Raw genomic sequence first — 139182 nt, forward strand, 5'->3', positions numbered from 1 at the left:
ATTTTCCTGCTGAGCCCTGAGCTGCATAGGTTGTACACTTAGCATTTTCACAGCTTCTCTAAGTTCTCATCAGGAAGTGGAGAAAATTCAAGATTAAATTGATAGTTAAATTCCTCACTCCATGCTTCTGGGCCATTTTCAGGCAACAGGTGATATGTATTTGAAGGAGGTTCCAGTCAGGCAGCTGAGGGAGTCATCACTGACATAGTTATTGGTGGAGCTGTTTTTAATTTCGATTTTTTTTTTCCTGAATGGGGAAAAACTCTTTTTTTAAAGAAAAACCTCTTTTATAAGGTTTTAAATTTGACCATCCAGCTTATATTCATTCAAGGAATTGGCCATCTCTTTCTCATGATTAATAATATCCTTCTTACCTTTCTTAAGCATTTTGATAACAGTCCAAATTAATGCCCAAGCGATCCAGATTTGGGTGGGAATCTCCCCCCTTGTTTATTTTGTGCCTTTTCAGTATTTTTTCAGACTCCATCCCATACTTTATCTAAAGTTTCTTCTTCTGGGAACCAGCAATTATAATCATAATCTGCAAGCAATCTACCAGTTGTGGTTTTAATGCTGGCACTCCATCTTTCTTTAAAAAAATGATACCCAAGCTTGACTTCCCTGGCTTCGGTGGCCACTGCTCTCACTTACCCGCTGTGTGGGATGCTCCCATTCTTACCTTGTCGCCAACTTCAAGTTTGTTTACTGCTGTAGAGGTGGGCGGACCTGGGAGAATGGAGCCCATCAAGACTCACGCAGGAGCCAGGTTTATTCAGAGCACCAGACAGTTCACACTCTGAGGGTTAAAAAAGAGTCATGTGAGCAGAGCAAGCTTCACGTGGCAAAAACATTTTTCCTATAGAGGCAAAAAACAAGTAACAGTAGCCAACTGTACAAATAATCTGAAATAAACCGCTCCGTCTGCTACACCTGGGAGGGGCGTGGGAGCACAATCCAAGAACAATTCCTTTTTAAAAAAAAAAAAAAAAAAAGAAAGAAACTGAGGGGCTGGAGAGTTGGCTCAGAGGTTAAGGGCACTGACTGCTCCTCTGGAGGTCCTCAGTTCAATTCCCAGCAACCACATGGTGGCTCACAACCATCTGTAATGTGATCTGATGCCCTCTTCTGGCCTGCAGAGCACTGTATACATAATAATAAACAAATCTTTAAAAAAGGAAAAAAGAAAAGAAAAGAAACTGAGGTCATAGGACTTTTTTGGTTTCAGAGTTTTTCTCAGAAGCACTCAGAAATCTCACACAACTCCTTTCTTGGACCCTGCTTTAACAGTGCAGGAGTGCTTATCCCAGAAAATTTTCCACAACAGTGTCTTTGCTGTGAAATGTGATAAGGAGTACTACTTTGTAAAAAAATCCATTCACTTTCTTTTTATTAGCCTATATTTACTATTCAAACAACAGAGTTCATATTCTCTCTCTCCTCTCTCTCTCTCTTTCCCAACCCTGTGTGTGTGTGTGTGTGTGTGTGTGTAGCATGTTGTGTGGGGATTGTAGGGTATAGATGAACCCATACATAGTATATATATGGAAGTTAAAAGACAACTTCTGTTTTGGTCCTTGGATGCCCTCCACTTTGTTTTTTGACACAGGGCCACTCATTGGCCTGAAGTGTTACCAAGTGGGTTAGGCTAACTGACCTGTGAGCTTCCAGGGATCTACCTAGCTGTCTCTACTTCCCAACTCCACCACTGATGTACAGGAGCATCTACCCACCTGTCTCTACCTCCCATCTCCACCACAGATGTGATTTACAGGAACATCTACCTACCTGTCTCTACCTCCCATCTCCACCACTGATGTGATTTACAGGAACATCTACCTACCTGTCTCTACTTCCCAACTCCACCACTGATGTGATTTATAGGAATTTGCCACCGCATCTGACTTCTATGGGTATTCAGGAGCTCTATAGTGTTGGAGCATCATCTTCAGCCTTCTATATAATAAAAGATCTTCTGGAGGAATCTCCATCCTTGATCTCAAGCTGCACTATAGAGCAACAGTAATGAAAACAGCATGGTACTGGCATAGAAATAGCTTGGTTGATCAACGGAATCAAAATAAACCCATATACCTATGGACACTTGATTTTTGACAAAGAAGCCAAATTCATACAATGGAAAAAAGATAGCATCTTCAAAAAATGGTACTGGTATAACTGGATTTCTACATTAGAAAAATGCAAATAAACCCATATTTATCACCCTGCACAAAACTAAAGTCCAAGTGGATTAAAGATCTCAACATAAAACCAGACACACTAAATCTGTTAGAAGAAAAAGTGGGGAAGAACCTTGAAGTCATTGGCACAGGAGACAACTTCCTGAACAGAACACCAACAGCTCAGGCTCTAAGACTAACAATTAATAAGTGGGGCCTTATGAGGCTGAGAAGCTTCTGTAAGGCAAAGGACACTGCCAACAGAACAAAACGACAGCCTACAGGCTCAGAAAAGGTTTTCAGCAACCTTACATCCGACAAAGGGCTAATATTCAAAATATATAAAGAACTCATGAAATTAAACACCACCAAACCAAATAACCCAATGAAAAAATGAGTACAGAGCTAGAGAATTCTCAACAGAGGAATATTGAATGGCTGAGAAACACCTAAAGAAATGTTCCCTAGGCTGGAGAGATGGCTCAGAGGTTAAAAGCACTGACTGCGCTTCCGGAGGTTCTGAGTTCAATTCCCAGCAACCACATAGTGGCTCACAACCACCTACAATGTGATCTGATGCCCCCTTGTAGCCTGCAGATGTATACACAGGAAGAACACCATATAATAACAATAAACCAATAAATCTTAAAAAAAAAATGTTCCCTAGTCATCAGGGAAATGCAAATCAAAATGAGTCTGAGATTCCATCTTGCACTTATCAGAATGGCTAAGATCAAAAAACTCAAGTGACAGCACATGCTGGTGAGGATGTGGAGAAAGGGGAACACTCCTCTATTTCTGGTGGGAGTGCAAACTTGTTCCACCACTTTGAAAATCCATCTGGTGCTTTCTCAGAAATTTGGGAACAGTGCTACCTAAAGACCCTGCTGGTCCACTCCTGAGCATATACCTGGAAGATGCTCCACCATACAACAAGGGCATTTGCTCAACTACGTTCATAGCAGCTTTATTCTTAATAGCCAGAATCTGGAAACCGCCTGGATGCCCCTCAGCCAAAGAATGTATCAGTTAATTGAAGACAGGAGTGCCTTCAGTCCTGTTGGTCTCAGGGTTCAGGTGCTAGCCAGGACCTGACACACAGCAGTGAAGGGTGGGAGTTTATTTATCCTTCAAGGAACAGAACTAGGAACTATATAGCCTTGGCTAGCCTGGAACTTGATGTGTAAACCAGGCTGTTCTTGAATTTACAGAGATCCTCCTGCCTTTGCTTCCAGAATACTGGGATTTAAGTGCATATGCCACCACACCCAGCACAAGACAGTCTTTTAGGAATGAACTGAGCCTGGAAAAAGAAGCGCTACCATTTGCAGGCACATCCCTAGAAACAAGACACAGAGCATGCAGAGGCTCCATCCCTACTCTGCTCTCACAGGGTGCCCAATCTGGATTCAGGAGGAGCAGCTTCTCCACACATACATACCATAGGTCCTAAGATTTCAAGCCTGACCCACCAGCAGAGCCAGTCGGGCAATCTTATGTGATTGGCTAGTGTCACATGACCAAGTAGGTCACACAGATCAGGACTTACTGTTGAAACCCCAGTATGGGGATAAGGGAGAGTTGTTGAGACAGTTGATGGGCACCTTTCTAAAGCCACTTTGGATTGAGTCTTACGCAGTTGTTCATTGGCTCTACAGCCTGGCTCCATGGAGTATCATAGGACAGTGAAAATCTGGATCTTGAACCACCTGCCGCCTCAGCGAGGCTCCCTGTGGATAATTTGTGTGGCTCAGACACTCTGGCTCCTGACTTTCAGGTTTGTGTTCCCACCCCACCCAGGTGCTTGCTCCTCGGGGTGTATCAGTGCTCCGACTTGCTGCATGTGAGAAGAGGAGCAGTAATTCATAGGACCATGAAGCCAGCGCAGTCACCAGCTGCCTACCTGTATATTCCTATATATATATTCCACTTGAGGTGACAGGGTAGCCACTAACGATGTTTCTGAACCTTTATTTAGCATATCCCATAGATGCCTACCTCACAGCAGAGGAAAATGAGTCTTCAGTTAGCTGAATCGCTTACTCTTGGAGCCAGGGCGAATTTGGTTAGGGCAGCCTATAAATTCCGAGCCAAGTCTTTTGGTTCCAGCCGCAGTGCCTGTAGTGACAACAAGCTGAGTTCCTTAGAGTTCAGAGGTCAACTACAGAGCTCGAGGCAGCCATCTTTTCTATTCTTGGCTCTGTAAGTTCTTTTGGACTACATGTTCTGCATGAAAGCTTTTTTTTTTTTTTTAAATATATTTACCCTATGTCGGCATAAGTGAGGTGGGATGTGTGAAGGCAGGGTGCACGTGTCCAAGAATCGTTAGTGAAGGACTGCTTCTGGCCATCTTCTCTCAGGAACATCTTCCAGGATGGCAGCAGGACCAGCCAGGACCAGCATGCCCTGCAGATAGAAGCCTATACGTGTGATGCCTTCTGTCTATAGCTACACTGTAGTTTATAACATAATGGAATGGAATGCTGAAGCCTTTCATCTATAAGGAGAAGGGCCCAAATAAATACACATGAGACTTAAAGGAGTAAAGAAATATTTATCATCTGAAACACGTAAGAAGTGCATGGGTGTTATCTCTAAAGCAATGCTATCCTAAAAAAAAAAAAAGAAAGAAATGGGAACTTTATCTTGGGAGCCTGTGCATATTCACACAGGTTTGGATTCATTCCTGAATATGCTTAATAAGGGAGTACACTATAGCCCTGAGCGTGCGCGGTGGAGGAGTACACTCTAGCCCTGAGCGTGCGCGGTGGAGGAGTACACTCTAGCCCTGAGCGTGCGCGGTGGAGGAGTACACTCTAGCCCTGAGCGTGCCCGGTGGAGGAGTACACTCTAGCCCTGAGCGTGCCCGGTGGAGGAGTACACTCTAGCCCTGAGCGTGCCCGGTGGAGGAGTACACTCTAGCCCTGAGCGTGCCCGGTGGAGGAGTACACTCTAGCCCTGAGCGTGCCCGGTGGAGGAGTACACTCTAGCCCTGAGCGTGCCCGGTGGAGGAGTACACTCTAGCCCTGAGCGTGCCCGGTGGAGGAGTACACTCTAGCCCTGAGCGTGCCCGGTGGAGGAGTACACTCTAGCCCTGAGCGTGCCCGGTGGAGGAGTACACTCTAGCCCTGAGCGTGCCCGGTGGAGGAGTACACTCTAGCCCTGAGCGTGCCCGGTGGAGGACTACACTCTAGCCCTGAGCGTGCCCGGTGGAGGACTACACTCTAGCCCTGAGCGTGCCCGGTGGAGGACTACACTCTAGCCCTGAGCGTGCCCGGTGGAGGAGTACACTCTAGCCCTGAGCGTGCCCGGTGGAGGAGTACACTCTAGCCTTGAGCATGCTCGGTGGAGGAGTACATTAGTGTGAACCAACACGGTGTCTTGGCTGCTCTAGTGACTGTAGTGATCTGGAAAGGGCAGCATGGCCAACCTTTATATGAAGCAGGCCAGATTACAAACGAAGCCCACTAACCCATCAAAACTCTGAATAGAAATGTCTCCCAGGCATCTCTTTGTAGGAGAAGACAGCATGGACCCACAGTCTACAGCCTCAGACAGACCCTGGGAGCCAGTCTGAAGGGCTCACTGCTCACACACCGAGGGAGCAGGCACAGCGGTACTCATGCCCAGGTTTAAGTGTGGAAAGCCCTTTCCTGGTCCATCGCTGATTACATCACTAGAAAGGTGATTCCGCTCCTACAAGTCCTGCCTAACCATTTAGGAATCAAGGAAATATTTATTTTTCCCTGAGTTGATTCCTACTGCAAGAATAGGGTCTGAGAAGTCCAGATGAGTCTCGAGACTTGTGCTTCCTTGTTTTCTTAGATGATATATATTTTATTAATTCTTTGGTAATTTTATGCAACATGTTTTGACATGCTTACTACATAACCCACTTTAAAAAATTATTTTATTAATTTATTCTTATTACATCTCAATGGTTATCCCATCCCTTGTATCCTGCCATTCCTCCCTCCCTCCCCTTTTCCCCTTACTCCCCTCCCCTATGACTGTGACTGAGGGGGACCTCCTCCCCCTGTATATGCTCATAGAGTATCAAGTCTCTTCTTGGTAGCCTGCTATCCTTCCTCTGAGTGCCACCAGGCCTCCCCATAACCCACTTTAAAAAAAAGTACTTAGTTATTCACTTTACATCCCTCCCCTCCCTTCTCCCACCCTCCCTCGCTCTTCCCCTTATGCCCCCCTCCCCTACCACTCAGAAAAGAGGAACCCCCACCACCAACCCAGCTCTGCACCTCAAGTCGCATCAGGCCTCAGCACATCCTCTTCCCCTGTGGCCGGGCAAGAAAGTCCCTCCGGGGGAAGTGATTAAAAAGCAAGCAACAGAGTTCTTGTCAGAGACAGCCCCTGCTCCCCTTACTAGGGGACCCACATGAAGACTGAGCTGTCCACTGGGTACATCTGTGTAGGGGGCCTAGGTCCATTCCATGCATGGTCATACTGTCACACATGCTCTCAGGGGAGCCACTGGAAGTAGAGAAACATAGATCTTTTACTTACAAAGTGAAAATTGCTTTTCCGATTACAAAGATACTCAGTGCTGCACCTTGAGAGGATATAGAATGTCCTTCTCCACCCACGCTTGCACGCCCACCCACGGCTTGCATTCCCACCCATGCTTGCATGCCCATCCATGGCTTGCATGCCCACCCATGGCTTGCATGCCCACCCATGCTTGCATGCCCGCCAATGGCTTGCATGCCCACCCATGCTTGCATGCCCACCCATGGCTTGCATGCCCACCCATGCTTGCATGCCCACCCATGCTTGCATGCCCACCCATGCTTGCATGCCCACCCATGGCTTGCATGCCCACCCATGGCTTGCATGCCCACTATGTTCTCCCTTAGCATTCCACTGGTTCTATAGCACCTTATTTAACACATGGAGCTCTAAGCCAGTCTGCTTTTAGCAACTCAAGAGCATTAGTGGAAGTGATTGCCACCAGTCTCTCTCATTTCTTTGACCAGAGTTGTGGTAACTCCCAGCCATAAGATTATTTCGTTTCTACTTCATAAATGTAATTTTGCTACTGTTATGAATCATAACATAAATATATGACATACAGAATAGTTGATATGTGATCCCTATGAAAGGTCATTTAATGCCCAAGGGGGTCATGACCCACAGGTTGAGAACCACTGTATTCGAGGGAGTACAATTGCGTTTCTGAAACGAACAATCTGGCCCAAAGCAAAACTTCCTGGCATCATGTCAGACTTTTCAGCCAGGCAAACATGTCAGAACTGGTTGAGTCCAATTCAAGTATTAGGATGCTTAGTCACCAGGGGGTGGAACTCTTTGAAAGGATTAGGAGATGTGGCCTTGTTAGAGGGAGTGTGTCACTGGGGGTTGGCTTTGAGGTTTTAAAAGTCCAAGCCAGGCTAGTCTAAGGAGTTGTCATGGTAACTGTGGGGCCAGTGAAAGAACTCATATGTTGAGCCCCTTGACCAAACACGTATGGACCGCACCAGGCTAGCAGCCCCTCCCCAGACCTCAGGAGGCCTCAGTAAAGAGGACAACTTGACAGCTGGCAAGTCAGACTCCTGGTGAACTTTGCTGAAAGACCCCATAACCAGGCCTGTTCTTAATTCCATAGATACTTGAGCAGCAAAGTCCAGTGCTATACAGATGTACAGGCTGCTGTAGAAGTGGAGCTGTGGCCAGATGCAAGGTCTCAAGAGAGTCTCTTGTAAGAATGGACTAAGAAGACACTTTCTTGTGTGTGTGTTTGGGGGGGTGGGTGGTAAAGGCAGGGGAGTCATTCTTTTATGTATCCCAGGCTCACCTGGAACTTACTGTGTAGCTGGGAATGGTCTTGAATTTCTGACCCTACTGACTAACTTCAAAGCCCTGGAACTACAGGTGTTGTTCATCACCATGCCGTGTTTACACAGTACTGGAGGTCAAACCTGGCTTTTCATGCTGGACATGCACTTTACAGACCACCTCCTAGGACTGAGGCTGTCCACAAGACCCTTTTGTGATGGAAGTCCTGTTGCATGAGCAGCAAGTGAACACAAGTTCGTCTGTACTAGCAGTGAGAGTCCAGGACGTTTAGACACCATCAGGATTAGAAAGAATCTGTACTAAATCTCATGAGCGCTGTCTGGTTCTTGTGGACCTGAGGTCAGTGGGAGCTCTCCTCCTTATTGAGGGCTCTGGAGGCTGGCGTAGGCAGCATTGTGAGGCTTCTTCATTCCTGCTGGCTACACAGTCTGTGCCTGGTACAGCTGCAGAAAGAATTGGCTCAGAACCCCGCCACCCCTCCCCCCTTTAAAAAAAATTTAAATCTTCCTCAATTACTAAATCCAACTAAACAAACAAGGTTACATTAAGTTGGGACCACTAAAGTGTAGGCAGACAGGTGTAGTCTGGGCTTCAGACATGAGGGACCAGGTTCATCGGGAGAGTGGAGCCTCTGGGCGTAGATGAGGTAATGTTGGGTATTACCTCAGGGTAGAGATCTGAGCAGTAGGCTTAATGCTTAGTTTTCTTCCAGGCACTAGAGCCACTTCTGTCTGCTTTTCACCAATGATCTAGCCCTGCACATCCATGAGGCAATTAGTCACAGGGCACATGTCTATCCCTTTGGCCTGACCCTGAGCATCCCAACCCCACAAAATCACTTAACACAGTCCACCAGGTTCCCTGCGCATTGGCTCTTCCCTAAATTTCTCGAAATACTGCTGGCTCTAACTCCAGGAAGAGGTCCTTGCTCTCTTGTACTTGAAGGCCAGTATAAAGTTCTACTTTCCACGAAGGACTTGGCATTCTCCAAGGCAGGGACAGTCTGCAAGGCCAGATAAGCTTCCCTCTTTTCCCAGGGTGCATCCTGACTCCTCAGCATCCCTGCGGTGCATGCCCCCATTTCCATGCCTTTTTCTCAAGAAGAGTTCCTTGAGCACTTCATCTTCTCCCTTTTGAGCTCTGGTGGCTGACTGAGGGTAAGTCTGGTCCCTGGGGGATAAGGCTACAAAGGCAGTGGACTCAGAGCTGAAGGAGTCTAAGGTTTTATTGTAAGGCTTTTCTAGGCTTGTTCGGGTAGTGGCAGTGAATGACCAGAGATGCTGAGGAAAAGGGGGAAGATGGTAAACTAAAGAGTGGAGGCTGTAGCTCGAAGAAGCCTAGGCAAAGAATGCCTAACGACCCGGTGCTCACCCTGGGGCCTACTGTGGGGATCTGGGGACAAATAACAGCAGGAACCAGATTTGTGCAGCTGTGAGGATGCTGAAGGGCTTTGGGGAGCCAGCAGCCCTCAGAGGCCTGGGCTGAGGTTCTGTGTGAGGAGGTACAGATACAGGTTCTGGAAGTGGAGTGAGTCTCTTAACTTGGCTGATCCAGTCAGTGAAGTAGGTGACCCTGGTGAAGACGCTGGGGTAAATGGGATGCCGGCAGTCCAGGCCCCAGCTGGCCAGTCCTACCAGGACCCATGCACTGATGTGGTAGCAGATGAGGGGGCCCCCAGAATCACCCTGAGGAGAGACAGTGGTTAGTGTGAGATCTGCTTAGGGCTAAAAATACCAATTGCATGTCAGAACTGTACATAGCCCCATTAGGCAAAATCTAGGGGAGAGACACTGGCATTGAACAGCAAGAAGTTTCCATGTTAGCTTACCAGGTGGGTGAGGGCAGAGATCAGGCTATAAACATATGGGCCTCCCCTTTGCTTGCCATACCTGATGTCTAGAAGGGAATGTTTAGGAACTTGTAAGCAAGCTGGTTCTGCTAAGCGCTACGTGTAGATCCTGGCTCTGTAAACCTTGAGCTGTCACATATGTCCAGTCAACTCCTCTGCTTTTGGTCACCTTGGCCTGGAATATTTTCTCAACCTATGCACTGGGACTCTTGAAAAACTGTCCATTGCCTGGCTGGGTGAAGACAGCACATATCACCAGGCAATAGGAAGGGGTCTCCCGAACACTGCCAAGAGCTACTGGAGTTGTGAAATGCCTCTAGTAAAACCCCTCGGGGAAACCAGGCTATACGATGACTGCATCAGCTCAGGAGGCCGAAGCCTGTAGAGATGGGAGTGACATTAAAGTCCAAACATCTGGGCCCGGTTGTAACACTCCAGACTAGCCATTCTGCCTCTCTGGATCCATTTCCCCCAGAGAATCCATTATGTCCAAAAGTGAACTTACGTCTATACCAAATAAAGAGCCCTTGTAAGAAACTGATGACCCAACAAAAAAATGAGAAACTTAAACAAAACCTCACAGAAGAGAGCATTTGACAGTGAACATGCGAAACATTAGAGGCAAGAAGGGAAGATGAATGCCAGGAACATGCTGAGCCAGCACTGCCAACTGCCACTTACTTAGACATTACATTTTTGTATACATGTTATGCCTCAATACAAAATACAAAACATGAAACAAAAATTGTGTTTATAAGTGTGTGTGTCCATGTGAGAGCATGTGTTGTGTTTGTGTGTGTGAGTGAGTACGCATGTGAGCATCAAAACCAAACAAAAAATGATGTTAGGATTTGCTAAAGGAAGAACTACCCTCAAGGAGACTATTGAGGAGAAACCCAATAAAACAAGTAGAGGTAATGAAACAGGAAGTGTGGGGTCTCCACAGGGACTACCCGGCAATACAGCCACCTCTGGGGCGGCGGGGGGGGGGGGGCAGGGGGGTATAGTATAGAACAGGCTCCGGGAAAACACATGACTGCCTTACTCACATGACAGATGGACTTTCCAGTAGAGAGGCCCCCCGCACACAACATTTCCTCATGCACATAGTTCCTGCTTTGGCCTGGTCTTTGCCCATACAGGGCGTTACAGAACTCATTCTCAATGATGCCCACCTCACCCTCCTGGAGTGAGAATGGTGGTAACAGTTTTGCTGTGAAAATAAGGAGGAGGTCAGTGATGGACACTGTGGCTTAGCTGGCAAAGTCCAGGCTACTCTGACTGATGCTCACCACAGGACAGCTGAGCATTAGGTGTTGATTCCATCTTCTATCTAGTTCTCATGAACTTCTCTCCTTTTTCTCAGACACTCTCCTCATCTTCACCTCTCTCATAGCAACACATCACATACTGGCTGTATAAAGAGGCAAATCCACTAACACAACGTGCCCAGTGCTGTTCAGCAACCATCCACTGACACTTTCACCTTTATGAACAGTCCTGTCCATTCTCTGTGATCCATCGCTAACCTTTAGTCTATGTCTTCATCCACCCATTCGCCCACAAACCCACTCACTTTTCATTCCCCTCATCAGTCTATCCATTTACCGCACCCATCCTTCCATCCATCCATCTTTCATTCCCCTTCCTAACCCTGACATTTCTATACACAGCACCCATGCAGCCATCTTTCTTCCTTTCTCCCGCTCACTTGGCTCCACCTCACTCACCCACGCACTGACCGGATCACAGTCTATTAATCATTTAGCTCTACGCTAGGTAAAATGACACAAGAAACATTTTTAGTTGGGAAGGTCAGATAAAATAATCACTCATTGGTATCAGAGAAATACCGGGAGAGGTGACAGTACAGATTGTCTAGCTCATGAAATTAAGTAAAATTCAGATGGGAGACTGTGAAAAAGAAAGAGAGTATGCCAAGACTTGGGGGCGGGGAGCAAATTATATAGAAAAAAGGAAAGCAAGTGTCCTGTATGGAAATGATCTCAACATATTCAAGGAGTAGTAAGGAAGCTGGGGTTGGACAGATGAAGGGAGCAATGATGGAGGAAACAGATGGATTGGGATGCTATTAACACATAAATCCTTAGACCATGACAGGGATTTTTTTAAAAATTTGATTTAAAGCACAAGTGAGAAGGTGAGGGATGGCTTGAAAAGGGAAAGGACACAACTGTGTTTTCAGGTAATGCACATGCAGAAGCACACAAGAATAGAAGTAGGGGACCATTTTGGAGACCACAGTCAAGAAATGAGAGTTAACTATGCCAGGGTAGATACACAGTACAATCAGATACTAGATTGGTCAAATAAAATGTGGGCTCTACTTTCAAGGACATGGTGGGGGATTGAGGGTGGGAAGGGAGGGGGAGAGGGAGGGAGAGAGAGGGAGAGGGAGGAGGGAGGGAGGGGGAAAGAGAGAGAGAGGGAGAGAGAGAGAGAAAGAGCGCACACATTTAGTGGACAAGAACAAAGATGCTAAGCAAAGCTCCTCAGGAGACATGTTCTTCCCCAAACATCCAAAGTATGTCTTTTGAGAAGAAATGTGCCAAATTATGATCCTATAAACAATTATAAATCTACATTCCTTTTTCATTGACATTATTCCATAAGCATATCACTGAAGTCATAATCCTTCAATAAATACTTCTTGGTATGACTGCATACATTTCTCCACTTTCAATATAAAACAATAAAAACATGTGGTTCTTAGTGACTCACTGATAGAGCCTTTTCAAGTGTGTGGGACACTGGGACCAATCCCAGTATCAGAAGCAAACAAAGCCAAAAACGAGTTCTCCATCATAGACTTCCGCTGGCCAGGCTGTGAAACAGGACATGAACTAGCTGAGAGTAAACACTCTGGAACTGCACTAGTTCTCATTTGATCATGCATTCTCAGTGGTCAAAAGCCATATGTGACTTTCTTTCCAAGATATTTGGCAATGGCATGTCCGGCACTTTAGAGAGTGTTCAGGCCAAAGTGTTCGAGGCTCTGTTCTCAGCCTGTGACACTACTGGTAATAGACTATCCTGTTGGTAAGAGACAGATCCTAGTAGAAGGAAGTTAGGTCATTGGGCATGTGTGTCTTCCTCTTCCCTTGCTTCCTGACCACCATAACGTATGCATCATCGTCCTAGCACACATTTCCTCAGCACACTGCGCTGCATCACTTGTCCAAACCAACAGGGCCAAGTGACCAATGACTGGAAGCTCTGACGATGAGCTAAAATAAACCTTTTCTTGTAAAAGTTACTACCTCTGACGCTTTGTTAGTGCTGGAAACCTGATTAGCATGGAATGGGCTGACCACTGCATATGGCCTTTGAGCTTAATCAAGGCCCCTCAGACCCATGACTGATTAAAATCTTAGAATAAAAAGATCGTTAATAATCAAAGAACCCAGATTCTTGAAGGCGAATGTCAACAGATCCCCACCTTCAGAACCTGAGCTTTGGAGGGGTTTGCAGCTATGGAGGTGAGGTATAGAGGACAAGAGCCTTCAGGAACAAGCCTGGGTCTCCTGTCAGCTGAGCCAACTCTTTCCTTCTTCCTCATACACCTCTTGTTTCCCTCCTCTCCCTGCCCTCGCTCCCTCTCCAACTTCTCTTTCCCTTACTGTCTTCAGAAAGCATTCCCCAACCAGTTATCCAACAGGACGTGTGGTTGGGGAGCTGTGTGTCTTTGGATGGGAGGCAGGCAGGTACAACGTAAGATGTGAAGTTTACGGGCAGACGCAGCTGCAGCATTGCAATGTCACTCCCAAAGGAATGAAATTTCTCAAAGTCTGGGTGATTGATGATATGGCTCACAGACATCTTCTGGGTGTGCTTTGTCTTCTGGTACAGCTGAGCATTCCCCAACAGGACCTGATAGTCCTCTGGGGCCTGGGATTTGCTGAAAGATAAAGAAGTCCATCATCACTGTGGTGGTTTGAGCAGGTTTGGGCCCCACAGGATCGTGTGTTTGAATGCTTGGCCCATGGGGAGTGGCACTATCAGGAGGTGTGGTCTTGTTGGAGGAAGTGCGTCACTGTGGAGGCGGGCTTTGGAGTCTCAGATATAAGCTCAAGCTATGCCCAGCGTGGAATTCCAGTCTCCTGCGGGCTGCCTTCAGAAGTAGATCATGGTACCATGTCTGCCTGCACACTGTCATGGTTCCTGTGATGATAATGGACTAACCTCTGAACTGCAAGCCAGCCTCAATTAAATGTTAGCCTGGTTATGGTGTCTCTTCACAGCAATAAAGCCCAAAGACAACCACCATTATCACTGGCCACTCTGCCTTGATTCCATTCAGCTTGGTCTTTCCCTCTTTTGACAGTCAGAAGCTGTGGTGGGATGAATGAGACCGGCCCCCATAGGCTCTTCTGGTCCCTCATTGGTGGAACTGTTTGGAAAGGACACGATCTTGCCTTGTTGGAGGAGGTGTGTCACTAAGGGTGGGCTCTGAGGTCTTAAGAGCTCAAGCAGTTCTCAGTTACGGTTACACTCCCCCCTCCTCCCCGCCTTGGGCCTGAATATCCAACGTAAGCCCTCAGCTACCGCTCTGGTGCCATGCCTGTCTGCCATGCTTTCTACCATGATGATCATATACTCTACCCCGTGTCAGATCATGGACTGGAACCCTGAGCTGATTGAATATAGTATGTCATCATGACAGCAGACATGTAACTAAGACAGAAGCTGATTCCAGGGAGTGAGCTATTGCTGTCACAGGCTTGATCCAGGGTCTACCACATCCTGTTTCCTAAAGGGTCTCAGGTGAATCAACATAGAATAGGTGCCGACACATTAAGCTGGAGTTTCAAAACCAGTGAGCAAAGCTTCAGTCCCCTGACCTGGACTGTCACAGTAAAGTGTATCAGTTTGGCCTAAGAAGCCAATAGCCGACACAGGGAGACTAACTCGTACTTTAAAGCTGCAAGCACTACCCTGGGCAGAATCTAAACTGATTCCAATCTGCTCATAAACTAACATAAACTACTCTAAACCTCATAACATACATCTATCCCAAGCACTCGCCACTATGATCCTAGGATGCTTCTTTCTCCTTCCTCATCAACTGTCAAAATTTCTCCCTCTTTCTGTCTACTGTCGATCTTGGCTCCTCTCCAGGAAGTACCGCCTTCCACCGCCTGTCCTTCTGCCCAGGTGATTGGCTAAACAGTGCTTTATTGACAGTTGTTACATCCACTCAAGACATTCCTCTACTGGACTGTAGAGCATCCATTCCTTCTAGGTTCCTCCATGTCTGATCAGTAGCTAGACCCTCAGATTCCAGAAGAATTAAGACTCTTTGACTATCCATGTCACTTGTTCAGGTCACTTCCCATCCATACAGGCTTATATGGCATAAGCATTACCATGGTTTTTTCCTCAAGACTCTGTTTTATAAACTGGCTGCTGGTCCTATGTGCTCTTTGCTTAGAATCTGGCTCACTGGAGAGTAAGGGACAATGAAATATGCTGAGGTCTGCAGGTAGACAATGAAGCATGGCCAATCCTTTTGGGAAATATCTGTGTTAGTTGGCAGACACAGAGAGGGAGTAGAGAGATCCCTACAGGGGCTGAGAATGAAAGATAATAGGACCTGGCGGATGAAGGAAGTTCTGACAGCACACGGGGACAAGCCAGGTAGAGAGCATTGTGCTCAAGGAGGGAGTAATGTGTCTTTGGTAGAAGTGAACTGCTCTATAAAAAAGCTCAGGGGAGAAAACTATGTTGCCTCCTTTCTCCTCTGATGCCACATTTTCTCACCACCCAACCTCTCTCTGGGGGCTCCAGATAAAGTAAACTCACTTCCGAAAGCAGTGGGCTGTGGAAAGCAGCCAGTGGGAGTCGATGAGGACAGCTCCACAGAGATGCAAGCCCCGGTACAGCAGACTGGCCTGCCATGGCCACTGGCCAGCCAATGTGTCCTGGCCACCAAACACCTTCCCAACCATCTTTGGCTTCCCACAAACTGTGGAGACACCCCACGTAAAATGTTAGAGACACGGTCGGGGGTTGGGGGTGGGGTGGACACAATAACACCCAAAGGAAGCTCCTCTTCCACTTCACAGATTGGAAGACCATGACAAAAGGCAGTGATCTGTGCAATTGACTTTGGGCCACCCTGGTCTCTGCTTTCACTGGCCACCACCTTGGACATGAAAAGTTCAGCTGACAGTTTTTGGAAACAAGAGCCCAGGGGTCTGGGAAGATGGAATGTGGTAAGTAAAAGAGTAGCCACAGCAGCCCATCCTTAAGTGGGCCTGTCAAGGGCAGGTGGACAGAAAAGAAGCCCTGTTGACTTCGTGCCCTCAACTAACAGCTCTGTGCTTACTTCTCAGATCAAAGAAGTCTCACAGGACCTGATGTTAGTTGCTCAAGGCCATGGCTTCTCCACTGTCTGTCCCAACTTGAGTCAGTCCAGTATCCCAAGGAGAGAGACTTACTGGCAGGGCTCTATGGTGCTGATTGGGTGGCCTAGCAAAGTAGCTTTACATTTCTAAAAGGACACTGGGTGGGGCCAACAGTGACAACTTTGTTTCTAAGATTCACCTGGAAGGGCTTTACTGGGCCCAGATCTTGGCAGGTTGTACTTACTTCCTCCCAAGAATGGACACCCCAAGCCTTGGAGAGCTTTGTCCCTACCCCCCAGTAATCCCACGCTCTCTACTACCACCACTGGGTCAGCCCTGGACACCTTTTTGGTCCCACAGCACTGCACCAGGCTCTAGGATGTAAAGGGTCAGTTCGCCAGGGGGAGCCTAACCCCCCTTTGGCTGGTATTTTCTTTGGGACCACCTGAGAGGAAGGCAAAAGGAGAACCACTTCCAGTGCCTTACCTGGCCTTTCTGGCCTCCACCCATCACCCGCTCACTACCTTTCAAACGGACCTTCTCTGCTCACAGAATCCTGGTGCCTGCTGGCCAACGGTTCCCAGCCTCGCTGTGGCCCTGGTCTCCCTGGTGCTACTTCTGGAACCTCTGAGGTACTGGGGACACCAAGCTTTGGGACAGGGCCGGCTTTAGGGCTCCGGGGCAGCAGTAACAGTAGAGGCCAGAGAAGAAGGCCGGGCCCACAGGGGATCCTCACTGCCATAGTGCCCATCCCAGATGCCAGGACCTGTGGCCCTGACCTCTCCCTGACCCGGGCCTGACCCCAGCTGGGTCAGTTATTGAGACAGCCCCTCCCCCTCCCCCAAGCCCTTCCTACCCACTCACACCCAATGTGGGATCCTCCAAGACCACGGTGACTCTGGCTCTAATTTCTGACATTTTCCGCCTCTAACTCACATTTAGTGTAGCCAGGAAGAATGCAATGGAAAATTCCTGAACATCAATGAGTAAGAGGCAGGGAGTCCAAGCATGGAAGATAGGAAATAATACGAAAAGGCAGTTTAGGGTAGGGATGGGGGGGAAGCAGGTCACCAGGGCTTCCCTTGCACCGACACAGAGAAAGTTAATTCAAGGAAGAAGGGAAATGAAAAGACTCTCACATTAGAAAAATGTAATTAGCTATCAGGAAAATAAGGTTATGAAAAGGATAATTTCTAGCCGTCAAACTGTAGGAGTGAGATGAGACTTATAGTTTCCCAGGCAATTCCTCTACATTCTATCCCCTTCCCCCAAGGCCATGGCAAATAGCAGGTCCTATAGTCTGAAGTTTATGCCTGAGTGACGAAGACTGACGTGAATGTGAGATCTGAGGTTCTCAAATAAATTTAGATTACGTGTGGGAAAAAGAATGGAGTATGTCTTTGACAGTCAGATGCTTGCCTCCACTGTGAAGAAAAATTACTGAGTAATGAAGGGCAGGTGTGTCCCAGCATAGCTTGAGTCCTAACATTGTATGTGGGCCAGCCATTTGAGTGGCTTTTAAAGCAAGGACCAAACAATACTAGTAGTATATTTTGGTGGTGTGAAGGGTAGGTATCCCTAAGCTTAAGTTTGGTAGTAGGTATCCAAGGTCTGGACCCAAACAGTGCTTTTGGTATGCTGACTGGGGTGTCCAGGAGGCCCTGAGCCCTGGTAGTGTGTGTGAAGCCTCTCCCACATGTCATCCTGAATACACTGCTCAGTATCACTCCTGCTTAGCTCCCCTTGGCCCTCTACTACACACTGACAGGAGTTAGGCCAACAACACTGGGCTGCCCTGAATGCCCCACACACCTTGTTAGGTACTGATTTGTGATACAGTTTCGGTTGTTATTTGGCCACACCCAGAACCAAGTAAAACCCAAGCTGCTAGACACTCCTGTGAGGGCTTTCCTTTGGGGTTTTTTGTTTTTGTGGGTTTTCTTTCTTATTTTGTATTTTCTTATTTTATTTTTTAAGACAAGGTTTCTCTGTGTAGCCCTGGCCATACTGAACCTTGCTCTGCAAACCAGGATGGCCTTGAACTCAGAGACCTGTTTGCCTCTGCCTCCTGAGTGATGGGATTAAAGGCTTGCACCACCACCATCACCCAGCAAGGAATGGCTCTCCTTAATGAGAGTATTTGAATCAGGAAAGGACACCCTGAATGTTGGCCTCACCTTCTGGTGGCAGCCCATATAAAAGGACAAGAAGGAGTCTTTGCTTCTTGCCCATTTAGTCTCACTCATGCTGGCAAGTTCATCTATCCTGTTACTGTGGTCAGTAGGATTCCAACGTACACCGAAGACCAGCAGCTCTCCAAGAATACTCGGGGACTACAGCACCATATTTGTTCTGCTGAGACATCCAGACTCAAAGACTGAACAACCACCCGCTTTTCAGCCCTCCACTGCAAGATAGCCATTATTGGAACATTCAGACCACACCCTGAAGCCAGTTTAATAAATCCCCTCCTCAGTATGAACACACACTCAATAATAAACTCCAGCCAGGGAATATCAGTGCTCTGCTCAGCCATCATCAGAGAAGCTTCCTCCTGCAGCAGATGGGGACAGATACAGAGACCCACAGCAGACAGTGCTCACAGAGTTAAAAAAGACCTTGGAGCACTCAGCCTTAAGAGGAGATTACCATCAAATCTTTCTCCTCAGGGCTCAGGGAAGAAACACCAAGAACACTAAGCCAACAAGATCAATACACATATAAACTGCAGAGACTGAGGGTGCATGCCCAGGGCCTGAATGGGCTGACCCCTACTTAACCCAGGGATCTAAGTCTTAAACTTACTGTCCTTTCTGCTTTTAGAGAAATAACTTTATTTGGGCCTATTTGGAAGTCTTCCTTTTGCTCTAGAGATTGTGATAAGTGCAGATAAGCACAAAGCTAGGAATTTCTGAATGAGGGCGTGACTCCAGGAATCTTCTTGGGGTCTCCACCCCTAAGCAAACTGAAATAGAATAACCGGAAGAGGCAGAACTTAGAAATACTTGACAGACTCCGCCTGGCCAGGAGAACTGCTAACAGACTCAAAGCCTCTTTCTACAGTATACTTAGAGCTCTCTAAAAATGTAGTTTAAAGGTAGGGGAGAGTATGGATACACCCCTGGAGGACTAAAACTGAGTAAGTAAGATAGATTGACTAAAATAACCTTTTCCTACTTAACAGTGTAGACGATGAAACGGTATAAAAGGATTTGCAGCAGAAGACCCCATTATTTTGGAGGCACTGGTCCTGTTCGGCCCAGATCTCAGGGTCCCCAAAGACCACACTCAGGAGCCACTTCCGATGCAAGTGCACAAGGGCTGTTTATTGAAGTCCAGGCAGGGACTCCCTCCCTCACCAGTGCAGCGGACTGTGACAGGAGCCCTGAGCTCAGAAAGTGTGTGGCTTTTATAGGTTTTAGACAAATGGGTTTTATAGTGTATGATTGGATGACACTTGTGGAGGAATATTGCCCATTAAACTGATTGGTACTAGTCTGGTACGAGTCCGGTACCAAACCACAGACAATTAACTTCTAAGGAATAACTTTCTGGGAGATCTGGGGGAACATCCGGACTTTTAGTACTTTCCTGTTTTCCAGCTGATTGGTTACTCTATTATCTCTGTGCCAAGCGTATCTTCTATGGGTTTTTCCTGATCCAGAGTTCTGGAGTAGGTCACTCAGATACAGAAATGCAAGTTTTAAGCAAAATGGAGTTACTTTGGTCTGTCAGTCCAATGGGATGACCATCAAGAACAGCAGCAGCAGAATGGAGCTTAGAGGAGACGCTGTGTGTGCCGCAGAGGGTGCAGCCCCTTAGCGGAGCCCAAAGATCCTGAGTGAGCCCTAGATACTGGGCATTGAGTTATTTACACTTTTGGAGTTTGGTTTTTATTTGGTTGTGATTGTGCCCTCGTTTTTCCCTCAAGAAAGTATTTAGTTGTGATTTTATAGGAGTCCACAGTTGAAAGACTGAATTTTTAAATGACTGGACTTTAAGAGATTGCCCATTTTAGAGACTGAACTTTTAATGTGTTTGAATTTATAAAGACTGTGGGATTTTTATTTATATTTTTAATGTGAGATCTTGGGAGTGAGTGAGAAAAGAAAAGTGGTTAAACAGTAACAGTGATGTGTTTGTGTGTCGTGATATCAAGGAGTCAATTATGCTGGGTAGTTCTCTGTCAACCTGACACAAGCTGAAGTCATCTGAGAGGAGGGAACCTCAACTGAGAAAACACCTCCATAAGACTGGGCTATAGGCAAGCCTGTAGTGTATTTCCTTAATTAGTGGTTGATGGGGAGGCTAAGCCCATTGTAAGTGGTGCCCTCCTTTGGCTGGTGATCCTAGGTTCTGTAAGAAAGCAAGCTGAGCAAGTCATGAGAAGCAAACCAGTAAGCAGCACCCCTCCATGGCCTCTGCATCACTTTCTTCTGTTTGAACTCCTGTCCTGACTTCCTTCAGTGATGAACAGTGGTGGGAAACTGTAAGCCAAATAAACCTTTTCCTCCCCAGCTTGTTTTTTGGTCATGGTTTTCCACTGCAGCAATAGATACTCTGAGTAAGACAGGTGTTATCCAGCAGGGTCTGACACCAGCAGTACATCTGACATAGTGGCCTTGGGTGGAAGTCTCCAGAAGCCCCTAATGTCTACAGGATATTTCTAGCAGAACATAGTAAGTGTATATTGGGCAACCGTAGGAATGTCTGAAGGTGTCAGATCTCCCGGGTTGCAGTGCCCGAGCCTCCCAGTGTGAGCACTGGTCACTGGGCATTGAGCTCCTTCCTTAGCAAGAGCAGCAAGCATTCCTTCCAGCCCTGGTTTTGTTGTTTTATTTGTTTATTTTTGTACCTGTAAGCTATTAGGAACAGGAAGAGGTATTTCTATACCCATGGCAGCACTGTTCGTGTTTTTATAAATATGATATGCTTGATGGGAGATTTTTAAGAAACTGTTAAAACCATTTTTAAACCCATTTTTAAGTTAGCTGAAGGATTAAAAAAAAAAAGAGTAATAAAAGAATTTGTTTTTAAGACATAGGTATCCATTGAAAATTTATTATGCATTAGGAAGCTTAACCTAAAAACCAACAGCATAGTAAAAAGATATGTTATATCTGTTCATGGCAGAACAGGCTTCAAAATATAGTTTCCTTTAAATGTATTCAGTCAGTACATGATCCTTTATAAAAGTTGTATATATTTTTTCTGTCAATACCTTCATTATCTATAAATACAAGATTTACACAGCACCCCCTTCAAAAAAAATTAAAATCCTTACAAATATCTACATGTTTTCATACCTATAAAACATTCAAAGGAGTGCTTTGTTAAAGAGAGACCCAAGTTAACGGTCCATTTACTATGCAGCAAAATATAAAATCTGTAGTTTTCTTTGTCCATAAAACATCTCAAAAATTAGCAAGACACTTATCATGAAACAGAGCTTCACTAACCCTCATATTTTAGAAAGGAATTTGATGTGGGCATTCCTATAAGATTCTAAAGTCAGAAAAACAGACCGAGACAGATTAGTCAAGAATAAACACATTCTACATTAACAGTTAAGGCAGGAGCATGGTAAGGAAAACAGAAGGAGGACATAAGATACAGGAAGAAGCACATAATGAACACGAACTCAGAAATAAAGTCCACTGCTATCTGTTACTCTCACCCGCTTTTAGGGATGTTCACATTTTAAAACAACACGAAACACTTCTCCTGAAGTGCACTCCCAATTCCTTGTTGCCACTAGGATGCTTCAGGGTTGGTTGTTTTGCTTTGAGACAGGATCTTAGAATGTTGCTAAGGCTAGCCTCAATCAGGACACAAAGTCCAAGAATCTGAGCTGCTTGTTCAACATAATTTACACTTTATAAAAAAGATTTCCTTTATCTGATAAGGTGATCATTAAGAAGTAGAGAAAATAAAGGGAAAGCAACACTAGGTTTCCATGCGACCTTTGGACAAAGTCAGCAGATCCCTGATACCAAGTGACTCTTAAGAACGGCCACTTATCAACATTTGCAAACTCAGAGGGAATAATCCACAGAAAGAGAATGACGAGGCAGGTAACCCTAACCCTAACCTTCTAACAAAAAGGACATAGTTACTGAAGGAAAGACCGCCTTTCCTACCACAGACAGAATTTTTTTCTATTGAAGTTTTATAGTCTAGATTCTAGATACCCTTGAAAGTTTCATATTATTTTCAGCAAAGCATTTTCAATCTTTCCTAGAATAAAAAAAATGGGAAGTGTATGGGAGTAAAAGAACAGAAAGAGGCAGAAGAGTGAAGGGCAGAGGCATGAGAAAAGTCACTCATTAAACTTGGCCCAAAGGATGCTGCTAGCATCGCCCCTCCAGCACCATGAAGTTTCCACGTGGTGCAGCTCCTTCCACGGCTCTCAGAGACTGCGTGGTGTCCGAAGAACCTTCCTTACTGCTCGGTTACAGCTCAGTGCTCTGGTTTCCAGGTTCCTCAAAGGAGAGGTCCCAGATGCTGCTGTCCCGCAGTAACGGCTCGATGTCCTCATCACTGCCCCGTTCAGGCGGTGTGCTCAGGCTGCCACTGATGCTGTTGTGTTTTTGAACTCCACTTGTTTTACGGTATTCGGGGATGAACAAGGCAACAAAAAAAGACATAAGAACTATACATGCTCCAAATAAAAATGGTGGGCCTGGAATGAAAGCTCCCTGATGGATAAAAAAAAAGAAAAAGAAAAACAGCAAGAACAAATGAAGACAGAAGTTTGGTTAAGAAGCTTTCTTTTCTTTTCTTTTTAAGACAGAGTCTTGTGCTATTTAGTCCAGAGTGGCCTTGGCATCACAACCCTTCTGCTATATCTTCCACATGCCAGGATTATAGGCAGGCATTGCCTACCACACCCAGCACAGTTAGGCTCTTTTTTAAACTCCAAGCTACTTTTGAATAAAACCCCTATATAGTTAATTGCTTGCTAATAGAATTTAGTATCTAGAAAATAACACAGGGCAACTAATTACCACTTTTATACCATTTCTAATTAATCGAACCTAACCCATAAACTTACAAAGGCAACAATCTTCTTCCTGTAACCTCATCTTGTAACTTCAGATCATGCATTTCCACACATGAACATAATAATTTTAGGTTTGTATAAACTCTATATGAAATGTTTCTCTCTTTAAAAGTGAAAGCACATTAGCTCAATTTTTAACAAGTTCTGTTGTTGTTGTTTTGAAGACACAGGGTCTCTCATACTTATGTGGCCAGGGATCACCCTGACCTTAAGGCATTCCGCCTTTATCTTCCAAACGCTACAATTACAAGTACGCACCATTCCATTGGTGAGTTTTGTACATTTCAGACAAGCATCTACCAACTGAGCTACATCCCAAGTCTCTTTAGTTAGATTTTTATGTAACTTCACATCTTATTTAAATTGAACTTAGCCAGATAATAACATTCCAGTCTAGTGACTATATAGGAAAAAGAGAGAATATAAATAAAGTACAGATATTTTCTTTTCATATGGACATTAAATCTCCATTGTGAGCCCTTTCTGATCACAAGGAACGACCACAGAATTTGCTGTTGTCAAATACAATAATAAACAAATAGGAATTTAAAGCCACAAGATTATGCTATGCTCAAACACAACCAGTATTATAACACAGATCAGCAAATTACCTGTAGGGCATCATCAGAATTCAATTTCGGGCCCATCTCGCTCAGTTCAACATGAAACATGTAGAATATAAAGCCGTACAGTGCTGGGCCCAGGCCATTGCACAGCCCCCGTATTCCAGTTACAATCCCCTGGGCCACACCTAAAGCACAACAACAGAGAGGAGTCAGGCCTCTAGAAAAGCACCTCACACGTGGAGTTCACCTAGTGCTCTCCCCCACAGCACGACACACAGATGGGGCTGGACCGAGCCATCCTCTTCTAGGCTAGTTATCTTACACCATTTATAACATTCACTAGGTTTCATCAGGGTGTCCCAGTCATTATACACACGTTTTCCTCGTTGTACTGTCTACTGAATGGTTAGTGCTCGCTGTACTAAGGTCTACAAGGAAGAAAAAAGCAAATTGTTTCCGAAATCCTTTTGGACTTGATCACACATTTAATAGAAAATAAATACAAAATTATTATTTTATCAGGTAATTTCAATTTTTCTATGGATTAAGACTTCCTTGCTTGTCCCATTTAATTGTTCATACACAAAAGAAGTATGTCTTCCTCTCAGATGATGTTGGCTACATGTGACTACAAAGAGGGCCTTGCCCTTGGGTTGTCATCTGCCACCTTCCATCTCATGCAGACCGCCACTCAAAAATTCTGAAAGCACCAATGTCAAGACATCTCCATTTTCTAATATGGTACACAGAGCATGTGTCTGAATATGAGCATGGATGTATGCGAAATGGGCATTTTTGTAGCCAAAGACAGGCAAGTTAACAGTAGTCATCCCAGCTGAGTCGCTGCATTTAATAGTGACACCCAAAAGGTACCACTTAAAAGCCCATAAATCTAAGAATGGATACATATAATAGAAAATTCACTATGCGGGATAACAGGTGTAATGATAATGGATAAACTATCTTTTAAATTTTAAATTTTGTTGAAAAATTTACAAGTCCTCTTAAGAATTAAAAAAAAAAAATCCCTTTAGGGATAGAGGTATACCTTATATATTCTAGGCACTGGGTTTGATATTGGCATGAAACCAAACCAAGCCACCATGCACATGTGTTGTTTTATTACATACATACACACACACACACACACACACACACACACACACACACACACCATTTGATATAACCTCTAAAATTCTCCATTTTCCTGTAACACAAATGAATATTACAATCAATACTTACAATGAAATAAAAAACATTAAATGAAATAAAAATCCACTTCCTGTCTATAGTAAGGTGTGCCATTAGAAGATGGAGAAAAAGGCGTTAACTCTGACATCAGAACTGGCTGAGAAGGAAACAGGCAGAGGAAGGAGGAATAAAGTCTGTTTTCTACACAGCATTTCTAACTTATTTCACCACTCTCTATATGCAAATATTGACAACCAAAGAAAATTTTCTTCATCCTTTCAAAGATCCATTTCTTAAATTATGCTAAAACTCTGAATTATTTCAGCTTAACTTTAGTGACTAAGTAGATATTCCATTGCTAATTTGCTACTATTACTTAATAGAAATCTGCTGAAATAAGATTATAAACTGATTAATCCTGATGGAATATATACTCAGAACTGAGACTGGAAATGGATCTTTGCTATTTCTAGCTCTGACCTGAGTGGCTGCGTCTGCATCGCTAGAGTGTGAGTAACAGCAGGGAAGAGCGCCTACACTGACAACACGAGCAGGCGTGCTTCTGTGCAGGGCCTGCTGCTGCCAGCTGCGGTGGAGAATGTCGATTTCACACTTCAGGGCAGAGGCTCCAGCTAAAGACACAAAGTGCAAGGAGCACAAGCCTCACCTTGCTGGTCTGACTCTGCATTCCGAGAAATGAGGGCGCTGACTGCTGGGAACGTAATACTGGACATGGCGGCCACGGTCCCTGCTGCCCACATCATCCTGCAACGAAAGGGAGGCGCAGTCAGGGAAATTTTGGTCAATATGGTCAGTGGTCATGGCACAAATGCTTTGTGTTTCCTTGTTTCAATTTTACTTATTTACTGGGCAAGCCATGGCTTTCTCAATAATCCCAGTAAGCTCAGCATCCAAAATGCTCAGGAAGCAGCAGCATGAGTTCAAGGTCAGTCTGGGCTACAACGTCTGTGTGTGAAAGAACTCATGCTATGAAAACTGATCACAGGTTCTCCCATCGCCATCTTCAAGTGCAGGCTCAATGAAGTTCTTAAAAGGATATCTGTGGGTTTTGTTTTGTTTTAAATAAACACCGCACTCTATCTGCCCCCCACCTCTCCATTGAGTTTCTATATTCCCTGAAAATTCATCTTTTACAACTGCCCTTGGGCTGTCAGCCTTGATAGCACTGTCTGCTTCAGACCTTTGTCCTTTTCTCAGTGAAGAAGAACATTATGTCACAACAATGTCTGAGAATAGGTAGGTCCAAAGGCTCTTTTTTTTAAAAAAAATTTTATTTATTTATTACTATGCATACAGTGCTGTCTGCACGTGCCCCTGCAGGCCAGAAGCATCAGATCACATTACAGATGGTTGTGAGCCACCATGTGGTTGCTGGGAATTGAACTCATGACCTCTGAAAGAGCAGTCAGTGCTCTTAACCGATGAGCCATCTCTCCAGCCCGGTCCACAGGCTCTTGTGCCCCACTGAGCTATACTTCCTTGGGGATGGTCTTGACTGAAAATGAAAAATCTCATAAAGCCTTTTTAACACTTAAAAGTGTTTTGACTAGCTAGAAAACTGAAACAGAATTCACAGGACCAAAAGAAGAGGAGGAGGAGAAGAAAAGGAGGAGGAGGAGGAGGCGGCTCATCACATCTCTTAATTGTGTTTGTTTGTTTTGATAATGTGAATTAGGGGAGGCTTACCAGGCCTGAGATCCAAAACCATACCAGGCAAGCTGGAGTATCTGGAAACCCAAGCCAAGGAGGACAGTGTTCTTGTTCCCCAGCGACCTCATCAGCCTGCTAAGGAAGACAGTCTGCAAAGGAAGGAAGACACTTCTGATAAGTCCCATGTGCACAAACTCAAATTCAGAGCGCAGGGTCTTTTAGTGAAGTCCACTCTCTGATGGCCAAGGACCTTTAAGGGCACACTGTCCGTCTATGACCCCCAAGGGCAGACAGTGGTAATAACTCTTCAGGGATAGGGTTTTCAGGGGCTCCCGTGCTGGGCTGGGGTCTGGAGCCTTTGCCCTCCTGCCTGAGAGGTCTGTCAGGCTCAGGGTTAGGGTCAGGGTTAGGGCTCTGCTCGTACCTCCCAAAAGGCTAACACAGCTACACCCTAGTCATGTGGCTAAAAGGACTACATCTTAATCTTCTGGAAGGAAAGTCAACAAGCACTTAATATTCAGCAGAATCTTACACATGTAAATGTTCAGCAAGGGTTAATATTGATTCACGACTAACGCTTTCACAAAATCAAGATGATATGAGCTTTGCTTTAATAAATATAGGGACAATATGAAAAGGAAGATAAAGACAACTCAGGGCAAACAGCTCAGGTTAATGTAAAAAATAAATGAAAATCATAATCAGCTTAGAAGTTTAACATAATTTGCATTTCTAATACGGCCAAAACAAAGCCAGCAAGGAACAGCCTTTACTTGCATGCACTGCCAGGAGCCTTGCTACTCTCTCATTTGGTAGGACCAGCTAGTTTCCTCAACTTCTCATTTCCTCTATAGAGTTGATCACAGAAGAACACGTAGCTTGGCCTAGGAACAGACCTCAGCAATGCACGGAGGCTTCAGGGAATGCCCCTGAAGGAGAGCAGGACACACATCCGTGCCTTTCTGGACTGACAAGTTAATAGGCTGTAAAGTGGTTGCTGCTATTCACTCACTGTGTACATCCTAACGTGCTGACTTATTTGTTTAGTCCCGGAGACAGCAGCATCTAGAAGAAATTTATTTCTACCTAATTTTCACCATGAAGGAAACACTAAAAGGCATTCCTCTGGTTAATTTTGCAGTATCTAGTTGCTTTATTTCACCCTTAAAACAGTCTTTATACCTATCTGCTGCATGTGTACACATGTCCCCGCAAGCAGCTTGTAAGAATCAGTTTTCTCCTCTACCATGCAGGTTCAGGGGACACCTGGGTCACTGCTTGATGACAAGCGTCTTTTACGGAGTCATCTTGCCACCCCTTTCATCTAGTTTTGGAAGTAAGGGAAAAGATTTGATCCAGCACAAATTACAAATAATACTTTAATAAAATCTGTATGAATTTCTACTGAGTCCCAAGGACCCGAATGTTCTATGAGTGACAGTTCTGAGTTGTGTCCCTTTCGGCTTCCTGAATTTGGTGCATTTCTCTATATGAGCAAGATGTATAACCCTGAGGCAACAGTTTGGAGGAACTCTAAAACCTGTATCCTTGGCTTCCTATAGGTGTGAGGTTATCAGGATTGAGGTGGGGCGTGGGGGTGAGGGGAGCTTTGCCATTTTAATCCACATGTTATAAACAATACTCACCTGAGCTACAATGGACAGAATTCCTACCATAGCTATGAATGCTACAATTTTCACAGATCCAAAACCTATGACCTGCAGAAATGAAAAAAACAAAACCACTTTTGTAATAGAGGTATTAGAGATATAATTAATAAGAAATGATTTTTTTCCTATTAAGATAGAAAAAATAGCTGAGAAAAGTTGATAACAGCAGTAGAAATTAGGACAGTGACAGAAGCTGAAAAAAATTAAGCTGTAATTTATATTTAAATTTGACATAAAATAGTTGCAAGTTGTAAATTTTCTGAAAATTGTACTATGCCTATTGTTTATTATTTCCTCTCTTAACTGGTCTGTCTCGGTTTGAAGACAATGAAGGCAGTAAAGAGAGTATAAAAGAAAGCAACTGGACTTTTAATGTTGCCAACCCTAACCCTGAGTTTTGCTGCATTTTAAAATTATGTGGGCAACAGAGAAAAGGAAGAAGAGGAGACACGGGAGGGGAACAATAGGATGTCAGAGCCTGGCCCTGAGGTGAGCGAGCTCTAAAGAGCTACACACACACCTACCAAGTAAGCAGCCAACCTGACCACAGCTGACCGCTAAGCCTCCAACTGTAACACTATGAAATGACTAATAATTTTTAAAAAGGATACATTACTTTGAACTCCACTTAAATTCTATACAAGAAAATGCATTAAAAATAACTTTAGTCTTCTTACTTCATAAATAAGTGCCTTCCTCCCAATCACAGTTAGACAATAACGTACCAGGGCTAGAACCTCTGGTGTTTCTATTGCTACCTAATCATATTCAATTATAAAATCTGGAACTGGTAGGGGAATTCATGCCTATAACTGCAGCACTTAGGGAGGTATAGGCAACCTGTTATTAGCTTTATTCACTACAACATGGAAGCAATACCAAGAGTGACTTATGAGAAATTATAGATTGAATGGTGCTAATATATAAAAGTATTTAGGCTCATAAACTGTACCAAATGAGCCACTTTGGGACTAGTTGTGTATCTGTGGGGAAGAAATATGACAGCTCTGTATCTTCTCTTAATTTGGTTCAGCTTAAATCCGATTTTAGAAAAAAGAGTCTCAGAGCCAAACTTGGTGGTGGATGACTTTGTCCCAGCACTTGAGAGGCAAAGGTAGGTAAGTTTTCTGTGAGTTTGAGGTGAGCCTGGTCTACACAGTGAATTCTATGCCAACTAAGTATTTTCTCTCTCTCTCTCAAAAGCTCCAGAATTTTGTTTCTGATAATTCTCTTTATTAAAGGAAATCTTCTACACTAGATGTCTTACTATGTTGCTCACACTGTTCTTAAATCCTGATAGAGCAACAACCTCAGCCAGAAGCGAGGCCTGGTTACACACAGCTGCAACCCCAGCTTCCTATCACTGAATTACAGGCGCTTTATGAAGTCTCTAGAAACAAACTCAGGGTTCCCTTTTACAATGGCTTCCCCAACTTACCTTAGACAAATGTCAATCTTTGATAGTCTACATGTTAAAAGGCTACTAGGGACCTACTACTCACCTGCCTGAGATAGAGAAAGAAGCTGGAGTACTGGCCAGCCTCAGGGAGGTACGAGAGGAACACTGTGATGCAGATGAGTAGCACAGTGGAGTCTTTTCCAACTTTCCTTAACGACTGGGAATAAGCAGAAACATGCAGTCAGTGCTCTTGTGACCCTGACTTCACTATTGTATCTTCTTCAAGAGACCCTGAAAAACTATTTCTACACGGCTCTCTAAGAAAAACGGATTCTTTCTCTGGATTTGTAAAATAACTTCTTTTTTAGGTGATTTTAATTACAAAGCTTTCTTCCTTTTTCTGACCTAAGGTTTCATATTAGCCAAGGCTAGCCTCAAACTTGCCATGCAGCTGCGGCTAACCTGGACCCTCTCGTCTCCCATTCTGCTTCCTCCACAGCTTTCATTACACACAAACTCACTGTATCCCTCACACTGCTGATATTCAGGCAGCCTGAAACCAAGAAGGCAGTTAGTATGTTCTAACCCTGCCATTTAACCCTGATGCTGAATGACAACCATCACAGAGCTCAGGGCACCATCTACAGCCTTTCTAGAACATACCCCACACAGCCAGTGACTACTGAACCTTGCTACACAAGACATTAGACTAGTTAACTTACACGTGTTAACTGGAGTCCTTACAGCTGCCCTGAAAAATAAGCCACAGTAATTCCATTTCACAGAGAAGTTTCTACATGTAACTTGATCACTACAAGGCAAAAAAATTTCAACGTGTGGGTTTTCCCATTCCTGCATCCTTCCCAAAACACCTCTCTCATCAATGTGACAACCTAACACACAAGAGGAACAGACAAGCTCTCCAGGAAGTAATCTGCATGATCATTTTAGAAAACAATTTCAAGGTATAGAGATGTTTGCTAAAATGGCTGCTGTACAATCATAAGGAGCCAAGTTTGATTTACAGTACTCTCATAAAAAGCTAGGCATTATGGTGTGTGTCTATAACCCTAGCACTGGGAAGGCAGGGACAGGAGGAGCCTTGGAGCTTGCTGGCCAGGTAGTCTTGCCAGACTGATGAGCTCCAGGCTCAGTGGAAACCCTGACTCAAAAAATAAGAAGACATGAGACATCCTCCTCTGGACTACACAAGCTAACACTATCTGCTCTACAATTGTTCTATAAAATTAGGTGGGGGGCGGGTGGCAGGTGAGATGGCTCACAGGTTAAGAGAACTGGTTGCCCTTCCAGAGGTCCTCAGTTCAATTCCCAGCAACCACACGGTGGCTCACACCACCACAATGAGATCTGGTGCCCTCTTTTGGCATGCAGGCATAGATGCAGGCAGAACACTATATACATAATAAATAAATATATCTTTGAAAAACAAAAAAAGTAGGTGTGGCAGGAAGAGAGAGAAGTAAAGATACTTTTCTCAGTACTATTTCATATTAGTGAGATATGCCCCCTAATACCACCCTCTCCAACCATGTTCATTTATTTTATTAAATGAAAACAACAACAACAACAAAAAAAAACCAAAAAACAAAACCAACAACAACACTACATCCTTGAGTGTAACCCGGATATTTATTTTTGTCTCTTATTATTTATACAGCTTAATTACTAAGTTTATGTATGTCTAAGTCTCTCAGTCCTTACTTATAATTAAAGTTTTCTATTTTTACTGTAAAGGAAATGAATCAACAGCTACTGGGAACCCATGAGGCTGTATATGTCGTCTTATATTCTCAGACAAAAGAGATATATGGAAGTAAATATTTTCATGTCTTAACTTACCGCAAAAGGGTCCGCTTGTTTCCAAGAAATCTGAGCTCCCCAGGAAGCAGGTCTAATTTTCTCAGGCAGCGATTCTGGAACTGCCAACAAAATGAAGCAGATGTCTAGGACAGCCACCACTGTGGCTACCAGCACAACAAGGCTGTCTCCATAATTTGTAGAGAGGTATGTTCCAATGGCTGGACTGGTAACCAGACTAGCTGCAAAGGTGGCTGAGACCTATGGGAAAAAGCACATCATTTAGGACCTTGACTCAGTGGAGCGAGCATGCTCTCCCCTAGAGTCCCGCAGGGTGCAGGCACACAGCTGCAGCTATCCTCTCCTGTGTTTTTAAAGATTTACTTTATGAGTGAATGTCTAAACACTATGTGCATCACTGGTACCCACAGAGGTCAGAATGGGAACTGAAGTTATGGATGGTTATGAGCTGCCGCTGGGGTGCTGGGAATCAAATCTCATTCCTCTACAAGAACAACTGCTCTTAATTGCTAAACCATCTCTCCAGTACCCTTTCCTGGTTTCAGCAAGACAAATGTATGCATACAAATTTTAAGAGTAAAAGAGATGGAAAGCCATTTTTCTTAAAAATGTATTCACACACTGTTAACTAAGTGGAGATATACTGGGGAGCTATATTTAAAATATGAGGCCGGGCATGGTGGCGTATGCCTTTAATCCCAGCACTCGGGAGGCAGAGGCAGGTGGATCTCTGTGAAAGCAAGGCCAGCCTGGTCTACAAAGTGAGTCTGGGACAGCCAGGGCTATACAGAGAAACCTTGTCTTTAAAAAAAAAAAAAGGCTGGAGAGATGGCTCAGAGGTTAAGAGCACTGTCTGCTCTTCCAGAGGTCCTGAGTTCAATTCCCAGCAACCACATGGTGGCTCACTGCCATCTATAATGAGATCTAGTGCCCCCTCTGGCCTGCAGGTGTACATGCAGGCAGAGCACTGTGTACTTTAATAATAAATAAATATTTAAAGAAAGAAAGAAAGAAGTTAATATTGTAGGAACTTTCCTCATAAAGCATTCACTGTTTCTGGTTTAACTGGAAAACAGAGATGTGCAAAGAAGGGTTTGAAAACAAATCCTGCAGAGCCAGGGTTATAGCTCAGTGGCATGGCACTTGCCTAGCATGTGGCACGGTAGCTCATGGCTGTGATCACAATACTTAGGAGGCTGATGTGGGACTGATGAGTTCGAGGGCAGTTCTAGGCTGGAGGATAAGACTGTTTCGAAAAACAAACTCTCTGAAGAGCTGATGATGAACTCTACAAAGTTCTCAGGTACTGTACCTGATTCATCTGAAAACACTCACTTTTCCACACACCCATTTCTTTCTATATGACCATTTCATTAACACAGTGGTGGTAAAAGTAGTTGGTATTTTAAGAGAAAAAGGTGTAACCAAAATGAACAAATAAACAAAAATAAAAGAATGAAGGCTGGGGATGTATAGCTGGACCGTTTGATGTACTCAGGGTGTAATCCTTAGCACCACTCACACCAACACCCATACCAAAGAAAACAAAGAAGGTTTGTGGGGAAGCTGAAGCCTGGTTAGAGGGCAAGACTGGTGAGCCATATTACATTGCATTCCTATGTTCTCGATTTAGAAATATAATAAATATTCACTCTCTAAATTATAAGCAGATTAGAGTATCAAAAGCATACTGGTAAGTTATTAAAACTAGAAGATTCTATCAGAAACAAAAGAAGTCACATAAGGACTGAGTGAGTTAAGAAAATAAAAAATATAATAAAGAGAACGTGAAACTGAAGATATAATATGGGATTTGGGGTGAGTGTGGGCTGGATACGATCAAGATACATTATATACATGTATGAAATTTTAAAATAAGTAAAAGTGTTATTTAAAAAGAAACAAGTGGATCCCTGTGAGTTCGAGGCCAGCCTGGTGTACAAAGTGAGTTCAGGACAGCCAGGGATACACACAGAGAAACCCTGCCTAGGAAAAAAAGAAAGATAGATAGAAAGAAAGGAAACAACAGAAATCATTTTATCTGACTATGATTCCTAATAAGCCAATGACATTCCTACAACTGAATATAAAAATAAATATATATAAAGTGCATGCAACATCGAAAAGTTTTTTTTAAAAAAAGATTTATTTATTTATTTATTTTGAATACACTGTTCTGCCTACACACCAGTAGAGGGGCACCAGGTCTCATTATAGATGGCTGTGAGCCACCATGTGGCTGCTGAGAATCGAACTCAGGACCTTTGGAAGAGCAGGCAGTGCTCTTAACCTCTGAGCCATCTCTCCAGCCGAAAAGTTTTAAAAGCTAAAAATGATAGAAAAAGATTTTTAGGCTGGGGAATAAAGATGTGAGAATTTTAGTTGGGAAACAAAAATTCTTGAAATTCAGTATTTATCAAGTACCTCATGATGACAGAGATCCTACCAGTTATATTTTTTAAACATTTAGGCAGTTGCGACCTGAGCCCTGGGGAAGTGCCTCAAGTGTTACAGGAACAATGTTACTTAGGTTTTTATGAAGCCACAGATCTCACAGCATCTCACGGTACTGCCAAGTAGGCTACTTCATGTGTTAAGAAGGACAACACTTTTGCAGTTATTGTTTTGTTTTGTTTAAAATTATCTAACCCTACATTTAGCAACGTTCATTCATCAGGACTCTGTTGTGGTAAAGGCTAAAGAGACTCACTCACTAGATGCAGTGAGGATTAACTTATCAGTAGTAGTATTCATTGCTACAGCCCTTAAACAAAGTCTTTCTTGGTTTCCTCAAGTTGCAGAAAGGAAAGCATATTTTAATATAAACTGGATAGATATAAAAAATGCCCTTTAGAATTTAATTAACGTACCCTGGCAATAACTGGCAGCACATTTTCTGCAAGGCAGGCTGTGAGGGAGTTACAGGCAAAGGCCTGAGCCTGAGGCAAACCCAGTGGCTCACAGCTGAGCTGCAGGAGCTGAGGGGATCGCACTTTAGAATGGCACTGTGTCAGCTGGGATGGTCACTTGCTGGCTCCTTGCCAGGACCCATGAGCAAGCACTAACCCTAAGTGCCATTTTACAAGGAAGAACTGAGCTAGAGATTAGGTGACTAATCAGATTAAGTGACAGTCACTTCTGGTGACTATCAAACCCTTTCCATAACTAACACAGAACCACTGTAAATTATTTTTCCACTGAAAGTAAAAAATAAATAGCTACTAAAAATTCCACCATGAGGAAGATGGCTCAGCAGCTAAGGTTGCTTACTGCACAGGCCTGGTAACCTGAGTTTGATTCCCAGAGCGTGATAGAAGAATAGTGACTTCTGAAAATTGTTCTCTGACTCCACATGCACGCTATGGCACTTACACACACACACACACACACACACACACACACACACACAGAGAGAGAGGGGGGGGGAAGAGGAGGGAGAAGGAATAAACTAAATGTTAAAAAAGAAAGAAAAATATTTTACCTTTTAAGGAAAAAAAATGTCTAACCAATCAGACATTATATAATGTATATGTATCTAATCTTATGAGCTATCTTCTATTAATATTAATATGTACAACTTTTATATCTTTATGTCTCCATTAACATTTTATAGACTAATCACACTGCAGGGAATTAGTATGTCCTTAGGCATCCCCACGACAGAGAGGGTGGAGAAGAAAGCTACACTTTTATGAGGTTCAGAATCTCGATGCTCTTCACAGGCCTGGTGGCTAACACAGCCCACCTTCAATATTTTGCCTTCTTTGAAGCCTTTCTCGTCACTTTCTTTTCTAATCTGCACTTCACTGCACAGGTGCCTTCAACTTAAGATGAAGCGTGAACGACATTCACAGGAGGAGGAAGGGAAGGGAAGGGCAGACAGCAGTCAGAGGGGAAGGAGAAGCTTTCTAACCAGGAGAATCACAAGTCCACAAACAGTGGTAACTTGTATGTTGAAAACTCATCAGTGAGAATACTCATTTAATCAGTCAACATGAATAAACAATTAACTCTGTTCTAAGAAGCATTATTTAAAGAAAAGGGTACAAGAAGGAAAGTAATTCTCTGGGTTTCTGGCATTTACCCTTCTTTAATCTACTCTCCACTGTCTCCCAGATCCCTTTCCTGATCATGCACACAAACGCCCTGATGCTGAGCATGTGCTACGGCTGCTCATCAATCGCATCCCTAAACCGTTTGAAAGTAACTTGTAGAAGGGGAAGCTCTGACGCTGAGAGCAAGATCTACACAGCGAGATCCAGGTCAGACTGGGCTACTGCTGCCATTTTCTAATAGTCCTTTCTTCTCTTACATATAATATCATTACCCTGCCTGAGAAAACGGGACTGTCTAATGTCACATGACCAAAACTGGCTCCTGTCACTGTGACATTTATTCAACAACTATCGAGGCTGTTCTTTCTCCTACAGGGCGATGTCTCAAATGAGTGCCCGAGACACATTGTTGAGAGTCTCACATGTCTCAAATTTACTTCTGGTGTTATTCTGAACCTCAATTTCTGGTCCACTTTTAATAAAAGGCAAATTATTACTTTATTTTTAGAAAGTCTACAAGCCTGTAAACCTAGCACTCTCCCAGTGGGAGGAAGGATCTGAAGTTGTTTGAACCCAGCCTATCCTAAGACCCTACCACAAAATAACAGAAAGTCCTACACACCCATAATAGAGCCCTCAAGAGACGGTGAAAAGGAGATTCTAAGTTTGAAGTCAACATGGCCTACGTAAGCCTTTGTTTCAAGACAAACAAAGAGCCTGCCTTCTTACCCATCCATAAGCAGTGCTTCTCTCGTGCTCCTGAGTGAAGTCAGCTACATAGGCAAATATTACAGAGAAAGTGACGGAGAAGACTCCAGATACAGAAATCATGCCAAAATACCACCTACAAAAAGATTGTTTTTAAAAGAATATGATTAAAACATCATCTTCTACCATCTAAAATATTATTTTAATTACTCAAGAGTTTAAAATCAAAGTTAAAGATACATGACTATTATGCACTCATGAAGATAAACTCAGGTGTCTGTATATATACTTAAAGACAAATAAAAATTAACTGCAATTTTGGCAATACTGAAAGGAATACATGTAGCCCCCTCCAAAAAAAGGCAGAAGAAAAAAAGAATAAAGGGACTAAATAAAATTATAGTTTTAGGTATAGCTATAGTTTTAAATGTTATCAATACAATGATGTTTCAAATTTCCTTTTTTAAAAATACATACAAAAACAGAGTGTAAGAAAAAAAATTCAACCCCAAAACGTCTATAAAATGCATAAATACACTGAAAAAACAAGTACTTAAAACAGCAAAAGCTAGAATCTTACAGAACACAAAATGGAGTTTATTCTACAACACAAAATATATTTTAATATTAAAACATTTACTAAGTAATTACTTTAATAGTCAGTAATATAATTAGTCATATTCATAATTCTTTAAAAGTTTTCTTTGTTATCACCGTTATTGCAATATGTATGCATGCATGCATGCATGTACGTATGTATGTATGCATGTATGTATACACACACACACACACACACACACGATATGTGAACAGGTACAGGCATGCACGTGGCATCACGTCCTGTACAAGTCAGACAGCAGTTGGCTCTCTTCTTCCCTGTGGGGTCTAGGGATGGAACTCAGGCCCCCAGGGTTACACGTCAAGTGTTCTTACCAGTGAACCATCTCATGGGCACTGCAACAGTTCTTAAGGGTCCAAACACAACAACAGCAACAACCACAACAAGCTCCCTAAGACAAAACTACTAAAATCTAGCTAACTCTTGATATAAATTCTCATATCTAATTAATAAATATTTTAAAAGAGAAAACCCTTAAATAAAAAATAAAGGACTGAACAAATGGCTCAATTCCCAGCACTAATATGGCAGCTCACAAATGTCTCTAAATCCAATCTCAGGGGCTCCAACACTCTCCTCTGGCCTCTGCAAGCACCAAGTGTACACATGGTGCACAGACACACATAAAGGCAAAACACTCATATGCTTTAAGTTTAAAGAAAGAAGGAAGGAAAGAAAGAAAGAAAGGGGGCTGGAGATAATGGCTCTGGTTAAGAGCACTGCCTGCTCTTCCAAAGGACCTGGGTTCAATTCCCAGCACCCACGTTGCAGCTCACAACTGTCTGTAACTCCAAGATCTGACACACTCACACCAATGTACATAAATTAAATAAAAGAAATTTAAAAAAAAAAGAAAGAAAGAAGGAAGGAAGGAAAGAAAAGAAGAAAAGAAAAAGCTAGCTTGAGGCCTAATGAAAAATTACAACAGTCTTTAAAAAATAGAAAAAGGGCCTATAATCACCACTTTAGTTAAACATTATTCACTAAGAAAAATTTAAAAAGCAGTGAATAGCATAAAACTAGAAGGAATGAGGTAAAATTATTTTCAGATGACATTAATAAACCTAGACAAAAGACAATTAGGGCCGGAGAGGTTGCTCTTCAGAGGACCTGTGTTCAATTCCCAGCATCCACATGGCAGCTCACAACTTTATGTAACTCACCCAGACATGCAGGCAAGACACCAATGCCCATGAAATAAAAATAAAACATTTTAAAAAGTTTTTTAAAAGACTAGCAATTAGGATAAAATACTATTTTGTACTACAACATGAACAGAATATACAAGGGTAAAACCAACAAATGTTCAGGATTTAAATAAATTTTAAACTAGCAAAGTATTTTTAAAACCTCTAACTCACTAGAAAGGCATGACACACTAGTATTCTACAAAATTTAACTATGTGGTAGAAGATAGAATTGCTATGGTAGCCAACAAATTTACAAATATTAACAAGAATTCCTGGCAATCATATGAAAGTATTATCACATAGAAAGAGTATCTCAGCACCAGCAATATTGGCTTAGATACTATCCCATGATCTACAAAATTAAATTAAAAAAAGAAAACAACAACATCAAAAAGCTTGAGCAAATCCTAACCCTCTATGATAATTAAATTACCTAGATTCACCATACTGAAGGGGAAAATTAAGTCAAATTCCTATCATGACTTAGACTAAGCTTAGGGTGTTTGTGGAGTGTACAAAGAGTGACTCCTGCCTATTCTTACATAAGCAACGCTCATTCAGTGCTACAGTGCAATGAGCTGACAAAGACAGTAGTACACTCACAAGTCAGCGACTGACAGCAGCCAGGGCACTGACAGCACCAACGGCTGCTCTGAAGGAGAGATTAAAGAGCGCTCTGCAGATCAAAGTAAAGGTTGAGTTCATAAATGATTGGAATTGAATGATTTTGAATTCTTTTTTCCTTTTGGAAATATATATATATTTATGATGAGATCTTAAGCATAGGACCCAAGTGTAAAATGAAAATCATCCATATTCTATACACACCTTAAACACATAGTCAAAAAGTCATTTTATACAATATTTGAGATACTTTTTATTTATTGAACAAGTTAAATAAAGTGATGTAAAGTTTGTACACATTTGAACCAATCAGATTAGGTCATTTCATATAGTGGGTATTTGGATTAGGACCCAGAGCACATGCGCACACTAGTGAAGAGTTCAGCAGCTCACCATGGGCTGATCCTCATCAGTGGGATGGGGAAGCAGGTAAAGAAGACTGTGCCCAGGAGGAAGGGCTTCCGGCCCCACACGTCAGAGAGAGCTCCGATGAGCGGAGCGCTCAGGAAGGACAGCAGGCCCTAGAGAACAGACAGGGGCGGAGTTTAGATTTAAAGTGTGACCCTCTGTTACTTATAATTCCTCCTTTCTACATCCATCCTGCTTCAACTCCTCTTATTTCTCACCGAGTTAGGAAGAAGAAAAATCGTCCAGCTTTGACAAAAGAGCTGAGATTAAGGAGAAGCAGAACAAAGAAACATCTATTACTTGGCCATAATTTGTAGTCACTACTAGCTATTTTTAAATCATTCTCACCAATAAGAAGTAGGTGGACAGTGGGCAGATGAGACAGGGTATGAACTGGGTAATGAGTACATGAGTAGTCATCATATTATTTCTGTATTTAATTTTTATAACTTATTTTTAAGTTCTCTACATATCATACAATTAAGATTTCCCCAAATCCGGCCCTTACACACATCCTACGCCATCACTACATGCAACACTTGCAGTTTTCTGAACATACACGTTCTTCTGTGTCAACAGGCTTATCCATAAGCACCTCTCATGTCCTTCCCATACCTAAAGCCAGTATATTGCTAGGCTGTTTGTTTGTTTGTTTTTTATTTTGAATCAGGAGCAAATAGCATTTCTTCTCCTATCTAGTCTCTTAGATACTGGAGCAGAGCTCTTTACAACATGAAGAGGAAGGGCATAGCTTCTCCCACCTGGCATCTATTTCTTTCACTGTAATTTCAATATTCTACCACAAATTCTTGTTACTTTGTCTATCTTCTCTGCTGGATTAAAAGCAGATTAATGTCACAGAGTGCAGTTCCTTTTCAACTCTGTACTCTTGATACCTGTAACATCTTATAAATAGCAGCTTTCAAAAATTAGAGGCAAATTAGAATTTTAATAGGAAGTCAACTCAACAGAAGTTTCTAAAATCACCTAACTGAGAAGAAAAGAGGAACAGGTTCCAGCATTCCACAGACAACATTTGAAGGCCCAAGACAGCAGATCCAGGTAAACTGAGGCAAGAGAAGGGACTCAGCGGAAGAAAGAAAAGATGAATACTTTGGAGCTCTTATCAGATTAAAAGAAAAAAACCATTCATAGTCAAGCAATCAAATTCTAAGATTCCTGCACCACAGTATATTTCAAGAGAATTTAATATATTAAGAAAATTAATCAATTTTCCTTCTGTTACTGTCATATGAACAGCTACAAGACTGCAAAGATTACAGAAGAGGACCTTAGATTAGCACCAATCAGCTTCATGCATTTTAGAAAAATCTGTGGGGGTTTTTCAATTTATTTTTATTTATGTATATGTGTATGATTCTGTGAGGTTTTGTTCACCACATGTGTGCAAGTATCTACAGAAGGCGGGGCATCAGATCTTTTGGGCTGGAGGTACAGGCAGTTGTGAGTCACCTGATATGAGAGCTGAGAACTGAACCTGGTCCTCTGCAAGAGCAGAATATACATTTAACCAACTGCTAAACCATCTCTCCAGCCTCTTATAAAATATCCTATGCTGTTTAAAATTAAATAGCAAGACCTAAATATCTAGGCAGCTAATAAAACTGATAAAGAAAATAATATGAAAAATGTAAAATGAAAATAAACTACCAGGTGGGAGGCAGAGGAAGGTGGATCTCTGTGGGTTCAAAGCCAGCCTGGTCTACAAAGTGGATCCAGGACAGCGAAGGTACTTGTTACACAGAGAAACCCTGTCTGGAGTTCCTGAGTCTAATTCTTAGCAGCCACATGGTGGCTCACAGCCATCTATAATGTGGTCTGATGTCATCTTCTGGCCTGTATACATAATAAATAATAACAAACAAACAAACTATATACATAAAGTAAAAATAATCTCAAAAAAGAAAAGAAAAACAAAAACAAAAAAAATCCCAAAAACCCATACAGAAATATTGTAAAAATATGCTTTGTTTTAATCCCAGGTGTGGGGATGGAGGACTGCTTCAGAGTGTCCACAGCAGCTGGTCATGATTTGTTCCATGCTCTAGCAGAAGAATGGTTTTGCCAGCTGCAGATAATTTCTTGCAATTCTGCGAATTTTCCAGCGGGCATATAAATGCTAAAGCTAAACTGTGGTTGGTGGTCACTCAGGGGCTGGGGGATGGTTATGGTTTGTTAGTAGTCATGCACAAGGCAGAAACAAGAAGAAAGAAATTAGATTCAAGGGTCCCAAAACACCACCACCCTGCCTGGCCCATTCCTTGCTTCTCTCCTATTTAATGTTAGAGGGGAAACTAGGGAGATAAAGGGTGGGAAAAAGAAGAACCCACAAAGTAGCAAAGACCAGTTACAACAACTCTTTGCAAATACTAAGAAAATTTAAGAGTTATGTTTTACTGCAGAGTTCTAATTTTATTATCTCTACCCCTAAACCAAAACAAACCACTCAGTTACTGAAGTGGATAGGTATAAATCACTCTCTACAGTTCAATATTAGAGTATAGCAGTTACTGAAATTCGGTTTTTATTCATGCCATCGAATACAGAATCCTTAAATTGTCTTAAAAAAAAAAAAGACTATTAGTTATAATTAATGTCAAATTACTAACGTGCAACTTTAGTTTGAATAATGCTGCTTAACACAGGACAATGCACAGACAAGTACTGTGTAAGCTTGAAGGGCTAGACAGAACTGTCACATACTTTAAGGTGAAACTGTAATATACAGTATTTTAATCTTATTCATAAATTTCTGATAGTAACACTGAAATTTCAGGTTAATTAAATCAAGTCAAGGAGAGCTCACCAAGCAGTACCCTGGCCAAAAGACTAAAATCTCAAACTGAAATGTTTCCTTCTTCCTTAGTCTCAATGCCCAAGAAGACAGCAGCAGGTACCGTTTTTTATATAGTAAGTAAACTCTTGCAGACTGTTGTGTATATATAGATAAAAAGTATCTAAGGCTTTCAGCGTATTCACTGAGTTTTTTAACGTTAAATTTCTATGTCTTACACGTATTTGTGTTGTGTTTTACTCTGACTTCCTAGAGACCCTGGTTTTGGGTCGTTCTGAGTTGTTCTTACCTTTACACCTTGAATGAGGCCATTCATGAGGAATGTGTGCTGAGGGAATGTTTCATGTAAAACCTACAAGAGCAACAAACAACAAGATACATTCAAATACAAATTAAAGATAAAGATTTCTTTCTTTATTACTGGAAGGCTAAACAAATAAGATCAACTGTAAAAAAATTATAAATTGCTAATGAAATCTGAAAAAACAAAACAAAACAAAGAAACAAAAAACACTTCAGCCAGGGCTACAGAGTGAAACTTTGTCTCAAAAACAAAATAAACACCTTGAAGCCATGAGAAGGCAGTAACACAATAAAATACTTTTCAAGACCCAGACAAGGCAAGTCCCAGCACTCACAGGTGCTTTTGTCATAAACTGCAGTGAAGGGAGTAGCCAACAAAGAATACAAACTCGGGAGTGAACTCATGTTCATCCCTTAGGGCAGTCCTCCAGAAAATCATCACGCCTTAAACGTGCACTGTAGCAATTCTAGTCTAGCTAGTAACAAACTCAAAACAGCTTTTACAGAAACATTTCCCCGCATATAATAATCAGCACCTGATCAAAGATAACCATATATACAAAAAATAAAAGACACTATCAGTAATAAACACCAAAAAACCCAATTTAAGGAGAGAAGAAAAAAAAAAAAAAGATGAGCTGGCTCAGCAGTTAAAGCGTATCTGATGCTCTTTCAGAAGATGCACAGTTAGTTCCCAGTACCAATATAGGATAATGTACAACTGACTGTAACTCCGCTTCAGTGGATCCCTTCTCTGGCTTCTGTGGGTACCTGCACTCACATGCACATACCATACTGACATGTACAATTTTTAAAATCTCTTTAAATGTGACCCAAATATCAAAGAAAGGTACATAGCCCTCGTCAAAGTTGACAGTGAACTACACATATGAAAAAGTACAGTATGTCACTTAAAAATGTATACAAAACAAGGTACCTAAACAGTTATCAGACCTATAAGACAAGCCATTAGATTTATTAGCCAAGAGAGACACAAGCCACAGAGGCTCTCATTCACTAGTAAGAATACAAAATAATGCAGTTACTTTGGTAGTTTATTATAAAGCTAAACATACATTTATCATATGATCCACCTATCACGCTCCTTGGCATTTGCACAAAGGACTTAAAACTGTATCTACACAAAAACCTTTCCACAGATGTTTACAGCAGCTTTGATAATTTCCCTAACTAGCGAGGAGTCAAGACATCCTTCATTAGGTGAACAGATGGGTACACTCTAGTAAACAACTACTGATGAAAGAAAATGAATTATTAGGCTATTATAAGACAAAAAGGAACTATAAATGCATACTCCCCAGTAGAGGAGACTAATCTAAAAAGGCTATCTTCTCTAACACAACATTCTGAAAAAGAAAGACCGCAGAGATAGTAAAAAGGTGACTCCCGGTGTCATATGGACTGCCACTGTGGTAACTGATTTGATAAACAGTTCCATCTGTTTCCCTGCAAATTTCAAGATTTCCTTGTTTTTGATAGCTGAATAGTATTCCATTGCATAAATGCACCAGTTTCTTTATCCATTCTTCAGTTGAGGGACATGTTTCCAGAGTCTGGTTATTATGAATAGAGCTGCTATGAACACAGTTGAGCAAATGCCCTTGTTGTATGGTGGAGCATCCTTAGGGTATAGGCCCAGGAGTGGTATAGCTGGGTCTTGAGGTAACACTATTCCCAATTTTCTGAGAAAGCTCCAGATGGATTTCTAAAGTGATTGTACAAGTTTGCACTCCCACTAGCAACGAAGGAGTATTCCCCTTTCTACACATCCTCACCAGCATGTGTTATCGCTTGAGTTTTTTATTTTAGCCATTAGGATGGGTGTAAGATGGAATCTCAGAGTCTTTTTTACTTGCATTTCCCTGATGACTAGGGATTTTGAGCATTTCTTTAAGTGTTTCTCTGCCATTTGATATTCCTCTGTTGAGAATTCTCTGTTTAATTTGGTACTCCATTTTTTAATTGGATTATTTAGTTTGGTGGTATTTAATTCCTTGGGTTCTTTATATATTTTGGATATTAGCCCTTTGTCAGATGTAGGGTTGGTGAAAACCTTTTCCCAGCCTGTAGGGTGTTGTTTTGTTCTGTTGACAGTGTCCTTTGCCTTACAGAAGCTTCTCAGCCTCATGAGGTCCCATTTATTTATTGCTGGTCTTAGAGCCTGAGCTGTTGGTGTTCTGTTCAGGAAGTTGTCTCCTGTGCCAATGAGCTATGGCTCTTCCCCACTTTTTCTTCTAACAGATTTAGTGTGTCTGGTTTTATGTTGAGGTCTTTAATCTACTTGGACTTTAGTTTTGTGCAGGGTGATAAATGAGGGTCTATTTGCATTTTTTTTTTTTGACATGTAGACATCCAGTTAGACCAGCACCATTTGTTGAAGATGCTATCTTTTTTCTGTTGTATAGTTTTGGGTTTTTTGTGAAAAATCAAGTGTCCATTGGTGTGTGAGTTTATTTCTGAGTCTTTAATGCAATTCGACTGATCCACTTCTATGCCAGCACCATTCCGTTTTTACTATTGTTACTCTATAGTACAGCTTGAGATCAAGGATGTAGATTCCTCCAGAAGATCTTTGCTTGTATAGGATTGTCTTAACTATTCAGGGTTTTTTGTTTTTTCATATGAAATTGAGAAAGACACGCATGGTATATACTCAGTTATAAGCAGATATTAGCTACATAATACAGGAGAACCACACCACAGTACACAGACCCAAAACAGCTAAACAAGGAGGACCCTAAGGACAATGCTTAACTCTCACTCAGAAAGGCAAACAGAACAGACACCGGAAGCAGCTGAATAGTAGGAACAGGACAGCAGTGTACCACAGAGGCCCTCTGAAAGACTCCACCCCACAGAGGATGGAAGCAGATGCTGACACTCACAGACAACCTTGGGATAAGGCACAGGGAGTCCTGTAGAAGAGCTGGGGGATAGAAGGACCTGGAAAGGGCAGGAGCCCCACAAGGAGACCAATGGAGCCAACAAATCCAGGTGGTGGAGGAGGAGGATGCAGAGACTGATACACCAACCAAGGACCATGCATGGAGAAGACCTAGACCCTCTGCCCAGATGTAGTCGATAGGAAGGACAGTCTCCTTGTGGGTCCCATAATATGGGGAGTGGAGACTTCCCCCTGGCGGGGCGGTCTTGCCACACCACAGAGAAGAGGACACAGGCAGTACAGATGAGACTTGATAGGCTGAGGTCAGGTGTTAGGGGAGGAGGGCTCACTCTTTCTAAGGACTAGGGGGGGGGGGGACGACAGAGGAAGGTAGCATGGGACCGGGAGATGAGGGTGCAGGCTACCATCAGGATGGAAAGTGAACATATTATTAATAAAATAAGAAAAAAATTTTTCATATTGTATCTCCAGTCTTGATATTTAAAGATCTACTTTTTTCTATTGAAGAAAATGATGGAGAATCGACGTTATTAGAAAATTCTTTTAATAGCAAATTTCATCATTTAGAAGGATGTAGAACTTTTTAAAGAAAAAAGGAATACCAATCAAGATCAGAACCATCTAACAACTTAGTTTGTCACATGAATCACAAAAGTGACAAAACCACCACAGTCTTTAAAAAGTGCTGTCTGATCTCTAGTGTGCCACTTGTTAGTCTACCCTCTTGTCGCTGAATCCCCACTCCCCACTCTCCCTTTTATATTACATCAGACCCTCCTGGCTCCCTCTTAGCTTGTCAGTAGGAAGCAGAAGGTGACAAACACTGTGGTAACTGCAGGATCGGCCTCAGCTGTCGAAGTGACAGTGAGTAACTATATCCTATCCCACCCACGTCCTTAAACGTCCAACCTTAGATCTCTACTGAAACAATTCTATGATGACAGCTGAATAGGTATTCTCTTTACACAGATAAAGCAAATTAGACTAAGAAACTATCACTGATCAAATCATAAGCATGCATTAACAGCATGTATTTACTGAGCTGCACAGTATACCTACTGTATTTTTGTTAGTATATACTGATTCTGGGCAATCAAGCCACCATGCAGGCTCCAAAATTTTTCAATCTGAATTTTAAAAACTTTTTTGTTCTAGACATGGTAGTGCACACCTTTAATCCTAGTAGCACTTGGGGGGCTAACATAGGATTCAGAGTTTAAGGCTAGCCTAGGATACACAGTTAGACTCTATGTTGCGCGCGCACGCGCGCGCACACACACACGCACACACACACACACACACACACACACACACCCCGCATCACATAAAATTCTACCCTTTTCTATTTCTTTCTCCTTCCACAGAAAGGGAACTATAAGATCTCACTGGAAAAATAAGTATAACAAACATTTTTTCCCAAAGGGAAAAAAAAAAGTCATAAGACAACTTTTTTAAAAGGGACAGTATTTAGACATTTTATGACAAATTCAAAATCCAAATGATGTAAACAATTTGACTACAAAAGATAACTAAAATAAAATAAACACAGTGATAAAAGGTGCATCAATAATAATCTCAGGTACAATCAAGGCTCTTAATTTTAACATTTCCCTAAGAAAACCAAAGACAAGATAGTCTTTAATCATTACTTTTAATTAGTTTTCTATGTATGGATGTTTTGTCTGCATGCACCATGTGTGGGCCTGATGCCCAGAAAGGCCAACAAAGAGCATCTGATACCCCGGACCTGAGTTACAGACAGTCCTCAGCTGCAACCTGAGTGAGCACTAAGACTCAAACCCAGGTATTATGAAAAAGCAACAAATGCCACAACTGCTGAGCCATCTCTCCAGCTCCTTTAATTATTCTTAGGAAGGAATATATATAAATCTATCAGTCAACCAATTAATGCCCCCCCCACAGAGCGCTGTTTCTTATTTTTTCAAATGACAACTGAAGTTAATTAATAAATGATAATGAAAAAGACCCTTCAATAAATTAATTTTCCAAATCCCCAAAACTCCTAAATAAAGGTAAAGGAAAAGACAGCTATAAGAGAATGCATTCTTAAAATTGGTCACAAAAAAGAAGCTCCCAGATATATTGTTGTCAACCCTGCTAGCCTTTGCAGTTGGCTCCAAGATAATAATCACAAGCACAGTCCTCAAAGTGGGACACTTACAGAATTAAATGGGGTGGAATTCAAACCAGACAGTGCTCTAAATTACTTAGAGTTGCTCAAAACAAGATTTTAAAACTACATTGTAAAATACCCAGTACTCTAGAGGAAACCTGAGAGTGCCTGTATCTTTAAGGAAGGAGCGTGTCTACTCAAGCAGATCCCTATGCACTTTCAAAACAGCTTTTAGTTTAGATGACAATTGGGAAAGTGCAGCGATGGACCCTACCAAAAGTGCCTCCTTAACAAGATCACCACCTTTCCATGTGGTGATTCAGCTTCTCACAGCAACACACAGACCTTAAAACATGGAGCGTGAAAGGCCATGGCTAATTGGCTGGTAAGCAGACCGTGACTGCAGCTGTTGGGGAAGAAGGCAATGGAGCTACAACACCAGCACACTCTAACCAACTTCATATATTCACATTATTTGCCTAGTCCAGAAAACATTTCTCTCAATCCCTCATTTACACTCTCACTTGTAAATATGAAGAGATGACAAAGTAGGCATAAAGAAAAGCTGTTGAAATGTACCAAAAACGACTGACAAAAAATAAAAAGATAACCTACTTCACACCAAAAGGTTCAAGTAAAAGAAGCCTTAAAATAAAAATAAGCGTTCTTCTCCGCCAGATTGAAGATCTCCACCAGATGACAAACAATACTACATGGCAGAACTTCATCAAAGTCACATAAAACAAAAAGGTCTTTGCAAATCAATTACAGAAGAAAATACAGAGCTTCATGGAGAAGAAAGAGCGCCAGGATGAAGAATCAGGGAAAATCTAATGAAGTATTAATTAAATTAAAATACTAAATATTGTTTTAAAATGATAACATTTGGCTGCTTTCTACCAACTAACCAAAACTATAAAAATCATTCTAAGCACACAAAACACCATGCTAGCTGTGGTCCACAGACTGCTTTTCAGACTGATTTATGGGAACGAATTTGTATCAACGGCTGTCTTTATTTCAGGTGTAGCTGAACTAGAGGCAGTGTAACAATGTAGTAACAATGCTGAAAAGTCTGTAGCAAAATCAGAATGCACCCACAACTGTATATGTCCCAAATTGATAAGGGCGAGTCATTAATAGTTATTTTATACTACCTTGTCACTTTACACACACACACAGTTGGTTTTTCAAGACAGGATTTCTCTGCGTAGCCTTGGCTGTCCTGGACTCAATTTGTAGACCTGGCTGGCCTCAAACTCAAAATGTACTTATCAGCTATTATATTTACTAAAGCATTAACTTGTTTACATATATAAAAATATGTGACAGAGCCAGAGAGACGGCTCAGCAGATAAGGATGCTCACTGTTCTTATGGAGAATCAGGGCTCAATTTTCAGCATTTGCATCACAGGGCTCAAAACTACCTGTAAGTCCAGTTCCAGAGTACCTACACTCTCTTCTGCCCTCCACTGGTACTTGCACACACGCACAGGCATACATTTAAATAAATACATTTTTTAAATGTGTAACAGACAAAAATATGTTAAAATTTATTAATAAAAGAAGTAAATGCCAAGAGAAGCTCATTCCATCTGTTTGATTAGATTGGTGTTCTGTACACTGTCAGTTATGCAAGAGTAAAGAACAAACAATACTGATTAATTAGTGAGTGTACTTAAGACTTTAATTATTATCATTTAGATAAACAGGCCTGTAGGAAGCAGAGCTTAGGATAAGCTTTGGGGAAAACATGGCTGTCAATCATGTGGGCCTATTTTCTTCAACAGAAGGAAGTGAATGATTGCTGCTCACCTAGAATGCTGGAGTGAACAACCTGGTTATCCTTTGCTATTCCATCAGGAGCCAAGCTCCATCTGAATGTCCCCTAAATCCAGTTCCCTCCCCTTCTCTCTCCCTCCCCCCACTCACCTCTCTCCCTCCTTCTTGTCTGTGTATCAGTTCATACGCTCTTAGCTACTGCTCCCACGTCACGCCTGCCTCCCTGCTGCCATGCTCTCTACTGTAATGGCCACGGAGTCTAGCCCTCTGGAAGTGTAAGCCTTTATAAACTCTGTAAGCTGCCTTGCTCATGGTGTCTTGTCAAGGTAAAAGAAAAGTAACTTAAGGGGCTGGAGAGATGGCTCAGTGGTTAAGAGCACCGTCTGCTCTTCCAGAGGTCCTGAGTTCAATTCCCAGCAACCACATGGTGGCTCACAACCACCTATAATGAGATCTGGTGCCCTCTTCTGGTGTGCAGGTGTACATGCAGGAAGAACACTGTATATGTAACCAATAAATAAATCTTTAAAAAAAAAGAAAAGCAAGTAAGACATACTTTAAATGCAAATATCCTCAACTCATCAAGTAAAGAGGCAGACTGATTAACTGGATTGAAAAGCAACATAAAACTGTATCTGTTGTCTCCAAGAAACATACCTCACTAGCAAAGACAGCCGTAACTAAGAGCCAATGGTTAGATGTTAACATATCAAGCAAATGGAAGCTTTAAACAAGAAGACACAGGTGTTCCCAGATACGAAAAACTTCAAACCCAGACTAGTCCAGGGATATAAAGGGCATTACATGTCATAAATGGAGTAAGTCATCAAAAGACATGAAAATGGTAGGTATTTATGTGTCAGCTATTGGAGCACCCGGTGTCATACAGTAAACACAAAAGGGCATGGAAGTTGAGACAGGTCCTGATGGAGCTAACAACGTGAGGTTCACAGGCCACTATTCATCTTTTGGGAGGTCTTCCAAACACCATTCTCATTTTTACATGGACTTTTCTCTTGAGTTTTAATTTGGACAGCTTTAGTCAAATCGTATCGTCCATCTTTTGGACTTAACATAAAAAGCAGATGCCTAGAGAGTATTTCACGAAACGGGTGGGAAATATTCTCAGCAGTTGCCTAGGACTACTTCCAAAATTTATCTTATTATAGGCTACAAAACATACTTTGACATAATACAAAAAATTACCTCCTCTAATCATGCCACTCCACAGTATAATAATCAGTACGAGAAAGCACAGAAACTATTCAAATACTTGGAGACTGAACAAAGATCACTGAGGAAACCAAAAAAGGAAAAACCTTCTAGAATCAAATGAAAATGACAAGGGCTCAGAGGTTGAGAGCATTGTCTGTTCTTCTACAGGTCTTGAGTTCAATTCCCCAACAAGTACACGGTGGTCACAACAATCTATAATGAGATCTAGTGGCCCCTTCTGGCGTGCAGGCACACATGAAGGCAGAATACTATATAAATAATAAATACATAAATCTCTTTTAGAAAAATAACATTTCTAGGATATACCGGTGGCAGTTCTGAGAGGAATGTTTCATAGAGGTAAGAACACACATTAAAAATTTACATCACAACCTAATGAAGTCCTCAATCTTCTAGAAAATAAGGCAAGAGATAACAAGATGCAACAAAATTAGGGTAGAAATTAATAAAATAAAGACTAAAAAATAAATATATAATCAATAAAGAGTAGTTCTTTGAAAAGATATATAATATTGACAAACGCAGAGTGAAATTAATAAAAAGAAAGTAGACCAAATTACTAACAATTGAGATGAAAAGACATTTGTTACCATAGACTACAGTGACTCTAAGGGAACTTTAAAAACTTACATTCCAATTGCCGTAAGGAGCAAGCCAGCACTTCATATGCTAATTTTAAACAGAGGCATGAAAAACTAAATAATGACAAAATAAAGATGGGGCCTGTTAAAAAGTCAGGGTGTGCCAAGGGCATTCTGGGATGTTGGTGTTCTTCACTTTTCTTTCTTCAGTGTTCTCTGGCCCACACAAACACAACTATGCACGCATGCACACTAGCAGAATAGTGACAATGAAATGTTATTTATAAAAATTCATGCAAAGGTCTTCTAACTGGCTGAAGCCCACCCTGTAAACCTCTGTATTTTCAAGACTTAAAATTGAATGTATGAAAAGAAGCTTCTGGTACGGCAAAATAACGACTAAGAAGAGGCAACTATTAGTGTTTTTTTTCCCTTTAGACAGAATTTCTCTGTGCAGCCCTGGCTGTCCTGGAACTCACTCTGTAGACCAGGTTATCCTCAAACTCAGGGTCCACCTGCCTCTGCCTCCCCAATGCTGGTGTACCACTATACTTGGCCTATTTGTGGGTTTTCAAAATAACTAAGACAGGCCGGGCGGGGCGGCACACGCCTTTAATCCCAGCACTCGGGAGGGCATAGACAGGTGGATCTCTGTGAGTTCCAGGCCTCACAGAGTGAGTGCAGGACAGCCAAAGCTACACAGAGAAGCCTTGTCTAGAAAAACAAAGTGAATAAGTAAATAAAATAAAAAGTAACTAAAGACAAGTGAAGCTTAATTTGAAGACATTTAAAACTTACCCAAGTGTTAAATAATTCTTAAAATCTGTGCCACTACCCTCATCTTTCCTTTGTTTCTCTAAGTACATGCATATGTCAACCATCTTGGTTCTCTTTAAGAATAAATAAGGCTGGAAAGATGGCTCAGCAGTTAAGAACTCTGGCTGCACTTGCAGAGAACCCAGGTGACTCACAACCATCTATAACACCAGTTTTGGGGAATATGATGTCTCTTGTCCTAGCCCTGTCTCCAAAAGTCGGCATGCAAGAGGTGTCTAGATATACATGCAGGCAAAAAAGCCATATACATAAGATTTTTAAAAATAAATATTAAAAAAAGAGAAATTCAATACTTGGTTTTTAAAAGGGCTGTAGAGAAGTTATCAAAACAAGGAATATGTTCATTCTTACATTCATCATTACAAAGAACTTACCAATTTTCTGTTTATTAGGTCCTCAAATCAAAGGCCACTAACATCCAAACAAAGATACAATTTCAACAATGCCTTGTATTTCATACACAGCATGTCTAAAGATGAAAGACTCAGTCCAGTAATACTTACAGTTAACATTGGAGTTGTCAACAGGCCCCATGCAAAGAATTCAAGGAAGATGACAATAGCAGCATGGTAAACACTTGGTTGGCCAAAGCCTTGTAGCTGGAAAAAAGAAAGAAAGAAAGATGTTAGAAACAATAGTAAAGAAAGATTTATAAGATATTATCATGAGGCCAGATGTGGTGGCACATGCCTTTAATTCCAGCACTCGGAAGGCAGAGGCAGGCAGATGATGTGAGTTCAAGGCCAGCCTGGTCTACAAAGTGAGTCCAGGACAGACAAGGCTACACAGAGGAACTCTGTCTTGAAAACAAACAAACAAACAAACAACAACAAAGCCAAAAAACAAAACAAAAAAAGATAATATTATGAAATGTTATGGAGAAATATACAGACTTTGGATCACCTATATCTCTTAAGATAAAACCACACTCTAGGGAACAGGGATACTGCTTTGTATTAGTTATTTTTCATCACTCTGATAAAAAAAATGACCAAAAGCAATTTATGGAAATTTGTTTGGCTTAAAGTTGCAGAAAGAGAGTCTTTAATGGCAGATGGTGGGGAGGGAAGGCATGGCAGAAGGCAGCTGGAACAGACAGCTGAGCGATCACTGCAGAGACTATCAAGACGCTTCTTACTAAAAACACCATGACCCCACAGGCCATTATCATAATGCAAATGTACTTAGTCCAAACTGCTCAAGTCTAGTAGCCTTTACCAGTTTCAATACCATTTAAAAGTTCAAAGTTGACAGGCAGCACAGTCCCCTTGTGGGTTCCATACCATGAGGAGTAGGGACTACCTCGGACATGGACTCTGGTGCCCACTAGTTGATCATTTTCCCACAGAGGAAGATGATGCAGGCAGTCCAGATGAGACTTGACAGGGCTACGGTCAGATGGTAGGGGAGGAGGGCTCCCCCTTTCTGAGAGGGTGGGGAGGGGGGAATAAAGGAGGGAGGGTGGGACCAGGTGGAGATGAGGGAGGGGGCTACAGTCAGTATGTAACATGAACAAATTAAAAAAATAAAATAAAAGTACAAAGTCAAAGCCAGGCATAATGACACACACCTTTAATCCCAGCACTGTGGAGACAGAGGCAGGCAGATCTCTACAGTGCTAAGCCAGCCTGGTCTACAAAGCAAGTTCCAGGGCAGCTGAGGCTACACAGAGAAGCCCTGCCTTGAAAAAAACAGATAAGCATTAAAAGTTCAAAGTCTCTTTTGATACTCAAGGCAATTTCTTAACTGTGACCCCTTTAAAAATCAGAGGGCAGGATACACACTTCTAACATACAATGGTGTAGAACATACGATTCCTTCCGAAAGACAGGAACAAAGTTAAGGCCCCAAAGCCAGCAGACATCACCACACCCTGCAGACCATATCTGTTAACTGACACTGCAGTTTCAAGACGCTTAGATGGCCCAGCCCCTCCACCTTTGCTACCTACAATCTCTCTCTAGGGCTGGCTCCACTCCATCTACGTGACTCCTCTTGGCAGACGTCTCATATCTCAAGGATCTCCAACATCTCAATGTCTCCACTGTAACCCAGGCTTCTTGCACAACTTCCCTCAATGGCCTGTCAGGGTACGGCACAGATGCCTGGCCTCAGCAGCTCTCTGTAACCATGGAGGAAGAACCTAGGACAAGTGCACTCTGCTATCTTTCATACCGCCAAAGCCAGCGCAGCATGGCTTACAGTACTAAAGTCCTGCTAATTCTACTTCCAGTTGGGAATGGTCACTTTTGACTACATTACCCGCAGGTTTTTGCAAACTGAAACAATTGCTTTCCAGGAGAGGAAAAAAATTCCCTAATGCAGTGGTTCTAAATGTGTGGGTGGAGATACTCTGAGGGTTGAACCCCCCCCCACAAGACCATCAGAGAACACAGATATTTATGTTATGATTCATAATAGTAGCAATAATTACAGTTTGAAGTAGCAATGAAAATAATTTTACGGCTGGGGTCACAGCAACATGAGGACTGTGTTAAAGCGTTGCAGCATTAAGAAGGTTTCGAACCACTGCATTGGGGTTTTTCCTTTCAGGAACTGGAAGCTTAGCTGGTAAGTGGGCAGGGAGTCTTGCCCTGGGGACCTTCCCACTGGTCCCAGCACAGCAGGAGGGCTCCCCTTAATGGTACTAGTTCTTTAACTTTTACTCTTTATGTACATTAGACTACCTAGTGCTCCTTTTCAACTTCCAGTCCCTAGTTCCCTTTTACAGTTATTTTCTAAAGGATTTCTAGTAAACTTATGACTTGTTTCTTTCTATCATCTAGAATAGAATACCCTCAAAGAGTAGTGCTCCCCAGCTATGGTCTCTGATCCAGCCCAAGCAGCTATTCTGTAAAAGTCAGTGCTGTATATAAACTGAAGCCATGACCACGCCATGGTTAAGGGGAAGGGTTTTTATTGTAGATAAGAGAGAAAGAACAGCCAGAGGCATCTGGATGATGCAGAGACAGAAGGAAGTAGACTGAACATGGCCAGCAGGCTGGACCCGGCCATGAGAGAAGCAGGAGGGGGGAGGGGGAGGTGGCACAGGGAGAAGGGAGGAGGGAGACAGAGAGAAACCAAGAGGAAGACCAAGAGAGTGAGACTGAGCCTGAGGGAGGGCACAGCCTAAACTGAGTGGCTGTGAGGAGCATGAGTAGCTGAGATAGGGAAGCTTCAGAGCTGAATGCGGTTCCGGGCAGGAGAGGCGACAGGAAAGCTAGGGTGGACTTTGAAGTGCATAACAACTACTTGTGCTGCTGAGAAGCCTGGATGCTGTGTGGTGGTTTGAGTAAGGTCGGCCCCTATGGACTCCTATATCTGAATGTTTAGAATTAGGGAGTGGCACTACTTAGAAGGATTACAAGTTATAGCCTTGTTCAGTCTCTGTAAAAATTCCAATCTCTCCAAACATACAAAAAATAAATAAATAAATAAAGTTCAAAGTCTTTCAGCTGTGGGTTCCTGTAAAAAAGACAAAAACAAAACCTCAAAATTAAGTTTAAAAAAAAAAATATATATATATATATATTTCGGCCTTTTCACAACATGACATTGTGGCTGGTTGCATCAAAAGGAGGTCTCAGGCTAGAGATAAATGTCATGGGTGCACTTTTCCCATTAAAGCCGCCATGCCTTGGAGCTGTCACCTAGGACGGTTTGCTGCTTTTAAGCCTCCAGATAATGCAGAAGCACAGGAAACCCAGTGAGACGAGCAGAGTTCTGATATGAATCCCACTGACAATGGTTCCCAAAGAACTACCAACAAAGGAGGGTGACTTAAGCAGCTAAGTAACAGCCCAGTTCGTACAGCAGTTATTCAAGACTAGACCCTATTTCTATCCTCATGGTTAAGATGACACTCTTATGACTTTTCATGAGATCTCTTTAGTAGCACTTTAATTTTATCTCTCACAAATACATAAATCAATAAAACATTTAAGAAATGAAAAGAACAGCCAGGCATGGTAGTGCATGTCTTTAATCCCAGCACTCGAGGCAGAGGCAGGTGGATCTCTGTGAGTTCAGTTCGAGGTCAGTCTGGTCTACAAAGGGAGTCCAGGACAGCCAAGGCTACACAGGGAAACCCTGTCTCAAAAAACCAAAACAAACAAACAAAAAAGAGATGAAAATAACAAGGTCTGGGGTTGCAATACTACTTTAACAATAGTACAAAATGTCTACAAAAGTGTTGTAGACATTTATGGTAGAAAAAGCAATGACTACTGTTATATTACATTTTAAAGAACATACAAGTTCACCTGTCTTCAAATACAAGCATGTTAAACATGCTAGAAAATGAATTAAACTTGGGAACATTAAGTTAAATAAGCCAGTCATAAAAGAGCACACTATGTGAACCCAGAAACATGAAATACTAAAAGCAGTCAAACTCACAGACACAGACAGTAGAAGAGGCCAATGGCTAAAGGGAAGATTGCTGCTATTCAGTAAGAAATTTCTTAATGGACACGGTTTCAGTTTTTGAGATGTAAAAGTTCTTTTAGATTGATTGCACAACAATGAGAAAATATGCAATGCTATCTAAAAAGTTATGAGTAAATCTTGTTTTATGTACTTTACTGCAAGTGTGCATGCACATGCATGCGCGCACACACACGCACACATGCACCTGCACCCACAAACAAAGTATATTGATTAAAAAGTGCCCCTTTTTGTCCTTTTGGCTACTGATCTTCAAAAGCAGTTGAGATTAAAGGAAAGGAAGTCTCTAAGATTAAAAAATATAACAAAACATGATCCTACTGCTTCTGAAAATAAACCATACATAAAAAGAGCCAAGAGCATCAATGGAATTAGTGGATCATAATTTTGTTGGTAGTGGTGTGTTGGTTTGTTTTGTTTGGTTTTTTTTATTGAGGAGTTTGTGTTTGTTTTTGGCAGCAAATCTATTCCATACAATAGTCACAGTAGGCAAATAACACTGCATTTTGATAAACTTTGGAACTCCCCCCCCCCTTTTTTTTTAAAAAGCAAGTCTCAGTAGCTCCCAATTGTCTTATTCCCAGGCATGAAACCTGCAGTGAGGTGTAAAGGGTCAGGAGGTGGAGAAGGGAAGGAAGTTAGAGGAACTTGGATGAGGTCATCGTGGGTAGTGAAAACAGGTGAGTCTCCATGACCAGTGTGATGATGTGTGCTGTGACACTAAGCTCCCTGTGGAAGAGTGCCTACTTTAAGAGACTGTTATTAGAGAGAGTGCCACAAGTTCACGCATAAGCCTATGGCATGTTGGCTAGTATAGATTTGAGTCCTAATTAGAGATAAAACTAAATTACAGTCTAGGAAAAAATTACTGACTAAATTTGAACTCGTCACCTGCAGAATGTGGCCTATGAACTTCAGAGAGGAAGTGAAGAGATCTGGCACAGGGAACCTGCGACAGTGGCAAGCTCATGGCTGCTGACCTTGGCAAATATGAACTCTCAAACACTAGAGGTATTTCATTTTCTTAGCAAGAAATCCATTTTTACATTTCTCAGAAAAAAGAAAGGGAGGGGAGGAGTGAGGAAACTGGGGAATTTGGGTATCCGTAGTATTTCCTTTATAAATTAAGTGGCGCTGGTTTTACCTCCTGATCCTGGTAATGAAGGATGGGGGTTCCCTCAGGATGGTAGGTCATCTCATTCTAGGGAAATGTCCACCAAACCCTGTTAATACGAGAGAGAATTACCCAGTTCAGGGTTCTCCAAATATAGCTATTCTTAAAATAAAATAAAAGCAAGACACTACAAGAGGGACACTACTGAGTGTAGAAGAGTTCTCAGCGGAACTGGAAAGCACCTTCAAGTTGTGGTACCAACTGCTTCAAAGAAAATTTAGTGAAAATGAAAAACGAGAGCATAGAGAGGAATGGGGTTTGAGGGAGTGAAGACTCAGTTTGTGCTTCCCTCTTTCCATGCAGCAGATGCTGAAGTGCACCGTGCTTGCGAGACCCCAGCCAATGTCCTGATTATGACTAATACACCTTCTCCAAATCCAGAGGGGCAACCTGTGACCAGGACACTGCACAGAATGTGACTTGCTTTCCACCTACACCAAGTTTGAGTAGCAGCAATTTTTAGCCCAAAGCAAATTCATGTTAACATACCACCTGGTTGGAGGTTGGGGCGGATAAGCCAAGAGAGCCATAGTATGCTGTTTAGTACACAAGTACCATAATACATGCTGTTTGGGGTTTTTGTTTTGTTTTGTTTTGTTTTGTTTTTGTAAACTTGACACAACCTAGGATCATCTGGGAAGAGGGAACCTCAACTGAGAAAATGCCTCCATAACACTGATCTGTAGGCAAGTTTGCAGGACATTTTCTTGAATAATGACTGTCATGGGAGACGGTGCCGCACTGAGCAGGAGTCCTGGGCTATATAAAAATTCCATAACAGCAAGCCACAGGGCGCAGCTCAGTAGGCAGCACTCCTCAGAGGCAGTGCCTCTGTTCTTGAGACCAGGTTTATGGCCTGCTGGAATGGCTGCCTTCCCACAACGATGGACTGTGATTGAGATGTATCAGCCAAAAAATCACTGTTCTTGTGATAAGAACGCAAGAACATTCTCTCATGAATAAGAATGACCTCACAGGGCTGGAGAGATGGCTCAGCGGTTAAGAGCACTATCTGCTCTTCCAGAGGTCCTGAGTTCAATTCCCAGCAACCACATGGTGGCTCACAACCATCTATCATGAGATCTGGTTCCCTCTTCTGGTGTGCAGGTGTACGTGCAGGCAGAACACTGTATATGTAATAAATAAATAAAATCTAAAAAAAAAAAAAAAAAAAAAGAATGACCTCACAGGCTCATATGCTTGAACACTTGGTCCCCAGTTGATAGAACTGTTTGGAAAAGATTAGGAGGTGTGGCCTTCTTAGAGGAGGTGTGCCACTTTTTTTTTTTTTTCGAGACAGGGTTTCTCTGTGTAGCCTTGGCTGTCCTGGACTCACTTTGTAGACCAGGCTGGCCTCGAACTCACAGCGATCCGCCTGCCTCTGCCTCCCGAGTGCTGGGATTAAAGGCGTGAGCCACCATGCCCGGCTAGGTGTGCCACTTTTAATGTTTCAAAATGCCATGCCATTTCCAGTGTCTCTTGGCCTCCTACTTTTGGATTGACATACAGGCTTTCAGCAGATCCAGTCACCAAGCCTTTGTTCTACTACCATGGACTCTAACTCTCTAACCCCGTAAGCTCAATTAAACAATTTTTCCCCCAGAGATGGGGTTTCACTGTATAGCCTTGGCTGTCCTGGACTCACTTTGTAGAGCAGGCTGGCCTCAAACACACAGCAATCCATCTGCCTCTGTCTCCCGAGTGCTGGGATTAAAGGCATGTGTCACCACTGGCCAGATTTTTTTCTTTTCTTTTCTTTTCACTTTATTTTATAAAAATGTAAATTTTGTTTATTTGGGGTTTTGTTTTTGTTTTTGAAGACAGGGTTTCTCTATGTTATCTTGGCTGTCCTGGCGTTGCTTTGTAGTCCAGGCTAGCCTCAAACTCACAGCAATCCACCTGCCTCTGCCTCCCCAGTGCTGGCGTGCGCCACCATGCCCGGCTATAAACTTTTTTTTTTATAAGCTGCTTTGGTGATGGTACTTTAGCACTGCAATAGAAAATTAAGACACTTCCTAGGTTGTTTTCTGTCATGGTGTTTGTCACCGAAACAGAAACCCTAACTGGAACACATAACAAAGTCGTTCATCATAGAAGTTTCTCCCAGACACTTTCTCTGTAGATGCTTAAACTAGGCAAGTTACTGTAACCAACCTGGAGGGAACAAATATATTCTAAGAGACAGTCTGGCCTCTCCTTTTAGCTGTTCAAACAATGGTACCCAAAGAATCATAATGTCTGTACATATGTCTTTCTGAGGGAAGAGAAATAAAGTCTGTTTCTAACCAAAGGAGGAACCTGTCACTCAGGAAGAGATTGCACACAGTTCTGCCCATCAGACCTTGGAGGATACTGGAAATTAGACAATGATGGATCAGTGGGAGGCAGGGTTACACCTTGACCAGGACTACTACTTTATAGGTCACTTTTGCCGTCTATTTAAACTTAAATCTCATGTCAGGAAATGGAAAAAGATAAGAGGGTCAGTTACAAGAGCTCTACATCAGCTTCTCTTCCCCATGTAGACACAATGACCTGCGCTTCTTTTGTTGGGCAGGCCTCAAGTTTGCCAAGCGTGGGTTTCAAGTCCTGCTCCTCTGGCTTTAACTCCTGCACCTGAGTGTCACTGTCACCCTACCTCAGGACTGCTCCTGGCTTTAACTCTTGCACCTGAGTGTCACTGTCACCCTACCTCAGGACTGCTCCTGGCTTTAACTCCTGCACCTGAGTGTCACTGTCACCCTACCTCAGGACTGCTCCTGGCTTTAACTCCTGCACCTGAGTGTCACTGTCACCCTACCTCAGGACTGCTCCTGGCTTTAACTCTTGCACCTGAGTGTCACTGTCACCCTACCTCAGGACTGCTCCTGGCTTTAACTCCTGCACCTGAGTGTCACTGTCACCCTACCTCAGGACTGCTCCTGGCTTTAACTCCTGCACCTGAGTGTCACTGTCACCCTACCTCAGGACTGCTCCTGGCTTTAACTCCTGCACCTGAGTGTCACTGTCACCCTACCTCAGGACTGCTCCTGGCTTTAACTCCTGCACCTGAGTGTCACTGTCATCCTACCTCAGGACTGCTCCTGGCTTTAACTCTTGCACCTGAGTGTCACTGTCACCCTACCTCAGGACTGCTCCTGGCTTTAACTCCTGCACCTGAGTGTCACTGTCACCCTACCTCAGGACTGCTCCTGGCTTTAACTCCTGCACCTGAGTGTCACTGTCACCCTACCTCAGGACTGCTCCTGGTATGCTAGGCAGGACTCTATACGCCAAGCCACATCCACAGCCAGGAGATTCAAATCAATCTCCTTTCTCTGTTATACATTTGTACTTGTTATTTTTTTTTAAAGATTTATTTATTTATTATGTATACAGCATTCTGCCTGCAGGCCAGACGAGATGGTTGTCAGCCACCATGTGGTTGCTGGGAATTGAACTCATGACCTTTGGAAGAGCAGTCAGTGCTTTTAACCTCTGAGCCATCTCTCCAGCCCCCTTAGCTGGCCTACTGAGGACTTATGGTCAGGCCTATTTACTTATGCCACTTATTGTATGTCTAACAATCCAGCTAATGCATATGGCCTCTCCAACATCCACATTTCAAGTGCAGTAGGTTTGGAAGATGCTGACATTCCTTGGCTTTGTTCCAAACTGCAGCATTATGTTGGCAAAGTTACCCAAGTTTTGAACTTCAAGTTTCCAATAAAAAAGGAGAGAAGAAAGGTCATTAAGAGGCTGGAAAATCTCAGGACTATGGTAAGGTGACGGTACTGTACTTCCAACACTAAAAAATACATAAATATATTCTAACTGAAAACAGCCACTCCATGGCTGGATAGAACTGCCACAAAGATCCACAGAAACACAAGCAGGAAAAGAAACTTTACTTGTTATCTATCCAGATTAATTAACACTACTACAAGTATTTTCTCAGCATTGCATTAGGGTCGATGTACTTATTTGTTGGATAGATTATACATTCATTAAATACTTCTAATCAGTCTTCAGAACTTTTCAAACCAACCATTTGCCACCAACCAATAACTTCAACAAACCATAACACCAAGAACTAACTCTGGAACATTCCTTCTCCACCATCTTTAACAGTAAAGATAGTCACATGCAAGTGACTAACTACTAATATTAGCTAGAATCAATGATGTAGAATGGAAGAAACAATCCCAGCTTTCACATCCTGGAATATAAAGTTACACATGCAAATATACTCACTGAAGAACAAGAAATAAAGGCTAGTGAGAATATTATGACAGGCACTATGCAAAACCCAGACAAAAATTACCCTATAACCCCCCACCCAGATCTAGCCAATGGTCAGAACAGTCTCCACACTTGAGTGGAGAGTGGGATATGACTTTCTCACGTACTCTGGTGCCTCACATTTGACCATGTCCCCTGGAGGGGGGGACCTGGTGGCACTCAGAGGAAGGACAGCAGGTTACAGAGAAGAGACTTGATACCCTATGAGCATATACAGGGGAAGGAAATCCCCCTCAGGAACAGTCATAGGGGAGGGGAATAAGGGGGAAAGGGGAGGGAGGGAAGAATGGGAGGATACAAGGGATGGGATAACCATTGAGATGTAACAAGAATAAATTAATAATAAAAAATTAAAAAAAAATTACCCTATAACAATAGTAACAACAGACCTGGCCTAACCAAATCACATAATGTATGAAATTATCTTATCCTCTCTGTAACCTTATGAGATGGAAGCAATTATCTTCATGAGAAAACTCAGATATAAAACAGTAAATGACCATCTTTAATCAGATGGTCACACGTCTCCAAACTGTGTGTGTCCTATCAGTTACAGCACACTGCTTTCCTTGGTCACACATCTCCAGAGTGTGTGTGTCCTATCAGTTATAGCACACTGCTTTCCTCCTAAGTTTGATTATCTACAAATAGAATCAGCATAGACAAGTGGCAGGCAGCCTGCACCCCAGAAAACTAAGCAAGAACTGACCGGAATCAACACTAGCCAGCTTCTCAAATAAACAAAATTCAGATCTTCACTTAGCACACACCCTCCTTTCCTACACTAAGTGCCTGGTTACTGTGTCTATGGATAGAAGGTCAGTTCCCAAGGATACTTCTATCTCTTTCTCAACATAACCTGAAAAGTTCAGATTAACTGGGGCATTGACTTTTCTTACTCTGACCTGTCTGTTGAAAAAGATCGTTGTTCCCGACATGGTTCCCAACCTTACGATCCAAGGACACAGTAAATACTAACCTCACCAGCACGGATAACAAGAAAGATGCTGTCGTTTTTACAGCGTGCAGTCACTAGCTATCTGTCCTTCCTGCCAGCACACTCTTTCTTTCTCTACAGGGTGCCTAACACTAACGGACAGACAGCATAACCACTTCAATAAATCATATGCATTTTATGAGATAAAAGGTTATTATTTGTAAGGATGTAGGGAGGGTAGAAATATTTTACTAGTAACAGATAAAATGTTATGGTCTCTTGAAGGATATTAATTATTAAAAAGGACTGTCCTCAGAACTTCAAATATTATTTGATTGCAAGTTTTTAAAAAAACTATTCTTTTTTTAAATGTATATTTATTATTATATATACAGTGCTCTGCCTGCATGTACACCTGTAGTCCAGAAGAGGGCATCAGATCACATTACAGATGGCTGTGAGCCGCCATGTGGTTGCTGGGAATTGAACTCAGGACCTCTGGAAGAGCAGACAGCGCTCTTAGTCATCTCTCCAACACATGGATTTCAAGATTTACAATCTAAAAATTTCAAAATAGCTATGGAAAATAAAGTTCTATAAATCTGTTGTAATCCAGTTGACTATAGCTAATGTATTTATTATACAGCCAACCTTCCATAATTTATAAGTTCCACAGCCATTCACAGACTCAACTATGGCTTGAAAAATATTCAAACTAGAAATTCAGAAATTCTTCTCATCATTATTCCCTAAATAATAAAATATAGCAATTATTTATATAGCATTTATATTGTATTATTATATATACTATGTATATATGAGATAGGGTTTCTCTGTGTAATAGCCCTGTCTGAATGTCTGACACTACATAATTTATTTCTATTAATTCCTATTTTGACTTTATAATTGTCAATGCCTGAGAGCTGAGAATGTGAGCTCTGGCCTACGAGCTTGGGCAGCAAGCACTCTTCCTACTGAGCCATCTCAGGGAGCATCCAACTCCACTAGAATGATGCTGACTGTGTGAGCCTCCTCATCAGTGCTCCTCACTGAAATCCAAGTCTTGGCTTCTTAACGTCCACTCCATGGATACCCTGAATTATTACACTATACAACTTATGTTGATGATTTAGTGCAAAGAAAACATTAGATGCCCGAGAATAACTAACTGCACAACAGGGCTGGAGAGATGGCTCGAGCTGTTAAGAGCATGTACTGCTGTTCCGGAGGACTCCGATCTGGTTCCCATCACCCACTTGGTAGTGTCCAACCATCCATATCTCAAGCCCCAGGGGACCCAGTGCCTTCCTCTACCTCTGCAGTGACCAGGCACGCATGTGGTACACATGACTGTGTCTACTACTTCCAAAGATGAAGAAAGATTGGGAGGAATTTATTCACCTTTGTCCAAAATTAGATGAGCATTAGGATGCAAAGATAGGTTAAGAATAAATATCCCACAAAAGTTCCTCCTTTAAGCATACTGGTTTTAGATTGGGGTCTGGTTCCTTTCTAAATTATAAAGTGGGAAAGAACTGAATATTTTTATAATGGTAAGGGCTCACATATGTAATATGACCGTTCAAACTTCATACATGGGCTGGGAAGAGGGCTCAGTCAGTAAACACCTAACATGCAAGCAAAAGGATCTGAGTCCGGATCTCTAGCATACAAGTAAAAGGCAGAGAAGAGACAGAAGGATCCTTGAGACTTATTGGCCAGCTAGTCTGAGAGAGCTTTTGTCTCAAAACATAAGGGGTGCTCCTGAACCCACACACATACACTATACATATACACTACATGTATAAAATAAATTCTTAACAGGTAGAAAGAAATAGAGAAAAGACAGCCTATATTGACTTCTGGCTGGACCACACATGTGCACATACATAAACATGTATATACAAGTATACTATAAACTTTTTTTAAACATCACACATGCAAGAAATACCAAGAATATCCCCCAAATATTTATTTAGGGAATATCAGGTGCCAGGTTGCAGCAAGTCTCACACCCTATGAAGTACACACTACTATTTGGAGAGGTTATAAAACTCACCCAAAGAAACATAAGTAAAAGATGGAAACTGGAATTCCAAGCATGGGTGCTGTGCTAAGATGCTTCTCCTTGGCAGTTTACTTCTTCTGTATGACAACGGGAGCCAGCTGGGGAGAATATAGGGACATGGCGCTACGAACTGGCATGCTCATCTCACTGACCAGCAACCTGGAGGAGGGCAGACTGGTGGCAACAGAGTCTCAAGAGACAGGGGCAGAAAAGGAACTGAACCCTGGCGATACAAAGAAGACAAGAAACTAAAATCTGCACATATCTATGCAACGTTGAAAGTATGGGAAGGGATGAAGGAAAACATTGCTCAGGCTACTGGCCTGTCCACTAGTTAGTAATCGCTGTCTGCCCTCTGGCGGAAGACACAAGGGGAACTGGTGACTTAGTTTCGTTTTAAGAGTAGGAAGAGCTAGGTGGTGGCTGCCCACGTCTGTCATCCTAGTACTCGGTAGGCAGAGACACGTGGATCTCTGTGAGTTCAAGGCCAGCCTGGTCTACAAAATGATAGACAAGGCTACACAGAGAAACGCTGGAGAGAGAGAGAGAGAGAGAGAGAGAGAGAGAGAGAGAGAGAGAGAGAGAGAGAGAGAAGTGTTACCTACTTAATAAGAAAAACCAATTTTACAGAACTCATCCCATAAGGTAAGCTTTGGAAAGATGGCACACACTTGGGGCACACCCACACTCCTTCAACACACACTCATTTTACAGATCAGGCAGTGAGTGGCAGAGCTCTGGCAGAATAAAAACTAGAAATCAGCTCTAGTCTAGGTCCAAAACACCAAGGAAATGACCCACAAGAATGCACACGGAACTCTAGAGCTTTGTACCTTGCAGACTTGTGAGGATTGCTGCAATTTTGTACGCAGTAAGGCCTCACTAAATACTACACAGTTGTTCTTTACCACAATATTTTTGCATGTATGAATTTTGACTGACAATTTCAGTCTGCATACTGCTTCTAATTCTCCACCCTACCAACTTTAACAAAGGTAAGGTCACATAATCAAATACTCACTTGTAACCACTTAGTATTTTTTAACAGAAATTAAATATGCAAACTTGCAAACCAAGAAGGATGACCGCATGTCTTCCTTTAAATTTCTATTTCCTCACTGAACACACGTTCCCATAGCGGCAAGAGTTTGTACTCTACTCAATGCAACACTTTATGTTTCTGGTCCTAAGTAGACCCTTCCCTCAAAAAGCGTTTTTCACTTAGGACTGAAGAAATGACATTCCCTGTGCTTAATTTCCCAACCAAGGTGGCACTGATACGACCTGTACTGCAAATCCACGTCAATGAAAATAAGGCTTCCTATGCTATCAAAATCATTTCGTGTGTCGCGGAACTTACTCTTTTGGGTGCAGAGATCATCAGTTTCCTCACAGTACACCACCTCTCTGTGGCAGCCCAGAGGAGAAAGGATCAGAGAAGAGGGCGCCACCCACTTCTACCTCCAGCATCCCAGTAGGCTATTCAGGAAACAGGACCAAATGACTGTTTTAAGAACTCCCTGTCCATTGTCTAAGTTGCTTTGGACAAGATCTACACCCAGAAGATTGTCAAGCGACAGAGAATGGACAACTCTGAGATATGCAAGTCACTTATAATTATTGCCCTGTGATGTCTGGCGGCTCTTAAATCAATAACCAAATCTCCTAGAGCTTGGACTAGGGAGAAGTGACTAGGGAAAGCCACCTTCTCAATGAACCCGGCTCCTCTAAAAAGGCCGAAATTCCAGAATCCTCTCCCGAAACCAACCAAAACTTACCCAGCTGCCGCCGGCGGCCTGAGCGCTCCCGCGCTTCTCGGGCATGGCTGACGCCGCCTTGGGTGAGGCCACCGCCTTCCACCCCGGCTCCTCCGGCGACTCCCCGTCCGTACTCATGCCGCCGTCATGCCCAGGCAGGTTCGGGTCGCTCCAAGGCACCGGCGACGCCGCGACGGCGGCGGCGGGGCCCGCGGCTTCATGGGCTCCGCGGTCCGCAGCGGCCTGCCGCTCAGGAGGCGGCGGCGGCGCCAGCGGGGGACGCAGAGGCCGGAGCCGCGCAGGGAGCGAGCAGGGCCCTCAGCTACACCGCGGCGGCCGCGAACGCAGGGCCCCGGCTCGGGCGGCGAGAGCTCGTCGGCAGCACCGGAACAGTTGTGCGGACGGCGACCCGCCCAGAGCGGTAAGCAAAGGCGGGTCCCGCCGAGAACGCCCACCCGTCTCCAGTAGCTCAAACAAGCTCCGCTCCGGTCTGCGCGGCGCATCAAAAATACGTCATCGCCTGGGGACGCCAAGCCTCTCGCTTTATCCCGGAACTGGAAGGACCCAAGGCTTTCCTGATCCGGCTCCACTGGCCCCTGAGACCCAGGGATCGCGTGTCTCTTCCCACCCAGGGCCGGGATTCCAACGGGCCGCCGTCTCACCTTTTTATGTGCGCGTTAAGGATCTGACTTGTGTCCTCAGGCACCAAAGGAACTAAGGTCTTTCCAGCCCCACAAGTAAACGACAATTAATAATAGTTATAAAAATAGACAACCTAGTCAGGCGTGGTGATGCACGCCTTTAATCCCAGGCAGAGGCAGGGGGATCGCTGTGAGTTCGAGGCCAGCCTGGTCTACAAAGCGAGTCCAAAACAACCAAGGCTACACAGAGAAACCCTGTCTCGGGAAAAAAAAAAAAAGACGACCTAGCCAGGAATGGTGGCACACGCCTGTAATCCGAACATTCAGGGAGGCAGAGGCAGGCAGACAGCTGTGAGTTCGAGGCCAGCCTGGTCTTCAAAGCGAACCCAGGACCGCCAAGGCTACACAGAGAAACCCTGTCTGGAAAAAACAAAAAAACAAACAAACAAACAAAAAAAAACAACACACACACACACACACACACACACACACACGACAACCTGACATACAGCCCCTGGATCTGGAACCCTGCAATGGGACGTGTTCTACAATAAAGAGGTTTTCAGAAGCCTGCAACCTTCACTGATTAACAGATAATTCCACAGGGTAAACTGCTCGGTGTTAGAGCATTTACCTGGTATTGACTAGGTTCTAGGCTCAACCTCCAGTAAAACACACACACACAGAGGCATATTGTCCTCAGCCCTTTGCATATACAGCCCAGGTTGGCCTTAAATACATAATGATGATCCTGCCTCAGCCTTCGTATGTGCTCGATGTGGGTTTAAGCCACCACATAGGACTTTGTTCTCGACTGTTAAATATAACTGGAGATGATATGTTAAACAAGCCAGGTAAAGGCCGGGCATGGTGGTGCACGTCTTTAATCCCAGCACTTGGGAGGCAGAGGCTGGTGGATCGATGTGAGTTTGAGGGCAGCCTGGTCTATAAAATGAGTCCAGGACAGCCAAGGCAACACAGAGAGACCCTGTCTCGAAAAACCAAAAAAAAAAAAAACAAAAAACAAAAAACAAAAAAAAAAAGCCAGGTATATTTACAGATAACTGTAATTTTTGTAAATTGCACTGCTAATCTCACAGACTCAAGGAGAAATACCATCCATTCAAAGTATGGCCAAATTAAAGCAAGCTTTATTTGTGCACACATTCCAGCCGAATCAGCAGCTGTCTCCCCCTAATTTGGAGTTCATAACACCAGCCCCCAAGCCAACTTCCCAAGCCCTTTATATAGGTCAAAACCATATGGTGGGGGATTTGCCTGTAAGCAAACCAGTTACAGAAGTGAGACCAGACAGTTAAGGAAAGCCATGGAACAATGGGTATGGAGCATTCCCAAGAACTGGAGACTCTGGGGAAGGGAGGGATTTACAGTACATTCTACTGTCACCGGTGTAGGGTGTATCCCAGCTCTGAGGAACAGAAGCTCAAGTTTTATAGTAAACTGAAACCTAACTTGGCTACAGTCTCAAAATGACTCCTAGGGACAAAAAAAAAAAAAAAAAAAAAAAAAAGGAGATAGGCTGCCTTCTCAATATTCTTTGATTGAGCCAAAGTTTTCCTACGTGTTTACCCCTGTTTTGTTGATTCTGATTCAGCTCTCCATACATACACAAAAAACATCTAATACCATTTGCTTAAAATGCTGGCTTGTACCTCTAGTCTTTCAGATATTCCTCGATTAAATTCCAGTCTGTAAAAGTCCACATTAAGTTGCAACGTTTTAGAATGTAATCCTGAGGACTGGAAGTACGGCTCCGAGCTAAAAGCACTTGCTCCTCTTGCAGAGGAGGTTCTGTTCCCAGCACTTGTGTAGCAACACACAACTGTCTACAACGCCAGTTTTGGGAATTAAACACACTCTCTAGGGCTCAGCCTGTACATGGTACACACACACACACACACACACACACACACACACACACACACACACACACACCACTTACAGGTTTTTGCAGGGAAAACATTTATACACATAAAAGTATATATAACCATGTCTGGTGTCTTGATGTGAATAATTGGGGTACAGGACTCATCAAGCATTCTACCTTTAAGCCAGCTTGATTATTCTGCTTTTGTTTATGTACATGAATCTTAGTGTTATTATGTGAATGTATGGTGCATGTGGGTGATCACACAGTCTATTAAAAAGTAGCAGAAACTCTGGAGGTAGAATCACAGGAAGTTGTGATCCAGCCAGCATGGGAGCTGGGAACCAAACTCCAGTCTTGGCCACCGAACTCAAATCCTTTGCAAGAGCAGTGTGGAGCTTATAATCTACAGACATTCTATTTTACTTGTTTGCTTGCTTGCTTGCTTGCTTGCTTGCTTGCTTTTGGAGACAGAATTTCCTAAGTAGCCCTTAGTGGATACAAGGCTGGCCTTGAATCTACAGACGTCTACCTACCTGAGTTGGGTAATTAAAGATCTATACTACCAGGCCTCACCTCTTACTTCTTTTTTTAAATAAAGTATTTTGAAGTTACATTTATTTCTGGGCACGAAGTTTTATCTATGTGTGGATGCAAATGTGCCACAGCTCGTGTGTGAAGATTAGAGAACAACTTGTGGAAATTGTTTACTCTTTCACCACATGAGACCTTAGTATTAAACTCAGGCATTCAGGCCTGGAATAAATACCCCTTCCCTCTGAGCCATCTTGCCAGCCCTTAATTAAGTAAATGTTAAGAGATTGTTTATTGTATGACAATTAAACCACAGGAATTGATTAATTGTGTACTGATTCAAGTGGACACCAGGGATTTTACACACTTTGGCACCTTACAAACTTAGAAAAGAAATGATTCTCAGTAACAAATATTATCATGTTTGATCCAGGGGTGGCTTGTGTTGACTCAGGGCTTAAATTCATATTAATAAAAAAGATACACAAGAAAAAACATGCATCTTCTGGTGGAAGATAACTTCAGGTTAAAAAAATGAAATGAAAATTATTTCTTCTTAGATTTCCACAAGTCTTGTGTGTGTGTGTGTGTGTGTGTGTGTGTGTGTATCATTATATCCCAGATTTACTTGTACACACCCATTCTTAGTCTCAGAGCCCTGATTAATATCTTGCAGAGTATGTGGGCATGGTGTAGAAAGTAATGATTATACTTCTTATTTTTGAGAGGTGTGAAACCATAGAAAGATGTTCATTTAAAAACAACAGCATAAAAGGTCTGGGGAGACACCCAGAGTGCACGAATTAGCATTTTATAAGAAAAGATATGTTGGGACAGGTGGTGCATGACTTTAATTCCAGTACTGTGGAGGCAGAGGCAAGTCAAGGCCATCCTGGTCAAGTTAGGGGGTTCCAGGGCCATCGAGGCTACACACTGAGACCCTGTATCAAAAGAAAGGAAAGATAGAAGTTCAGGTTGTCCAGGTATGCAAAGAGTGAATTCTCCAATGGTGTGTGAACTGTGTAAAAAGTTTCTTCCTATCACCCCAGTTTCTCATCTTTTGCTGTCCCTGCATTATTTACAATATGGGTGATAGTATCTCTACACCCAAAGCAGGAGCTGTTTTTAATGTAGGTCAACCCCTCCTCTATCCTAGCCACCCGCCTCATGATGATTCACCAAATCTTACATATATCTCACTCTCCTCCTACCCTCATTTTCCCACTCCTACTACATCCAAGCAACTGCCGTGTCCTATTTATTACAAATCGTTCTGTGCCTGCTCTTCGTTGCAGCTCTGCCTTGATCCATGGCCTTCTTACCTGCATAGTGTCTCACCTTGGAGATCCATGCCCAAACAAACATGCACTCCCCAGACAAGACAGGTCTCCCTAAAGCATGATGGCATCTTATTGTGTCACATCTGTGCCTCATTCAGGGTGATACTGCTAATTATTATGACCTGTGAAGCTTAGGCCCTGACTTACTCCCATAGCTCAGCCTCAGTTGACACCGTCTATACCATGTCATATTGTTCCCTTGCCCTGGGATTCTTCCTCGGTTCACATCCTCCTTTTCTCTTCTCCCTTCCAAATGGCAACAGCTCCTGTTACATTAACACTCGCCTCAGGTATCTTTCCCACCAGATCTTTCCCTGGTGGCCCTCAGTGTCACCTTCCTCTTGCTTGCACCTTTTATGCACTTGGTGTAAGATTTGCCTTTAACGTTTACAGAATTACATCTTGGTAGAAAAATACATAGGAAAAGACTAAGCAGATGCCTACTCTAAATTTATCTTATTAACATATGTGATCCTCCCACCCCAAAAGGAGTTGTGACCCATAGGTTAAGAAATGCTGCCCAGGCCAGGTGTGTTGGCTCATGCCTTTAATCCTAGCAAGCAGATCTCTGTGATTCCAAAACCAACCTGGTCTATATCGTGAGTTCCAGGACAGCCAGAGCTATGTAGTGAGACCCTGACTCCACAAAAACAAAAAAACATAGGAACTCATAAATATGGCTTAAAGAGAGAACTAAGATTGTTAGCGTCAGTGCACACAACATGAAATAGCATATTTGAATAACTGAAGAGCTGAACTGAGTTGAGTCTGTGCTGCAATGGGCTGAACACACAGGTACTCACATGCCAGGTGTGTGCTCTACCATTGAGTGACACCTCAGACCAAGATTGAAATTCTAATAAACAGCTGTCATATTAGATGCAGTTCTAGGTAAGCTGTAGAATTTATCACCTATGTTTTTATACCAAAGACAATCAACTCATCAGTTTTGCCTAACTTCAAACTTTTATGGGTGTTAAATACCCAGGCCTAATAAATAATAGAATGTCAAAAATACTCATAACAGTTCTCTTAAGATATTTAAATGGATTGTTGGAAAAAATCATCTTCTAATGTGACGTTGATCAAAATGAATGACATCTTTATCTTATTCCTGAGTTTGTAATTTGTCTTAGCCCTGTGCTTTTTGCTTTTTCTTTCTTTGTGTGAAACAGACCTCACTATGCGTTGCAGACTGACTTGGGACTCATGGCAATCCTCTTGCTTCCTCCTCCCAAGTGCTGGGTTTAGGTGTGTGTTACAACAGCCAGCGGCACTGCACTCTGTAACTCACTCGATCTTGGCCCAACACTATGAACTCAGGGAACCAACAGGTCTGCTGTTGCACTAGAGTGTATTCCCTGGGAATAGGTAGATAGTTTTCCAGAGTTCACATGGCCCTGAATAGCTTGCAAACAACAAATTACTAAGCCTTTGCGCTAGAGCAGTGGTTCTCACCCTTCCTAGTGCTGCAACCTTTCATACAGTTTGTCATGTTGTGGTGACCCTCAACCATAAAGGTATTTTGTTGCTAATTCATAACTATAATTTTGCTACTGTTATGAGTTATAAAGTAAATATCTGATATGCAGGATATCTGATATGTGACCCCCCCCAAAGGAGCTGTGACTCATAGGTTAAGAAATTCTGTGCCGGGCGTGGTGGCGCACACCTTTAATCCCAGCACTCGGGAGGCAGAGGCAGGCGGATTGCTGTGAGTTCGAGGCCAGCCTAGTCTGCAAAGTGAGTCCAGGATGGCCAAGGCTACACAAAGAAACCCTGTCTCAAAAAACCAAAAAAAAAAAAAAAAAAAAAAAAAAAAAAAAAAAAAAAGAAATTCTGCCCTAGAGTATATTCTTTCCTATCGTCAACTTGGCCCCAAGAGGTGTCTTTGTCCTAAAAGTTTTTCTCTCCCACATCTCGGTGACTTTTCTGACACTTCAGTAATGCCTCCTGTCATTATTGTCTTAATGATGGAGCACGCACTAGTGTCTCATCATCTCAAGTGCCAGTCAGGAACACCACCAAAGAGAAAGCATTGCCCCAAAGAGCATAATTTTGTCTGATGTTAGACTGGCCTGTAGTCTTTGAACCTTCCCAAAGCTACTTTATTTGGGGTTCTTTAATGCTATACCTCCCTTCCAACTCACCTACCCTAGATAGGAGAGAAAAGAGGTTAATGGGAAAACAGGAAAAGTAGACCTCTTTAGAGTCAGTTCCTTGGAGCAATTCGACTTTTCCTTGTCAGAATTCCACAGACCTGTTAAACAGCAAACCAGCAATTCAGCAAAGGTGACTGTGACTGCAGCAGCTGGAACCCAGAACCTGGACGCGTTCTCTGGAGCATTTCTCTCTAGGAATATCGTTAAGCAGAGCAACAAACAGCCAAATGGCGGGAAGCAATACATATCCTCTCAGAGTCGATGCTAGGATGTTTATCCGATGGCAAAGAACATGCCTCACAAGATGCAGTTCATGAAATTTTGAGGCTTCCAACACTTTTCCTCTTAGTAATTGGTCAATTTCCTCATTTCCTTGTGCCAATGGACCTGGTAAACCTGTATGAGACCAAATATGAGTAACATACAATGGATAGTTTCTATTTCTGATGGCCAACTGCATTTCCATAAGTAACAAAGTCAGTTCTGACTTATCAGGAGTAAATCCAGCAGTTTCTATAAGCAAAACAACTCTTTCTGCATATTGAGCTCAGTAACTATATTAAGAGATTCAGGAAGATCTAATAGCACCCTAAGGACTGCATACAATTTTGATTTTCGAACTGAGGTATACAAGCTTTTGGTCACCTTGGTTATTTTGTCTGACTTATAACCTGCCATTTCCCTCTTGTTTGCATCAGTATAGACTGTTGATGCCTCTGGCATTGGTGTTCTCTTTAGAATACAAGGAAGAATCCTATTAGTTCTTTTTATAAACTATATATGTTTGCTTTTGGGGTATTTGTTATTAATTTCTCCCAAGCAGTTACTACAGGCTCTTTGCTGATCTGCATTGATTACCCACAATAACATAATCTCAGCATTAGTAAGAGGCACCACAATTTCAGCCAGGTCAGTTCCTGACAGTTGATGCAGTCTTATCCTACCTTTAATAATTAATTCAAAAATATTTTTCTATGTATGTCTTCAACTTTTTACTTTGTTTATGTGCTAGAAAAATCCATTCCATAATATTATCTTCCCTTTACATAATGAACCTAACATAAGAAAGAGTTGAAGGCAAAATACCAAATTACAATCAAGTTTAGGATCAGTTTTATCCACATATGCATCGTGTAGTCTTTGTTTTACCAGAATTAACTCTTTTTCACTTCAGACATTAGATAGCTTAGACTGTTTAAATCTGAATCTCTTTGTAATGTTTGAAACAAGTTACTTAACTCATAAGTAGCTAATCTAATTATAGGCCTCAGCCAGTTAATATCTCCCATTAATTTTTGAAAATCACTAAGTTTGTAACTTGTCTCTGTGGATCTATACCTTTTGTGACTGACTTTTTTTGTTAAGAAATGTTGCCCAGGCCAGGTGTGTTGGCTCACACCTTTATTCCTAGGTAACTTGGGCTTTTTGTTTTATTTGGGGGGGGGGGTTGGGTGTTTTTTGTTTGTTTTTTGTTTTGTTTTGTTTTGTTGTGGAGTAATCTGTAACCCCCAGCATGGCAGAATTCTTTATGTTTCCTTAAACATTTTCTGTAAAGTATCTGCATCAGATTCAGCCAATAAAATATTACCCATGTGATGGTAAATGATAGATTAAGGAAATTGCCTATGAATTATTTCTAACCATTGTTATACAAAGTATTGACATAAAGTTGCACTATTTAAAATTCCTTGTGGGGGTGTAAGGATGGCCGAGTGGTCTAAGGTGCCAGACTCAAGTTGACATGAACTCTGGTGCTCCATATTGGACCACCTCCCCTTGGTGGGGAGGCCTGAAGGCACTCAAAGAAAGAATAAGCAGGCTACCAAGATGAGACTTGATAGCCTATGACCATATAGTGGGGGAGGAGGTCCCCCTTTGTCTTAGACCTAGAGAAGGGGAATAGGGTGAAAGCGGGAGGGAGGGAGGAATGGGAGGATACAAGTGATGGGATAACAATTGAGTTGTAATCTGAATAAATTAAGAAAAGTAAATTTAAATAAAAAATAAATACATAAATAAAAATTCCTTGTGGAAGTAACTTCCAATATTATCACTATTTTTCAGAGTAGGTACTGAGAAAACAAACCTTTCTACCCTGCTCATGCAAGAGTATTGTGAGCCGGGCGTGGTGGCGCACGCCTTTAATTCCAGCACTCGGGAGGCAGAGGCAGGTGATCGCTGTGAGCTCGAGGCCAGCCTGGTCTACAAAGTGAGTCCAGGATAGCCAAGGCTACACAGAGAAATCCTGTCTCAAAAAACCAAAAAAAAAAAAAAAAAAAGAGTATTGTGAAAAAAAAGCTTTTAAGTCAATTACTACTATAGGTCATGACAGAGGTAACAAAGAAGATAAAGGGATTCCGGGCTGTAAAGGACCCATTACTTGAATTACTCTAGTCACTGCTCTTAAATCTATTACTATACTCCATTTTCCTGATTTTTTGTTTGTTTGTTTGTTTTGTTTTGTTTTTAAGATTTACTTATTTACACAGTATTCTGCCCACACGTGTGCCTGCCCACCACAAGAAGGCACCAGATCTCATTACAGGTGGTTGTAAACCACCATGTGGTTGCTGGGAATTGAACTTGGGACCTTCGGAAGAGCAGACGGTGCTCTTAACCTCTGAGCCATCTCTCTAGCCCCTGTTTTGTTTTTTGAGACAGGGTTTCTCTGTGTTAGCCTTGGCTGTCCTGGACTCGCTTTGTAGACCAGGCTGGCGTCAAACTCACAGCGATCCTGCCTGCCTCTGCCTCCTGAGTGCTGGGATTAAAGATGTCCACCACCACGCCCAGAGATTTCTTTTTTTACAACAAACACAGGGGAATTCCATGGGCTGGTAAACTCTTCTACGTGGTGGGCCTCCAGCTGCTGCCAGTTGTTCAAATGCCTGCAAGTTTTCTTTTGTTATGGGCCACTGATCTCACCATACAGGTCTGTTTGATATCCATTTTCGGGTCAAGGCCACTGGTATGTCAGCAGTGGCCCCATATCTTCTCAGAGTCCATACTAGGGTGTTTATCAGGTGGCAAAGACCATGCTCCACAAGATGCACTTCTTCTTCTAGTTGGACAAACACCACATGTCCTCTCACAAGTCTGTTTCCTGAAGACAAACACCACATACCCTCACACAAGTCTGTTTCACATCCCACACGTGGGATCAAAACAAAAACATGCTCACATCCACTACACCAGCCCTTGTCAACTCTCCTGTCAGAATACCACATTTATTTTAATTAGACCATAAAATAAGAGGTTTTACAGGATGTAGTTATAAAAACCTGTTTATATCTCAGCATTTAGGAGCTTAGAGACAGGAGAATCAAGGGTTCAAGACCAATCTGGGTTGCATGGAACCCTGTTTCAAAGAAACAAAATAAAACAAATTAAAAAAAAAAACAAAAACAAAAAACTCAAGGGCTTTCTTTCAGATGGTAATTTATATTTGATTAATAAACTGATAGTGAGTTCTGCTTTTAACAAGTAGGCCACAGGATAGTAATATTTCATAAGCTAAACAAGTTAAATGAGCAGAACAGTTCAACAAAAATATGTTGAAAAATCTGTCTGCAGTATCCTGGAAAGTATATCCATCCATTGTATCAAAAAAAAAAAAATTACAAAAAAGAATTTAATGGTGCCCTTAAAACTCTGTGTTCCACTTGGTGGATTGTGTATTTCTGGCTGGCCTGGAACGTACAATGTAGACCAGATTGGCTTGGAACTCACCTGCCTCTCACTCCTGCTAGGATTAAAGGCATGTTTCACATGCCTGATATATGCATATACATTTATGTATGCACATACACATATACGTATATATACCTTGTAAAATAGTCATAACAGAAATCACTGTTTCCAAGTGCAAAGCTCCATGGTCTTAAGCTCGTATCACATGGATCCCTACCATCCATCCCCATAACTTTTAAGCTTCCAAACTGGACTCAGAACCTACAAAAGACTGACTTTCTTCTCCCGTTCCCTTCTTCCCTTGGGAAGTATTATCTTCTGACTCTTCAGTTTTGATCATTTTAGATTCATCAAATAAACGAAACTATTTCAAATTTATCCTTTTGTATCACTGAAGTTCATACATTTGTCAAATTTCCTTCTTTTAAAGCTGATACAATTAAATATATACCACATTTAGTTGTGCATTTTCGGGGGCCTTATTTCTACCTTTGTCTATTATTTGTAGTGCTTATGTAAACATTAATTAATATGCAACTTTTGTTTGAACACTATTTTCAATTATTTGGGATATCTGCCTAAGGAGTGGAATTATCAGCTACTTACTTCTAACTTTTTAAAGAGCCACCAACTTTTAGCCTGTGGCTCTCCTATTTTACATTTTTGCCACCAGTATGTGTGTGTGTGTGGGTCACGTTCCTCATCCAAACAAAGACCTATTATTTTCCAGGTGGGGGTATATATCAGTAATAGAGGACTTATCCAGATTCATGTGGACCTAGATTCACTTTTCAGCATCACAAAAATAAAGCTATAAAAGTATTATAGGGGCTAGAGAGAGATGGCTCATCAATTAAGAGCACAGCATGCTCTTCAAAGTCAAAATCAAAACTGATTCAACGCAGCCCTCTATTAAGTCGGGGTTTTTTTTTTTTTTTTTTTTTTTTTTTTTTTTAAGAGTATTTTGTTTTTAACACTGAACTGTAAGAATTCTTTATATATTTCAGACACTAGTCCCAGTGTCTTCTTTTAAAAGATGTGATCTTACAAAGGTCTTTAAAATGGCTTATGAAATAGATAAGACAAAAGACCAAGAAATCCCTTTGTGAGTAAAGGGAAAGCTGATTTTTGTTGCGTTTTTTGTTTGTTTGGTTGGTTGGTTTTTATCATCTAAGGCCTGATTGCCTTAGCTGATTGCAAGGGATTAGCTGGGAAAGCAGTCTTACCACTCACCAATACTAGCAAGGTAGTGTGTTTCAATCCTGGATGGCAAGATTGCTCACTCACCTGGGAAACAGTCAATTCAAAATACAATTCAGTCCAGATCAAACTGTCCTCTGTAACAGCCTTTATTATCTGACTTATCAGTTAAGAAAATAGAGCTGGGCCCCAGGGCGTTGCCATCTGCCTCACCCTCTGAATTTCCCAACTGAACAGGAAATGCCTGTTTCTTGAGGCTGCAATCAATTGTGGTCACAATTTCAGATTTCTGCAGTCATGTGAAGATTACAAAAGACATTCTCAAGCTGCTTTCCCATCTCAGGAAACTGCTAATGAGATTTTAAATGGCTTCTAAGAAGAACAGTGCAATTCATATAGCATTGCACTATGACCTGAAATGGATGTAGAAACATCTTTCCAAACAAGGTTAGCCATTCTGTCAAAGGAATGTTGGATACTTTAAAATGAGATGGAAAATACTACAAGACTTTGAGACAGAGTCTCACCATGTATCTCTGGCTGGCCTTGAACTTACTTTATGGACAAGAATACATGCAGCAGAACTTTCTTGATGATACAAAGCATAAAAACGTCAAACCTGGATGGCTGTGTGTGTGAGTACATGCTTGTAACTCATGGTTTCAACACAACTCCTGAGAACTGCAGCTATTGCGGTCGTGGGGCGAGGAGGACCCTCATGCTGCCTGCACTGCTGCAAAGCCAACTTCAGACAGCAGAGACCAGGGCAGGCTGCCCAGTCTGCAACCATAAGGCCAGACAGTGAGCTTCACTTGTCGATGTTGTTGCAGAGTCCCTAATTTTTCCAATAGTATTTTTAGCAAAACTGTCGTTTCTTTTGTGAATTATTTCCATACCTTTACCAAAAATCAATTCATGTTTGGGACTAACGGTGTATGACAATCATTTCAGTGCTAAGAAGGTAGAGACAATAGGATCACAAGTTTGAGGCTACCCTGGACTACAGAAGGATGCCACCTCAAAAAAAGAAACCCATCTGCCATCACAAATTTCCATCAATATGGCTACAGAATTAAAAAAAAAAAAAATGATTCCACTTAGTTGTAGCTTGGTAAGTAATGAATTTATTGGGGTTACTTATAGAAACATGGTTGAGGGAGCTATTTACAGAAAGTAGGGTGACTCAGGTGCCAGGAGCCAGCCATGCAGAAAGGGCCCGAGTCAAGCAAGTAAGCTTCCTGGAGGCAGCCCACCATGTTTTACATGGCTGCAGCGGGTGAGCCCTGGTGAGGCCCCAGGGACTTTGTCTCGAGTTGCTTTTCCATTCTTGTCATTGCTGCATCTCTCATATATCTGGCATGGCCTATAGAGATCCTCACTGCCTGTGCTTAGATGAATTGATGATTTTATAATTCCTGATAATGATTTTATAGGATTCCTGATTTGATTCTAATAATTTTAAACTCTCCTGCAGCTGCAAAAGCTGCTAGGAAGTCTGCGATTGTTCACTTGTCACTGACACAGGAACTGCACTAGGGAGAAGATGGTCTTGAGGCAGATTTACGACCAAAGCAAACTTTCCTCTAGGTCAGGTCTCAATGCACACTGGGACAAATAAAAATCATTTCCTTAAACTTTCAACGAACTCATAGATAGCTGAAAGATGATTAATTAGATGCAGTCTTAATGGAAAGATATGTAAACAATAACCCAGCTCTAATCCCTTGGGCCCTGTTAACCTTAAATCACGTCATGAAATAATACTGTTCCTAACATGCAATCAAGTGTAGAATGGAGACATAAATAGTTAATGCTTAGACAGGCACAAGTAATCAATAGTCCTGATGTAACTACATTTGTCTGTTTTTGTGTTATTTTCTTTTATGGCCATTTTTCTGATGATGTAAGGACTTTGTATTATATGGTATAGAAGGACTAAAAACAAAGAATAAAGTGTGTGCGTGTGTGTGTGTGTGTTGTGTGGTGTGTGTGTGTGGTGTGTGTGGTGTGTGTGTGTGGTGTGTGTGGTGTGTGGTGTGTGGTGTGTGTGTGTGGTGTGTGTGGTGTGTGTGTGTGGTGTGTGTGGTGTGTGTGGTGTGTGTGTGTGGTGTGTGTGGTGTGTGGTGTGTGGTGTGTGTGGTGTGTGTGTGTGTGTGGTGTGTGTGTGTGTGGTGTGTGTGTGTGTGGTGTGTGTGTGTGTGTGGTGTGTGGTGTGTGTGTGTGGTGTGTGTGGTGTGTGGTGTGTGTGTGTGTGTGTGGTGTGTGTGGTGTGTGTGTGTGTGTGGTGTGTGTGTGTGTGTGGTGTGTGGTGTGTGTGTGTGGTGTGTGTGGTGTGTGTGTGTGTGTGTGTGTGTGGTGTGTGTGTGTGTGTGTGTGGTGTGTGGTGTGTGTGTGTGTGTTATATGTGTGTATGTGTGTTGTGTGTTGTGTGTGTGTGTGTGTGTGTGTGTGATATGTGTGTATGTGTGTTGTGTGGTGTGTGTGTATGATGTGCGTGTGTGTATGTGTGTTGTGTGGTGTGTGTGGTGTGTGTGTGTGTGTGGTGTGTGTATGTGTGGTGTGTGTGTATGTGTGGTGTGTGTGTGTGTGTGTGGTGTGTGTGTGTGTGTGTGGTATGTGTGTGTATGTGTGTGTATGTGTGTGTATGTGTGTTGTGTGGTGTGTGTGTGGTGTGTGTGTGGTGTGTGTGGTGTGTGTGTGTATATGTGTGGTGTGTGTGTGGTGTGTGTGTGTATATGTGTGGTGTGTGTGTGTGGTGTGTGTGTGGTGTGTGTGTTATATGTGTATATGTGTGGTGTGTGTGTGGTGTGTGTGGTGGTGTGGTTGTGTGTGGTGTGTGTGGTGTGTGTGGGGTGTGTGTGTGTGGTGTGTGTGTGTGTGTGGTGTGTGTGGTGTGTGTGGTGTGTGTGTGTGTGGTGTGTGTGTGGTGTGTGTGTTATATGTGTATATGTGTGGTGTGTGTGTGGTGTGTGTGGTGTGTGTGGTGTGTGTGTGTGTGGTGTGTGTGTGGTGTGTGTGTGGTGTGTGTGGTGTGTGTGGGTGTGTGTGGTGTGTGTGGTGTGTGTGTGTGGTGTGTGTGTGGTGTGTGTGTGTTATATGTGTATATGTGTGGTGTGTGTGTGGTGTGTGTGTGGTGTGTGTGTGGTGTGTGTGGTGTGTGTGTGGTGTGTGTGTGTGTGTGTGTGTGTGTGTGGTGTTTGGGGGGCATGTGGTAGAGCGTACTCACTTGAGCTTGCTCTATCCACCACCCACAATGTGTTGTCTGTGTCTGTGTATATATGTTTGCATGTAAACACGTATATATCTGCACGCCTACACCTCTGTACATCTGTACGTATGTGCGTGTGCGATGTCTATGGGTTCCCTTGTCCCATTCACTGGATGAATGTGTATATGTGAATGAATGAGAATTTTCCTTTTCTTTCTTCCTTTTCACCAGCTCACAAAGAGTTAACAAGCTCAGAGCCCCTAGCAGACTGGTAGATTTGTGCTCTGAGTCAAAGAGCCAGAAACATTCCCTCCAACTTATTTTTAACAACCTGTTTCGAATCAGCAAGAGGCATTAGCCAAAGAAAATAGCTCTGGCTGCAGGATCATGAAAGAACCTGGGTAGTGTTGTTTTAAATGAAAACCCCAAATATTCTATTCTACCAATAAAGACTCAGGAGCCAGATGCTGGGGTGAAAACCTGCAAGCTCAGAAGACAAAGAAAGCCCCCAGCTGAACTTCCTACTCAGCTCACATAAGATGGAGAAGGCCCAAAAGGCTCACTAGCTCAACTGACAGCCCCAAATGAAAAGGCCACAAAGCCCAAGGCTGATGGCTTGCTAGCTCAAAAAGCCAAAGGCCAAGGAGCCGAGGTGCTAAAGAGCTAAAAGCTACTTCTACATGTTGTCTTTCTTGTTTGTTTGTTTGTTTTGTTCTTTCAAGACAGAGTTTCTCTGTGTAGCCTTGGCTGTCTTGGACTCTCTTTGTACACCAGGCTGGCCTCGAACTCACAGAGACCCACCTGCCTCTGCCTCCCAAGTGCTGGGATTAAATCTACACGCTGTCTTAAATACCCTTCAACTCAAAGTCCCTCCTACTCTTTCATCCCTGACAGCTGGTTTCTTGCTTAGCCTCTTGACCTACGGTTAACTTTATTAAATCCTGTGTACAGAAAGCTCTTGGATTAAAGGTGTGTCCTAAGGCTCAACCATGCTAAGCAAAACACAGGCTTTTACAGTTCACAATCTCAGGGATCACAATGGGATCAAATATCCTGCAACAGGGTAGTTTAGTTGGTAAGGCATCAGACTATCAGTCTGGAGGTCCAGGGTTCAGGTCCCCTCTGTTCCCTTTTCAGTTCCCTGCTGTGATCAACAGAAACAAGGGTTTTTCTCTGCTAGAGGCTTCCAGCTTCTGGCCTCAGGAAGTCATAAGACATCAGTTGCTGGCTCTCTCTCTTTTCCTTTCCCTTTGGGTTTCTCACTGCAATCAGCCTGGCAGCTTACGAATTAAAGAACAAGCCGGGCAAGGTGGCGCACACCTTTAATCCCAGCACTCGGGAGGCAGAGGTAGGCGGATCTCTGTGATTTCGAGGCCAGCCTGGTCTACAAAGTAAGTCCAGGACAGCCAAGGCTACACAGAGAAACCCTGCCTTGAAAAACAAACAAAAACAAGAATTAAAGTACAGAGTGAGAAGCCAGTCGTCAACAGTGGCTAGCCAGGACCAACTGCGTCCCATCTCAGTCAAACGCTGGTGTCAAAGTTGGGCTATGACACACAGGTAGCCACATTACTGAAAAGCTTACGCCATCACACGAGATAACTCACGGAAGTTGCGTCACTGGAGCGCCCTGAATAGCGTGCAGCCGTCCTCACTGAAGAGTCTCCTCTCTCCCAGAGAATGTCTGCTGCTTGTGCTTCCTCAAGAAAGAACTACCAGTTTCATGGGTCTCTGAATATTTTGTTTCTGGTGAGTTCTATGAGTCTTTGCCAGCCCTGCAATGTTTCAATATGCATAAAACAGATATGCAGGGGCTGGAGAGATGGCTCAGAGGTTAAGAGCACTGGCTGCTCTTCCAAAGGTCCTGAGTTCAATTCCCAGCAACCACATGGTGGTTTACAACCATCTATAATGATATCTGGTGTCCTTTTCTAATGTGCAAGTGTTCATGTAGGCAGAACACTATATACATAATAAATAAATAAATCTTTTTAAAAAATAGATATACAATATTTGAAACCATAAACCAACATAAGGAATTCTTTTGTTCTGTTTTGTGGCAGAACAAAAGGTGACATGTTGGGGAAAACAAAAACTTTTAGGACTTTTAAGAACCATTCCCTGCTGCACGATGGTGGGGCACGCCTTTAATCCCAGCACTTGGGAGGCAGAGATGGGTCAAGCCCAGCCTGGTCTACAGAGTGAGTTCCAGTACAGCTAGGGCTACACAGAGAAACCCTGCCTCAAAAAAAAAAAAAAAAAAAAAAAAAAAAAAAAAAAAAAAAAAACCCCAAAATTTTTTAAAAATTTAAAAAATAAAGACAAAACTATTCCTTAGCAGTATAAAAAGGGGTAAACAACTGCTGGGAGAGGAAACCTTGACCAATCCAACTGCGGAGAAGAGATTTTTTTCCTGACTGCCCAGCTTCTTCAAGCTGAGCAGAAAGCTCCCAGGTTGAAGCTGTTGAGTCATCACTGATTCTTACAAGCAACCCCTCACCCATATTCCCGTAATCAATCGAACTCAGTAAGAACTATTGGCTCATCAGCTTGGACAGTTTGCACTTTTTACTTTGGTTTGTAATGGATTTCCTTTCCAGGGTGAAAAGTATTATGGTGTGTTTCCCCAGGCAAAGTCTGCCATAACACCTCAGTGCAGGGTTCTTAACATTCCTGACGCTGCAGTTCTTTAACACAGTGCCTCATGTTGTGGTGGCCACAAACCATACAGTTATTTCCATTGCTACTTCATAACTGTAAATTTGCTACTGCTGTGCCTCACAATGTAAATATCTGTGTTCTCCAACCGCATCCGATGTTTCAAATCAGCTGAAGAGACAAAACACAAACCCTAGAGTCACAAGGAGATGACCTGCTCCCCGTGCACCTTATACCAGCTATCATCATAAAGAAAGATCCAGACTTTTAAAGCTAAAGTTTTCAAGGTCAAAGAAAGCCACAGAGCATTGTAAAGTGCCATCAACATGCATGACTGTTGTGGTTTCAATAAATGTCTCCCAAAGTTCTGTGTGTTAAACCCTTGGTCTCCATCCTGTGCTGGAACTGAATGACAGCCAACTTTTAGGGGGGGACCCTAGTGTTAAGGAATGGTGTTGCTAAGAGTGTGACTTTGAAGAGGACATTGACTCTTGCACCCCCCCCCAACACACACACACCTCATTTTTGTCATGAGGTGACCAGACATGCTCTGTTACATGCTTTCACCATGATGAAATTACCATAGCTCCAAAGACCATAGGGCCAAGTTTTGGGGGATGGTCTTGTGCACTGTGTGTGCACTCAGATGCTGGTTTATGTGCCCAGAGATCTGGTTGCAGTCCAGATGTGGGCACTGTCATTTCTATAAAGAACCTCCTGTCTTGATGTTGTGTAAACATTGTTCTCAGTCATCTCTGGTTATTTTTTAAAAAGCGGATCAGCCAATAGCTTCGCAGAAGAGTCAGGAGGGTCTATCTGAGACCAGAAAGGAAGGACATGCTTGAGGAAAAGGAAGTTGCCATGAGGAGGGCACCTGAGGACCAAAATGGAGCAAGAGTGGTCAGGGCACAGGAAAAGCCTGCACAGCAGATCTGCGAGGCTTGGCATGAGCTGGCAGACAGTTGCCCGTTCCAGGTTGGCACATGGGCCCTGGCCTGCCAGTCTAAAGCCAGAATCAGGCAGAGGGCTGGACTGAGCAGAGAGGGTGGAGAGGCCAGCAAACAGAACAGCCACATCCTGAGGTCTCAGCTGAATGGCAGAAGCCAGACAGAACATGCAGAAAAAATTCAAACACAGACAAACTCCTGATCAGATAATAATGTTTGGAATTATGCTGAGATGCTAAAGAAAGAAACAAAAGCATAAACAGATATAATTTGAAATTAATAAAATTAAAAGGAATAAAAAAAGTAAAAATGAGCAGAGGCAGGCAGATTGATGTGAGTTTGAGGCCAGCCTGGTCTACAAAGCAAGTCCAGGACAGCCAAGGCTACACAGAGAAACCCTGTCTTGAAAAAACCAAAACATAAAAGTGAAAATGAAAAACACAATGACAGAGGGCATTTGGTTACCATATAATTTTGCTGCGTTCTTTCTTTCATCACAGGAATAATTATATTTTCAGTAATGATTTGTTAATTTTATATATCCTTTAAAAGAGAGATCCTGATAAAGCAGACTTAGATAAGGAAAAGGAATGAAAAAAAAAAAAATCAGGGCTGGAGAGATGGCTCAGTGGTTAAGAGCTCTGTTTGCTCTTCCAAAGGACCCAGGTTCAACTCCCAGCATCCACATGGCAGCTAACAACTGTCTGTAACTCCAGTTCTAGGTGTCTGACAGTCTCACACCATTGCACATAAAATAAAATAAAATATATTTTAAAAAAAATCTATGTAAGTTACAACCAATAGAACAAAAATTAGACAACTTGAGTTCTGAAGAATTTTCAGATGAATCCAATCTAAAGCCTACAGTGCCACCTTGTGGTAAGGATGCAGAAAGGCAGTCTAAATCTAAATCGGTTAAAATACCTAAAATGATTTTCTGAGTTCTGCTAAGGGAACTTGCACTGGATGAACAAAATTCACAATATTATCAGGAACTTGAATGGCAGCCCACAGAAACACAAGATGTAAAGAGATTTAAGGAGACAGTGATGACCTATATCTTATATTTGGTATATGCAAAACACATACTTAATAACTGGACCATGCAAAAGCACTTAATTCCAAAAGATTGGAGATACTTTGTGACACCTTAGAGCCTGGCTCTCAGCTACCATGGCTAACATGGTGAAAAGATGAGGCTTCACTTATGGAACAATGAAATAGGACTAAAGGCATTGATGATGTCAGGAATCAGTTACTAGGTAAAAGTCCGTATTTTGAGTTAAGAGCACAGATTACACTTGACTCCATCCCAGAACAGTGTCATACAATCGCCTTAAGTGCTTGGGACAAGCTTGAGCAACAGGGATGATCTGAATCATTTACAAAGACAACCTGGGTCTCTCACCAACGTTTTGCAAAGACTAACTAGAGCTCTAAATAGAGCAATATCAGATTCAAATGCTAGAGAAATTCTGACTGAATCTATTGCTCTTGAAAATGCTAATTCTGAGTGCAAAAAGACTATTGGATCTTTGAGGGCCAGATCCTCAACTCTTTTTTTGTTTTGTTTTGTTTTGTTTTTGTTTTTGTTTTTTGTTTTTTGTTTGTTTGTTTGTTTGTTTGTTGTTTTTTGAGACAGGGTTTCTCTGTGTAGCCTTGGCTGTCCTGGACTAACTTTGTAGACCAGGCTGGCCTCGAACTCACAGCAATCCGCCTGCCTCTGCCTCCTGTGTGCTGGGATTAAAGGCATGCGCCACCACGGCCCGGCTTGATCCTCAACTCTTTATGGATGGATTAAAACTGCCACAGATATCAAATCTAATGCTTGCAATTCAGTTGTAATTGGACAAACAATTACAGAAGATTAAAACAACAACAATTCAAAATGCCCATTGCTATGGCTGTGAAAGGTCAAGTCATTCCCTAAAAGACTGTAGACATACAGTTCCTAAGCATAGATTTTTTTCTCTAATAATAATTTAGGAAGAAAGTTTTCTATGAAATGTAGAAGATATGGAAAGAACATAAGGCTTATGAATGTAAGTCATTGAAAGATATTAGAGGCAATCTCTTTTTTTTTCTTCTAAATGAAGGTAGACATTTATTACCAGAGAAGAGAAAACATACACAGAAAATCTGGATTTTGTAGTGCAGTAGTTTTGTAGTGCAGTCCAAGTTCCAGCTAAGAGGATATTTACAAGGATGGACTTAACATGGCCCTGTGTGGATGACTTCTTTCAACAGAAACCATGTACTGCAAACTAAATGTATTCTTATTGTTTACAAGAATCTTAGAGCAACTGGGTATTATCAGAGAAGACTTTTAGTGCAAAATAGTATAAAGGTGATACAACTGTGTGCCTCCTGAATGTTTAATTATTTGATTTGAACGAGGAAATGAAAAACAAGAAAAAATTATCAAGATAGATCTGGCTTTAAGATTTTTTTGTATTCAATTCATTCTACTTTCACGTCATCTCCAATTACCTGATAAATGTAGGTGACCACTGTAGAAGCTTGGATATCCATCAGCATAAGTGATGGAATAATATTTGTTTCCAAGGCATTATACACCCCAGTGGTGGAACCTGGGTTAATGTAAAATTTGTTTTCATGCTCAGATGCTTCAAATAAGCATAAGAATGTCTGAGTCAAACTGCCTCTGCAGCAGTGCTAAGCTAGCCATGTCTCCCCACGGGATAACTTGGTGTCCACGGATGAGATGACAGTGGCTAACTGATAAGCCTGTTTGGGTAAAACAGTGGCCTATGACAAAAGAAAAGTTGCATGCATTAGAGCATCCAGGCCAAGAGCAGCTAGAAGCACAGCATTTAGAAGAGTTTACCAGCCCTTGGAATTCGCCTATATTTATCATTAAAAAGAAATTTAACAAATGGAGAGTTTTGACAGATCTGAGAACAATTAATAAAATCATTCTGCGGATGGGTTCTTTGCAGCCACTGCCTTCATTGTTATGTTACCTAAGTCACGGCCTATTCTAGTGATTGATTTAAAAGACTGCTTTTTCACAATCCCTTTGCATGAGCATGATAGGGAAAGGTTTGCTTTCTCAGTGCCCACTCATAACAATAGTCCAATAAGAAGGTATCATTGGAAAGTTCTTCCACAAGGAGTGCTGTGTAGTCCAACCTTATGTCAACATCTTTATAACAGATATTAGAAATAATTCGTAAGAGATTTCCTTAATACATAATTTGCCATTGCATGGATTATATTTTGCCGGCTGATTCAAATAGAGGTACCTTAAAAAATAAATTTGACAAAGTAAAGGAGATTTTTCCTTGCTGGAGATTACAAATAGCTCCTGAATTAATACAAAGAGGAGATTTTATTAATTATCTATGATATAAGAAATGTCTGCAAAAAAAATTCAACCACAGAAGGTACAAATCAGGAGAGACCAATTAAGAGCTCTTAATGATTTTCAAAAATTGTTGGAAGATATTAATTGGCTAAAGCCCATAATTGGATCAACTACTCAAGAACTAAGTAAATTCATTTAAAACTTTACAAGTGATAAGGACCTAAGTAGTCCAAGAAAATTATCATCTAAGGCTGAGAGGGAATTCTCTCTGGCAGAATAAAATTACAATATGCACATATGAATCATTTAGATTTTAAGCTGGACTATATTTTAGTTATTTTGCCTTCTACTCATTCTCCCACAGAAATTATTATACAGAGAGAAGTTTATATCTTAGAATGGATATTTTTAGCACAAAAAAAAAAAAAAAAAAGAGTAAAAAAAAAAAAATTAAAGACCGAAGGTTTCGGAATTGATTCTAAAAGGAATGAGAGCTGTTCCCACATAGTGGGGTTAGTCATATAAGGTACCTGCTTGTTCTGCAGTTTAAATTGTTCACATCCCGATTATATCCCCCTCTCTCATTCTTTCCTGATCCCCCCATCTTCTGTCCCTCCCTCCCTTAGTCCTCAGAAAGGGGAGCCCTCCTCCCCTAACCCTGACCTCAGCCTATCTCATCTCATATGTACTGCCTGTAACATCTTCCTCTGTAGCCTGGCAAGACCATCCTGCCAGGGGGAAGTGATCTAAGTTTGATGGCCAGAGTGCATGTCCAAAGGAGTCCCTACTCTCCACATTTTGGGATCCACAAGGAGACAGTGCTGCTACATCTGCACAGCAGGTCTAGGTCCACAGGCTACATGGTCCTTGCTTGATGTTTCAGTCTCTGTTGTAGTGTAGTTATCCTGTATTGTGTGCCTAATATCCGCTTATGAGTGGGTATATACTGTGCATTTCTTTCTGAGGCTGGGTTGCTTCATTCAGGATGATCTTTTCCAGTTCCACCTGTTTGCCCGCAAATTTCAAGATTTCCTTGTTTTTAATAGCTGAATAGTATTCCATTGTGTAAACGTACCACAGTTTCTTCAGCTATTGTTCAATTGAGGGAGCATCTAGGTTGTTTCCAGATTCTGGCTACTACGAATAAAGCTGCTATGAACATAATTGAGTAAATGTCCTTGCTGCATGGTGGAGCATCTTTTGGGTATATTTCCAGGAGTGGTATGGCTGGATCCTGAGGTAGAGTTATTCCCAATTTTCTGAGAAAGCTCCAGATTGATTTCCAAAGTGGTTGTACAAGTTTGCACTCCTACAACAATGGAGGAGTGTTCCCCTTTCTCCACATCCTCGCCAGCATGTGCTGTCACCTGAGTTTTTGATCTTAGCCATCCTGATAGGTGTAAGATGGAATCTCAGAGCTGTTTTGATTTGCATTTCCCTGATAATTAGGGATGTTGAGCATTTCTTTAAGTGTTTCTCAGCCACTTGATATTCCTCTGTTGAGAATTCTCGGTTTAGCTCTGTACCCCGTTTTTTAGTTGGATTATTTGGTTTGGTGGTGTTTAATTTCTTGAGCTCATTATATATTTTGCATATTAGCCCTTTGTCAGATCTAGGGTTGGTGAAGATCTTTTTCCAGTTTGTCGGCTGTCATTTTGCTCTGTTGACAGTGTCCTTTGCCTTACAGAAGCTTTTCAGTTTCATAAGGTCCCATTTATTAATGGTTGATCTTAGGGCCTGAGCTGTTGGTGTTCTGTTCAGGAAGTTGTCTCCTGTGCCAATGAGCTCAAGGCTCTTCCCCACTTTTTTCCTAACATATTTAGTGTGTCTGGTTTTATGTTGAGGTCTTTAACCCACTTGGACTTTAGTTTTGTGCGGGGTGGTGGATATGGATCTACCTTCATTTTTCTACATGTAGACATCCAGTTAGACCAGCACCATTTGTTGAAGATGCTATCTTTTTCCATTGTATGGATTTGACTTCTTTGTCAGAAATCAAGTATCCATAGGTATATGGGTTTATTTTTAGGTCTTCGATTTGATTCCATTGGTCAACCCGCCCCTTTCTCTGCCAGTACCATGCTGTTTTTACTATTGTTGCTCTATAGTACAGCTGGAGATCTGGGATGGAGGTTCCTCCAGAAGATCATCTATTATACAGGATTGGTTTTTAGCTGTTCTGGGTTTTTTGTTTTGTCATATGAAGTTGAGAATTGGTCTTTCAAGGTTGGTAAAGAATTGTGTGGGTATTTTGATAGAAATTGCATTGAATCTATAGATTGCTTTTAGTAAGATGGCCATTTTTACTATGTTGATTCTCCTGATCCATGAGCATGGGAGATCTTTCCATCTTCGGAAATCTTCTTCAGGTTCTTTCTTTAGAGATTTGTACTCTTTTCATACAATTCTTTCACTTTCTTGATTAGAGTTATACCAAGATACTTTATATTTTTTGTGGCTATTGTGAAAGGTGTAGTTTCCCTAACTTCTTTCTCAGCCTGTTTTGTACTTGTACACAGTAGGGCTACTGATTTTTTTTTTTTTTAGTTGATTTTGTATCTAACCACTTTGCTGAATGTGTTTGTCAGTTGTAGGTGTTCCTTGATAGAATTTTGGAGTCACCTATGTATACTATGATATCATCAATGAACAGTGATAGTTTAACTTCTTTTCTGATTTGTATTACCTTGCTCTCCTTTAGTTGTCTTATTGTTCTAGCTGGGACTTCGAGTACTATATTTTTAAGATGTATGGAGAGAGTGGACAGCCCTGTCTCTGATTTCAGTGGAATCGAATTAAGTTTCTCTCCATTTAATTTGGTGTTGGTTATAGGCTTGATGTATATTGCTTTTATTATGTTTAGGCATGTGCCTTATATCCCTGTTCTCTCAAGAACTTTTAACATGATGGATGTTGGATTTTTGTCAAATGCATTTTGACATCTAAGAAAATAATCATGTGGTTGTTTTTCTTTCAGTTTGTTGATATGAATTACATTGATTGATATATGGAAGTATATTGAACCACCCTTGCATGCCTGGGAAGAAGCCTACTTGGTGATGGTGAATGATAGTTTTGATGTGGTTTTTTGTTTGTTTTGTTTTGTTTTGTTTTGAGACAGGGTCTCTCTATGTAGCCTTGACTACCCTGGAGTCGCTGTGTAGACTAGGCTGGCCTCAAACTCACAGCGATCCACCTGCCTCTGCCTCCCAAGTGCTGGGATTAAAGGCGTGTGCGACCACTGCCCAGCTTGATGTGTTCTTGAATTTGGTTTGCAAGTATTTTATTGAGTATTTTTTCATCAATGTTCATAATAGAGATAGAAAGTCTCTTTGTTGAGTCTGTGACTTTGGTATCAAGGTGACTGTGGCCTCACAGAATGAGTTTGGTAATGTTCTTTCTGTTTCTATTTTACAGAATAGTTTGAAGAGAATGGTATCAGCTCTTCTCTGAAGGTCTGATAGAATTCTGCGCTAAATCCATCTGGTCCTGGGGTTTTTGTTGTTGTTGTTGTTGGTAGACTTTTGATGACTGCCTCTATTTCCCTTGGTGTGATAGGACTATTCAATTTGTTTATCTGATCTTGATTCAATTTTGGTAGTTGGTAGCTATCAAGAAAATTGTTCATTTCATTTAGGTTTTCGAATTTTGTGCCATATAGGCTTTTGAAGTAAGACTGGATGATTCTTTGGATTTCCTCAGTATCTGCTGTTATGTCTCACTTTTCATTTCTGCTTTTATTGATTTGAATACTCTCCTTCTGTTTCATAGTTAGTTTGGCTAAAGGTTTGTCAATCTTGTTGATTTTATCAAAGAACCAGCTCTTGTTTTCATTGATTTTTTGAATTGTTTTTTGTTGTTATTGTTGTTCTTTCCAATTTATTGATTTCAGCCCTGAGTTTGATGATTTCCAGCCATCTACTCCTCTTGGGTGTGTCTGCTCCCTTTTCTTCTAGAACTTTCAGGTGTGCTATTAAGTTGCTAGTATGGGATCTCTCCAGTTTTTTTTTTAATAAAGACACTTAGTGCTATAAACTTTCCTCTTAGCACTGCTTTCATTGTGTCCCATAGGTTTGGGTATGTTGTGCTTTCACTTTCATTGGATTCTAGGAAGTTTTTAATTTCTCTTTTTATTTTATCCTTTACCCAGATGTCACTGAGTAGGGAGTTGTCCAGTTCTCATGAGTTTGTAGGCTTTCAGTTGTTTCTTTTTTTTATTTTATTTTATTTTATTTTTGAGACAGGGTTTCTCTATGTAGCCTTGGCTGTCCTGGACTCGCTTTGTAGCCTAGGCAGTTGTTTCTTTTGTTGTTGAGTTCCATCTTTAATCCATGGTGGTGTAATAATATTTAAGGGATTATTTCTATTTTCTTGTGACTGTTGAAGTTTGCTTTGTGGCCAGGTATGTGGTCAATTTTGGAGAAGGTTCTGTGAAGTGCTGAAAAGAATGTGTATTCTATTAAAAAAAAAAGAATGTGTATTCCTTTGTGTTTGGGTGAAATGTTCTGTAGATATCAGGTCCATTTGTTTCATGATGTCTATTAGTTTCCTTGTTTCTCCATTTAGTTTCTAGCTTGATAATCTGCCTGTTGGAGGAGAGAGGAGTGTTGAAGTTTCCCACTTTTGATGAGGATGTAGTGACCATCCCCATCGCTTTTGATAAGTTTTGGTTGAAAGTCTATTTTTTAAAAAGATTTATTTATAAAAAAAAAAAAAGATTTATTTATTTATTATGTATACAGTGCTCTGCCTATTTGTACCCCTGCAGGCCAGAAGAGGGCACCAGAGATCACATGTGAGCCACCATGTGGTTGCTGGGAATTGAACTCAGGACCTCTGGAAGAGCAGTCAGTGCTCTTAACCGCTGAGCCATCTCTCCAGCCCTGAAAGTTTATTTTATCAGATACTAGAACAGCTACTCAATATTTGCCTGGAGTGGCCATTTCTCAGATCCACAGACCAGATGATCAAGAATCTGGATAAAGAACTGAACTTACTGTGTAACCAAATTACTGTAGTTACAATAGTTCAATTAACTAAAACTCAAATACTTGGGAAGTGTGAGGGAATTTTCTTTCTTTTTTTTTTTTTTAAATATTTTATTTAATTTTAATTTATGTGCATTGGTGTTAGGATGTCAGATCTTAGAGTTACAGACAGTTGTGAGCTGCCATGTGGGTACTGGGAGTTGAACCCGGGTCCTTTGGAAGAGCAGACAGTGCTCTTAACCACTGAGCCATTGCTCCAGCCCCGAGGGAATTTTCTTAACTACAGCTCTAGCCCACAGCTTCTGGAGGCAGCCTGCATGTATGAATGATTTTCAACATGGTAGCTCTTTCTCTTTTTCTGCTCACTCTAATCTAGTTAACAATATCTTCTTCCTTTCTTTCTTCCTTCCTTCCTTTCTTTCTTTCTTCTTCTTCTTCTTCGTTTTAAAAACTGGTATTAGAGCCTCTTTCTTTCTTTCGTTTTTTAAAATCTGGTGTATACTGAAGACCAACTGAGACATGGACCAGAATGCCACTGGATTCTCCAACTTTCCATGGGTTAACGGCCATTGTTGGACTAATTGGACCATAGACTATGAACCATTCTTATAGATCCACTTTCTACATGTATGGGGATTCCTTCTATCAGTTCTGTTCATCTAAAGAATCTTTAATAATACAGCTGTGTGGGTTTTTTTCCACCCCAGTGTGGAAGATGTGCTGGCTAACAAGAGTGCTCCATATAGTTTTTCATTTGTTCTCTGCTTTTTTCCTCAGGATTGTCTGAAGTCTCACCCATACCAGGTGAAAAGTAGCTGCAGGGTTTGTTTTTGTTTTTGTTTTGTTTCTATCTTGTTTGTTTGTTTTTTGGTTTAAACAAACAGAAAACAGGCAAGGTAAATCAACACCTACACCTTAAAGGTGACAAGGAACCTCGTATTCAATCTCATCCTGTCTTGAGAGGCTTAAGAACTGTTCAAACACAGGGAGCACCTCGTGGCACAAAGCAGAGTTTATGTTTCTGTGGCTGGCACCGAGGGCTGCAAGAATGAACTTCCATGGGTCCTCCCCTTGACCCACTTGGGCGTCATCTTCCATCCCCACAAGGGGACTGTTCAGCTTATGTCTGAGGATGTGAGTGAGTTCAGAGAGTTCAGGGATGTCAGAGTGCCCTGCCCTGTGCGCAGACAGACAAGCCGAACTGTAATCTAAGTGGGCATTTCTGAACATGTGGCCCCCAAATGTCCTTTCTGTGAGGCTCAAGATGGATGATGTTCTTTTGTTCTTTTTTTTTTTTTTTTTTTAATAAAGATTTATTTATTTATTATGTATATACAATGCTTTGCCTGCAGCAGGCCTGCAGGCCAGAAGAGGGCACCAGATCTCATTATAGATGGCTGTGAGCCACCATGTGGTTGCTGGGAATTGAACTTAGACCCTCTGGAAGAGCAGCCGGCACTCTTACCCACTGAGCCATCTCTCCAGTCCTGGATGACGTCCTTTAAGAATTCCCCAAGGTATCTGGAGGAACAGGGACCAGTAAACTGGGCTGGGGAGAGGACAGTGTGGCCAGTGGTGGGGACTGGCCAGGGGAGACACAAGGGGAGTGGCCCCATAGGCCGCAGCCTTTTCCTAGGAGCTCTGCCTGTCCATGGAATGCCGCCTGGAAGGTCATGGTTCAGGCCTTTCTGGGGCTTGTTCAGGGGCCTGCATTTGTTTTCGTTATCCTCTCTAGCTTCCCCTGGAGGCCTCGCTGTGTTCTTCGCAGACCCAGACTTTTAATTTTTCATCTTGCATGTGCTTTACCTGGTACCAGTGTGTGGAACAGAAGCGGAAGGCCCGGCCATAGTCTGGGGACACTACTACTCACTCCAGCGGCGGGCCCTGCCAATGCAGTTGATGTTAGGAGTCTGCTTCAGTCCCTTACCTATGACGTCATTGCTTACCTGCCGCGGGGCATGGCCCTGCCCAGGGCCATATAAAAGTGGTCCCTCTCTTTCTACTCCTTCTCCCTCTCCCTGTCTTCCGCTACCCCCCTACTCCTTCTCCCCCTCTCCACTCTTCCTCTACTTCTTTCTCTTCCTCTTCCTCTCTCTTACCTCTCTTCCTGTCTCTGTCTCTCTCTGGGGTACCCCTCCCCCTTTCCTTCTCTCCCATGCTCATTTAATAAACTCCATATAACACAATATCTGGTACCTTCAGTCTACCATTATCTTATTCTCATATATAAAAGTTGAACTGGGCCGGGCGTGGTGGCGCACGCCTTTAATCCCAGCACTCGGGAGGCAGAGGCAGGAGGATCGCTGCGAGTTCGAGGCCAGCCTGGTCTACAAAGTGAGTCCAGGATGTCCAAGGTTACACAGAGAAACCCTGTCTCGGAAAACCAAAAAAAAAAAAAAAAAAAAAAAAAAAAAGTTGAACTGAACCAGGGTTCTGCTCTCTCACTCTTAGAAACATTGCAGGTGCATCCAGGTGCCTCCGGGGCAGAGCTCGTGATCGCACCTCACCTTCTGGTCGTCGTCCTTCTCCAGTGTCCACTGGCCTCCCAAAGCTACAGATCAGCGGTGGCGGCACAAGGAGCTGGTCTCGGGCTTGTTTTGTTTCGGCTGCCACGGAGCTGCAGTTTGCCTGACCCGACTGAGCAAGAAGTCACAGAAGAAAACTTTTATTTTGTTCCCTAAAATCTGCCTTTAATTATTTATATCCTTGGAACCCTTCCATCGATGGATCAGATTGTTCGCCCTGCTGCAAGTTGAACAATGGACTGTGCAATCTATCCCCCGAGATTCCAGGAGGAAGAAGAGGAAGTGCCTGCCGAGTGCCGACAGAAGGGTGAGCTATTGGAGGAGAGGCACAAGTGCCACTGAGATGCACACTGCCGACCTGGCAAAGGTCTGGCTCTGGAACGGAAGCCCGAGCCAGGAAACACTACGCAGCGTCCTTTCAGCACACTCTCTCCTTAAGGCGGTGCTTATGTCACTCGGGACTCACTGGCCAATCACAGCCTCCGGGTGAGCCCTCAGTCAGAAGAGGAGGAGGGTTCTTCCGGGAGCCATGCTGCGGTTTCTGCTTCGTGGCTGAGTAGGCTTGAACTGTTCGCGCTGCTGCTGGGTGCTGTGAGAGGAGCTCAGGCAAGCTACTAAGTCGCGACATGGTGAGCATGTGGCTGCTGCCAACAACGGGGAGGAGCGGCTGCGTGATCAGCCAGAGCTGGGGTCCTACCGGTGGCTGGGTGGGCACCGGTGGCCTCCCGTGAGGTCCGTCGTGGACCTAAACACTCTCTGGACCCCGGTGGCATCTGAATAATTTCACTGTGGGGGCTGCATCTCCGCAGAGCATTTGGAGCAGAGACTTGTGTGTAGAAACATCCTTTGCAGGATGCCAAACTCGTATAGTCCTAGATTCTATCTTCTAGAAGTTTTGCCCTTGGCATTTAACATTTAGTTGTAAGATCCATTTGGAGTTACTCTCATGGAGGCTGTAAACAGTATCTCATGTGTTGGGGGAGCCATTCAGTATTAAGCTGTGGTGTTGGGGTGGAATGGATGAGGTAAAGGATTTACCAATGCTTACGAGATTGTAAATCGCACCAAACAGAATTTAGCTGAGGGAAGACTGCCCCACAGAGAAGTCGTGTGCTAACCAGGCCTGTTAGAGATTAGGATGCTAGGACACATGTGTTTGTGGACCAGGATTGTCCAGAAACATGGCACCAAACCATAACAAAGAAGACATCTCTGATTTGCAGCCAGCCACTATGCCCATCCCCAAATCAAAGTGCAGGCCTCTAACAAGCTGCTCAATGGGACATTACAGTGTCACAACGAACACCAAAGCCTGGTGTGCCATCAAGGTCCGGCTTTCTTGAGAAAAGCATAGTTCTGCCACCCATGTGGCAAGACATCTGGTGACAGTGTTTGAGAAGGGAAAATATGATTGTGTGGATGGATGGCCTGGTCAAGCAAGGCTTTTCCCTGAGGCCCTCCTTATGGAGAATGACAAGGCTCTTTCTGAAACCCAGGAACCGGCTTGGCAGAGCCAGTAACAGTGCCTAAGGCCATGGGGTACAGAGGGGGAAAAAAGCAGGAGTCCTACTCTAAAGCCAGAAATGTGCTTAGGAAAGTTGTAATGGTCTGAGGCTGGTGCCTTTGAGGAGGGCTTGCCTCAGATTCTGAGAGCCCCAGTCTTCCCACCACATGGGGGTGTGGTTATCAGTGCCAAGGCCACTGTGGGCGTGGTCAGGAACGTTCCTGAGATACCCTGTGTTCCCCTTGTGCTGCATTGGTGTTTTAGACTCCTCCTGAGTTTATCCCATTGTATGATTGACTTGGTAGATATCCAACTATGCTGACCTCGTGGATATCGCCCATTTCCTTCCATTTCCTGCCTGGAAGTAGATACAAGATGCTCTTCTTCTTAAGAGGCTTATTTAACATAAGACCGTTTGCAAGGCCTCCCCACCCCAGTTTTTAGCTTTCTACCTTGTAGTTTTCCTGTCTTTTGCAGCCTCTGAGACCTTCTCCTTAGGACCCTGTCACTGAGGAATGAACTGCTGTTTTAGGGCACCGGTGTTCTTAGGAAATAATTCTGAGAATATCTTTGCTGTGTAAAATCTCCAATCTATCTGAGTGGCTAGACTTGCAGTCTCCAGTCCCTACTTAAATTGTTCAGCATATAACCTGGGGCCTGAACCTGAAAGAGACTTAAGGGTGACAGCATATGTGGAATGCAAAATCTGTCCTGTGCTGGCTCCTCTTTTAGCATGAACCAGAACTGGGTGCATGCTATTGTTACAGAGATTTTTCATAATTAATCTTTTAAATGTGTTTGGAGTAATTTCTTCCTTGAAAGGCATATTAATTCTAGAAGACCTACACCTCCAGCATTTTAGAAAAAAATGTTTCTGAGACAAGCCATTTTGACTCATGGGCCCCCGTCCGTTGATCGCCAGGGCAATGACCTTGCTTTCCTTTTGATTAAACTAACAACTAAGGGCTGCACCACAACGGGGTTTTAGAATTACTCATTTGGGTCGTGTAGGGAAGTGTCCATTGCAGTAACAGGGAAAGGGTCTTCATGTACATCATGACTTCTGCCCTCAGATCTGAATAGAAGGAACAGATTACTGTGTACAATCTGTGGTGAAACAGGGTGGGCAATAGCTAGGTCACAGATTAAAGTTTAAGGCAATCAGCTACAGGGGTCACCATTATGAAGAGGAACCCGATTGAGACAGGGTGAGTGAATCTATAATTTCCTAGTGTGTATTATTTTATGCATGTGAATGAAAACAAACCAGATTGCTGTGTGTACAGTTTGGGGAGGTTAGCTTGAGCCTATGAATGTTGAATTTCCAGTTAGGGTAGTATTGAATGTGCATTTAGGCTTCTATTGGTTATGGAGTTGGTAAAAATCTTTTCCTGTTCCTTAGGCTGTCTCTTTGTCAGATTGACTGGGTCTTCTACCTCACAGAAGCTTTTCAGTTTCATGAGGTCACATTTATTAATGGTTGGTCTTAATGTCTGCACTGTTGGTGGTTTGTTCAGAATATTGTCTCCTGTACCAGTGCTTTCTTTTCTGTCAGTTCCAGTGTGTCTGGTTTTATTTTGAGGTCTTTGATCCACTTGGGCCTAAGTTTTGTGCAGGCTGATGAATGTGGACCTGTTTGCATTCTTCAACATGCTGAGATGCAGTTTAACCGGCACCATTTATTGAAGGTATTGTCTTTTGTCCATTTCTGGATTCCTTACCCAAAATCACATGTCCATATGTGATTGGATTTATGTCTGGGTCTTCAATTTGACTCCATGAATCAATGCATCTGGTTTTCTACCAATACCATGCAGTTTTTTAATTCAGGGTACGTTTTAGGTATCCTGGGTGTTTGTTATTCCACGTGAAGCGGGGAATTTTCCTTTCAGGGTCTGTAAACTATTCTCTTGGAATTTTGACGGGTGTTTTGTTGAATTTGTAGATTGCACTTGGTTAGGATGGCCATTTTAACTGTGTTACTCCTACCGGTCCATGAGCATGAGAGTTCTTTTCATCTTCTGATATCTTCTTCAATTTCTTTCTTCAATGACTTGAAAATTTTATCATACAAGTCTTCCACTTAATTTTTAAGAGTTACTCCAACATATTTTATATTATTTGAGGGTATCGTGAAGGCTGCTGTATCCCTGACTTATTTCTCAGTCTGTTTGTTATTTTATACAGGAGGTATAGAAGCGGCTGCTGATTTCGTTTGAGTTAATCTTGTACCCCAGCACTTTCCTGAAAGTGTTTCTCAGCTGTAGGAGTCTGGTAGTGGAAAGTGATCTGCCAATCAGGATACTTCCTCCTTTCCACTTTATAACCCTTTATCTCCTTCAGTTGTCTCACTGTTCTCGCTAGAACCTCAAGTGCTGTGTTGAGTAGAGAGCGTAGACGGCCTTGTCTGGTTCCTGATTTTAGTGGAATGGCTTGGAGTTTTTCTGCATTTAATTTGATGTTGCCTATAGAATTGCTGTAAATTTCCTTTGCTGTGTTTAGGTGTGACCCTTGTATCCCTAATCTCTCCAAGACTTTTACCATGAAGTGCTATTGGATTTTGTTGAAGGCTTGTTTGGTATCTAAAGAGATGATACTTTGGTTTATTTCTGTCAGTTTATTTATGTGATGGATCACATTTACTGGTATTCAGATATTGAACCATCTGTGCATCTCTGGGATGAAGCATATTTTATTATTGTGGGTGATCTTTCTGAGATGTTCTTGGAGTCAGTTTGCAAGTATTTTATATATCTATGTTCATAAAGGAAATTGTCTTTTTTCTTTGTTCAGTCTTTATGTGCTTTGGGTATCAAGGTCACTGTGTCTTCATAAAATGAATTGGGTAATTAATGTTCCATCTGTTTCTATTTTGTGGAATATTTTGATCAATATTGGCATTAAGTCTTTAAAAATCTGGTAGAATTCTGCATTAAAACTATCCAGCCCCAGGCTCTTTTTTTTTTTTTTTTTTTGGTTTAGAGTCTTTTAAGTATGTCTACTTCAGTAGAGGTTTTAGGTTTTTAAAAATTGTCTATATTATTTTAAATTAACATTGATAAGTGGTACCTATCGAGAAAAGTGTGTTGTTGTTGTTGATGATGATTTTCCAGTTTGCTGGAGTACACGGTTTTAAAACATGCCCTAATGATTGTCTGGATTTCCCCCATTGTCTCTTGTTATGACACTGAGTCTATTTTGTTGATTTTTCTGAATGAGCCATCTCTGTGTTTCATTGATTGTTCATATTAGGTTTTTGTTTTCTCTTTTGGGTTTTTGGGACAGGGTTTCTCTGAGTAGCCTTAGCTGTCCTGGACTCACTTTGTGGATCAGGCTGGCCTCAAACTCCTCGCCCTAGGATTACATGCCTGGGCCACCATACCCAGCACACTGTTCTCTTTTTTAAATGTTATTTATTTTAACCCTCCATTGGATAGTTTGTTGCTGTCTCCTCTCTTTGGATGTGCTTACTTCTTTTTGTCCTAGAGCTTTCAGGTGTGTTGTTAACTTGCTGCTATGAGATCTCTCCATTAAAAAAATTTTTTTCTTTTAATGTTGGCACTTAGTGCTATCGGCAGAGCTCTTTAGCACCACTTTTGCTATTGCTCCATAGGTTTGGAGCGCTGTGTATTCATTGTCATTGACTTTTAGGACGTCTCTCATTTCTTTCTTTCTTTATGGCCTGTTTTTTGTTGTTTTGTTTTGTTTTTTCAGTAGAGAGTTGTTCAGTTTCGATGAGTTCGTAAGCTTTCTGTTTCTGTTGTTCCTATTGTTGGTGACCATCTTGAATCCATGGTGGTCTGATAGGATGCAGGGGATTATTTTAAATTTTTTATATCTATTGAGATTTGCTTTGCATTCAGTATTTGATCAGTTTTGGATTAAGATTCATGAGGTGCTAGAAGAAGGTATACTCTTTAGGGAAGGAATGTTTTATGAATGTGTTCATTTGTTTTTTAATGTCAGATAGCTCCAGTATTTCTCTGTTTCGTTTTTGTTTGGAGGTCCTGCCCGTTGGTGAGAGTGCATGAGGGTCAGTGACTTAGGCTGTAGAAGTGTATCTTTTACAACTGCCAGTGCTCTTCTTATGTTTGGGGCCTAGATGTAAGTATTGAAAGGTTCTCTTTGTGGATTTTTTATTTTTTAATTTTTTGATGATGATTATGTAGTGTCCTTCCCCATCCCTTTTTGAGTCATTTTTGTTTGAAGTCTATTTTCTTGGATATTAAAGTAGCAACAGCTGTTGGCTCTGTTTTTTTATAACAATTAGACTTTATTATACAATTTAACAATGAGACTTTATTATACAATTTAACAATTAGACTTTATTAGACAATTTAAAAATGAGACTTTATTATACAATTTAACAATTAGACTTCATTATACAATTTAACAATCCTATACAAGAAGGAATAAGGGTTAAAGGGAAACAAGAGTAAACCTTCAGGTATCTGTTCCACGGAAGGATCCCCAGGTGTCTCTGGCCTGCATGCTGGCAAGCCGGTCTCTCCCCAACTCTACGCCTGTGGCGTGCAATGGCCGGTCTGGGTCAGGATCCCTGCCCCCTTTGATGTTTGATTAGAAACACAGTAGCCTGACTGGAGTCCCCTGTCCACTTCTTGAATTTCAGACCCAATATGGCTCCATTCTGTCAATCCGTGGCGTTTCCAAGGGGTAAAGCCTGCCAAGACTGTTTTTACCTGGGACAAAGCTTACAATCCTTCCCACAAACAGCAGCTTGCATCTTAGGTCTATTTGCTTGGAATATCTTTTTCCAACTCTTTACCTTGAGGTAGTTTCTATCCTTGATGTTAAACTGTAATTCTTGTAAGCAATAGAAGGATGGGTCCAGTTTTGATTTTGTTTTGTTTTTAATTCTGTTAATCTGTGTCTTTTTATTGGGGGATTCATGCCATTGATAATGAGAAATAGCAATAAGCAATGATTGTTAATTCCTGTTATTTTGTTGGTAGTAGTGGTGTGTGTGTGTGTGTGTGTGTGTGTGTTTCCCTTTTGGTTTTGCTTGTAGTATGAAATTATTTGTTTTCTGTGTTTTCATGTAGGTAGTTAGCCTCCTTGGGCTGGAGTTTTCCTTCTAGCACCTTCAGCATGTCTCTATATGTAGATAGATATTGTTTAAATTTGACTTTATCACTGGAATGATTTATTTCCTTCATTTATGATTACTCAAAGTTTTCTGAGTATAGCAATCTGGGCTTGCTGTACTCAGCATCTCTGGTTTCTTAGAGTCTACAGCGCATACCCAAGCCCTTCTGGCTTTTAGAGTCCCCACTGAGACATATGATATAATTCCCCACTGAGACATATGATATAACCCTAATAGATCTGCTTTTATGTCTTACTTGATCTTTTTTCTTTGTGCCTTTTTATATTTTTTCATTGTTCTGCATATTTAGTCTTTTGATTATTGTGTGGTGAGGGGACTTTCTTTTCTGGTCCAATCTATTTGGTGTTTTGTATGTTTCTTGTGCCTTGATAGGCATCTCCTTCTTTAAGTTAGGAAAATTTTCTTTTATGGTTTTTTTGAAATTATTTTTTGTACCTGTTTTTTTTTTTTTAATGGTCTTTCTTTCCTTCTTTCTTTCTTTTTTTAAAGATTTATTTATTATGTATACACCAGATTTTATTGTAGATGGTTGTAAGCCACTATGTGGTTGCTGGGAACTGAACTCAGGACCTTTAGAAGTATAGGCCGTGCTCTTGACCTCTGAGCCATCTCTCCAGCCCTTTTTTATGGTTTTTCAAGACAGGGTTTCTCTGTGTAGCCCTGGCTGTCCTGGACTCACTTTTTAGACCAGACTGGCCTCGAACTCAGGGATCCATCTGCCTATGCCTCCCGAGTGCTAGGATTAAAGGCGTGTGCCACCACGCCCGGCTCTTCTCCTTCCTTTATTTCTATTATTTCCTATTCCTTTTGTTTTCCTGTCTTTCTTTGAGGACTTTATTGATTTCTTCCGATTGTCTTTCTGGATTTATTTAAGGGATTTAGTCATTTCCTCTTTAAGAACCTCTATCTTCTTTATATAGTTGGCTTTAGGGTCTTTTTCTTTTTTTAAAAATTTGTATGTATTTTATGTATATACCAGATCTCAGTACAGATGGTTGTGAGCCACCATGTGGCTGCTGGGAATTGAACTCAGGACCTTTGGAAGAGCAGCCAGTGTTCCTAATCTCTGAGCCATCTCTCCAGCCCCTAGGGTCTTTATTTATTTATTATGTATACAGTGCTCTGGCTGCCTGTATACCTGCAGGCTAGAATAGGGCATCAGATCACATTATAGATGGTTGTGAGCCACCATGTGGCTGCTGGGAATTGAACTCAGGACCTCTGGAGGAGCAGTCAGTGCCCTTAACCTCTGAGCCATCTCTCTAGCCCATAGTGTCTTTTTCTTATGCTTCAACTATGTTGGAATATTCATGACCTGCTGTGATAGGATAGCTTGGCTCTATTGCTGACATATTTCCCTGGCTGTTATTATGTCCTTGTGCTTGTGTTTATAACTCTGGGTTTGGGATCATTATCGGTCTAGGTGCTGATTTCTGGGTTTGACTTGGGTGGGTGATAGTTTTTCTTTCTTTCTTTCTTTCTTTTTTTTAGTTTTCTGGATTTCTGTTTTCTCTCTGGATTTTTAGAGAGCGTGCTGTCTCGGTATAGCCTTTTTGCTGGCCTGTGTTGCTGATGTGTTCACCGAGGAATGCTTACTGGTGTTGGAGGCTGGGGGAAGAGGCTGCCAGGGAGAGATGATCTTAGGGATCCACAGTAAGTGTAGGCAGTGCTCTATTCCAATGCTAGGGGCAGTTGTGAAAATTGGGTCTGGGGTAACAGATAGCATGGTAGATCTGTGGGCAGGTGTGGCATGTGGTGGAGCAGGGAAGTGTGTGCCTGAATAGGGTCTGACACACAGAGATGAGGTGGGAAAGGACGGTCAGGTGGGGCTCGTCCGTGGGATGTACAGGAGGTCTGGACGGGGGAAAGGAATCTGTCCCTGGTATTCTGTTCCAGTGCATCTGGGGTAGCAGATATTGGGGTAGGTCTTTGGACTGACTACCTAGTCTTCTGGCAGGCAGGGGGGTGTCTGCCCATAGCTGGGGGCTCAGACAAAATGAGGCAGGGAGGGAAGAGCATGTGGCAATGGGTGGTCTATGGCATCTACAGGAGGTGAAGAGGAAGATGCAGCATTAGGAGCCACTCTGAGCATTGGGTTTCAGATAACAGAATGGGGATCATCCATCGGCATCCTACTTGGTCCCATACTTAACATCTTAATACTGATGTACCAGGTTCCCAGGAATAATTCACTTGCTTCTTTATTTAAGATTTTTTTCATTAATTTGTAAAAGACTTTTCCTTTATTGAATAAAAAGTACTATGAAGCCTGAATAGGTCAGTCAGGAAGTGTTCTTGGGGTTGATCTAAGTTCAGATACTAAAACCCATGTTGGGGGCCTCATAACCACCTGCTACTCCAGACCCAGGGGATCTGACACCCTCTTCTCTGGTGTGTCACCTGTACACACATGGAAGATGTTCTCTCACATACAAATGTACACATAAAAATGGAGACAGGCTTGCCCTCAAAAGTGCTTATGACTTATATAGTTGTGCTTGTTTTGAATTTATGTTGGAATGGATATGAGTATTTTGCCTGTATGCATGAATATGCACCTCCTGTGTGCCTGGTCCTCACAGTAGTCAGAATATGGCCTCAGAACCCCTGAACATTGAGTAGTGGGTACTTGTGATCCCCCATGTAAGTACTGACAATGGAGCCCACTTATGTCCAGGACCAGCAAGAGCTCTTCACTGGTGAGCCACCTCTCCTTCCCTGTGCTGTTTATTTGTGATCAACATTTACATTGCTAATGTTTTCGTTTGTCCATTTGTAACTGTTTAAACATGCATTCCCTTTTATTAAGCTCTTATTAATGTTACAGTTTAATCTGGGACACCTCAGGTTTCTGGAAGATGAATAGCAAACTGGAGTGAATGTATAATTCTTTTTAGGAACTTAAGTAAAAACCTTTGAGTTCTTTCTGTTTGTGGTTTGTTTAGTTGAATTCTTGAAGGCAAGACAGGATCTTAATATGTAATTCTGGGTGTCCTAGAGCTCAGTGCATAGACCAGGCTGACATCAAACTCAATGAGATACATTTGCCTCTGTCTCCTGAGTGCAGGGATTAAAGCCATGAGCCAATACACCCAGCTTGCTCATTGTTTTTTTTGTTTTGTTTTGTTTTGTTTTGTTTTTTTGTAGTTAGTAATTGTTTATACAGTTTCTCTGCCTTGTGCTCAGTACTGTTGATCTGTCTCTCTCTCTGCTTATTGGCATTTGCCTTGCAAGGCTATATCCTATTGAGAAGGTGCAGAAATTTCCTTTTAAAACGACCTGCTGATTAAATTAGAACTTCTGTGTCAGGAAGTAAGTAGGGGAAGCACCAGAATTATATGATTGTATTATCAATGAAATATACATGTCCAATATTGTCAGTTTCCTGCTTTCTGTTGTGCACATGTATGGTATATTTTAGGATGCAGTGACCTGTGATGATGTGCATGTGAACTTTACTCAGAAAGAGTGGGCTTTGCTGGGTCCTTCCCAGAAGAATCTCTACAAAGATGTAATGTTGGAGACCTACAGGAACCTCACTGCCATAGGTAAGACTGTGAATTTTCTTTTCTTATTTTCTCCCCCTTATTTTCTCTTAAAATATGGGGACAACTGTTTCTTTGTTATTGATGCTCTTTTGTCATTTCAATAGAGAAGGAGAAAGAACGAGGTGAATAAGTCAGGCATGGTTCTAAGGTTCACTGAATATAGTAACTTAAGTTTTCCATAATTTACAATAATATATCATACATTTTCTGGTATTATATTTTAGGCTATAATTGGGACAACCACAATATTGAAGAACAATACCAAAGTTCTCGAAGACAAGAAAGGTAATTGTCATGTGCAAGCTGACACAAATATGCCTCTGAAGAAATTCTTATATGTCTTGGAAGTTTTAAGGAAAAGCAACAGTGTAAATAAGCACAGCCATACGTGTATTGATGATTATTAAATTCTCACAAAACCATGTACCTCAATGTCAGGCATGTGATTTATGTTTGCAAGTCATTCCTTTAAGAAAGAAGACATGGACCTAATGCCTTAGCAGCTGTCACCATTTGAACCATAGCCCAGTCAGAGCTATATCATAGAACTACCGATCTGTTTGGTCTCATACCACTCAGATATTCAAAAGGTATAAACATTGAATAAGTGATAAATATATCTCTTAAACTGTCTCATAAGCAAATAGTCCACCATAAAGCTGGCACTACTCATATGGCTGTAGTGACGTTGCTAGGCTTAGTGAGGCAAGGTTATATAATGGCAATTTTGGAATTTTGGCTTCATTTAAAAAGACAGAAATATTGTACAAATATGTTTTCGTTTTAATCGCAGGTGTGGGATATGGGCTGCTTCAGGTTGTCCACAGTGTCTGGCTGTGATTTGCCTTGTGCTTTACCAGGGGTGTGATTTTGCCAGCAGTGGGTAGTTTCTGCAATTGTGTGATGTTTGGAATTCTGGGGAGCTTTCTGAGGGCTTTTAAATAAATGCTAGGGGACTAAGACTCAGAGTGGGTTGTTGTTGATTGTTGGCTGGTTACTGTTGTTTGCTGTTAGTTGTAATTTGCGAGGTAGGCATGCAAAAAGAAAAGGAAGAAATTAGATGGTAAAGATCAAACTTGCCTTAAGGAACTGGCTGCCCCTAATCAGCAAGAAGTCGCCCATCAATAGTCCCGCCCCCATTCTTTTCTCTGCCTTTTTCTTTCCTAGGCGGTGTTAGGGAGTTGAAATGGTAGAATAAGGGTGGGAAAAGGGAACCCATAAAATAGCAAATGTTGGCTCCAAGGTTGTTGTGGAGAATCCTTAATCCCTATACCACATGTCTATGAGGAACAAAAAGTCAAACTGTGTGAATACAAGGTAGAAACCTTTTATTTGTTATTCTTCCTTTCATAGGTATGTCATATGTCACAGTGGATACAAGCCATATATACATAAGGGACATTGGAAGAAACAGATTACCCCTCTCTCTCCCAGAACAATTAGAAGATTTGTAGTAGTCCACAATTAGAGTATACTTGTTGGATGTGAGACAAGTTTACAATTAATTGAATTTCCAACTCCATTGGGAATGCATCCACAAATTCACACTGCAGAAAACCTCTATGAGCACTGGGAATGTGGAAATTCTTGTTTGTCCTGGTTCATTTTTAAATGTAGTATGACTCATACTAAAGGAAAATATACTAATGCAATCACTGTGTTAAAGGTCTAGGTTCTAGTCCTCTTCAAATTTGTGAAAAACCTTATAGAGGAAAAGCATGCTATAAATATGAGCCATGTAATAAATGCTCACAGGTATCTTTAGAGATGAAAAAAACCTATAATTTAGGGGAACACCATGAATATGAACAAAGTGATAAAACCTTAAGATCTGATTCCTCTACAATTAGACCAAATTGTGAAATTAATTCATATGGATAAAAAGATTCATCAGTGTAATGAATGTGGTCAAGCCTTAATATGTGTCAATTATCTTCACAGGCATGAAAGAAGTCATACTGGAGAGAAACTCTCTGAATATACTCAACGCAGTAAAGATTTTGCACATCCCAGTCATCCTCAAAGGCATGAAAGAATTCATACTGTAGAGAAACCATACAAATGTCATCAATGTGATAAAGCCTTTTTAGAACATAGTAGTTTCCAAATACATAAAAGAACACATACTAGAGAGAAACCCTATGAATGTAATCAATGTGGGAAAGCCTTTGCATGCCACATTAATCTTCGAATACATGAAAGAATTCATACTGGAGAGAAACGTTACCAATGTAATCAATGTGATAAAGCCTTTTCACAACACAGTCATCTCCGAAGACATAAAAGAACACATACTGGAGAGAAACCTTATGAATGTGATCAGTGTGGGAAAGGCTTTGCATGTCCCAGTTATCTTCAAAGACATGAAAAAATTCATACTGTAGAGAAACTTTACATATGTAATCAATGTGATAAAGCCTTTTCACAACAGAGTAGTCTCCGAATACATAAAAGAACACATACTGGAGAGAAACCCTATGAATGTAATCAATGTGGTAAAGCCTTTGCACATCCAAGTCATCTTCAAAGGCATGAAAAAATTCATACGGAAGAGAAATGTAATCAATGTGATAAAGCCTTTTCACAACACAGCCATCTCCGAAGTCATAAAAAAATACATACTAGAGAGAAACTCTATGAATGTAATCAATGTGGGAAAACCTTTGCACGTCACAGTAATCTTCAAATACATGAAAGAATTCATACTGGAGAGAAACCATACGAGTGTAATGAATGTAGTAAAGCCTTTTCATGTCACAGTAGTCTCCGAATACATAAGAGAATACATACCGGAGAGAAACCCTATGAATGTAATCAATGTGGGAAAGTCTTTGCATGTTACAGTCATCTTCGAATACATAAAAGGATTCATACCGGAGAGAAGCCTTACCAATGTAATCAATGTGATAAAGCCTTTTCACAGCACAGTCATCTCCAAAGGCATAAAAGAACACATACGGGAGAGAAACCCTATGAATGTGATCAGTGTGGAAAAGCCTTCTCACAACAGAGTATTCTCCAAATACATAAAAAAACACATACTGGAGAGAAACTCTATAAATGTAATCAATGTGGTAAAGCCTTTGCACGGCACAGCAATCTTCGAAGACATGAAAGAATTCATACTGGAGAGAAACTCTATGAATGTCCCAGAGATCTTCAAAGGCAGGATGTAGGCTCTGATCTTTTACAAACCTACTTTATTTGGGGCTCTTTAATGCTTATGCCTCCCTTCCAACCCACCTGCCCTAGATAGGAGAAAAAACAGGCTAATGGGGACAGGAGATGTGTACACCTTTTTAGACTCAGTTCCTTGGGCAGATTCCACTCTTCGCTGTCAGGACTCCAGCACACCAGCAAAGAAGACAGTCTGCAAAAGCAATCACAACTGCAGCAGCTGGAACCCAGAACCTTGAAGTGTTCTCTGGAACATTTCTTTATAGGAGCATCTCGAAGTGATGAAAAGCAAAACGATGTGAAATGATGAAAAAACAGAAAAGCCAAGACTCTGTTTTGGGGCTCATCTCTATCTCTTCTCACAGTCTGTCCTAGGATGTTTATCAGCAAAAACAAAGCCCTAGAATGGGGCAGTTCCCCTTTGTGGTGGTCAAACATCACGTGGCCTCTCACAACCCTGTTTCAAGCAGACAAATATGCACCTTTAAACAAGTCTGTTTCATATCCCACAAAAACGTGTTTACATCCACTACAGCATGAAAGAAACCTTATTGGAGAAAACCTTTGCATGAATAATCAATGATATTTCACAACAAAGTAATTTCTGAATACATTTTTTAAAAAGGCATCCTGAGAGAAACTATGAATGTAATCAATATGGTAAAGCCTTTGCCCTCACAGTGCTTTCTTTTTTGTTTGTTTTGGTTTTGGTTTTTTTGTTTTGGTTTTCCACAGTGCTCTCTTAATAAATAAAAGTAAAACATTGAATGAATATAAGCAATATGGTAAAGCTTATGTATTTATCAGTGTCTTCAAAAATCATAAGAAAAGACAGAAACTATAAATGCAGTCAGTGAGGTAAAGTTTTGCACTTTGCGGTATCTATACAAGAGTGAAAGCTTTAGTGCGCAATCAGTCTTTTAATGGTTAGGGTTAGGGTTGGGGTCCATTTACAAGTGGGTTAGGGTTTAGGGTCAGGGTTAGGGTTAGGCTTTGAGTTCAAGTCGGGCTAGGGGGTTAGGTCAGGGGTTAGGGTTCTAGGGTCAGGGTTAAGGTCAGGATAAAGGGTAGGGTTGGGGGTCAGGATCAGTGGTCAAGTCAGGGTTAGGGTCAGGATCTGAGTCATGGTTAGAGTCAGGATTATGGTCAAAGCTTAGGGCGAAGGGTTAGGGGTAAGTGGTCAAGTCATGGTTAAGGATCAGGGATCTGGGTTAGGGTTATGGGGTTAGAGTCAGGATTAGAGGGCCCGGGAAGGGTTTAGGGTCAGGGTCAGGATGGTTAGGATTAGGGTTTGGATTAGAGGGTTAGAGTTTAGGGTTAGAGAGGGTTAGAGTCAGGGTTTGAGGGTTAATGTTACAGGTTTAGGGTTAATGGGTTAAAGTTAAGGTTTTAGGGTTAGATGGTTAGTGTCAGGGTTAGGAGGGTTATGGTCAGGGTCACAAGGTAAGGGTAAGGGTTAGGGGGTGAGGTTAGGGTCAGGGACAGTGGAGGGTTAGGGTTTAGGGGGTAGGGTTAGAGGGTTAGGGTTACAAAGTCAGGGGTCAAGGGTTAGGATCAGGGTCAGAGTTAGGGGGTTAGGGTCAGGGTTGTTATGGTTGGGTTAGGGTTAGAGTTGTTAGGGTCAGGGTCAAGGGTAGGGTTAGGTTAGAGTCAGGTTTAGGTTTAGGGGTTTGGGTCAGGGGTTAGGGTTGGTTGGGGTTAGGGTTTGGGTTAGGGTCAGAGAAAGGATTAGGGGATTAGGGTTGTTATGTTCAGGGTTAGGCTTAGGCTAGAGTTAGGGCTAGAGCTAGTGTCAGTGTGTCAGGGGTTAGGGTCAAGGGTTAGGTTAGGGTCAGGGTTGTTAGGGTTAGGGGGTTAGGGTCGGGGTTAGGGTAAGACCCTCATTCCCAGGAAAGGGATGCTAACTGAAAAGTATAGCTCATTAAAGAAGTAGAGGTCAGCAGGTGAGAAAGGCTGGAGACAGGGCTCTGTGACAACCTACTGTGTTTATGTCACGTAATTCCTAGGTACCCAGCCGGTTTTGGAAGATATGTGGTTTTGGCATTCTCTGGTGCAAGATCTCAGTCTAATTTAATGCTCACTGCCTGTGTCTGGGGTATCTAGGTTAGACGATCTTTTAACCCTAGCAATTAATCACAATTTGATGATGAGGTAATTCCCTTTTCTCAGAAGTATGATGACCAACAATAAATGGCGTTGAAATTAGGAAGCTTGACTTCAGTTAAGATACCTAACTTCAGGGGCTGGAGAAATGGCTTGGTGGTTAAGAGCACTGCCTGCTCTTCCAAAGGACCCGGGTTCAATTCCCAGCACCCACATGGCAGCTCTCAACTATCTGTAACTCCCAAGATCTGACACCCTCACACCAATGCACATAAATTAAAACTAAATAAAATTATTAAAAAAAAAAAGATACCCAACTTCATCCACATTTTCTCCTGAATGTATGTGTGTGTGAGTGGTTTATTTTCTATCTCTCGTGTGTTTCTTATTTCCCTGTAGATTCACAAATAAGTTAGCAGACTAAGGGTTTTATCATCAGCCTTCTAGGGCTAACAGGTCTAAGTTTACATTAGCTTGCTGGAGGTCTCCACAAAGAGGCCTATTTACAACTCCCCCTGCAGTTTCTAGCTAGAAGCCACTTTTACAACCTCAGCTATAGGGAAATTGTGGTCAATTTAATTTTTCCTCCTTGGCCACAGTGCAGCCAGTCTCTAGCAAAGAAACCCTGACCCCTGCCTGGGCTCCCTTTCCTCCTTCTTCTTTCAATCTTGATCAGTTAGTTGCCTGAGACATCCGCTCTGGTGACCCAAGAGACGAAGCGAACTGGAAGGGAATTTGAATCCACCCCACAGACCCTAGACTTTACCAAAGCTACAGCCGGGCATTAACACTGAGACTCAGGGAATTATAACACCAAGAAAGTAAAACAGAAAAGGGCAGAAAGACCCATTTGTATTGTTTGTGTCATTTACGGTCAATGCAGATTACTAGTGACTTAAAGAAAACTTCTGTAAATTAATTATAAATTACATATGTAGTGTCACTGACAAATTCTAATTTAAGAAGTAACCTTTTTTTAGAAACTGGGTCATAGCTGGACTGTGGTAGTACACGCCTTTAATCTCAGCACTCAGGAGGCAGAGGCAGGTGGATCACTGTGAGTCTGAAGCCAACCTGGTTTACAAAGTGAGTGCAGGACAGCCAGGCCTACACAGAGAAACCCTGTCTTGAAAAATAAAAAATAAAATAAAATAAAAAAAGATAGAAGAGAAGAAACTGAGTCATACAGGAAACGTTGTGTTCTGCAATGATGTGCAATATGAGGTTCCGGAAAGTTCCCAGCACCTATATTTAGAGATCTGGATGCTGAAAGAGCGTCAACTTAATGGTTATTTTACTATGGGCTGTTAAAGATAATTGAGATGTGCAGATTGTCAGTTGCTTCATGAATGGTTGTATTCTTAAATATCCTTGACTGTGCTTATGGTCATGATTGATTGCCACAATGGGCTTTATTTGGCTTCCTATATTTGTTTCAAAATTACACAAAAGATGAGCTACTAATCAGTCTGTACCTGTCCCTTAGGTCACCATCCATTTTGGGGGACACCCTAATGGCTTACTGACCTCACCTCCCCAAGGGAATTCCTGTTCCTTCTGTGTCTTTTAGAGAATCTCAAATCCCTACACCCACATTTAGGGCTTCTAAGCTTGCATGCCTCTGCAACGAAACCTAGACATATTCAAAACTAAAGCCGTGTCTTGTGTGTGTGTGTGTGTGTGTGTGTGTGTGTGTGTGTGTGTGTGTGTGTGTTGAGACAGGGCTTCTCTCTGTAGCCTTGGCTGTCCTGGACCAGGCTGGCCTCAGACTCACAGTGATCTATCCACCTCTGCCTCCCGAGTGCTGGGATTAAAGGCATGTGCCACCACCGCCCGGTCAAAACTAAAACCTTTTAATTATCGCCAGCAATCGGGTAAAATGGAAGGAAGCTCCCATATCCAGACTTTTTCTTTGCTCTCCCAAAATTTTCATGAATTCTCAGCATTGTCTCAAGTCTTTTCTCTTTGCTCTCCCAAAAGTTTCAAATGTACACCTAAAGGGAGTTTTCTCGCTAACCTCCTAACTTTGTCTTCTGCCCACATATATGTTCCAGTATCCTGCCAGACTCCCTACATCTGGGACATTGTCAAAGCAGCTACCCACAAGTGCCAGCTGGACCTGCATTGTTTCTCCTAGCTGGACTTGCATTGCCCTTTCCAGCTGCAGATGTTCTCAGACCTGGAACAGCAAATGCAACAGCCTGTTCTTCCGGAATCTGGCCAACAGTTTAGCCTTTTAACCCCCTATCGCCGCCCTACTGTCAGCAGTAAGTAGTTAAGACAATTACTTTGCCCCTTACCCATTTGCAAAAGGCTGAAATGCTGTGCTCCAGGCCTGGGACAAACAGCTCCAGGTTCCCCCAGCACTCCTTGGTCCCTGTCTGCTGCAGGACATGGCTGACATAGCCTGCCCAGTACCCTGAACTTTCAGGGCAGAACTTTGCCTTCCTTTCCACCATATAATTTGGACATTTGTTGCTATTGCTTTTTCTCTCTCTCTCTCTTTTCTCCCTTATCTACATTTATATACTTATCTTATCTTATATATATATAAAAAAAATCTAACGTTCTTCATTTTTTAAGTATAGGAAAAGGTAGGAATGCTAGTATTCTGCTTCAGTCTGCCTACCTGTGATGTCATTGCCTACCTGTGATGTCATTGCCTACCTGTCACTGGGGTGTTGCCCTGCCCAGGACCATATAAAAGGACAAACCTCCATGTGGCTCTCTCTACCCTCTCTCTATATATATACCTCCTCTACCCACCCTCTACTGTCTCTCTCTCTCTTCCTCTCTCTCTCTCTCTCTCTGGGATACCCCTTCCCCCTTTTTTTTCTCCCCCCATGCTCATTTAATAAACTCCATATAACATAATATCTGAGTCTTGTATTCTATCATTATTTAATTATTAAATACACTATATATAATATATATTATGTAGTGTATTATAAAATACACTATATTTTTAATTTTTAAAAATTAAACTACAAGAATGGGAGGATACAAGGGATGGGATAAACATTGAGATGTAACAAGAATAAATTATTAAAAAAAATTAAACTACAACTACATTGTTTTCCCAATACCCTTTACTTCCTCCAACTTCTACTTTGCCCACCTCCAAGGTCCTCATTTTCTTTAGATGTTTTTCCTTCGGCATCTGTATCTTGGCATTTTCTGTACCAAATATGAACTGATTGTACAGTTTAATCAAAGACAACAGCTGTGAGACCTAGGCTACACAATAACTCTGGCCTATAATGTGTATAGTTTCATTCCTAACCCTATAGATTTAAGGAAATGATGTAAATATACATTTACAGCCTAGTTGCAGAGGTCACACATGGCTCTGGAGAGTCTCTAGGAAGAGAAGGACAAAGAAATCTCCAGCATGAGAGAGAAATTGTGTATGCCTAAGATGACAGTTTGTTCCTTCCTCAAGCAGCAGCAATGTCCCTGCTTCTGAGCGGGACAGTGACTTTGCTCATTGCAAGAAGAGCTTAGCATCAGAGCTGAAAGAAAGCTCCACCTGAGTATGAGGCAGGTGTCTGAAGAGCAGTTTCAGCTTAGAGGTCAGCAATGTGAAGAGCAGTAAAGAAAAGAGGCAGAAGGTTGCAAGGTGACTGAGTGGTGTTCTTACTTGAGCAGATTAATACATGGTACATGGTGCAGTTACTGATCTAGTAAATGCCTTTTTCCCAGTACCTGTCCATGAGCACTACCGGAAGCAATGTGCTTCTAGTTGGCACTGCCAGAAGTATATATTTATAGTTTTACCTCAAGGATATATTATCTCTCCAACCCTGTGTCATAACTTAGAAGGGATCTTGATCATCCGTGTCTTCCATGAAATATCATATTAGTGCACTATATGGATGACATTATGCCAAATGGGCCAAATGAGCAGGAGGTAATGACCATTTTAGACTTATTGGTAACACATGGGCATCTGAGGATGGGAAATAAATCCAACCAAATTTCAAGGGCCTTCTAACTCAGTGAAATTCTTAGGCGTCCAATGTGTGGGCTTCAGAGACATTGCTTCCAAGAGGAAGGAAAAGTAGTGCCCTTGGCCCATCCAACCACCAAGAAGGAAGCACACTGTTCAGGGAGTGTGTTTGGATTCTGGACACAGCACATTCCTCATTGCATGTGTTACTCTGGCCAATATGTCAGATGACTCAGAAAGCTCCTATTTTGGGGCAAGTGATGTCTTGCAATAGGAGAAAGCTGCTGTTCAAGCTGCCCTACCAGTGGATCATATGATCCAGCAGGTCTGACGGCACTAGAGGTGTCATTTATGCGTTCAGTATTCATTCAGTAAACATTTGTTGACCATCGGCCGCAGTGCTTGGTGCTTGGTCTGGGAATGGAGCAGCTACATGACAGAAAATGTCCTATCTGCCCAGAGCTAACATTCCAATGGGGGTTGTTTGAAATAGAAAAATATAGGAATTAAAGAGAATAAAATACAAGAAGTAATGGAACTTTATTAGTGTCCTCCTTGTACTATAATTTGTAGAGAAAATCCAGAACATTGAATTCTAAGAAGTAACAGAGCTAGGGTTACAGTCAGTGCTAGAGTACTTGCCTGGCAATCACAAGCCCTTGGTTCAATTCTCATTGCCAGAAAGGAAAAAGGAGAGAAGAGGGGAGAACAGAGAAGGTGAAAGAAAGTACTGTGTCCCAGGACAGTGCAAGAGGGAAAGTCCAGGTTCCTCTTTGTGACTTTGCTGGTTCAAATCACAAGTGTGAAGTCTTGTTTTCACACTGAGACACAGAACTTGGGGCTCCTGCGTTGCCTGGAGTTTTGCTCGAGAGCAGCAGGGCACTTTCTAAGGGCATCGAGCCTGGACTTCTGGGTGATGGATGGAGGTGCTTGTCATTTCTTCCTGAAAATCTCAGAAGTCCCTGGCTAAAGAGTAGGGACCTCTGCAGTTTAAGTTCTTGGGGAGCACATGAGGGTTCCACTTCCCTCCTTCTCTGTGTGGAGGGAAGACAGAGGCAGAGGAATGCTTTAGCCACATAACCCAGTGTTTCTTTCTGCTGGCAAGGGACCTGCGTACATGTTGAGATAAGAGTCAGATGCTTTGAGCCTTCGCCCCGAGGTCAAGCAGACACATGGCCTGTAGGAACAGACAGACAAACACCACAGTGCTAGGTAGCAGCAAGACTGTTTTTCTTAGAGGTGGCCGGCCTATACTGCTTGTCAGACAGCATGGAGCCCTGTATTACAAGCCTCACCTGATAGGCCAGCTCCTGACAACCACACTTCTTAGTCCACTGCTCAGACCCACTTACTCTGCCTCAAAGCAAACAGCCTTGGGCCTCACTTCTCTTCCAGACCATCGTTTCATGGGAGTCGAGGAAGAGGAAGCATTCATGTTCTGATGTACGTACCTTCTTTTTCTACTGTGCCAGTGCGTATGGCACCCCCCTCCCCCAGCCCTACCCCATTCCCCATGGAATCACCCCAGCATGGCCAGGCCAGGTTGCAGAGCCAGCACAAGAGAGCCTGTCAGCACGCACATAGACGTAACTCCTGTCTGGACTGGCCTATGCTGGACTGTTCTCAGCCTCATTTTTTTTTCACTTGGTTTTTCTCTCATGGGTTGTCCTGGCATTGGGAATATGCTCTCTCATGCCAGTGCTTCTCGGGGTTGGAAGCTGCCTTTCCATCCAGCTGCCATGGTGACAGCGCACAGGGTTTCCTGGCCCAGGGTTGCCAGAAGCCCTACAGAAAGGCCGTGGTCACATCATATGAGTTCTTGGATAAAGCAGGTTACCTCTGTGCTTTGTAGGTCTTAATATAACAAGTGCATATTGAGAGGGAAAGCAATTGGAATTATTTTTGTTTAGTATGTACTTTAAATCATTTTCAGACCTTTACAACCTGCATTTATACACCTTAAATCAATTCTCAGAACTATCATGCAAAGTTTTTAATTAAACATTTAAAATGCCATATTCAGAAGAACTCTGAGGAGTCTAGGGGTCAACTGTAGGCTTCACCTTTTCCAAACCGACTTTATTTGAGGTTCTTAAAATGCTTATACCTCCTTTCCAAGCCACCTACCCTAGATAGGAGAGAAAGGACAATTATGGGAACAGAAGTAGACCTTGTCGAATTTAGTTCCTGGAAGTGATACACAGACCCAAAAAGCCCCAGCCTCCTGTTTTGGGTTCATATATGTATCTCCTCTTAGAGTCTGTACTAGGCTGTTTTTCAGCTGTTAAAAATCAAGCCCCCCCTCCCCCACGAAGTTGTTCGACTTCTAAGTGGATAAATATCACTTGCTCTCTCACAAGTCTGTTTCCCATCCCACACTTGGGATCAAAACAAAAACATGTTTACAACCACTATGGTCAATGCTTAAGTTATTAATTATACCTGATTTCAAGTAAACTTTAATTGTTTTTAGTCACTTGCTTTCAGCTTAACCTGAAAAACATACACAAAAGACTAAAGTTTGTTCTTCAAAACTAATTACATTTGCATTTAGCATAATTACAAGCATAGTTTTGAGCACACTAAAGAATTTGCTCATTTATAAAGGTGACTGGACATTAACTTGAATGTCCTAATTATCTTTAATAGCTTATAAGAAATGATTGACTTTAATTAGATTAGTATTTTATAGTTTTATCCATATTAAGCTTTAGCCTGAAAACTACAATGTTTGGACTGAAGATCTCTTAGTACCAAAATGAAACTTTACATCATAAATATATTCCACAGAGAAACTGGTAATTTTATAACACCATAAATATAGTCCACAAAATGATTGGAAACTTTGTTTTGTTTTTGATTCTTGTGTAGCATTAGAGAACTTTAGAATCTCATGTAATCTCCAAATCAGTAATTGTTAATCTGTGTAAACGTTAGGACTCTATTAATCTTACATATTAAATATGTTTTATTTATTAAATTTGTTGGTCTTTTAGTCCAGGACAGCCAAGGCTACACAGAGAAACCCCGTCTTGAAAAACAAACAAACAATCAAAAAACCCCCAAAAAACCCAAATAAATTTGTTGGTCTTTTAAATAAAAGTTTTATGATAAAAATCCAGCCTAATCCAAAATGTCTTGGAGACTTGCTGTTATCTCCTTAGTTTAAAAAGAGATAATAACCAGCACTCAGGAGGCAGAGGCAGGTGGATCTCTGTGAGTTCGAGGCCAGCCTGGTCTACAAAGTGAGTTCAGGACAGCCAAGGCTACACACAGAAACCCTGTCTCGAAAAACCAAAAAAAAAAAAAAAAAAGAGAGAGAGAGAGAATAAGAGTTGGTTTTTGTTTTGTTTTGTTATTTTTGGTTTTTTGAGACAGCGATCAGCCTGCCTCTTCCTTCTGAGTGCTGGGATTAAAGATGTGTGTCGGGAGCTGGAGAGATGGCTCAGTGGTTAAGAGCACTGCCTGCTCTTCCAAAGGACCCAGGTTCAATTCCCAGCACCCACATGGCGGCTCACAACTGTCTGTAACAGTAAGATCTGACATCCTCACACCAATGCACATAAATTAAAAAAAAAAAAAAAAAAAAAAAAAAAAAAAAAAAAAAGATGTGTGTCACCATGCCCGGCAACAAGAGTTGATTTGAAGTCACGTATAAGTATGCAATAGGGCTGGAGAGATGACTCAGAGGTTAAGGGCACTGACTGCTCCTCCAGAGGTCCTGAGTTCAATCCCAGCAACCACATGGTGACTCACAGCCATCTATGATGAGATCTGGTGCCCTCTTCTGGCCTGCAGGTGTACATGCAGGTAGAGCACTGTATACATAATAATAAATAAATAAATCTTAATAAGTATACAATAACAAATTAAGATTACCTATGCATAGACTTTTAATTAATAACCTTTTTGTTACAAGTTTTCATAATAAGTTTTTTTCATTTGTCATTGTATCTTTGCCCCCAACACTCCCCACATGGTTTTGCATATTCTGAGAAAGAAATTTTACATTTTATCAAGAATTTTGAATATCCTTGACTTTGAATGAGGGAAAATTTTGTAAGTAAGTAATGTAGTAGAAGTTAAAGAGCTAGACACCTTTGATTATACTTAGCCACCTTAATTTTTACATAAATCTTTTTTTTTTTTTTTTTTTTTGGTTTTTCGAGACAGGGTTTCTCTGTGTAGCCTTGGCCATCCTGGACTCACTTTGTAGACCAGGCTGGCCTCGAACTCACAGTGATCCGCCCGCCTCTGCCTCCCGAGTTCTGGGATTAAAGGCAAGTGCCACCACACCCGGCTCTCTTGAGAGGCTTTATACTGAGCAAATGTCATATTTTACCATAGGGCTTTAATGTATCTATTGACAAAGCCATTTTCCTACTTTCACTGAGTCTACGTATTAGATGTCTTACAGAGATTCATTTGTAGGTGTTGAAACAGCCTTGCATTCTTGGCGTGAACTCAATTTTTCCATTTCTGTGTTACTTAGAGATGATCTCTGTGTCTGTGTAGATCCTGGCAACTGCTGTGATTTTTTTCATTTTTTTCATATATTTGCTTGAGCTCACCTGCTTTGTGCTCTGAGGTAAAGCCAGCTTTGCATGAGGACTTTCTATTGCTCCTCTTCTTTGTATTGTATGCAGTGTTCTCCTTTTGGCATTCGTATAAGGTTTGCCGATGGAAAGGGGAATTCCATGTTAATCTGTCCAGTCCTCAGACACTGTTGGCGGAAACTCTTACTGCCTCAGTCTCAGCAGCTGCTTGCTGTGTGTCGTAGCTGTATCGTGTAGGAGGCTGATTTAGCCACTTGTTTCTAGGAACTCATCATGTCTTCTTCATTGTGGTTTATGTGACTTTCCACAGCACTGCACAAGGTAACACTGAAGTCCTTGTCAAATCTTGCAGTATCTCCCTGTTAGCTCTACTTCTAGTACATATAAATTCACTTTTTCAGTTTGAATTAGGTGAACGATGCTTTGCTAGTGCTTTAGTCTCTGCACCGAAACCGTTCTGTTATGTTGAATCATTGTACTATCTTTGAGTCTCTATCTAGTTCATTAATTTCTGCCTAGCCTTACTATTATCTTTCTACATACTATTTCAGATTGTTTTCATGCTTGTAAAGCCCTCAGGCACATAACTCTGGGCAAATATCTTTCACAACCTGAGCCTCTTGCTGCCAAACTTCTTGACTTCTCTTTGTCACTTCTGTGTGATTGTCTTTCCTGAGCTATCACTCCTCTGATGCTCTAAGAAAGTGTCCTTGGAGCTCCATCATTTCTGACTCACTGTTCATTGATTTAAGAGTCCACAGTAGCTACTTAAGGAACCATTAAAGGGCAGGGGATGTGACTCAACAGTTAAGGGCAGTGGTTGTTCTTGTAGTTTCCAGGTTCAGTTTCCTGTGTCTGCCTGGGGACTTGACATCTTTCCAGAACTCAAGTTCCATAGGGTCTGTTACTCTCTTGATCTCTTTCAGTTGTCTTATTGCTCTAGGTAGAAATTCAAATAAAATATCGAATAGATGGGAGAATGGACAGCCTTGTGTTGTCCCTGATTTTAGTGGAACTTTTTTGAGTTTCTCCCCATTTAATTTGACGTTGGCTACAGGCTTGCTGCAGATTCCCTTTATTATGTGTTGGAGGTGGGTCTGGTGTATTTTGATGCTAATTACTGCTTGCCAGCTTGTATCTTGCCTAACCTGTTTGACCAATAAAAGGCCATCACCCCTGGGCAGGGCAAATGGGATGGGCGTGGCTAAGGTTCCCGGGCTTTGAGGAGACTGAGATAATCTTGCGAGAAGGGACCTGGGGAGAGGAGAGGAGGGTGAAGGCTGTGCCATGGGTTGGGTGAAGGAGAAGCCTATGGCCAGCGTGGATGGAGATTTGGTCCAGATGCTGAAAAATAGCAAGTATTTGGGATTATGGGTGGGAGGGAGCTTGATAGAAAGTATTAGAAGCAGATGGCGTGAGAAATAGTTTATGGATTTGATATTTGCCCTGCTCAAGGTTAACTAAGGCTATTGTAAAATATACCAGGTGTCTGTGTCTTGACTGATTGCTAGCAGGTTAGAAAATAATGATGTAATGATAATTATAGGCCTAATACTGATAAATTAACCACAACAGGTGTGTCCCTTGTATCCCTAATCTCTCCAAGACTTTTATCATGAATTGGTGTTGGATTTTGTCAAAGGCTTGGTAGGTGGCAAATGAGATGATCCTGTGTGTTTTTCTCTTTTTCTGTCAGTTTATTTATATGGTGGGTTACATTTACTGATTTTTGTATGTGGAACCATCTCTCGGATGAAGCCAACTTGAACATCGTGTGTGATCTTTGTGATCTGTTCTTTGATTGCGTTTGTAAATATTTCATTGAGTGATTTGGATCTATGTCCATGATGGAAATTGGTCAGCAGTGCTCTTTCTTTGTTGAGTAATTATGTGCTTTGGGTATCAAGGTAACTGTGGCTTCATAAAATGAATTGGGTAATAATCCTTCTGTTTCTATTTTGCAGAATAGGTTGAGCAGTGTTGGTGTTAAGTCTTCTTTGAAAGTCTGGCTGATTTCTGCATTAAAACCATCCAGCTCTGAATTTTATTGGTTGGGAGTCCTGTAATAAATTTTTCTGTTTCACTAGGGGTTATAGGTCTACTTAAGTTGTTTACCTGATCTTGATTTAACTTTGGTAAGAGTTGCCTATCGATTAAATTATCCATTTCTTCTGGATTTTTCAATTTGTTGGAGTACAGGTTTTTAAAGTGTGTCCTTAACTATTCTCAGGATTTCCTCATTGTATGTCCTTTTTGTTTCCAATTATTAAATTTTGCATATTCTTCTGTTTTAGTTAGTTTGGATAAAGATTATTTTATTTTATTTTATTTTTTGCTATGAAACCACTCTGTTTCATTGATTCTTTGTTGGTGGTGTTTTGTTTTGTTTTGTATTTTTTCTCGTCCAACGGAGATTAGTTTATTCAGGGTTGAGGCATCAGCCTGACTCCTGAACGGAAGCTACACCTTGATCCTGGGAGTTTCTTGCTGGGGCAGTGGGCGCTTGTGTCTGCCATGCCACAGGCTCGCACTTCGTAGAGCGACACGGGGGAAATACGCATGGATTCGGGCCGGGGGAATCCAGCCTCACGATGCCCTGAGGAATCGGATTCTTATATATCTGCCTCGGCTTGGCTCGCTTCTGTCCCTTCTTGGTGACAATTGTCTCCTCATAGAACTCGTGAGCCAGATCCCCATCTTTACCATAGAACATGGAGCCGTGATGTGTGAATACGAAGGAGGCACCGCTCTGGCTCCGTACCAAGGTTGCTCAGCGCCCGCTGCCTTAGGGCCGCCGCCCCGGTAGCAGAGGCAAAGGGCCAGAGGCCCCGAGTTTTGGAGCTGCTGCCGCCCATGTGGGCCCCGTGGGCGCTTGGCAGACCCCACGGCCCCTGGGCTCTCACAGTGTGACCATGCCCTGTCCTTGCCTCGACTCGCAGGTGCCGCAGCTGCTGCCCTTGTTTTCTTCTCTTTGTTATCTATTTACTTGATTTTGAGTGCTATGCGTTCCTTTAGCCTTTGTTAGTTTGGGAACTCTCTGTGGAGGAACATTTTTAGTTGTCTCTTGATCCTAAAGGTTTGCCTCTCATTTCTTGGCAAGTCTGTGTTTTCCAGTTGTAATCATCAATGTTTGGGTTTTTGTTACTTAAGTGATTGATATGGTTAACACATTGATTTGCGGTTTTTCAGATTTTCTCATATATTAATGTCTCTGTGTCCTAATTAGCTTCAGCTCTCAACATTTCAGACCCCACAGTCATGTGAAGGAGCCTCAATTGAAGGCACGCTCTCATCAGAATGTCTGGTTGCTATGTCTGTGAGAGATTGTGTGACTGATGATTGATTTGAGAAGGCTCTTCCAGTGAGGCAATATCTCTAAGCAAATGGGCCGGGGGCAGCCAAACTTGACATGGTGACCCTGCAAGGGAGCAAGCCAGGAAACAGTGTTTGTCCATGGTGTTTGCCTTGACTTTCTAGCTTGAGTTTCTATCCTGAGCTCCCAAAATGATGGACTGTGATCTGAGAGAACCATCCCAAACTCCCACTTACTACCTGATATGCTTTTGACTAGAGGATAGAGCAAGTTAAAACATGGTACGTAAAAGTGATTCTGCTGTTGGACAGATCCTGGGAAGTTCTCTTTGGGAGGAATGTGGAAAATATCAGAAATTGAGCTTAATTGGCTGTTCTTGTAGGACCTGGAAGGTCAGAGTGTTTTGAGTAGTGCAGACAGAGGAAGTTAAGGTCATAGGGATTCAGCAGAAAATAGACCCTGGGAAAAATTTAGATAGAGGACATTTGTGTAATATTTTCCAAAATGTTTCTTATTCTGCTCATGTCCTGAGACAGAATTAAAAAACAGTGGGCTGATTCTTAGATGGAATATTGAATCTTTTGAATGGTCAATACCTGTGACTCACTCAGAACTACATTTAAAAAAAGCAAAACGTGGGCCAGAAGTAAACACAAAGTCTGCAGTTTGTAGAGAAAAACAGCACTAGGCAGTTTCAGATGGCAGTCAGATGCTGACACAGAGCCAGGACTTTTCAAGGAGAAAAGAAAGAGTGCCCTTGATCTGGGTTGGAAGCCTAACAAGGTGCCTTAAGGGCAGTACTTCCTCCTGCTAAGCCTTAAATTAATGGAAAGAGTATGCAAAGTGAGTTCTAGTCCCAGGTAGAAATTTTAAATTAAACCTACTGCTACTGTAGTCCAAGCGTGGCAAGGTCCATCCCAACTTAGAAGCTGATCTTGACAGGATCACCTTATTGTGCTGGTTCTGGAAACAAGAAAGATGCAAAACTCAAAGATTCTTCCTCTGTGGTTTCAGCTCAGCAATGTCCCAGCTCTTTATGTTTGGCAGTTTCATAGTCCCAGTGAGGAGACTGTGAGAGTTCACTGCATTGAAGCTGTGAGGATGAAGCCTGAGTTGCATTTTGAGACCATAAACAAGTTGTTGAGACACCCAAGCCATTGAGAATCTGCATGGAGAGATGCAGATAGGGAGAGGAAGTAGCCAAACTGAGGGATGTATGAAAAGGTACAGGAATAGGGTCCATCTAACCCTTTGATGTGAAGATCCATGTGTGTGAGACAGAGCTGCAGGGTTTGGTGGTTGCTCCGCTGAGTTTCTTACCTTGGTCTAATCTCCCCTCACTGTGTACACATTCCTATTTCCCGGAATGAGAAGGAGTATTCTGTGCCATTGTGTGTTGGAAAGATAGAACTTGTGTAAGTAATGATTTTATAAGATGTGTCAATCAAGAGATTGTCATAATTTGCCATAAGCAACTCTGGACATTTGGACAGCGAACAGGCTGTTGCTTGGGGCATTTGGACAGCGAACAGGCTGTTGCATGGGGCATTTGGGCAACGAACAGGCTGTTGCTTGGGGCATTTGAACAGTGAACAGGCTGTTGCTTTGGGCATTTGGACAGCGAACAGGCTGTTGCTTGGGGCATTTGAACAGTGTACAGGCTGTTGCTTGGGGCATTTGGACAGTGTACAGGCTGTTGCTTGGGGCATTTGAACAGTGAACAGGCTGTTGCTTTGGGCATTTGGACAGTGAACAGGCTGTTGCTTGGGGCATTTGAACAGTGTACAGGCTGTTGCTTGGGGCATTTGGGCAGCGAACAGGCTGTTGCTTGGGGCATTTGGACAGTGAACATGCTGTTGCTTGGGGCATTTGAACAGTGTACAGGCTGTTGCTTGGGGCATTTGGACAGCGAACATGCTGTTGCAGATTATTAGGATCATTACAGTTAGACTAAATGCATCACAAGATGACCATAAGCCATAAGGGTGAGAATGCAGTTGTTTGAGTCAAAAAGCTCCTAGATTAGACGTTGTCTTTGAACACTTGTCTGGCCTTTGTGGCTTTCTTTGGGGAGCTTATGGATGCTTTTGTAGGAGGAGCCTTTCTAGATTCTGTTAGCATATTGTGTAGTTTACTCTTGTTCATTCAAATGCTGATTTCTCTACCCCACTATCTAGTTTGCATTGTGATGTTTATTTCAAGTATCTCTGGTGTCAAGTTTGTGTTGACATGTCACCATTTGTTCTCTTTATTGCCAATAAAAGTCAACTAGCCAGTGCTGAGCAATAACAGACACTAGGGTGGGACATCCTGGTCTAGGGAGTGGAGGATAAAGATCAGGAAGGAAAGGAAGGATGCCTGTGGAGAGGACCAGGAAACACCAGGAGAAATGAACTGGACCTAGGAGACAGTAAAAAGCAAGTATAATGTGGGAAATCTGAATTGGAGGAAGGTATACTAGCTTGGAGGTTTAGGATAGGGTAATTATTGCTTAGTATTGTGCTCTCTGCTAATTAAACAGATCCTAGTCTCTCTGTGTGGTGTTTTGGTTAAGGGATAAGCACTGATTTATCATAAAATTATAAATATTAATAACTATACAACAAGATTCTTTATTGGGGATGAAATTAGGTTGTCTATAGACTAAATCCATTTCCTGTTCTTTGTGTCTACTGTGTTGTGGTTGAAACTGATGAGTCAGCTTCCTTCTCATGCTGTCATGCCTGCACCAGCATAGACTCTATGCTAAATCACATAAGATACAGTAGAAGCAAATGCTACCCAATGCTAAGCTAATTTGCTGGTGTTTTTATATTTTTAAATTTGTTGTTTTTGTTTCTGTTTTTGAAAACAAAGTTTCTCTCTACAGTCCTAGCTTTCCTGAAAGTATGTAGGCCAGACAGGCCTCAAACTTAGAGATCCACCTGACTCTGGCTCCAGAGTGCTGGGATTAGATGTGGGCCAACATGTCTGGCTTTTTTTTTTTTTTTAAAATATTTATTATTTATTATTATGCATACAGTGCTCTTCCTTCATGTACACCTGCAGGCCAGAAGAGGTCATCAGACCACATTATAGATGGTTGTGAGCCACCATGTGGTTGCCGGGAATTGAACTCAGGACCTCTGGAAGAGCAGACAGTGCTCTTAACCTCTGAGCCATCTCTCTAGCTCCCTGTTTTTTTAATTTTTTAAATAAAGTTAGCGGAAGTTCTTGGAATGTAGGTTTTTGTACAAGGAAGCATATGCTGTTGTGCTGAGCTTCATCCACATCTTGAATTTTGAAATTTGGCAGAGTGTAAGCTGTCTTTTAGGATGGCATGTATTCATATTGATATGACCTGAGCCTTCTGAGTCATTGCATTGCAGGTGTGTGACATTCTTCCTACATGTGTTTGTTCTGAATTTTTGAATGAATGTGAGTATTTTTCCTGTATGCATGAACATGTATATCACGTGTGCCTCCTCTTCACTGCTGGCAGAACTCTTGAACTTAGAATAATGAATAGTTGTGAGCCCCATGTAAATAATGACAACTGACCTCAATTATTTTTTTTTAACTTTTCTTTTTCTTATTTTATTTTATTTTTTGTTATTTTTGGTTTTTCCTTTTTTTTGTTTTGTTTTTGTTTTTTTGTTTTTTGTTTTTTGAGACAGGGTTTCTCTGTGTAGCCTTGGCCATCCTGGACTCACTTTGTAGACCAGGCTGGCCTCAAATTCACAGTGATCTGCCTGCTTCTGCCTCCCGAGTGCTGGGATTAAAGGCGTGCGCCACCACGGCCGGCTATTTTTGGTTTTTCAAGACAGTATTTCTTTGTGTAGTCTTGGCTGTCATGGACTCACTTTGTAGACTGGGCTGGCCTCGAACTCATAGTGATCTGCCTGCTTCTGGCTCCCAAGTGCTGGGATTAAAGGCGTGCACCAATAATGCCCAGCTTACCTCAATTATTTTCAATACCAGCAAGAGCTTTTAACTGGTGAGCCATCTCTCCTGCCCTATTTTGTTTATTTATATTGCTATTTATATTTATTACATTTATATTGCTATTAATTCCTTCTGTTTACTTATAAATGTTTAAACATGCATTCCCTTTTATTAAAATCTTACTAATATTACAGTGTAAACTGGGTACCTCAGGGTTATGGAAGATGAATATCAAACAGGAGTGAATGTATAATTCTTTGTAGGAACTTCAGTAACGACCTCTGAGTTCTTTCTGTCTTTTTTGTTTCTTTGATTGATTTTTTTTTTTTGAAGGGAGTCAGGATCTTAATTTGTACGTCATGGCATAGAACAGGCTGGCACCTGCCTCTGCCTCCTGAGTGCAGGGATTAAAGGCATGAGCAAGTATACCCAGCTTTCCCATCATTTCTGTAGTTAGCAATTGTTCCTACAATTTCTCTGATGTGTGATCTGTGTGCCTCGCTCTCTCTCTCTGTTAATTGGCATTTCTCTTGCAAGGCTATTTCCTGTTCAAAGGACACAGAAATGACAAATGCCAAGAGCTATGCAGGATTGGCAAAAGCAAACCCTCTGGAGGCAGCCCACTCATTTTTCACAGCTGTATCCCTGGTTTAGGAAAAGCCTAAGTGATTTTACCTCAAAACTGCTTCCTGTTGCTACCCTGTCTTTCCATGCTTCTCTCTTGTGTCAGGCATAATGCATTATGCAGATTTCCTGCATAATCTTATGAAGGTGATTATACAGTTTCTGATAGTGATTTCTGAATAGATTCAAGTAACTTCTAGCCCTCCTACAAATTAGCAAGAAACTGCTAGGAGTTCTGTGAACCACATGAGTTACAGCAGAAAGAAAAGCAAGATTGAAACAAATTGATCAAGGGGATGCATTCATTCTAGGTTTAGTCCAGGTTGAGTCCTAGGTGTTTACCACAATAAGAAAGACCATATGAATATAAACACAAAGAACAAATGGTTTTCTATACAAGACAGGACAGGCACCTGTTTCTTGATAACAACCTTGACACCAAAAACTCTTGTTTCGAACACATAATGTACATATGAAATAAGAAAAAGATAAAGCTTCTGCTTGGAACTCTGAGCTTATAGATAAAACTACTATTTAAACTTTAATGAGCAAAAAATGTTCAGTTAGATATAGTTCTAATGAAATAACTTAAAATCAATAGTCCTACTGTCATTCCCCTTCTGTGTAATGATTGTATTGGGAGATAAAAACCTAGGACAAGAATAAAAGAGAGAGGGGCTTGCTAGAGCCTGTCCTACCCATTTACTATGTGTGTATATATGTTCACATGTGAATAGATATGTATATGCATGTTTAAATGTCTACATGTTGTTATGTGTGTGTGTGTGTGTGCGTGCGTGTGTAAAGTTGGGAACTCCCTTGTGTGTATGAACGTGTACCTGTCTGCATGTCTCATTGCTTACGTGTACTGATATAGTGGAAGAGCCACAGCCAGGGTTGGGTTCCCTGAGGATGGCCTGGATTTGCTGCATTCTTCGCAAAAGAGACTGCTAAAATCAACGCCATCACCACAGGAAAGCTTGTGGAAGTCTGCTGTTCAAAGCCCATGTTTATTTTACTTGTATGAGTGTATGTGTAAAGTCTTTTTTTCCTATTCCCCCCCCCCCTTCTTGTCTAGCTGGCCACAAGAAAACCAGTCCAGAACTGTTCCTTGGCCTTTTTCAGGTTTCTAGCTTCCAGCAAGCCACTGTTTGATGCCCAAGTCAACCACTGAGTTTAAGAGCAAACTAAGGTTTTTCATTTACAACCTTCTGTTGTTTACAGCAGGAAACTGTCACAGGCACCTGCTGTTAAACAATAGACTCCTTAGCTAAGGAGCGGCTTTGGCAGCAGAAGAGCCAGAAAAACCAAATAGCTCAATTGATAAAGCGTCAGATGGTTCTTTGGAATTCACCAACACTGTGTCCCGTCCAAATACTAACGTGTGTGTCAAGGCTGGCCCTTGATGGAGATGAACCTCATTATTCAGTTTCCTTCTAAAATGACTTGGTTACAGTAGAACTTTAGTGTCTGGAAATGAGTGGAGGAAGCACCAGAGTTACATGACTATGTTGTCAACGGCGCAGACATGTACAGTGATGTCAGTGTCCTGCTTTCTGCGCACACATGTACAGCACACTTTAGGATGCAGTGACCTGTGATGATGAGCATGTGAACTTCACTCGGGAAGAGTGGGCTTTGCTGGATCCTTCCCAGAAGAGTCTCTACAAGGATGTGATGCTGGAGACCTACACGAACCAAGCTGATGGAGGTAGGACTGGATTATGTTTTGCTTTTTAAAATCAGGGACAAATGTCTCTCTGTTACTGATGTTCTTCTGCAAATTCAATTGAGAATGAGGAATAATGAGGCAAATAAATCAGGTTCTCAGAGACTCTGGATATAATAACTTCAATTTTCCTAATTTCCAATAATATATAATATATTTCTGGTACTATATTTTAAACTACAATTTGGGAGACCATAATATTGAAGAACGTTGTCAAGTTCTAGAAGGCATGGAGGGTAATTTTCATGTGCAAGCTGATTCATGTCTTGCAGAAAAAATTTTAATGTGCCCTGCAAGTTTTAAAGAAAAGCAACAGTGTTAAAAAACGAAAAAAACCTACCCCCTCTTTGCCCTGTCTCTGTGGGTCAGGGGGACCCAGGGGAGGGTGGCAGGTTGCAGCGACCCCCCTTCTCCCCCCCCAACCAGCAGTGGGAGGGGTTTGAACCCCGGAAATGGTGTGGAGCCTTGGATCTTTCCCTGGACGGCTATACAGTTGGAACTGGGAAGGGGTCAGTTAAGGGTGGGGGGGCTTTTGGGAGAGGTGGGGGTGGGGAGCTGAGACTCGTACCGGGACTGAGTGGGGCCTGGGCAGAAGCTGAGCACCCTGTGCCCAAGGAGCCCCCCCGTTGGCCTGGAGTGGCTGAGTGACTGAGCCCCCCAGAGCAGGACCTTCCCTTGGAGTGGCCTTGCAGCAGCCGGTGGGAGGGCCCGGCCCCGGCGCTCCCGACCTCCACTCGCTGTTGTCCCGCCCTCCGCTGGAGGGAGGGGCCGAGCGCCCTCAGGAGGCGTGGACTGCGGCTTTCCGAGTGTTTCCCGCCCTGCGCCGCCGCTGGCCGCCGTCCCGCCAGGAGATGGCTCTCGGGACACGTGAGAGCCTGAGCCTTCGGTGGTGTTGACACCCCCAATGTCGTCGCGCAGCCAGGGCCCTGGGGCTGGAGCTCACCAACGCGGAACCTGCTGCCGCCGCTGCCATGCCTGTGTGCGAACTGAGTGCGGGGACTGCCATTTCTGAGGAGATTTGAGGAAGCTGGGGCCGTCGGCGGGGCAGGCGCATGAAGTAGTTTTGCCAGCTTCTGCAGTGCGCTGCGCCCATGCTCGATGCGTGTGCGAACTGAGTGCATGGACTGCCATTTCTGAGGAGACATGAGGAAGCTTGATGCGTCGGCGGGGCGGGCGCATGAAGCGGTCGTGCCTGCTTCGGCAGTGCGCTGCGCCCGTGCTCCCACACACAGGTGTGTGTGTGTGTGTGTGTGTGTGTGTGTGTGTGTGTGTGTGTGTGTGTAGTGAGTGCAGGGTCTGCCATTTCTGAGGAGACATGAAGAAACTGGGGGCATCGGCAGGGTGGGCGCATGAAGCAGTCCTGCCTGCTTCTGCAGTGCACTGCGCCCGTGCTCCCACACACAGCTGTGTGCCTTCTGTGTGGGGAAGCTGGGAAGGAGGAAGGTGGATGGAGAGGAAGAGAAGTTTGGTTTGAGCCTCATGGAGTGTACAGTCTGCAACGAGATCATCCACCCTGGCTGCCTGAAGATGGGAAAGGCTCAGGGTGCTATCAATTCAGAGATCCCCAACTGCTGTGAGTGCCCCCAAGGTACCCAGGAAGGATGGACAAGGATGTAGGTGAGGGTCCAGGGTACCGTAGGGTTGACAGTGGTGAGGGGGTGGATGGAAGCTGACAGAGGAGCCACCACCTCCACCTCTGCCCAGAAGAAAGGGACCCTTACCTGCTGGCCTTCCCTCTGACCATGTGTCTGGGCCCCCAAACGGAAGGAGTGGAAGGCAGGGAATGAGACCCCCACCCCAAGGAAAAAGGTGAAAGGAGGCCAAGAGAGGCACTTGAAGAAGGTGGGTGAAGATGCCTTGCCTCCTCCTGGGAGCAGACCCAGGCAGCCCTGGCCTTCTCCCCGCCCCCCCCCCCCAGGGTTCTGAATCCCAGCCAGGCATTCTCATCCTGTCACCCTGGGCTCCCTCCCGAGAACTGGGAGAAACCCAAGCCACCTATGGCTTCTGCTGAGGGCTTGGGAGTGCCATCCCCATCACCACAGAGGGAGAAACTCCAGCCTTTCAAGCGCATATGCCAGCTGCTGTAGCAGGTGCCTGATACCTCTTCTTCCTCCTAGGACTCAGGCACAGACTCAGACTCCTAGGGCACATCCTTTAGTGAGGACAAAGCTCCTGGGGAGGCCTGGAGTGGCCTTCAGCCAGCCCGGGGCAGCTCTGCCGAGAAGGAAAACCATGGGGTAGCGGTGGGTTAAATGCCCTGTCAGTGGGGGACCACTGTTCTATTGGCCTCTGGGCCCTGCCCCATCACCATGGCCTCCACAGTTATGTGCCCCCACCCCCAAGCCCTGAGCCTGACAATCTGCCTTTCTTTGCCTGCTGCCTCGGGCTGCATGGCTCCATGTCTTCCAGCACCTTGGACTCCAAGAGTTAAGTGTCAGCATGAGTCTGCAGGACTTTGAGCTGCTGGCGCTACAACAAGCGTCTGTGGCCTCGGATGGAGCTAAGCTGGAGGACGTCGGTGACCCCACGCATGCTTAATTGGGTGGTTTGCCGCCAGCCATGTGCTCTGGACCTCAGCTGGACAGGTGTTTCCACAAAAAGCAGCTCATGTGTTTTCTGAACCGACTGCAAGGTTTGCAGGAGTTGGTGCTTTCTGGGTGCTCCTGGCTCTCCATCTCTGCCCTGGGCTCCACCCCACTGCCCACACCGCGGCTCTTGGACCTCCACTGGATTAAGGATGTTAAAGACTCCCAGTTCCTGGGCCTCTTGCCCTCATTTCACCCCCTAATGTGAGGCCAGGTTATTTTCGTCATGACTTGACACTCCTCAGTTTAATATCTTGGGATTTCTGCCCAGAGACATGTGCCAGCCTTCCCCTTTCCCACCTACGCTGATGTCTTTGGTGATCTTTGCTTCCCATCTCTGCCTTCCACCTGCTTCGTTGTCCATCCCCTTGGGGGCGTGGGTCAAGAGGTACAGGGGAGGTGCTGAGCCAAAGGGATGGTGGGGTGGTGAAGGTACAGTCTTTAGTAGAGAAGGGTGAGGGGGCAGGATCCTGGGAGCCACGGGGCTGTGGGAGGTGATGGATGGGTGCGGGGAGGGCAGAGAGCAGACCAACAAAGGTTCATGGAACAAAGGCCACTGTGGTGTGATGGGGGTCCAAAAAGGGGAAACCAGAGGAGCAGTTGGGGACCCAGGAGTCAGATAGGGGGCTCTACAAACCAGGAAATGCCAGGACTGGGGGCTGGGAGAGGAGCAGATGTGGGGCTCGTTCCCTCTCTGTGGGGTTACCCCTCTCCCTTCCCTCTGTCCAGATTTCAGTTCTTTCCCTGACCCTGACTCCTTGAACGCCACTGAAAATGGCAGCTATTACAAGGAGTGGGGGCCATGGGTCAACCTGCTGTTCAGCTCGTGGCTCAGGGGAGTGGTGAGGGGTAGCCCAGACCCCTGCCTGGCTCTCTACACAATACTTGAACATTCATCTGTATTGAACCAGGGGAATCTCTGATCTGGGGGACTGTGATGTGAGGGACCAGCTTGACCTAAACTGGGCTAGTGGGCACCCCGTTTGGACTGTCCCACCCCCAGCTCTCTTGCATTACTGTCTCTAACAGCTCCACCACTCTGACCTGATGGGGGATGTCAGCTTAAAGATGGGCAAAATGGGACTCCTCCAGCTTGTCTCATCCCATTCTTTCATTGTCATGGAAACCTGTGTCCCATTCGCCCAGGGAACTGCCACTCCTGGTTGCCATGGAAATAGCAGCCAATGGACCCTTCCAGAAATCAGCGCTAAGACTGGAAACAGTCCCTCTTAGTTGCTGTGGAAACTTAGTTAACAGACTCTTGGCACCTCCCCTCTCCCCACCCCTTTCCTTCTTCCAGTGTGAGTGTGGGGTCTCAAGAACCTGAGGGAGGAGTTGGGTCCAGGTCCCACTCAATTTATTTAGGCCAGGGGGAACTGGATTGTACCACATGGGTGTAGGGGAGGGGAGTCTATCCATATACCTCAGGTTACAGGAAGGTGCGTGGGTTGTGGGTGGGTGCTGGGCAGACCAAAGGCAGATGGGAGGGGTGGGCCTGTGGTTGGAGAAAGGCTTGGCCTTAGGGGCGCTTGAGGGAGGGAAGAAAGCACCGCGGCAAGGGGCAAGTGTGGGACCCAGCTGGTCTGGACCCCTAAACCCCCAAGTCTGTACAATACGGTTTGCTATAAAACTCAGAGTCTTCAAAAAACAAACAAACAAACAAAAAACAAAAAAACCTAAAACCCAAAAACAAATGAACAAAAACACATGAAAAAAACCAAAACCCCACTGCTTTAAGTTCAGTGATGATTATTACATTCTCACAAAACCACGCACCTCAATGTCAGGAATCTGGTTTCTGTTCTTTTTGTGTTCTTTTGTTTTTCTTCTCTCTCCTCAATTTATTTATTTATTATGTATACAGTGCTCTGCCTGCATGTATGTCTGCAAACCAGAAGAGGGCACCAGATCACATTATAGATGGCTGTGAGCCACGATGTGGTTGCTGGGAATTGAACTCAGGACCTCTGGAAGAGCCATCTCCCCAGCCCTGATTTGTGTCCCTAAGACATTTATCTAAGAACTGAAACAAGGAAACAGTGACTTAACAGATGTTACAATTTGAATCGTAGCCCGATTAGAGCTGTGCTGTAAAACTGCCAGTCGGTTTAGTTTCATACCACTTAGATATTGCAAAAGGAAAACACATTGAATATGTGATCAGTATGTGTGCAAAACCTTCTATAAGCAAAAAGTCCACAGCATTGCTAGTGTTAGACATAGACTTGTAGTCCTGTTGCTAAGATCAGTGAGAGGGCAGTTTATGGTAATCATGAATGTTGTTGTGGAGAAACCCTAATCTTATACCGTGTCTGTGAGGAACAAGAATCGAACTGAATACAATGTGGAAACCTGTCATTGTTTATTCTTAATGGGTGTATCCTATGTCACAATGGATACTAGCCATGTGAGCATAGGGATAGTGAAAGAAGCAACATACCTCTCTCCAGAACCATGAGGAGAAATGTAGGAGTTCCCACTTTGACTAGACTTTATGAATGTGATACAAGTTTAAAATTAATTGGTTTTTCTACATCATTGTGAACATCCGCAAACTCACACTGCAGAAAATCTCTATGAGTACTAAGAATGAAAATTCTGTTTGTCCTGGTTCACTTTTCAAATGTGGTATGACTTACAGTATAGAAAAATTTGTCAATGCCGTCAGTGTGGCAAAGCCCTGAGTTCTTCCAGTTCTCTTCAAATATATGAAAAACATCATATAGAAAGGCGATGCTGTAAATGTGAGGCATGTAATAAATGCTCTCACTACCATAGGTCTCTTCACAGACTCAACACATGAAGAGAGGAGAACACCATGAACGTAAACAAAGTGATAAAGCCTTAAGATCTGGCTCCTCTTTCCAATTATACCCAAGTGTAAAATCAATTCACAGAGGAAAATTAATTCAGTGTAATGAATGTGGAAAAGCTTTCACATGCCCTAACTATCTTTGCAGGCATGAAAGAAGTCACATGGGAGAGGAACAGTCTGAATATTCTCAATGTGGTAAAGCCTTTGCACATCAGAGCCATCCTCAAAGGTATGAAATAATTCACTGTGGAGAGATACTCTAAAGGTAATTAATATGGTGAAACCTTTGCACATCACAGCAGTTTCCAATATCATAAAAGAACACATACTGGGGAGAAACCCTATGAATTTAATGAGTATAGTAAAGCCTTCCTATGTCCCAGTCATCTTCGAAGGCATGAAAAAGTTTATACTGGAGAGAAAGCCTGTGAGTGTATTTAATAAGGCGAAGCCTATGTACATTTCTGTTGAATGCCAGCTTGAACACTTTAGGGTAAATTGAGGCAGGACATAGAGTTGGTGACTGATCACTAACCAGACTTTTCTCTTATGGAATCTGGCTTGATTTACTGGAGCCAGTTCTCTCTTTGGCCAGTAGCTGGGGTCCAGTATTGCTTGTCCCTAGCAAAGAAGAAAAATAAAAAAGGAGGGAATATTCACACACACACACACACACACACACACACACACACACACACACACACGGTAGATGAAGCAAGGCACGTTCCAACAACTTTAATTTTTCTTATAGCTTACATATCCCAACAAACAACTTCCAAGCATTATAAAATGATTACATTCTATTTTTCTTTTAGTGAATGGCCATGTAAAAACAGTATATACCCCAACCTTTTTCACATTGCAGGTGAAGAAAACAAATTCTTCCCAGGAACCTACATCCATTCACAGCTAAGCAGCGTGTTATAGATCAACACAGTGATCTTTTTTGGTTTTTCGAGACAGGGTCTCTCTGTGTAGCCTTGGCTGTCCTGGACTCACTTTGTATTCCATGCTGTCCTCGAACTCACAGCGATCAGCCTGCCTCTGCCTCCCGAGTGCTGGAATTAAAGGCGTGCGCCACCCTCGCCTGGCTTGCAAGATAATTTTTTAGCCAGTTGCTGCTTTTCACTGACAGACTGCAATTTGTGATTACAAAGAAAGGATCAATTATCTTAAAAAGTAATCTTTTTATTAACTTATTTATTTTTATTTCAATGTGCATTGCTGTTTTGCCTGCATACGTGTCTTTGTGAGGGTGTTGGATCTTGGAGTTACAGACAGTTGTGAGCTGTCACGTGGGTGCTGGGAAACTGAACCAGGGTCCTCTGGAAGAGCAATTAGTGCTCTTAGCCCCTGAGCTATGCGGTAGAACTGCCAATCATTATAGTTTCATACCAATAATGAAACTATATACGAAACCAGTCAAACACATATTTAACTGTGTAACAGAACACATTGAAGAAAAATCTTAAAATGTAACCAATGTCACAAACCCTTTTCACAACACAGTTACCTGCAAATACATAAAAGAACACATTCTGCAGAGAAAACGTATGCAATGTGGTAAAGACTTTGTATGTGGCAGTAGTTTTAGTCATCATAAGAAAAAAAATCATACTTCAGAGAGACCCCTAACTGTAGTCAGGGTGGTAAAGTTTTGCACTTTGTTTTCTTACAGAAGAGTAAAAACCTTTAGTGTGTAATCACCAGTGAAAGCCCCTGCATGTCACAGTAGTCTTTGAGGACCTGAAAGAACTCATACACGAGGGAATCTAGGGCTATAGAGCATTTGGTAAAATCCTTCGGCAACACACATTCAGTTACACAAGATTGTTCACTGAGAAGAAACGTGACAAGTGTCAGAATCTATTCAAACATTATGATGTCCCTCTTTATTTTGACTTGCAAAGTTTTCTAAAAAATATGAATTCAAATAGTTAGGTATCCCTTTTAGATTTCACAATTCTCTTCAATTATAGATATGAAACTTTATGGCTGTGTTTAATTACATTTTCTTTTGCTGTGATAAATCAATGTCTAAGGCAAGCTGTACAAGTTTAATTTGGTTTAAGATGGCAAAAGGGATCGCCATGAAAGTGGCAATGCAGCAGGTGTCACACTTGGCAGCCACAGCAGGAAGCTCAACTCACATTCTCAACCTGCAGCATAGGAAGCACAGAGGAAATCTGGACATGGTGTGTGGATCTGCATGTACACCTACTCGCCAGCAGAGGGCGCCAGATCTCATTACAGATGGCTGTGAGCCTCCATGTGGTTGCTGGGAACTGAACTCAGGACCTCTGGAAGAGCAGCCAGTAAGCGCTCTTAACCTCTGAGCCATCTCTCAAGCCCCGGATGCAAACTTTATTATTATTATTTTTTAACAGAATTAATCCACTTTATTTTTCTTGTAAAAATCTGTATGTGGTAGCCACAGCTGGAGCCTGGGTCCTCTGAACAGACACTCTGGTGTGTGTTTTCACAAGAGACTTGGTGAGCACACAGTTTCTTTCCAGAGATCGGGTGTCAGGTTGCTGTAGGTCTTGGAAATGGCATCAGAAGTGGCCTTGGCAAAGTTGCCCACGGTAGCAGTACAGCCCCTGGCTGATGTGTGGCAGTCATCAATACTGGCCATTATCAGTAGTTTCTGGGGCACAGGTGCTGAGACAATGCCAGTGCCTCTGTGGGCAGTGATGAGACGCACCGAAACAGAGCCACAGCGGCCTGTCACCTACCCTCAGTGACACGTTTCCTCCATCAGGGCAGCATTTCCTAAATCTTTCCAATGATATCCCCAACTGAGAAGAACTAGTTTCTCTGGCTTCAAGCCCTCATGCTTTCTTTCTGTTACATGAACCATTTCATGATCTAGAAAAACTCTTTAAGCCTTCAGATGCCTCAGCGTCAGCCAGGTGTGGTGGCGCACGCCGTTGGTCCCAGCACTCAGAGGCAGATCACTGTGAGATCCAGGCCAGCCTGGCTGCAAAGTGAGTCCAGGACAGACAGCGCTGTTTGACACAGAAACCCTGTCTCTGTTTTGATCTATTTTTTCTTTTGCTTTGTTTCGTTTTGTTTTGTTTTGGTTTGGTTTGGTTTTTCGAGACAGGGTCTCTCTGTGTAGCCCTGGCTGGCCTAGACTCACTTTGTAGATCAGGCTGGCCTCGAACTCACAGTGATCCGCCTGCCTCTGCCTCTCAAGTGCTGGGATTAAAGGTGTGCGCCACCACGCCCGTTTTTGTTTTTGTTTTTTGTTTTTTTGTTTTTTTTTCTATTTTTCGATAAAACAAAACCAAAAATTATGCCTCATTATCTGGGTTCCATATATAAAATGTACACAAGAAAAAGGGGAAACCAGAGGAGCAGTTGGGGATCCGGGAGTCAGATAGGGGGCTCTACAAAGCAGGAAGTGCCAGGACTGGGAGCTGGGAGAAGAGCAGAGATGTGGGGCTCGTTCCCTCTCTGTGGTGTTACCCCTCTCCCTTCATTCTGCCCAGATTTCATTTCTTTCCCTGACCCTGACTCCTTGAACGCCACTGAAATGGCAGCTACTACAAGGAGGTTGGGGCCACGGGTCAACTTGCTGTTCAGCTCGTGGCCAGGGGAGTGGTGAGGGGTAGCCCAGACCCCTGCCTGGCTCTCTACACAATACTTGACATTCATCTGTACTGAACCAGGGAATCTCTGATCTGGGGGACTGTGATGTGAGGGGACCAGCTTGACCTAAACTGGGCTAGTGGGCACCCCGTTTGGACTGTCCCACCCCCCAGCTCTCTTGCATTAGTGTCTCTAACAGCTCCACCACTCTGACCTGATGGGGGATGTCAGCTTAAAGATGAGCAAGATGGGACTCCTCCAGCTTGTCTCATCCCATTCTTTCCTTGTCATGGACACTTGTATCCCAGTTGCTGTGGGAACTTAGTTAACAGACTCTTGGCACCTCCCCTCTCCCCACCCCTTTCCTTCTTCCAGTGTTGGAGTTAGAGTTTCAAGAGCCTGAGGGAGGAGTTGGGTCCAGGTCCCACTCAATTTAGGCCAGGGGGAACTGGATCGCACCACATGGGTGTAGGAAGGGGAATCTATCCACATACCTCAGGTTACCGGAAGATGCGCGGGTTGGGGTGGGGGCTGAGCAGACCAAAGACAGATGGGAGGGGTGGGCCTGGGGTTGGAGAAAGGCTTTGACCAAGGTGGTGCTTAAGGGAGGGAAGAAAGAAAGAGAAAGGCCCGCGGCAAGGGGCAAGTGAGGGACCCAGCCGGTCTGGACCCCTAAACCCCCAAGTCTGTACAATATGGTTTGCTATGAAACTCAGAATCGTCAAAACAACAGACAAACATAACAACAACAACAACAAAAAACACAAATGAACAAAAACACCTAAAAAACCCCCCCCCCAAAAAAAAAAAAACCAAAACCCCACTGCTTTAAGTTAAGTGATGATTATTACATTCTCACAAAACCAGGCATCTCAATGTCAGGAATCTGATTTGTGTTCTTTTTTTTTTCCTCCTCGATTCATGTGTTCTGCCTGCATGTACACCTGCAGGCCAGAAGAGGGCGCCAGATCTCACTATAGATGGCTGTGAGCCACCATGTGTTTGGTGGGAATTGAACTCAGGACCTCTGGAAGAGCAGTC

At 42.5% G+C, this 139182-nt stretch overlaps 3 protein-coding genes and 2 pseudogenes across 3 annotated transcripts; 2 read left to right on the forward strand and 3 right to left on the reverse strand.

Annotated features, from left to right (window-relative positions):
• Positions 1–8870: 8870 nt before the first annotated feature.
• On the reverse strand, positions 8871–15873 carry LOC127202934 (putative serine protease 47). The gene is made up of 4 exons (XM_051161778.1): positions 15661–15873; positions 13479–13756; positions 10887–11050; positions 8871–9673 (listed from the first exon to the last, which is right to left on the reverse strand). Exons 1-4 carry the CDS (start codon positions 15804–15806, stop codon positions 9368–9370), a joined length of 894 nt encoding a protein of 297 aa, XP_051017735.1. The 5' UTR covers positions 15807–15873; the 3' UTR covers positions 8871–9367.
• Positions 15874–22311: 6438 nt separating this feature from the next.
• Mfsd14b (major facilitator superfamily domain containing 14B) lies at positions 22312–66701 on the reverse strand. Its single transcript, XM_051161779.1, has 12 exons — positions 66508–66701; positions 52327–52422; positions 42313–42375; positions 39194–39321; positions 36389–36503; positions 31626–31844; positions 29869–29982; positions 28343–28414; positions 26733–26845; positions 25693–25790; positions 23880–24019; positions 22312–22903 (listed from the first exon to the last, which is right to left on the reverse strand). The coding sequence occupies exons 1-12, from the start codon at positions 66622–66624 to the stop codon at positions 22658–22660; spliced, it is 1521 nt and encodes a 506-aa protein (XP_051017736.1). The 5' UTR covers positions 66625–66701; the 3' UTR covers positions 22312–22657.
• A 27281-nt stretch (positions 66702–93982) lies between these two features.
• LOC127203399 (headcase protein homolog) lies at positions 93983–96220 on the reverse strand (annotated as a pseudogene).
• LOC127203400 (zinc finger protein 120-like) lies at positions 96219–109083 on the forward strand. Its single transcript, XM_051162164.1, has 4 exons — positions 96219–96299; positions 105646–105772; positions 105997–106057; positions 107714–109083. The coding sequence occupies exons 1-4, from the start codon at positions 96219–96221 to the stop codon at positions 109026–109028; spliced, it is 1584 nt and encodes a 527-aa protein (XP_051018121.1). The 3' UTR covers positions 109029–109083.
• Positions 109084–130030: 20947 nt separating this feature from the next.
• On the forward strand, positions 130031–134974 carry LOC127203402 (F-box/LRR-repeat protein 19-like; annotated as a pseudogene).
• Positions 134975–139182: the final 4208 nt, after the last annotated feature.

Source organism: Acomys russatus, chromosome 19 (genome assembly GCF_903995435.1).
Source record: "Acomys russatus chromosome 19, mAcoRus1.1, whole genome shotgun sequence".
NCBI classification, from domain to species: Eukaryota; Metazoa; Chordata; class Mammalia; order Rodentia; family Muridae; genus Acomys; species Acomys russatus.

Excerpts from the sequence above, each read along its gene's own strand:
- LOC127203400 (XM_051162164.1), top strand. The coding sequence starts at position 96,219 with ATGGTGAGCATGTGGCTGCTGCCAACAACGGGGAGGAGCGGCTGCGTG. Across the intron at positions 96,300-105,645 it reads GGGGTCCTACCGGTGGCTGG|GATGCAGTGACCTGTGATGA; the intron begins GTGGGCACCGGT and ends GGTATATTTTAG. Across the intron at positions 105,773-105,996 it reads CAGGAACCTCACTGCCATAG|GCTATAATTGGGACAACCAC; the intron begins GTAAGACTGTGA and ends ATTATATTTTAG.
- LOC127202934 (XM_051161778.1), bottom strand. The coding sequence starts at position 15,806 with ATGGTTGGGAAGGTGTTTGGTGGCCAGGACACATTGGCTGGCCAGTGG. Across the intron at positions 11,051-13,478 it reads GGGAATGCTTTCTGAAGACA|CAAAACTGTTACCACCATTC; the intron begins GTAAGGGAAAGA and ends TTATTTTCACAG. Across the intron at positions 9,674-10,886 it reads CTGGAAAGTCCATCTGTCAT|GGTGATTCTGGGGGCCCCCT; the intron begins GTGAGTAAGGCA and ends GTCTCTCCTCAG.
- Mfsd14b (XM_051161779.1), bottom strand. The coding sequence starts at position 66,624 with ATGAGTACGGACGGGGAGTCGCCGGAGGAGCCGGGGTGGAAGGCGGTG. Across the intron at positions 52,423-66,507 it reads AGGCCGCCGGCGGCAGCTGG|CTACAAGGCTTTGGCCAACC; the intron begins GTAAGTTTTGGT and ends TCTTTTTTCCAG. Across the intron at positions 22,904-23,879 it reads ATTCTGATGATGCCCTACAG|GGAGCTTTCATTCCAGGCCC; the intron begins GTAATTTGCTGA and ends TTTATCCATCAG.